The sequence below is a fragment of the Pongo abelii genome, chromosome 14 (genome assembly GCF_028885655.2).
Source record: "Pongo abelii isolate AG06213 chromosome 14, NHGRI_mPonAbe1-v2.0_pri, whole genome shotgun sequence".
Lineage (NCBI taxonomy): Eukaryota > Metazoa > Chordata > Mammalia > Primates > Hominidae > Pongo > Pongo abelii.
This window is the reverse complement of record NC_071999.2, coordinates 84,491,423-84,635,601: the sequence shown is the minus strand read 5'-3', so window position 1 is coordinate 84,635,601 and position 144,179 is coordinate 84,491,423. Positions and strand designations below refer to the sequence as shown.

The window sequence follows — 144,179 nt, the reverse complement described above, 5'->3', positions numbered from 1 at the left end:
CCAGGACCAGATGGATTCACAGCCAAATTCTACCAGAGGTACAAGGAGGAACTGGTACCATTCCTTCTGAAACTATTCCAATCAATAGAAAAAGAGGGAATCCTCCCTAACTCATTTTATGAGGCCAGCATCATCTTGATACCAAAGCCTGGCAGAGATACAACAAAAAAAAGAGAATTTTAGACCAATATCCTTGATGAACATTGATGCAAAAATCCTCAATAAAATACTGGCAAACGGAATCCAACAGCACATCAAAAAGCTTATCCACCATGATCAAGTGGGCTTCATCCCTGGGATGCAAGGCTGGTTCAATATACACAAATCAATAAATGTAACCCAGCATATAAACAGAACCAAAGACAAAAACCACATGATTATCTCAATAGATGCAGAAAAGGCCTTTGACAAAATTCCACAGTCCTTCATGCTAAAAACTCTCAATAAATTAGGTATTGATGTGACGTATCTCAAAATAATAAGAGCTATCTATGACAAACCCACAGCCAATATCATACTGAATGGGCAAAAACTGGAAGCATTCTCTTTGAAAACTGGCATAAGACAGGAATGCCCTCTTTCACCACTCCTATTCAACATAGTGTTGGAAGTTCTGGCCAGGGCAATTAGGCAGGAGAAGGAAATCAAGGGTATTCAATCAGGAAAAGAGGACATCAAATTGTCCCTGTTTGCAGACGATATGCTTGTATATCTAGAAAACTCCATTGTCTCAGCCCAAAATCTCCTTAAGCTGATAAGCAACTTCAGCAAATTCTCAGGATACAAAATCAATGTACAAAAATCACAAGCATTCTTATACACCAATAACAGACAAACAGAGAGCCAGATCATGAGTGAACTCCCATTCACAATTGCTTCAAAGAGAATAAAATACTTAGGAATCCAACTTACAAGGGACGTGAAGGACCTTTTCAAGGAGAACTATAAACCACTGCTCAATGAAATAAAAGAGGATACAAACAAATGGAAGAACATTCCATGCTCATGGGTAGGAAGAATCAATATCGTGAAAATGGCCATCCTTCCCAAGGTAATTTACAGATTCAATGCCATCCCCATCAAGCTACCAATGACTTTCCTCACAGAATTGGAAAAAACTACTTTAAAGTTCATACGGAACCAAAAAAGAGCCTGCATCGCCAAGTCAATCCTAAGCCAAAAGAACAAAGCTGGAGGCATCACGCTACCTGACTTGAAACTATACTACAAGGCTACAGTAACCAAAACAGCATGGTACTGGTACCAAAACAGAGATATAGATCAATGGAACAGAACAGAGCCCTCAGAAATAACGCCACATATCTACAACTATCTGATCTTTGACAAACCTGAGAAAAACAAGCAATGAGGAAAGGATTCCCTATTTAATAAATGGTGCTGGGAAAACTGGCTAGCCATATGTAGAAAGCTGAAACTGGATCCCTTCCTTACACCTTATACAAAAATCAATTCAAGATGGATTAAAGACTTAAACGTTAGACCTAAAACCATAAAAACCCTAGAAGAAAACCTAGGCATTACCATTCAGGACATAAGCATGGGCAAGGACTTCATGTCTAAAACACCAAAAGCAATGGCAACAAAAGCCAAAATTGACAAATGGAATCTAATTAAACTAAAGAGCTTCTGCACAGCAAAAGAAACTACCATCAGAGTGAACAAGCAACCTACAAAATGGGAGAAAATTTTCGCAACCTACTCATCTGACAAAGGGCTAATATCCAGAATCTACAATGAACTCCAACAAATTTACAAGAGAAAAACAAACAACCCCATCAAAAAGTGGGCGAAGGATATGAACAGATACTTCTCAAAAGAAGACATTTATGCAGCCAAAAGACGCATGAAAAAATGCTCATCATCACTGGCCATCAGAGAAATGCAAATCAAAACCACAGTGAGATACCATCTCACACCAGTTAGAATGGCAATCATTAAAAAGTCAGGAAACAACAGGTGCTGCAGAGGATGTGGAGAAATAGGAACAATTTTACACTGTTGGTGGGACTGTAAACTAGTTCAACCATTGTGGAAGTCAGTGTGGTGATTCCTCAGGGATCTAGAACTAGAAATACCATTTGACCCAGCCATCCCATTACTGGGTATATACCCAAAAGACTATAAATCATGGTGCTATAAAGACACATGCACACGTATGTTTATTGCGGCACTATTCACAATAGCAAAGACTTGGAACCAACCTAAATGTCCAACAATGATAGACTGGATTAAGAAAACGTGGCACATATATACCATGGAATACTATGCAGCCATAAAAAATGATGAGTTCATGTCCTTTGTAGGGACATGGATGAAATTGGAAATCATCATTCTCAGTAAACTATTGCAAGGACAAAAAACCAAACACCGCATGTTCTCACTCATAGATGGGAACTGAACAATGAGAACACATGGACACAGGAAGGGGAACATCACACTCTGGGGACTGTTGTGGGGTGGGGGGGAGTGGGGAGGGATAGCATTAGGAGATATACCTAATGCTAAATGGCGTGTTAATGGGTGCAGCACACCAGCATGGCACATGTATACATATGTAACTAACCTGCACATTGTGCACATGTACCCTAAAACTTAAAGTATAATAATAATAATTTAAAAATTCAAAAAAAAAAAAAGAAATGAGAGCAGTCTGCGCAACATAATGAAACCCTATCTCAAAAAAAAAAAAAAAAAGAGAGAAATGCCAAACTGTTTTCCAAGTGGCTGTACTATCTTCCATCACCACCAGCAACGTGTGAGGCCTCTAATTTCTCCACATTCATTCCAACACATTATTTTCTGTCATTTTAATTTAAACATATTTCCAAGAAAAATTGTTACAATGATTAAAGCAAATCATCTCAATTGCATAAATTTTGAAAGTAGGTAGAAATAGATAAAAAGCAAAGTTATTAACAACTTCACCAAAAGTACACCAGCTGTTAATATTTTACGGTATACTTTGGTAATTTTTTCCTAAATAGCATGTTTTTAATCTAGTGTTGGTAATACTGGATAGCTAACTTTTATTAAATATAAATTTAGCAAAGGGATTGAGATAATCAAGGAAAAAATATATAATGGCAAACTTTAACTTACCATTTTATGCCAGGAATTGGTATAGTTACATTATTTTGTTTAACCCTCCAAGCAGTGCTATGAAGAAGGTAATATTATTATTCTAGTCATCTTGTAGCATGGAGAACTGAGGTTTTGAGAAGTTAAGTAATTCTTTCAGGTTAATATGGAAGCATATAATGGGGTCAGATCTGAAACTCAGGTCTGGAGAACTCTAGGGTCTCTGCTATGAGCCACTAAACTCTTGTTTTTTGGATATAACTGGCCTAAAGGTTAGGTGGGATTTAGTTGACAGTGGAGAACTTATTGGTTGGGAAGAAAATTATGGTAAAAACGAGACTTGGACTAGAGACACGGAATCTTTGTTGGTCAATAAAGAGACAACCCTGATTGGAGTTGAAGGAGGGCAATAAAGTTGGGTAGGTTGGATTATATGTGGTCTTGAATGCAGGATGAGGAGGTTAACTGTTTCCTAAAGGCAATGGGAATTCAACAGATATCTTTGAGATGAAGAGATGGCATGGGCTTTACCCCACAGGGATGTCACAAGATGGATCAAGGGAAAGAGGGATGAAATAAGGTGGGAGGGTTATGATGCTTTTGAATAGCTCAGGTGTGCAGTGATGAGGCGTGAGACCATGGGGGTGGCAGAGGATGGGAATAGACTTATGGAGCATATTAAATGGGAGGGTTAAGGGATGGAAGGAGCAGAAAGGAACTTCCCCCACTTCCACCTACACCATGGCTTGTGGCAAAGAGAAATTAAACATGGAAAATAAACCAAATAAGTTGCTTCATCCTGCTAAATTCTTTACTGCAGGAAAAAAACCCATTACTTTTTCAAGATATTTCTGATAGGTTCAAGTATTTCTGATAGGTACTTTTTAATGTATCTTAGCATCTAATTAAATGGTGTTTGCACCAACATGGTCAATGAATGTCAATTATTAACTGTTTCCTTTATAAAGGGACAGAACCCTAGCATTTGGAAGATGAAACTAATTCGCAATAATCTATATGATGTTAAACTCATGATATAACATGTGTATTCTTCCTAGAGTCTAAGTCATCTGCTGGCCTTAAGTATAAACAAAGTGGAAGAGATAAATGTTGCCAGATTTCCCATGGGCTGGTGCAATTATGTTTCTGAAGTTATTGCAGTCATAATAGCTTTTTTCTTAGGGTTTTGAATTAGGATAAGGGAGTAAATTAAAAAGAATAAGGAAATTCATACTTCAGTATAAAGATTTTTAACTTTTCACAGCAGACACTTATTAAGCCCCACTATAATGTAGTTAGGAAATTGTGATGATAATAATAAGGCCATAGCTACTATTGATTAAGCACTTGCTTTGCTAGTAGCAAACATTATTTTACTCACAAATATTATTTTATTGAAACATAGCTTCAACAGGACCTAAGAAGTAGAAGTTATTTTCTCTATTTTTATAGAAAACAAATCTTAAGCTCAACAAGTCTGATTAACTTCCCCATGGTCAGTAGGTAGAAAAGTTCACAGCCAGGATTTGCCCACGTCTTACCCCAAGTATGTGCCCCTTCTCTATTGAGTCTATGGTGCCTTTATGTTACGATGCTTCATCAACTGCTGTCGCCTGAGTTATACAACTTAAAAGTATAGAATTTAGAAAATACTATTATTCCTACCTAACTGATCCTTCTAAACATATTCATCTCCAAGTTAAAATCACTTTTTTGTCTATGAGAATGGTGATGTCCTTGTTGAAAGAAATGTTCAGATCTTTCTCATGAGAACACATTCTTTCTGCCATCTTTCCTCAGACAGGATGTCTTTCTGTTGACATCCTCTTCTTTTGGTCTGGCTGGCCCTCCACCTTTCCTTCATCCTACACCCTTTATATGTCCTGCCCTCCACCCTTCACCCATTCTGTTTCCTTAGTCTGCCTATGGCTCTCTTACCTACCTTTCCAAATCCTCTTTATCTGTCAATGTCCTATTCAAATGCCTCTGTCTGTTGCTTTTCTTGGTATTTCCCTAAAATTATTGAATATCTTCCTACTCTGTACCTCCAAAAAATGTTAACTGTCCCCCAACACACACTGGCATTGGTTTGTGTAAATACCTGTTTTACTTACTAAATTATGATCTCTGTGTGGGCAAGAAGTAACTTATTTACTTATTGTGCCTTCACTATTATTGATCTCTATAACTGCAATGCCTATAACAATACCTTAAACTGAATTGATAAATTTTAAAAGGTCAACTTATTTATTAATATTAGCGATCATATTTTTTGTTTTATATTTATCCACTTTGTTCCTTAAAGGATCTATTGTGTAGTTTGCTTGGACACTGTTCTAATTCATTTTAATTTTTGAACAAGGCCTTTATGAGGGCAACTGTCACTCTACAACAGTCAAAAAACAGTTCCTACTGTTTCTGTATGACAATGAATGGCAGGGTCTGCAGCCCAGATCACACTGGCCGTATTTCCAGATTCACATTGCAAAACTATATCTACTTTTTGGGCTTAATCACAATCATATGTAAATCTCTTTAAGTACTACTGTCTTCCAAATGCTTCTTCCCAGATGTGCTGCATTATTAATGGAATGGAATTAAATATAGGGGTCTTAAAATGAACTTGTTTCAAAATATATTAGACTTCATCTTCTCATTTTGACATTTTTTATTTCTTGATATTACTATTTTTCACCAGCACTTTTGCCCCCATTTCTTTATCTTCTGTTGTGTTCATAGTATCCATCCAATTATTACATCTTACAATTTAATTGGTACACTGTTTATGATACTTCCAATGTCTTTAATTAAGACCTTGTCGTAGTCCATTCAGGCTGCCAATAAAGTGTCATGAACTGGTGGTTTATAAATAACAGAAATTTATTTCTCACAGTTCTGGAGGCTGGGAAGTCTAAGATCAAGGTACAAGAGGATTCAGTGTCTGATGAGGGCCTGCTCTGGCCATCTTTTTGCTGTAATCTCACATGATGAAAAGAATGATGTAATTATCTGGAGCCTCTTTTATAAGGGTACTATTCTTATAAGGGCACAAACTGGGACCTAATCGCCTCCCTGTGTGAAGGTTAGGATTTCAACATATGAATTTAGGGGAACACAAACATTCAGATCATAGTAGACCCTGAAAAGTGACTTAATACCGATTTTTCTGGTGACTCTGAATGACTCCTTCTAAATGGATAAACTTTTATTTATCAGGATCACAGATTCCTCTCTACCCTTTTTTGTTTTTTCCTGAGCAGGGCTCCAATCACATTCCAAACCACTGTCATCATTCATTTCCTAGCTCTTATGAATTAATTTTCTGGCCAATACACCCTATTAAATTATTTACTATAATTAGGTGTTTTCCCTTTGCACACTGATAAACCTTAAGGGAGGAATTACTGGCAGTCCTGGAGACTGTATGTGTTTGTATGTGGAAATTGGAAGTGATGATGAGAAAGAAGAAATATGATCTAATGGTACATTAAAAACTCAAAAACACAAACTTGCAAGAGCTTACTTACTCTTTAACTGAAATGATTTGTCCTGGTAATAGTTTTTTTTTCTTTTTTTTTTTTTTTTTGAGATGGAGTCTCGCTCTTGTCACCCAGGCTGGAGTGCAGTAGTGCTATCTGGGCTCACTACAACCTCCGCCTCCTAGGTTCAAGCGATTCTCCTGCCTCAGCTTCCCGAGTAGCTGGGATTACAGGCACCTGCCACCACTCCTGGCTAATTTTTGTAGTTTTAGTAGAGATGGGGTTTCACCATGTTGGCCAGACTGGTCTCAAACTCCTGACCTCAAGTGATCTGCCCGCCTCGGCCTCCCAAAGTACTGGGATTACAGGCCTGAACAACTGCGCCCGGCCTGTCCTGGTAACTATCTTAACAAGCTGGTTCAACAAAAGTTTCTGTAATGAATTTTAAAGAAAACAAAATATTCTTCATTATCATCAAGAACTAATGCAAAGCAGGGGCAGAATTCCATACAGATGCTTATCTTTGTTCTTTAGAATTTATAATCTAGGATGGATACTCTATAAATAAAGAGTCCTTTGGAACAACCATTGTTCTCTTTCTTTCTTCAACCAGACCACTATTCCTTCTTTTTCTATCAATCTTGAGTAAAATATTGCACACTGAAAGGGAATAAATCCTATTTATAACAACAATCTGTCATACCTGAGTCATCTTTCCTAATGTATCTTCTTTTAGGTTAAAAATATTGATCAGAATACTTACATAATTCCATACAATTCATTTCAATTTTAACAATATCTGAAAGGGATCTCTGACTTGGGAGGTTGACGAAGGAAGATGTTGAGAAGTTCTGAACCCCTTCTTTGTAATGTAAATGACACAGAAACCAAATGACATATAGCTCAGATATATTCTGGACTTGCTGCGTGGTAGTCAGTCTGCTAATGCATTTTGCATAACATTATTTCTCACAACAGCCCCATGAGGTAGGTACTATTATTAGCCCCATCTAACAGATGAGAAAACTGAGCCTTAAAGAAATCAAGGAACATACCCCAGGTTGTATGGGTAGTGCTACTGGCATAGTGGGTGGAGGCCAACGATGCTGCTACAGGCAATACTCACAATCAAGAATTATTTGTCCAAATTGTCAGTTGTGCTGAGGTCGAGAGATCTTGTTCTACACACCTAATTTTAGTGCCCTAGGATGGATGGAGGCTTGTTACTGAAGCAGTTTCACTAGCACATTTTCAGTCACTGACTAGAAAACAGAGAATTCAAATTCAGTCAGCATGCCCTATGCTTTCTTAGGATTGCTCCAGTGTGTGCTATAAAGTCTACTTCTTGCTTCTGGATGCTTAATGCTAAATCTTGGGTTTATTCAAGCTGTTGCTCAAACTTTAAAAGATAAAGCCTTTTTTATCACTGATTCCTATGACAAGCTAGGGTTTCTTCTAGTCCTTTCAGCAAAATTCTGCAGCGCTCTCTCTAACTTGCCTGGGGTGTTTCTGATGGCTGGTTTCTACTTGCACAGTCTGTGCCATTTGGTAATATAAAGGGTCATGGGTAGCTGTAACGTCCTTTGAAGGAAATATTTTCCCCAGACTAGTGTCTGAAGATAAAATCCCTCTCACAGCTGGGCAATGCCATCCTTCTTGCTAAATAGGGTCACCAAACACCGTTCAGACAGCAACAGCCCTAAGCAATACTACTGAATCCTGTGCCAGTTTCATGTGGGCCAGCCTTATACCCCAAGGTTAGTCTGATACTTTCCCTATTACACTCCTCCTAATGGAACTATTCAAAGACAGAACGAATAATATTGTTGCCTTGAAAAGTTATTTCAGAATAGTCTAGGAAAGACATGGGATGTGATCTAAAGTCAGTCTGTACCTTTTTTATATTTAGCCTCCTGGAATGGAAACTCCCTGAGAGTAGGAACTGAAGTTTTTGAAGGTCATATGCAGAGCTAAACATGATGAAGCTTGGGAGTGTTTAATATTAACAGTATTTTCATCAAAAAATTAGCAGATATTCCTCTCTGATTACTTTTATAACAAGTTGGGGCATTTAGATAAAAGAAATAGAAAGACAACTTGGAAGGACTTCAGAATAAAACCATAAAAATGAGTGGTTAGAGGAAAGAGAGAATCAGTTATGTGCTGGCTAAACAAGAATGAAAGAATGACCCATGATAAATGAAAGTTGTATGTATCAGAGCAAATTGCTTAGCTGTTGATAGGCTGTTGAGTCAGACAGCTACTACCTCTGGAGCCATATATTTTGAGATTAACTGAGCAATTCTCCCCCCTTCTCTGCAGTTAAATTCCCTTGCCCCAATGCTAATTTAATTGCTCCACCAGGAGTCATCTATCACAAGGAGTTGGTAGGATTCAAAGCATTACCCAAGACTTTGTGAGAATGTATCTTTTCTATTCTCCAAAAACTTGAGATCATTCAAAATCTGCTAAAAATAAAATATTTCTAATAATAAAATTTCTTCCATCCATAATAAGAATCCTATGACACCTTGAAGAAGCTGGGGACCAGGTAGTAGAAACATGGAGAAAGTGGTAAAGAAAAGAGATGATGTTGGTAAGTAACTTGAAGAACAAATAATTAAGGCCAGAGGTTTCTGGAGCAGAAATCTATACAGAATTCATAAATATATCTCAAATATACTTATTCTCAAATATGTTGTCAAATATACTTATTTGAGATATACTTATGAATTCTGACTTGTTGGCTGGGGATCTCCATCTGTGTACTGATATGACCATATCTAAAATACTGTGGAATTTGGAACAACACATTCTAAGAAAGACATTGTCATCAGAGAAGGATAACCTGAATGAAAAGAGTTTAAAGATGTAAATGAAGGAGCTGTGGATGACTAACCAAAGATAATTTAAATGCTGAAATAATAACCATCTTTAAGTGTCTGAAGAATAGCAAAACAAAACGGAATTTAGATTCTTTCTTGGTGTCATGGAGTGAAGAACAAGGACCAATGGGTGAAAATTTCACCAACACAACTTTCTAATTAACAGAAGAGAAAATGACTAATAACTTGGGCTGTACATTAATAGAAGGGCTGCCTGTAGAGAGAGGTAAGAGTCGCTTGAATAAAAGAATGATCTGTTAGATTCATAGATGAGATTCATGCATAAATAGGAGAGATGAGACTGAACTATTGTTAATGTCTATTCTGACAATACAATCCTTTAACTGTGTTGAGTACACCTATTTTCTAATGGTACTCAAATAAATGATTGAAAGATTTTCTGTTCTTGCCTAGACACATTTATCCACATTCTACTTCTACTGATTTGCATTAAAACCAGTTGTATACAGAAAGGTATTAAGAGAAACATAAATAATATTAATCAACTTCCATTCTTAAATATTTGTTAAATATTTCAGAATTGTTCCCATACCCTCATTTACCCCTTCTCTCTCTACTGTCACTCTTAATTCCATCCTCATCAACTCTCCCCCAGATAATTGCAATAGTTTCTGAATTGGTGTTGTTTTCCCCACACCCTCTGCCATTCATTCCCTGTTCCTCAGTAATACCAATGTGACCGAGTTGGCCCAGTGAGCCCCCTCCCCCAGTTAAAACAGGCTGCTGGCTCCTCTCTGCCCATGAATAAAGCACTGGAGATCCTTGGCTCATGGACTCTGCCTCTCACACCTGCCTTATCCCCTGCTGTCCTTCCCCCAGAAATGTCCCTCCTGGAATAATGGATCTATTGTAATCTCTAAAGGTGACATGCTGTCCCACATTTTTAAGACCTTGTGCATAAAGTGTCAAGTGCTTTGAATATTCTTCCCCAATACATATCCACTTTGCCCAACTTTATTTTTTAATCATCAAATACAAGGTATTTATTAATAAGATCTCTAAATAATCAATATATTTTATCTCCCCAACAATTTATGCTCAGGTAGAACTACCTGAGAATAAAGTGGAAAAGAAATAAGAAATAAGAGTCATGACATTGAATTATGTTCTACATAACCTATTTCACAATCAGTTACCCTTGATTTTCTTGATTCTAGAATGTCAAGTCCAGTACGGAATTCCATCACTATGTTTTAAGCATTTTATTGAAATGTAGTGTTCTCCACAGTAATTATCAGTTTTTCTCACATGTAAGAGATGTGGGGCTGGGCACCATTGCTCACGCCTGTAATCCCAGCACTTTGGGAGGCCGAGGCAAATGGATCACCTGAGGTCAGGAATTCCAGACCACCTTGGCCAACATGGTGAAACCCCATCTCTACCAAAAATCCAAAAATTAGCTGGGTGTGGTGGTGTGCGCCTGTAATCCCAGCTACTCAGGAAGCTGAGGTTGGAGAATCAGTTGAACCCAGGAAGCGGAAGTTGCAGTGAACCAAGATCGCACCACTGCACTCCAGCCTGGGAGATAGAGTGAGACTCCATCTCAAAAAAAAAAAAAAGAAAGAAAAGAAAAGAGAAAGAAAGAAATGTGGTAATATTGTATTCCTTCTTATGAAAAACAATTACCAACTTATAAATATTAATCTTATTTTTCTCTTTTGCCATGTACTATACCTCATGCAAGAGCCCTGATCAAATGCAGAGTGTGCCTTCTGATGTGAGGCTAATGAAAATGCTCTGCTTCTAAAATACTAAAAACAGACTATTTTGCATTTAAAATGGGCAGCACACAATTTTATTTATGTGTTTAGTTACATAACATTCATCATCCTTAATATGTAATATGCATAGTTCAAGTACACTTTAAATATACATCTTTTCATAAATGCATATTTAAAAACAGATTTGGCATCCTTCATGTAAGGCTACATGCAGGTGTGGTGCTTTTGGTGAACTACAATAAGAGGAATGCCATAAAGATGAATTTAGTCTGATAACTGGAACCCCCAATAGTACATCATAATAATCAAAGCTTTAAATGCAATAATGTTTAGGAATTGAGCTGGCACCAGGGAAACCAAGTTCTCAAGTCAATATTTGAAAATTGGAGCTGTTGTGTGAAATGAAGTGCTAAACTGGACAGCTGCCAACAGCTGAAAGCCCACATGTAGGAGCTGTGACTGAGAAAATATAGAGTTTCCAGATGAAGCCAACGAGGAGATATACAGGGAGAGTTTGTCTGATTATCATGTCTTATACTAGCCCAGTCTCTGGACTCAGACTTTTTATTGCTCTCTTTCTCTTCCTGTCCATAGATCCTTTAACTTAGTGTTCTTGTTTCCCTCAATGAACTTGGGTATGTTTAGCTGCTCTTTGGAGCCAAGGAAGGCCGGAAAGATACAATTATTTTTTGGTAGTGAGGGGGGCTTGGTTTTTGTGTCAGCCCTGTTAAGATAAACATCACCCACCATTGTACAAGATGCAGAAATACATTCAAAACAAATTGAGAAAACCATATTTGTTTTGGAGCTGGGAGAACCTTAGATTAACGTTGTGATTACCCCTCTAAAAAAAATTCAGGTGGAAATATTGAACACATTCTAAATTAAGCACTTGGACATTCACTAAGTATGTATAAGTTTTTTCTTCTATTCAGTACAAAAATCTTAAGCTCCTTTTCCCTCAAGTGTCCTTGTATCTCTCTCACAGACACACCAGGGTGCTAGTGTCTGCTTGGCAAAGAAGAGATATGAGACCCTGATATTGTTTCAATCACAGTTCAATCAGGAAAACAGACCCCGTGCTATGTAATTCAATAGAGGAAATTTGATATGTGGAATTAGATAGAGAGGTGTTGGAAGAGCTAGAAAGCCAGACAGGGGACTGGGCGGCAACCAGAGATTATCAACAGCAAAAAGCTGCCACAACTCCAAAGGCTGAAAAGATACGGGGATGAGAAATTGTGACCAGATCTCACACACCTGCCATTATGGTGGGAGTCGGAAATACGACGGAAGCTGCACAGCTGAAGCAGAAGCCATAGAATGAAATGGTTTTTGACAGGAAATGAAGCCATGGAGGAGACACAGCATCTGTCAGAGATGCTACTCAAACAGGAGTTGGACAGGCTCAGGGAGGCATTTTTTCTTTTTCCCACCCTCCAATCTCCTATCAACGTCTCCCATGGCCAAACCTGGCAGGAATGCTGGGAAGTGTAGTTTTGGGGAACAGTCTTGTAAAGTGCAGAACAAAACAGCAAAGGTAGGAAATGAATCTGAGAACAAACTGGCAAATTACTGACATGGTTACACACCCTATCAGAATAAATTCTTACAAATGAGTAGGATAGCAATAATTTGATTTGTAGTTCTCTTTCCCTAAAACTGCCTCCCGGTATAGAAAATTTAATCTGTGGTGAGAGACTGTGGCATAGAGTTAAGGGATACAGAGTTGATCTACCTTCCAATGACAACTTTGTTATTCATGAGTTCCTGGACTTGTGTAAATGTAATCCCACCTATCAGACAAATTTTGGCTAAAGTCTTATGGTGTGCTGGGGTAAGGGGAGGTAGGTGTTTTAATATGATCTTAAAAATAAAATGCTGAACTAGGTAAGACTTTACAAAATTAAGCACTCCATTTTATTGTACAAACTGTGGACTTAACAGACACACACACATGCACACATACACGGAAATTTCCAGAAACAAGAGAATAACAAGAATATATAGGCAGGAAAGGCTTCAAGAGAGAAAGTTATTGAGGATAGTGTTAAAGTAGTTTGAATTAATACAGGAGGAGGATGAAATAGATTTTTCAGGTAAAAGCAAAAAGAGAGTGAAGGCACAAATGAAGTTGGCCTTTTCTTGATTCAGTGAAGTAGTTGTTCAGATTGCCAAAGAGGATATGAGTTAGGGAGACCGGGAGTAAAAGGTAATTGAATATTTGCATGGAATCAGGGGATTAGCAGATAGACTAAAGCATCGCGTAGGCCAGCAGCTATTTTCACAGTTTGGCTGCCCCAACCCACGACCGTCAGTAACAGTGGCTGTGATTCAGAGGTGAGGAAGCAAAATATGCCCCTTCTATGCCCTTTTTCTAATAAAATTTGGATAGAAAAAAGCACAGGAGGGAAGTATTTAATATCCTTCCTTAGAAGAATATCAGGAAATTTTTCCTCTAATCTCCTTCCTAATGCATTTTAAATGTGTTCCTTTCTCCTCTTAGCCATTCTTTAGCCCTGTGGTGCGCTTATCATTATCAAATATATCTATACTTATTTATGGGTCTCTCTAGCCTCCATAACTAAGTTATGATTTCCTTAAATAAGAACAGAGGTGATATCTACTTATATGTACCCTGTGAATGGTCAAGACATATCACTATTATTTCTTTGGTGTCTTATGGGCCTTTTTCAAATTATTCAATCAATTGCTGCAAAAGAAAAGGGTTTTTCCCTTATCATCAGACAGTCACATTTTAAAAAAATTTCCTTAGTAATCAACACACCAGATTATAATTAAAATAATGTTTTTGTTCCTGTGGAATGCACTTCTTAGACTATTTTTTATCCATGATATCATTCACTATATGGTAATGTGGTAATGGCAGTCCACTGTGTTTAGATGTTTCTATTAAATATTTCAATTTATCCCATGAACATGAGTTTCATTTTTAGAGTAGAAAGTATTAATTTTACTACAGTAGAAGAATAGGCCCAGTAAGCCTAAAATGAAAATGGCATATTTTACAAATAGGTAATAATATCCAAAGACAGTTTTACTGCCTAGCAACCTCCAGATTTAATGTTATATAAATAAAATATCCATTTTATATCAATGCTGTACCATCTGCAGTCATGTGAACTGAGTTTTGCAACTGACTATCCATGCATTGATTTAAAAACATGGACTGATTATTAAGCAAAATATTAGAAGTCAGTTATTCATCTGGACAAAAAAGGAGAACAAATATTGAGAAGTCTAATCTCACCAAACATCAAACATGAGTATTCATTTTCACTTTTAATATTCAGAGTATATTCAGAATTTTGAAAAAGGTGAGCAGATTAGACATTATTTTGTTCCATTCAACATCTGTAGACTCTTACTGATGCTATAAATCAATCAATAAAACAGACAGAATTGCTCATCCACAGAGCCTGTTAAATGATAAAATGGACACATTTACACAGTTTACAAAATACTTTTCCTGAACTCTGAGCTTCCAAATATTACCCTCTTTCTTCCAACTCTAGCTAACTCCAGTAGACAGCATAATGACCTCCCAAAATGTCTATGTCCTTATTCTCAGAAACTAAATGTATTACCTTATGTGGCAAAAGGGACTTTGTAATGTGATTAAGGAACTTGAAATAGATTATCCTGAATTACCAAGGTGATCCCAATCTATCACAATGTTCCTTGTAAAAAGCAGGAAGATTAGAGTCAGAGAAAGAGTTATGATGTTGGAAGCAGAAGTCAGAGAGAAAGCCATTGAAGGTGCAAGGCTTCAGGTCTTGAAGATAGAGAAAGGGGCCACTAGCCAAGGAATGCAGGCAGCCTTCAGAACCTGGAAAGGCAAGGAAAGGGACTGACTTCCAGAGCTTCCAGAGGAAAGCAACCCTTTAAACACCTTACTTTTAAGATTTCTGACCTCTCAGACTGCAAGATGATAAATTTGTGTAGTTTTAAAACACTAAGTTTATGATGGTTTATTATAGAGCAATAGAAAACTAATACACCAACAATCTTGAACACTACTTTATCTACCTTACCACTCCTGGTAACTCTCATCCCACCACCATCTGGTTTCCTCACTTATCTCTTTTCTGAACTGGTTACCTTTACTGGCATTCACTGGTCTCCAATAATGCCAATGTTGCCAAATCCAGTGATTGCTTTTTGGCCTTTTCTTACCTGACTGCTTCAGCCTGCAGAGGGAAAGATCTCCTGTCTGTGTTCTCCATTCGTTAGGCTCCTCATTTTGCAATGAGATTACCTCCCTCAGTTTCCATCTAGTAATGGGTGGTATGGTAGGCAACTTCTGACCTGGCTCCCAATGATTTCCCCTCCTTGGATTTGCACCCTTATGTAATGGGCCTTTGAGTGTAAGCTGAACCTAGTGACTTGTTTCTAATGAACAGAATATGTCCAAAGCAATGGTGTGTTACTGATGGCGGCAGCAGCCCATCTGGAGCAGCTGCTACAAGGATTTCAGCCACAGCAGGATAGGCATGGCTGGAGCTGTGCACTCTGTGGAGCTGGTGGGGGCCAGGAGCAGGTGATCCCAGCGGGAGCCCCATGCCCTACCAAGTTGCCAGGGTGGAAGCCCATGCTACTGGGTGCAGCTGCAGCCACCCAGCCACAGCTCCAAACCTGAGCATTCCTGTACTCTCAGGGGCCCAGGTAGCCCCCTGGCCCCACAGGCTTGGAAGTGCCTGCTTTCAGTCTCTGGCTTCTCCCCACTCCTGGTGCCTGTTCCAGTGTGGAGCAAAGTAATGGCCGAGGCTGGATGCTGTTGCAACCCAGCCAGGTGTGCATTCACTTGGGGCAGCATGAACACACCAGCTCCCTCCTGCCTCAGCCCCCCTCTGGACTTTGGGCACCTACAAGTGCAGGAGAGAGGCTGGCAGTGGTGGCTGAGGACAGCTTGGCACAGGCCTGCAGGTGTCTCTTGGCACAGAAAGCCTAGGTGCTGTGGACAGCATGTTGTTGGCAGTGGGAGGCAGACAGTTTCCTGGGTGGGAGGGGGCAGGTCCCCAGTGAAATTCTACCTTCAAGCCAGAGACAGCCTGAAGCCTGGGGGCCAAGCTGCCATTTACTAGTGGTGTCTGTGACAGGGAGTGAGAACTTCCTTGATGCCTTTTGGCCAATCAGATGGTGCTTTTACCAGGCCTACCCATGGCCACCCATGGACCAATCATTATGCACGCCCTCCCTTCTGAGCCGATATAAACTCCAGACTCAGACTAGCTCGACAACCTGTCTGCAGATGGGAGCTACCCACTTTGGGTCTCCTCTCAGCTGAGAGCTGTTCTGTCACTCAATAAAACTTCTCTCTGCCTTGCTCACCCTCCAGCTGTCCATGTAACCTCATTCTTCCTGGACCTGGAAGAAGAATTCGGGACCTGCCAAATGGTGGGAGCGAAAGGAGCTGTAACATGTTCCTGGTCAGTTTGCCAAGCTGCGGTCAGTGACATGCTCCTGGACTGCAGGAGTGAAGAGTGGCAACTCTTCTGGGGACCCAGGCCTTGGGATTCTCCAAGCCAGAGTTGCTGCAACACTATAGCCCTCCTGCCCTCCGCTGGCACCAGGTCGCTGCCCCACGTTACTGGAAGCAGTGACAGGGCTGGGCCAGTTCAGGAGCCTCAGGCCAGAGTGGGGTGGTGGAACTGAAAGAGCTGTAACACAAATAGGCCGAAACACGCCCCCTGGAACATGCCCCCCCTCCCCGCCAACTCACCATGTTGTGGACAACAAGTAGAAAAAAATCTGTGGCCCTTCTGGGAGCCCCGACCTCAGGGTTACCTGAGCCAGAATGGTAACACACTAAAACACCCTCTTTGGGGCTTTGCAGTTCCTGGTATCTCTGAGCTTTCAGGGGCCATCACATTCCCCTTGTCCAGTTGCTGGTGCCCACAGTGGAAGCCACTTGCAGTGTGTCTGGTCCAACCACAGCCTCCCACGGAACCAGCACCTGTACTGCCACCTGGAGTTGCCTGCCCCGCCTGGCATGCCTGGCTGTGCACAGTGGCTGGATCCGTGCTTGCTCAGTCACACACCCCTCACCACTCCATGCCTGGCTCACCCTTGGCAGGCATGGGATCTGGGATGGTAACACAAGCCGAATGCAGCCTGCAGGGCTGAGTGGGTGGAACAAGCCCAGCGAGCATGAACAAAACTCAATCAGAGGCACCACCAGCCACAGAGATTTCTGGCTAACAAAGCAACACCTGAAGGATCCTGTCACATTACTGCTGAAATTAAGTTACAAAAGGACAGTCGCTCCCATCTGCCATACCCTTTTACCCTCTTGCTTGCTTGCTTTGATGAAGCCAGCTGTCATATGAACGGCTCTATGGAAAAGTCCATTTGGCAAAGAACTGATGGAGCCCTCTGGCCAACAGCTGTAGAAAACCTGGGGTCTCAGTGCAACAGCCATGAAAGAAGTGAATCCTGCTAACAACAACATAAGTTACTCTTGGATTTTAGTCTTTCCCCAATTGAGCCTTGAGATGAGATTGCAGCCAGACCAATACCTGGATTGTAGCCTTGTGAGAATTTGAGGCAGATGCACCCACCTAAACTGCACTGCTTCCTAACCCACAGAAACTATGAGACAATAAATGTTGGCTGTTTTACGCCATTAAGTTTTAAGGTAATATGTTACACAGCAATAGATAACTAATACAGCTGGTCATAAAGAGGATATACCTAGACATGAGGAAGATAGGACTCTTGATTGTGTAACCAGACCTCACAGTTAAAAAGTAAATTAAAAAGTAAACCATGAGGTCTCTTAACAAGAGCAGAAAAATCAATGTATTGTTGTCTCAAAGACTGAAACACAGTTTAGGGATCATAATGTAGTCCAGGATTTAACTCAACCCTAATTTACCAGGTTATCTCATTCTCCCTCCAGCAGCTGAAGTCTGTTGACTCCCACCTTCATGCTCCACCATGGTAGAAACTCAGTTCTGTTTTTACAGCTTGGCTTCTTTTTTTGCCAAACAGCCACCTCACCCCCTCTTCGTTCTCATGGCTTCTACTTGCATGTGCTTTGGTCACCTCATGAACCCTGCTGCTTACTGTCTCTGCATGTGTTTCTCAACACATGTATTTCATTTGCTAGGGCTGCCAGGAGAAAGTGCCGCAAACTGGTTAAAGAACTGGTTGTCTCACAGTTCTGGAGGTTAGAAAGCTAAGATCAAAGTGTGGGCAGGATTGCTTGCTCTTGACAGCTGTGAAGAAAAATCTGTTCCATGTCTTTCTCATAGTGTCTGCTTTGTTGTTGTTGTTGTTGTTGATTTGTTGTCATTCCTTGGCTTGTAGAAGCATTACCCCCACTGTCTGCCTTTTTTTTTTTTTTTTTTTTTTTTTTTTTTGTGAGATGGTGTCTAGCTCTGTTACCCAGGCAGGAGTACAGTGTCGCAATCTCAGCTCACTGCAACCTCTGCCTCTCAGGTTCAAGTGATTCTCCTGCCTCAGCCTCCCGAGTAGCTGGGACTACAGGCGCGTGCCATCACATCTGGCTAATTTTTGTATTTTTAGTAGAGTCAGGGTTTCACCATGTTAGCAGGCTGGTCTCGAACTCCTGACCTCATGATCTGCCTGGCTTGGCCTCCCAAAGTGCTGGGATTACAGGTGTGAGCTACCGCACCCAGCCATGTCTGCCTTCATCTTAACATGATGTTCCTCTGTGCATGCATTGGTGTTCAAAATCCCCCTTCTTATAAGGCCACAAGTCACATTGGATTAGGGGCTTTACTTCAGTATGACTTCTTTCTAACTTAACTAATTGCATTAGCAACAATCCTATTTTCAAGTAAGAGCATATTCTGAGATATGGTGAGTTAGCATTTCAACATATGAATTTTGGGGGGACGTAATTTAAACCATAACAACACCTGCTGCCACCTCTGTCTGTATAACCCCAGATTCCTGATAAAAAGAGCCCTATCGATCCACTTGGTCATTGCTGATTTATTTGATCAAGGTTCTCACACCAGGACTTCCTTACAGAACTATAAATTGGTTGAATTTTGATGAAAGACCATGTGGCCCAGATCATAGTCATCTGTGTATCTGGATAATTAATGACATAGGGCTGATTCCCTCCACAGTGATCTGTGAAAGATAATCACTTTGAAAGGAGTTATGGGGAAAACAGGCACAAATTCCCAAGCTTGCCCTCCCCATTAAAACTTAGATGACATTCCTGCACCCCCTCCCCTCAATTTTACACCCTCTTCTTTGGTGCTCAGCATTAAGCCATTCTTTCTCCACTTGCTGTTTAAATCTTAGTTCTTCAGGACCTTGTTCTCAGCCCTATACTCTTTTTTTTTTTTAAACAATTTGCTCTTGGCAACTTCATCCAAATCTATAGCTTCACCTGCCACTTTGGACTTCTAAGTGTATTCCCACAGCCTAAGCCACTCTATTAAGCATATTTATTTAACTACTTGCTTAGCCTCTTTACCTAGATGTCACATAAGTACCTTAGACTCAACAGGTCCAAACCCGAACTCACCACTTCACCTCCCACAAACATGCCTCTCCCCAAACTCACCCCATCTTAGGATCCTCCCAGCCCCTCCAGTGGGAACACTGGCAGTGCCTCCCTCTCACCTGTTACCCTGACACGTTCACTCAGTTACCAAGGCCTATGGCTTCCTCCCACATATTTCTCAAATTTTTCCCCTTGTAGCTATTCCTACCATTGCACCTTAATTCGGGGCCTCTTCACTTCTTTCCTGGATTATATGAATTCTCAGTTCAGCTTTCAGAATATTATTTTTCAAAGTATAGAAGTTATTTCATTATTTCCTTCAAAAAATCACTTCATAATATCTGATGTATTAGGGATAAATTTGAAGCACATTAAATATTTAATGTCTAAGACTCTGCCTATTTTTCCAGCCCTTCATCTCCTGCTGTATATTAAGGGATACCTACTGTAAGATATTAATAAACTATATTAAAAGGATTCTGATCAACTGCAATCTAGTCTTGTTCATCTTCACAAAAATACTCCCCGGAATTTGATTTATATATACTTTATGTTAGCATTTATCCAAATTCCCACTGAATCCTGTATGTTACATTATCATGGTCTACCACATTGTGCTATAATAAACAATTTACTTGGTTATTTTCCCTATTAGAAAATAAATTCCCTGTAGACATTATCTATTTTGCTGTATGCTCCCAGAGCCTAGTGGTGTGCTCAATAATTTGTTGTTAAATAAATGTATAAATATATTAAATGCTGTAGTGAACAAACTGCAGTTATTGCCTTTAAGGAATCATATTGGAGGAAACAGGTTTAATAAATAATTATAATACCAACTTAGATATCTGCTACTAAACTGATTCTAACAAAGTGCAACAGGCTAGAATGAGACAAGATATGCCTTGAGAGAGCCTGAAGAGTTGAAGAGGATGGAGTCTGATATTCTTGTTAAGGAGACTGGGACAAGATGAATTCAAGACACCATTCAACATCCTAATCCTGGAAATAATGATGGCTCACAAGTCCATCCCTTTGGAAGAATCATTCCTTCATGTGGATAATCACATGAGCCTTTGCTTTCAATCTAAGAAAGAAGCTTTTACAAGTTCACACAATAATCTGCCCAAGTCTAGTAATCTGATGAGAAAGCTTTGCCGTCTAAGGAACAGATTTTGTGGCAGAGCCTATTAACAATGGAAGGACTGCTTTATAAGATATCAAATTCCCTATCACTGGAGATGTCCAACCAAAAACTGAATAACCTACTTTTAGGGAATTTTTTAAAAGGTGCCCCCATACTGGGTGGAAAGATAACTGATTTTATATAAGGTCAATTCCCAGCATGAAATTGACTATTCTTTGTTTCTAATAGTTACCAATAAAACGCACCTTTTCAGATCCTAATGATAGAAAAGAGATTTGATAGAATTATTGTACTTTTTAAAGTCTGTATCTTCCAGGCTTCATATCAGACAGTACATAAAAGACATGTTTCTTCTATCTGTTCATTAAATTTCTCAAATTTTATTGACTTTTTTCTTCCACTTTTAACACTATTTATTAAAATTCATTTTAGTTCTGTTTACAGTTTGTATATGTATGTGCATGAGTGTGTATGCATGTGTACACACGAGGGACAGAGAGACAGAAGGTATGCTCTATGGAGTTGAATGTCAAGAGGGATTTATTTTTGTTCTTTCCAAATACTTGGACAAAAGAGTTACATCTGCAGCACATTACAAGGTTAACAAGGGATTTGAATCCTGAAATGCCATTCATCTTGAAGGAGCAAGTGCCCAGTTTTCTATAAATGAAATGCCATGTTATTTTTAGATAAGCCTTTTTTTTTTTTTTTTTTTTTGCCAGGAGGATCCAGGACATGGTGAACAATGTACAGTCTGATTAGCAAATCTATTTAAACATGTGAATGTCTGCAGTTCTTTAATGTTACTTGCAATAAGTCTGTGGCAAGCCTATTCCCTTAGCGAGGGTGCATTATTTAGTTCATAAATTTAAAAGAGAAAAAAAAAGCCTTTCAAAGAATTCAGGCTTATTTACTAATAACAGCACATGGAAGTTTGAAGTGAGAGTTCTATTAGAGTATAGTTTTTGTTAAGTAGGGCACCGAAGTGTATTTCCAACCCAAGGTCTCTTAAAGAGTTTTCACTGACATCTGTTTTGCTAGATCTAGATATGCTCACCCAGAAGGCAGAGTCCAAAGACCAATCATTTTAACAGTTTACCCCCAACACACCCAAGAGAAAAGCAGACTCAGAACATTAAGTAGAAACAAAACAGGTAGGTGATTGCTACTTTATTAGACCGTTGCAGTTGAGAAAATCATGTCATGAAAAACAACCCTCTAGATAGGTTGTGGAGATACTTATGAGTATGTACGAAAAGCAGTCTATAAGCAGGGGGTTTTGTGTGGCTATAATTCTCTGTCACTATGGAGGAAGGTTCTGGAAGGCTCATCTGCTGCACTGTAAAACATGTTTCATTGGATTTTCATATCTGACTCTCCTTTTCTTTACAGCTTCTGCTGAGGGATCATACAATAAAAAAACTATCATTTTAGCAAATGTACGCTTTTAAAAGTAGGCACATTTTCAAGTCATATTCCATTGCTTCCTTGGTCTTTCAGCCGCATCACTTTTATACTTAAGTTACCAAACTCTTTAATGGTGGGGGCTTCAATAAAGCTTCTAAATTTACAGAGAGGACTAGTTCATACAAATCACTGCCCCAGGGCATGTATGGAGGGTTTTTATTTGAATGGTCAGTGCCCTTCCCAAGATGAAAGTTCATAATAACCTTCAGAAAAGGGAACAAGAACCTGTTATTTAGCAGATGAGGACTTTGTGGTAAGCTGGGGCTTATTAAATTCAAATGGCAAGCAAGTTGACCCCAGGGAAGACTGCCATATATCCATATCTACCAGTTCTATCAGAGGAAACAAAAGGAGTTAGAACACAAACTCTTCAAATACCTGCCTAGTTAACAATCTCCTTGAATAGTCCTTACATTACCAAAATGTGGAAAACTTCACCATGGCTTTGCTAATGGCTTTGTCGTCAATCTTCAGCTGAACTCCTCTTTCCAAATGGGGACTGGAACACAAATGAATGAGTAGTTGAGTAGAAAATTAAGTTTCTTAAAACTCAAATAGATTCAGTCTCTGATGGACTATTCTAATGAGACTCTGCACAGGTAATATCCTGGTCTTAGGTGTCTGCCATCTTCTCATGTAGAAAATCTTGGACTGCCTTTGACAGTTGTAATTACAAATGACTATTGTTTACTAATTCATCTAGCTACTTAGAAGCCACAAACTTTCATTTGTGGCTACTTCATGTTCTACATAGCAGTGGATCTTGCATGTTTTATGAACATGGCATATAGTCACTTGTTCAATGAATGCGTGATCTGCAATTGAGGAGACAAGCTCTTCTAGAACCAGAAAACAGCAATTCCTTGCAAGACAAATTAATCCTAAGAGGAATTTTCATGTCACTTTTCACATATAGACATTAAAATAAGCTTCTTCCCTTGGGAATCATTTAAAAGAGAAAGCAAATTTGAAGTATTCTGAGGTTTTCTTATAGCTAATCAACATATCATAGGAAAACAAATAGTGCTTCCTAGACTAGCATCACACAAAAGGTAGTTAGAACTTACGTAATGAACTCATTATACATCTATTTTTAAAAGGATGAAACCAGTTCCCTATCACAGAAATCTCAGAAATAATGAGTAGATTTCAAAATATTTCCCATATTGTCTTGCTTTGGGATTTTAGCACACTCTCTTGCTTTCATTCAAGTAATTCAAACACAGAGAAATGAGATTGCAGCCCATTAACCCCAGAAGGACACTGGACTGGAATGAGATGCTACCTTTACCATCAAAACCTTTGATTAAGAAAAGTAACTGAACAGGGCAGTGTGACACAATCTGTAAGCCATTGGTGTTGCTGACTTTGCCAATGCTCCTTCTCTGGGTCATGTTGGAGGCCTTTGTGACATGAGCAGCAATTGCTGTGGGGTAATTATATGTAGTTATATAAAATGGACGAATGCCAGACAAGCAAATTGCGCAAAAGGACTGGTTGTGTTCCTTGTTAAATGTTTTGTCAAGCTGACCATGCCCTTTATTTATCTCTAACACAACATGCTTATTCTGCCCCATCTACTGTATTCACCCTGCAAATTTATGAGGCTCTATTAATCTTCTGCCCTGCTGACTATCTCTGTTGCAAAGTGTCAGCAGACTTTTGTACCTTGCTAATGTACAAAGGGCTTCCTATGAGTAATATCAGCATTTTGCCTTTTAATTGCACATATAATTTTTAGGTCTTACAGCTAATAAGGGAATTGAGACCACAGTTCATCACTGTCTTGAATGGTACTCCAGGGGTGTGGGGACTGTGGAAGCTCAGAGAAGAATATAGCTGTTCTGGTTCCAAGCAATAGTTTCTCTCATTATAATAGTACCATCTCTACTATAGTGTTAAGGATCTGTCACTTTTCCCATTATACACCCCACTTTTCTGGGGCTTTACAACTCCATAGTAAAAATGTACTTTAGAAAACTTTTCATGCTGGATCTTAGCTCATGCGTATTTTTATAATCTTTCATATCAATTGGAAAAGAAATTAACAACTGTGTGATTTGTACAATCCAAGAAACCAATATTATCTATTGGACAAACTCCTCAACATCTAAAGCTTTCAAATGGGTGCACTTTTGCTAGTCCTTCCACTGACCGTTTTCTACTGGATATATATATTTTTTGATGCAGACTTAGTTTTAAGTATTTTCAAAGAAAATAATGTTTAAAAAACAGGGGATTCGTGTTTTCAATGTGGGCATTTTGCTTTTGCATTAATAGCCTTTCACAAACATTTTTAATGTGCCTGAAAAATGTACATTATTGATGAGTGTACTTCTTACTGTGCAAAAGCCATTAGGAAAGAAATGAAAGATCTGTGGCAAGAATTTGATGCACAGAGAAGGCTTTGGTGGATAGTGTTTTCAGTTAGCAGTTAGGGAGTGCCTATAATCATCCTGCTCACTTAGGACTATCTCATTTGCATTTTTTATATGTATCTCTGTGAATTACAGCACACCTCTCTTGGCATCTGGCAAACAGATACTTGTGAAATGTGATCACATTAAAATATTGACAATGACATAGCTCCGTAAACTGTTTATCAACATTGGAAATAAGATTATGCATTTTCAGACACATTCGCTTCAATGTCACGTTAGATTGGTGCAAAAATAATTGCGGCTTTTGCTGTTACTTTTGCACCAACCTAAAATAACACCGAAGGCAAATTCCTGAGTTTATCATACAATTAATTTAATTAGAACAGAAGATCAGTCATTCAGATTTGAAAAGAGGCAATTTAGGGGAGATGGGAAGCCTGCGTTTTTATCTTGACTGTTTATGATTCTGAGCATTTTCCTGATCTCAACTGCTTTAGCTGTGATTCACGGAGCTGGAGTGCAGGTTAATGTCTGACTTTCTGTGGCTTGGATTCTGGGTAGAAAGGAAAAAATGACAGAATTGGACTGGCTGAACTTCAACCTGATCCCATCAGGCAGGGAAGCTTCCAGTCAAGCTGAATGCTATGTGTGGCAACTTGAACTTTCTGTTTCCTTTCTCCCTGTGTGGAATCTATATTTCCTCCACATGTGAATATTAACCCATGGGGTTAACCCACCTCATTGCTGGGTGGAGGCCTCTTCTCTTCAGTGATGTGACTCTTGAGGTCCTCAGTGTCTTATTTTACTTATTTCTGGGAGTTCAGAAATTTTCGGCCATTTTTGGCTAAATTCCTAGGCAGTATGTCAAAGCAGAAGAAAGTCCCATAGTAATCCTAGGTGTACCATGAAAGGCACTAAGCTAAGAGGAGATAACAGAGCCTCCCCATGGTTGATAGAGAAAAGTCTAAAGCTCTTAAGATTGCTAAAATAAAATTCAGAGAAAGAGACTAACTTAATCGAGTGATTATTGTGTGACATACACTCTATCCTTGCATTCTCCTTTTAACTTGCGTTAATAGATATTATCTTCAGGTTACAAATGATAAAGTTAAGATTGAAATAAACAAATTTTCCTAGGTACACGGATCAGATCCAGGCCTCCTGAATCCTGAATCATCTTTTCTCGTGTCATGAGTCAAAAAAAAAAAAAGCCCAATAAAAGAGATTGGTACATATGTAGCCTAGGATTTATCCTTAAAGTCATGATTTAAAACATACTAGTCCTGTAGTCATTCCACATCCACACTTCTGTCTTGTTATTTTTTTAGTATATCATATTATTCCATCTCTGATGTCTCTGTATCTTTTATATATGAAGATGCTGCTGCTACTGGAGTTGATTCCCACATCAATAGGGTCCCCTAAGGGCTTTGGTTTCACTGCCATAAGCTTTTTGTCTTAGAATGTTGTTTACCATGCTTTCTAATGACTTTACCTAAATTTTAGTAAAAACAATAATCATTGCTAACTATATCACAGTAACAATTTAACTGAAAGAGTCTTGTTACTCAGGCAAACAGAGTTTACACGTGTTATTTTCTTAAATGAAAATCAGTTTGATCAAAGAACAAGAATTGCATAGCCATAAAGTTCTTTGGAATTATAGCTTAACTGAAGAACGTATTTTCAGGATTTTTTTTTTTTTTTTTGGAAATCCTTTTTCCTTTATTTTTTTTCTTATACTTTAAGTTCTAGGGTACATGTGCACAATGTGCAGGTTTGTTACATACGTATACATGTGCCATGTCGGTGTGCTGCACCCATTAACTCGTCATTTACATTAGGTATATCTCCTAATGCTATCCCTCCCCCCTCCCACCACCCCCCCACCCCAAGACAGGCCCTGGTGTGTGATGCTCCCCACCCTGTGTCCAAGTGTTCTCATTGTTCAGTGCCCACCTATGAGTGAGAACATGCGGTGTTTAGTTTTCTGTTCTTGTGATAGTTTGCTCAGAATCATGGTTTCCAGCTTCATCCATGTCCCTACAAAGGACATGAACTCATCCTTCTTTATGGCTGCATAGTATTCCATGGTGTATATGTGCCACATTTTCTTAATCCAGTCTATCACTGATGGACACTTGGGTTGGTTCCAAGGCTTTGCTATTGTGAATAGTGCCGCAATAAACATACGTGTGCATGTGTCTTTATAGCACCATGATTTATAATCATTTGGGTATATACCCAGTAATGGGATGGCTGGGTCAAATGGTATTTCTAGTTCTAGATCCCTGAGGAATCGCCACACTGTCTTCCACAATGGCTGAACTAGTTTACAGTCCTACCAACAGTGTAAAAGTGTTCCTATTTCTCCATATCCTCTCCAGCACCTGTTGTTTCCTGATGTTTTAATGATCACCATTGTAACTGGTGTGAGGTGGTATCTCATTGTGGTTTTGATTTGCATTTCTCTGATGGCCAGTGACGATGAGCATTTTTTCATCTGTCTGTTGGCTGCATAAATGTCTTCTTTTGAGAAGTGTTTGTTCATATCCTTCACCCACTTTTTGATGGGGTTGTTTGATTTTTTCTTGTAAGTGTGTTTAATTTTGTAGATTCTGGATATTAGCCCTTTGTCGGATGAGTAGATTGCAAAAATTTTCTCCCATTCTGGAGGTTGCCTGTTCACTCTGATGGTAGTTTCTTCTGCTGTGCAGAAGCTCTTTAGTTTAATTAGATCCCATTTATCAATTTTGGCTTTTGTTGCCATTGCTTATGGTGTTTTAGTCATGAAGTCCTTGCCCATGCCCATGTGCTGAATGGTATTGACTAGGTTTTCTTCTACGGTTTTTATGGTTTTAGGTCTAACATTTAAGTCTTTAATCTATCTTGAATTAATTTTTGTATAAGGTGTAAGGAAGGGATCCAGTGTCAGCTTTTTACATATGGCTAGCCAGTTTTCCCAGCACCATTTATTAAATAGGGAATCCTTTCCCCATTTCTTGTTTTTGTCAGGTTTGTCAAAGATCAGATGGTTGTAGATGCATGGTATTATTGCTGAGGGCTCTGTCTGTTTCATTGGTCTATATCTCTGTTTTGGTACCAGTACCATGCTGTTTTGGTTACTGTAGCCTTGTAGTATAGTTTGAAGTCAGGTAGCATGATGCCTCCAGCTTTGTTCTTTTGGCTTAGGATTGTCTTTGCAATGCAGGCTCTTTTTTTGGTTCCATATGAACTTTAAAGTAGTTTTTTCCAATTCTGTGAGGAAAGTCATTGGTAGCTTGATGAGGATGGCATTGAATCTATAAATTACCTTGGGCAGTATGGCCATTTTCATGATATTGATTATTCCTATCCATGAGCATGGAATGTTCTTCCATTTGTTTGTGTCCTCTTTTGTTTCGTTGAGCAGTGGTTTGTAGTTCTCCTTGAAGAGGTCCTTCACATCCCTTGTAAGCTGGATTCCTAGGTATTTTATTCTCTTTGAAGCAATTGTGAATGGGAATTCACTCATGATTTGGCTCTCTGTATGTTGTTGGTGTAGAGGAATGCTTGTGATTTTTGCACATTGATTTTGTATCCTGAGACTTTGCTGAAGTCGCTTATCAGCTTAAGGAGATTTTGGGCTGAGACAATGGAGTTTTCTAGATATACAATCATGTCATCTGCAAACAGGGACAATCTGACTTTCTCTTTTCCTAATTGAATACCCTTTATTTCTTTCTCCTGCCTGATTGCCCTGGCCAGAACTTCCAACACTATGTTGAATAGGAGTGGTGAGAGAGGGCATCCCTGTCTTGTGCCAGTTTTCAAAGGGAATGCTTCCAGTTTTTGCCCATTCAGGATGATATTGGCTGTGGTTTTGTCATAAATAGGTCTATTTTGAGATACATCCCATCAATACCTAGTTTATTGAGAGTTTTTAGCATGAAGGGCTGTTGAATTTTGTTGAAGACCTTTTCTGCATCTATGGAGATAATCATGTGGTTTTTGTCTTTGGTTCTGTTTATATGATGGATTACGCTTACTGATTTGTATATGTTGAACCAGCCTTGCATCCAGGGATGAAGCCAACTTAATCATGGTGAATAAGCTTTTTCATGTACTGCTGGATTTGGTTTGCCAGTATTTTATTGAGGATTTTTGCATCAATATTCATCAGGGATATTGGTCTGAAATTCTCTTTTTTTGTTGTGTCTCTGCCAGGCTTTGGTATCAGGATGATGCTGGCCTCATAAAATGAGTTAGGGAGGATTCCCTCTTTTTCTATTGATTGGAATAGTTTCAGAGGGAATGGTACCAACTCCTCCTTGTATCTCTGGTAGAATTCGGCTGTGAATCCGTCTGGTCCTGGACTTTCTTTGGTTGGTAAGCTATTAATTATTGCCTCAATTTCAGATCCTGTTATTGGTCTAATCAGAGATTCAACTTCTTCCTGGTTTAGTCTTGGGTGGGTGTATTTGTCAAGGAATTTATCCATTTCTTCCAGATTTTCTAGTTTATTTGCATAGAGGTGTTTATAGTATTCTCTGATGGTAGTTTGTATTTCTGTGGGATCACTGGTGATATCCCCTTTATCATTTTTTATTGTGTCTATTTGATTCTTATCTCTTTTCTTCTTTATTATTCTTGCTAGTGGTCTATCAGTTTTGTTATCTTTTCAAAAAATCAGCTCCTGGATTCATTGATTTTTTGAAGGGTTTTTTGTGTCTCTATTTCCTTCAGTTCTGCTCTGATCTTAGTTATTTCTTGCCTTCTGCTAGCTTTTGAATGTGTTTGCTCTTGCTTCTCTAGTTCTTTTAATTGTGATGTTAGGGTGTCAATTTTGGATCTTTCCTGCTTTCTCTTGTGGGCATTTAGTGCTATAAATTTCCCTCTACACACTGCTTTGAATGTGTCCCAGAGATTCTGGCAGGTTGTGTCTTTGTTCTCATTGGTTTCAAATAACTTCTTTATTTCTGCCTTCATTTCATTATGTACCCAGTAGTCATTCAGGAACAGGTTGTTCAGTTTCCATGTAGTTGAGCGGTTTTGAGTGAGTTTCTTAATCCTGAGTTCTAGTTTGATTGCACTGTGGTTTGAGAGACAGTTTGTCATAATTTCTCTTCTTTTACATTTGCTGAGGAGTGCTTTACTTCCAACTACGTGGTCAATTTTGGAATAAGTGCGATGTGGTGCTGAGAAGAATATATATTCTGTTGATTCAGGGTAGAGAGTTCTGTAGATGTCTATTAGGTCTGCTCGGTGCAGAGCTGAGTTCAATTCCTGGATATCCTTGTTAACTTTCTGTCTCGTTGATCTGTCTAATGTTGACAGTGGGGTGTTAAAGTCTCCCATTATTATTGTGTGTGAGTCTAAGTCTCTTTGTAGGTCTCTAAGGACTTGCTTTATAAATCTTGGTGCTCCTGTATTGGGTGCATATATATTTAGGATAGTTAGCTCTTCTTGTTGAATTGATCCCTTTACCATTATGTAATGGCCTTTGTCTCTTGTGATCTTTGTTGGTTTAAAGTCTGTTTTGTCAGAGACTGGGATTGCAACCCTGCTTTTTTGTTTTGTTTTGTTTTCCATTTGCTTAGTAGATCTTCCTCCATCCCTTTATTGTGAGCCTATGTGTGTCTCTGCACGTGAGATGGGTCTCCTGAATACAGCACACTGATGGATCTTGGCTCTTTATCCAATTTGCCAGTCTGTGTCTTTTAATTGGAACATTTAGTCCATTTACATTTAAGGTTAATATTGTTATGTGTGAATTCGATCCTGTCATTATGATGTTAGCTGGTTATTTAGCTCGTTAGTTGATGCAGTTTCTTCCTAGCCTCGATGGTCTTTAAAATTTGGCATGTTTTTGCAGTGGCTGGTACTGGTTGTTCCTTTCCATGTTTAGTGCTTCCTTCAGGAGCTCTTGTGAGGCAGGCCTGTTGGTGACAAAATCTCTCAGCATTTGCTTGTCTATAAAGGATTTTATTTCTCCTTCACTTATGAAGTTTAGTTTGGCTGGATATGAAATTCTGGGTTGAAAATTCTTTTCTTTAAGAATGTTGAATATTGGCCCCCTCTCTCTTCTGGCTTGTAGAGTTTCTGCCAAGAGATCTGCTGTTAGTTTGATGGGCTTCCCTTTGTGGGAAACCTGATATTTCTCTCTGGCTGCCCTTAACATTTTTTCCTTCATTTAAACTTTGGTGAATCTGACAATTATGTGTCTTGGGGTTGTTCTTCTCTAGGAGTATTCTTTGTGACATTCTCTGTACTTCCTGAATTTGAATGTTGGCCTGCCTTGCTAGATTGGGGAAGTTCTCCTGGATAATATCCTGAAGAGTGTTTTCCAACTTGGTTCCGTTCTCCCTGTCACTTTCAGGTACACCAATCAGATGTAGATTTAGTCTTTTCACATAGTCCCATATTTCTTGGAGGCTTTGTTCATTCCTTTTTACTCTTTTTTTCTCTAAACTTCTCTTCTTGCTTCGTTTCATTCATTTGATCTTCAGTCACTGATACCCTTTCTTCCACTTGATTGAATCGGCTACTGAAGCTTATGCCTGCGTCACATAGTTCTCGTGCCATGGTTTTCAGCTCCATCAGGTCATTTAAGGTCTTCTCTACACTGTTTATTCTGGTTAGCCATTCATCTAATCTTTTTTCAAGGTTTTTAGCTTCTTTGTGATGGATTCGAACATCCTCCTTTAGCTCAGAGAAGCTTGTTATTACTGATCATCTGAAGCCTACTTCTATCACCATCAACTCGTCAAAGTCATTCTCTGTCCAGCTTTGTTCCATTGCTGGCGAGGAGCTGTGTTCCTTTGGAGGAGAAGAGGTGCTCTGATTTTTAGAATTTTCAGCTTTTCTGCTCTGGTTTCTGCCCATCTTTGTGGTTTTATCTACCTTTGGTCTTTGATGATGGTGATGTACAGATGGGGTTTTGGTGTGGATGTCCTTTCTGTTTGTTAGTTTTCCTTCTAACAGTCAGGACCCTCAGCTGCAGGTCTGTTGGAGTTTGCTGGAGGTCCACTCCAGACACTGTTTGCCTAGGTATCAGCAGTGGAGGCTGCAGAACAGCAAATATTGCAGAATGGCAAATATTGCCACCAGATCCTTCCTCTAGAAGCTTCGTCTCAGAGGGGCACCCGGCCATATGCGGTGTCAGTTGGCCCCTACTGGGAGGTGTCTCCCAGTTAGGCTACTTGGGGGTCAGGGATCCACTTGAGGAGGCAGTCTGTCCGTTCTCAGATCTCAAACTCCATGTTGGGAGAACCACTACTCTCTTCAAAGCTGTCAGAGAGGGACTTTTAAGTCTGCAGAAGTTTCTGCTGCCTTTTGTTCAGCTATGCCCTGCCCCCAGAGGTGGAGTCTACAGAGGCAGGCATGCCTCCTTGAGCTGCGGTTTGAGCTTCCTGGCCGCTTTGTTTACTTTCTCAAGCCTCGGCAATGGTGGACGCCCCTCTCCCAGGCTCGCTGCTGCCTTGCAGTTTGATCTCAGACTGCTGTGCTAGCAGTGAGCGAGGCTCTGTGGGCATAGGACCCTCCGAGCCAGGCACAGCATATAATCTCCTGGTGTGCCATTTGCTAAGACCATTGGAAAAGCGCAGTATTAGGGTGGGAGTGTCCTGATTTTCCAGGTACCATCTGTCATGGCTTCCCTTGGCTAGGAAAGGAAATTCCCTGACCCCTTGCACTTACCGGGTAAGGTGATGCCCCACCCTGCTTCGGCTCACACTCCATGGGCTGCACCCACTGTCCAACAAGCCCATGTGAGATGAACCCAGTACCTCAGTTGGAAATGCAGAAATCACCTGTCCTCTGTGTCGCTTATGCTGGGAGCTGTACACTGGAGCTGTTCCTATTCGGCCATCTTGGAGCTTTCCTCCAGAGTATTTTTTTTAACAGCTTAAAATCTGTGCTTATTCTAGAATAATTCTTTCTTGATGTCAGTCTCATCATCAGTGATATTATATTATCTGAGTAATATTGATGAAAAACTCATACGATGACATAGCTCCATAAACTGTTTATCAACATTGGAAATAAGATTGTGCATTTCCACAAACATTAGCTTCTGGAATCCTTGCATTATAGAGACAGAGTTCTCGTGGGACTACCACAAGCAGCAGGAATCTGTTTTGTATAATAATTATAGATTTTGAATCAGAAAATATGGGCATCTTCCTAGAAATGCTCCTTTCAAGACAGAGAAGTAAGTTCTCATTGATGTTTTTTCTCCATGATATTTAGTAGAAAACCAATAATATCAAAGTGGTGACTACTTTGATTTATTTTCTCTGTCACTGAGGCCAGTGACCACCTTAATATATTTTTCAGAAAAGGTCTTAGTGTGGTATTTTAACTGGTATTGACTTATTATAAGAACTATTTCCAATTGTCAATTTATATTTAGATTCCGTGACTGTGTTTGTGTCTTAAAGACAGTGAGGGCTCTGGGATCAGAAAACCCAGTTCTGAATCCTGGCTCCATCACCTATTGGCTGTGTAATTTAGGCTAACTTACCCAACGTCTGCCTGCCTCAGTTTCCCCATCTATAAAATGGAGATTGAATTGAACTATCTTAGGTTGTAAGAAGTAAATTAGATTAGATTGGGAAAATATTTTAAAAATTCAAGGTACCTAGTGTTAAATGTTCATTTTAAAACTATTCCAAAGTCTTCTCAGTTTCACTGCCACTTCCATTAATTTCTCTAAAGCCTACTGCATAGAGAAATAATTTCTTACCTTTTTTAAATTTAGAAAGCATAATTGTATAGTTAACTATCCAAAAATAAAAATTCCTATTGTGCCTTTCAAATATATCTTTACATGTCATGGTGCTAATTACAATAACAGTATAATAAGTCTATGGTAGAAACCAGATGGTATTATAAAATCATAACTGAGGGATGTGTATCCCGTTGGAACTGATAAAAAGCGATTTAGCCACTGAAATAGGCAGACTCTAAGGTGACCCCCAATGACCACTGCCTTCTGGTATTCAAGCCCTTGTGGAATCCCTTCCCTTTGAGTATGGGTGAAGTGATTTGTTACTTTCCACAACAGAAGTGACAGGACGTTGCTTCTGAGCTTAGGGTATAAAAAGACTGTGGCTTCTGCCTTGCTTAATTACTATCACTCTTTCAGATCACTTACTCAGAGGGAAGTCAGCTGCTATGTCATGAGGCAGCCTCATGGAGGTTTAACGTGTCAAGAGACCAAGACCTACCAAAAAAAATACATGAGTAATCTTGGAAGTGGATCCTCCCCACTAGTCAAATCTTCATGTGAGACAGCAGCTCAGGCTATCAACTCAACTGACCTCTGCAGCAACATAGAGGCAGAGGCACCCAGGTGACCTGAACCTAGATTTCTGGCTCATGGAACTGTAAAATGACAAATGTTATTTTCAGCTGCTAAGTTTGGGGATAATTCTTTATATAGAAATACATAACTAATATCAATACAATTGAATCAAAAAAGCTGGCTTTCCAGTGTTACCGGGAGATAAATCAGGGTTTGGCAAACCATTCCTTGTGGACCAAATCTACCCCGTATCCTCTTTAGTACAGCTTTAAAACTAATAATTATTTTCACAATTTTAAAAGGTTTTAAAAAACAAAATGAAACAAAACAAGAATATGTAATAAAGACAACGTTTGGACAGCAAAACCTAAAATATTTACTATCTGGCCTTTTGTAGAAAAGTTTGCTGACCCTTGAGAGAAACCATTGCACTTCCCAGAGGACAGTCAATCCTTCCAAAGTCATTGGAAGGAACTGCAGCCTGTAGGACACAGTCGTTCAATGCTCCAGATGGTTGACTCTTAAATGAGCCATCTTCTGCAGTCTGTGCCAAATGTTTTGTGTATTCCTGTGCACAGGAGTAAAATAATAATTATCAACGATCTCTAATTATATAAAGTTATCCAGATAAAGAATGTTTAAAAAGAGAGAGAGGGAACCAAAGCACCTTATGTGACAATGCATATATTGAATTTTATTTTCAAGTGTATATTTCAATTAATGTTCTTAGAAGTCTAGGATTTGGATAAACTGCATATGTCACAGAACCTGAGTAATTGATGCATACCAATTTTATCTCCTAGAGGCCAGGAATACTCAAGGACTTAGGTCCCTAGGACAATCAGTCACCTTGACTATAGCTGTAGTTGGAGAAAAACAAGCTCTAGACTAGTTCTGCTCAAAGTGTGATCCATGGACAGGTGCTCATCTATGAAATGTTTCTATCCAATCTGTGATAAGGTAATGATTAAACCTGAGAGAAAGCATTAAGAAATGAGTATAGCAACTGACAAACTCATTATGTCTTAAATATAATTATTTTAAAAATTGAAGTTTGACTTCTGTATATCTTTGGGATTTTTACTTCATTTTCCTAGTAATCATTTTTGTTATATTGTACAAAAGTATCAATCCACAAGCAATTGGAATTATTCAAAAAATGATCTTTCATCACAGAGAGCTTGAGAATACTTTAGGAGGCCAATAAAAAGCCTGAATATCTTGAGGTTAAGTATTAATGTTTTTATGACAAGATCTGTTTTTATCAATGCTACCAATATTTTGGTCAATTATAGCACTGAGCCAAAGCCCACAAACTGAAAGAAATACATACGGGCTGACCAAGGATCTGTCAGAGGCACTTAGAATAATCATATGAGTCTGAAAAAAGTTAGGATGTCTGCCTCTCCTTTCTAGATGCTCTTTTCTTTTGCTCAATATTTAAGCATGATATGCTAAAGGCAGGCATTTGGATCCTCTACTTCCATTAAACAGAAAAGCTCTAAGAATGAAAAAGATTACAATAGATAAGTGAATGGAGCTGTTGAAAATTTGCAGCAGAGAGTATAAGGATGACAAACCTTAACACCACTTTTGGGCCCTAACTCCACAGTGGACATTGTTATCAATCAGCACTTTCTCTCCTGCCAAGCCATGTGCAGCTACAGAAACCTTCTCATCAGAGCATTGCAGGAAGCCATCACCAATCAATCAGAGTGAGCATAGCAACTGGACACTCATTGCCATCTCTAGTGTAATGAGAACAACACAGGTGTCACAAGAATTAGACTTTAACTTGATTCTGACAGCCAGTCATTTGGGCCTCTCTTGTCACCTCTCTAGATCTGTGTAAATCATTTGTAACATAGGGGGTTGGACAAAATCAGAGGATCTCACATTAAAATTCAGTGTAGGCTTTTAAAAATACTGACGGCTGAACTCAACTTTACAGTTTTGTTTTCTTCTGCCTGTCTAATGGCACTTTAAACATCAGTATTTTTTAAAGTTGCCTACATGATACTTATGCATAGCCAGACTTGAGAACCACTGGATTAGAAGATCTCAATGACTAATCCCAACTCTAATATTCCAAGATGCTGCAATTATTTGAAGCAAGGATATTGTTAGTCACATAGACTTACAGTCTAACCAATTAAATTGGATTGGTTAGGACCTGAGGAGCCAATTTCATCCCTTGGGCAGTTTATAACCAGAAAGAATAAAAGGCATAGGAATTTTGAATTATGAGGCAATAATTCTATTTTAGGTGTATGTGATCACAACCACTCAAGCTTTACTCGTGTGGTTTTTATAACCATTTATGATGCCTTGCAAAAATTATTATAGCTCCATAAATCATTTTTGCCTATTATTACGGATATGCCATAATTTATAATATTAACTATTCATAATAATATGGATTATAATGATTCAATTTTTTTATTTGAGGATATCAATCCATCTTAAAGATTTTAATGAGGGCATATGCCCACAATCATCCCATTTCATAGGTGAAGAAACTAAGTCTTATGTATATGTATATACACACACACATAGAGACTTAATATTTGATCCAAAATCTATATTTTATTGTTATAAACATTTAGAGGTTAAAATATCCTTTCCAAAAAATTACATAAGCGGTAATCTTACTTTACTTACTCATCCATATCTGCTATTTTCCAGACACTGAAGATACAGAGATGAGAAAATGCTCTAAGATAGGGTTACCTTATATATTTAGATGCTTTAATGTGGGATATATATATATATTTTTTACAATGGTTATATCCACTTCCTTAATTTACCCCTCTTTCATTATATAATGACCTTCTTTGTCTCTTTTCTCAGTTTTGACTTAATGTTCATTTTATCTGACTTACGTGCACCTATTTCTGCTTCCCATTAGTTTCCATTAACATCCATATCTTTTATATCCCTTCACTTTTCATCTATGTGTGTCCTTAAATGTGAAGTGAGTCTCTTATAGGCACTATATAGTTGTGTCTTGTCTTTTACACATGTAGATATTCTATGTCTTTTGATTAGACAATTTAATTCATTTAAATTCAAGGTAGACATTGATATATAAAAACCTACTTCTACTGTTTTATGTTTGTTTTGCAGATCTTTTGTCTTTACTCTTTTATTGTCTTTCTTTGTGATTAGGTGATTTTGTCTAGTGGTATGCTTTGATTTCTTGCTTTTTATCTTTTGCATATCTACTATAGGTTTTTTCTTTGTGGTTACCATGAGGATTATTTTTTAAATCTTATTGTTATTACAGGCTATTTTAAGTTGATAACAACTTAACTTTGATTGCATAAAAAAAAACTCTACACTTTTCTCCACCTCCCTCATGCATTTTAAATTTTTGGAGGGGTGGAGCCAAGATGGCCGAATAGGAACGGCTCCAGTCTACAGCTCCCAGTGTGAGCAATGCAGAAGACGAATGACTTCTGCATTTCCAACTGAGGTACCCGGTTCATCTCACTGGGAATTGTTGGACAGTGGGTGCAGGACAGTGGGTGCAGGGCACCGAGCCTGAGCCGAAGCAGGGTGAGGCATCGCCTCACTGGGAAGCGCAAGGGGTCAGGGAATTCCCTTTCCTATCCAAGGAAAGGGGTGACAGATGGCACCTGGAAAATTGGGTCTCTCCCACCCTAATACTGTGCTTTTCTGACAGTCTTAGCAAACGGCACACCAGGAGATTATATCCTGCACCTGGCTCAGAGGCTCCTACACCCATGGAGCCTTGCTCATTGCTAGCACAGCAGTCTGAGATCAAACAGCAAGGCGGCAGCAGGGCTGGCGGAGGGGCACCTGCCATTGCTGAGGCTTGAGTAGGTAAACAAAGCAGCTGGGAAGCTCAAACTCGGTGGAGCCCACCACAACTCAAGGAGGCCTGCCTGCATCTGTAGACTCCACCTCTGGGGGCAGGGCATAGTTGAACAAAAGGCAGCAGAAACCTCTGCAGATGTAAATGTCCCTGTCTGACAGCTTTGAAGAGAGTAGTGGTTCTCCCAACATGGAGTTTGAGATCTGAGAACGGACAGACTGCCTCCTCAAGTGGATCCCTGACCCCTGAGTAGCCTAACTGGGAGGCACCCCCCAGTAGGGGCAGACTGACACCTCACATGGCCGGGTACTCCTCTGAGACAAAACTTCCAGAGGAACGATCAGGCAGCAACATTTGCTGCTCACCAATATCTGCTGTTCTGCAGCCTCCACTGCTGATACCCAGGCAAACAGGGTCTGGAGTGGACCTCCAGCAAACTCCAACAGACCTGCAGCTGAGGGTCCTGACTGTTAGAAGGAAAACTAACAAACAGAAAGGACATCCACACCAAAACCCCATCTGTACATCACCATCATCAGAGACCAAAGGTAGATAAAACCACAAAGACGGGGATAAAACAGAGCAGAAAAACTGAAAATTCTAAAAATCAGAGCGCCTCTCCTCCTCCAAAGGAACGCAGCTCCTCACCAGCAATGGAACAAAGCTGGACAGAGAATGACTTTAACCAGTTGAGAGAACAAGGCTTCAGAGGATCAAACTGCTCCGAGCTAAAGGAGAAAGTTTGAACCCATGGCAAAAAAAGTTAAAAACCTTGAAAAAAGATTAGACAAATGGCTAACTAGAATAAACAATGCAGAGAAGTCCTTAAAGGACCTGATGGAGCTGAAAACCACAGCATGAGAGCTACGTGACGAATGCACAAGCCTCAGTAGCTGATGCGATCAACTGGAAGAAAGGGTATCAGTGATGGAAGATGTAATGAATGAAATGAAGCCAGAAGAGAACTTAGAGAAAAAAGAATAAAAAGAAACAAACAAAGCCTCCAAGAAATATGGGACTATGTGAAAAGACTAAATCTACATCTGATTGGTGTACCTGAAAGTGACAGGGAGAATGGAACCAAGTTGGAAAACACTCTTCAGGATATTATCCAGGAGAACTTCCCCAATCTAGCAAGGTAGGCCAACATTCAAATTCAGGAAGTACAGAGAATGTCACAAAGATCCTCCTTGAGAAGAACAACCCCAAGACACATAATTGTCAGATTCACCAAAGTTGAAATGAAGGAAAAAATGTTAAGGGCAGCCAGAGAGAAAGGTCAGGTTACCCACAAAGGGAAGCCCATCAGACTAACAGCTGATCTCTCGGCAGAAACTCTACAAGACAAAAGAGAGAGGGGGCCAATATTCAACATTCTTAAAGAAAAGAATTTTCAACCCAGAATTTCATATCCAGCCAAACTAAGCTTCATAAGTGAAGGAGAAATAAAATCCTTTACAGACAAGCAAATGCTGAGAGATTTTGTCACCACCAGGCCTGCCTCACAAGATCTCCTGAAGGAAGCACTAAATATGGAAAGGAATAATTGGTACCAGCCACTGCAAAAACATGCCAAATCATAAAGACCATCGAGGCTAGGAAGAAACTGCATCAACTAACGAGCAAAATAACCAGCTAACATCATAATGACAGGATCAATTCACACATAACAATATTAACCTTAAATGTAAATGGACTAAATGTTCCAATTAAAAGACACAGACTGGCAAATTGGATAAAGAGTCAAGACCCATCAGTGTGCTGTATTCGGGAGACTCATCTCACGTGCAGAGACACAAATAGGCTCACATTAAAGGGATGGAGGAAGATCTACCAAGCAAATAGAAAACAAAAAAAAAAGCAGGGGTTGCAATCCAGTCTCTGACAAAACAGACTTTAAACCAACAAAGATCACAAGAGACAAAGAAGGCCATGACATAATGGTAAAGGGATAAATTCAATAAGAAGAGCTAACTATCCTAAATATCTATGCACCCAATACAGGAGCACCCAGATTCATAAAGCAAGTCCTTAGAGACCTACAAAGAGACTTAGACTCACACACAATAATAATGGGAGACTTTAACACCCCACTGTCAACATTAGACAGATCAACAAGACAGAAAGTTAACAAGGATATCCAGGAATTGAATTCAGCTCTGCATCAAGCAGACCTAATAGACATCTACAGAACTCTCCACCCAAAATCAACAGAATATACATTCTTTTCAGCACCACACCACACCGATTCCAAAAGTGACCATATAGTTGGAAGTAAAACACTCCTCAGCAAATGTAAAAAAACAGAAATTATAACAAACTGTCTCTCAGACCACAGTGCAAGCAAACTAGAACTCAGGATTAAGAAACTCACTCAAAACTGCTCAACTACGTGGAAACTGAACAACCTGCTCCTGAATGACTACTGGGTACATAACAAAACGAAGGCAGAAATAAAGATGTTCTTTGAAATCAACGAGAACAGAGATACAACATACCAGAGTCTCTGGGACACATTCAAAGCAGTGTGTAGAGGGAAATTTATAGCACTAAATGCCCCCAAGAGAAAGCAGGAAAGATCTAAAATTGACACCCTAACATCACAATTAAAAGAACTAGAGAAGCAAGAGCAAACACATTCAAAAGCTAGCAGAGGGCAAGAAATAAATAAGATCAGAGCAGAACTGAAGGAAATAGAGACACAAAAAACCCTTCAAAACAATCAATGAATCCAGGAGCTGGTTCTTTGAAAAGATCAACAAAATTGATAGACTGCTAGCAAGACTAATGCAGAAGAAAAGAGACAAGAATCAAATAGACACAATAAAAAATGATAAAGGGGATATCACCAGTGATCCCACAGAAATACAAACTACCATTAGAGAATACTATAAACATCTCTAGGCAAATAAACGAGAAAATCTGGAACAAATGGATAAATTCCTCGACACCTACACCCTCCCAAGACTAAACCAGGAAGAAGTTGAATCTCTGAATAGACCAATAATAGACTCTGAAATTGAGGCAATAATTAATAGCTTACCAACCAAAGAAAGTCCAGGAGCAGATGGATTCACAGCCGAATTCTACCAGAGGTACAAGGAGGAGTTGGTACCGTTCTTTCTGAAACTATTCCAATCAATAGAAAAAGAGGGAATCCTCCCTAACTCATTTTATGAGGCCAGCATCATCCTAATACAAAAGCCTGGCAGAGACACAACAAAAAAAGAGAATTTTAGACCAATATCCCTGATGAACATCAATGCAGAAATCCTCAATAAAATACTGGTAAACTGAATCCAGCAGCACATCAAAAAGCTTATCCACCATGATCAAGTTGGCTTCATCCCTGGGATGCAAGGCTGGTTCAACCTACACAAATCAATAAATGTAATCCAGCATATAAACAGAACCAAAGACAAAAACCACATGATTATCTCAATAGATGCAGAAAAGGCCTTTGACAAAATTCAACAACCCTTCATGCTAAAAACTCTCAATAAATTAGGTATTGATGGGATGTATCTCAAAATAATAAGACCTATTTACAACAAACCACAGCCAATATCATACTGAATGGCCAAAAACTGGAAGCATTCCCTTAGAAAACTGGCACAAGACAGGGATTCCCTCTCTCACCACTCCTATTCAACATAGTGTTGGAAGTTTTGGACAGGGCAATCAGGCAGGAGAAAGAAATAAAGGGCATTCAGTTAGGAAAAGAAGAAGTCAAATTGTCCCTGTCTGCAGATGACATGATTGTATATCAGAAAACCCCATTGTCTCAGCCCAAAATCTCCTCAAGCTGATAAGCAACTTCAGCAAAGTCTCAGGATACAAAATCAATGTGTAAAAATCACAAGCATTCCTCTACACCAATAACAGACAAACAGAGAGCCAAATCATGAGTGAACTCCCATTCACAATTGCTTCAAAGACAATAGAATACCTAGGTATCCAACTCACAAGGGATGTGAAGGACCTCTTCAAGGAGAACTACAAACCACTGCTCAATGAAATAAAAGAAGGATACAAACAAATGGAAGAACATTCCATGCTCATGGATAGGAAGAATCAATATCATGAAAATGGCCATACTGCCCAAGGTAATTTATAGATTCAATGCCATCCCCATGAAGCTACCAATGACTTTCTTCACAGAATTGGAAAAAACTACTTTAAAGTTCATATGGAACCAAAAGAGAGCCCTCATTGCCAAGTCAATCCTAAGCCAAAAGAACAAAGCTGGAGGCATCACACTACCTGACTTCAAACTATACTACAAGGCTATAGTAACCAAAACAGCATGGTACTGGGACCAAAACAGAGATATAGACCAATGGAACAAAACAGAGCCCTCAGAAATAATGCCACATATCCCCAACTATCTGGTCTTTGACAAACCTGAGAAAAACAAGAAATGGGGAAAGGATTCCCTATTTAATAAATGGTGCTGGGAAAACTGGCTAGCCATATGTAGAAAGCTGAAACTGGATACCTTCCTTACAGCTCATACAAAAATTAATTCAAGATGGATTAAAGACTTAAATGTTAGACCTGAAACTATAAAAACCCTAGAAGAAAACCTAGGCAATACCCTTCAGACAATACCTAGGCAATACCCTTCAGACCAAACCTAGGCAATACCCTTGCATGGGCAAGGACTTCATGTCTAAAACACCAAAAGCAATGGCAACAATAGCCAAAATTGACAAATGGGATCTAATTAAACTAAAGAGCTTCTTCACAGCAAAGGAAACTACCATCAGAGTGAACAGGCAACCTCCAGAATGGGAGAAAATTTTTGCAATCTACTCGTCTGACAAAGGGCTAATATCCAGAATCTACAATGAACTCCAACAAATTTACAAGAAAAAAACAAACAACCCCATCGAAAAGTGGGCAAAGGATTTGAACAGACATTACTCAAAAGAAGACATTTATGCAGCCAAAAGACACATGAAAAAATGCTCATCATCACTGGTCATCAGAGAAATGCAAATCAAAACCACAATGAGATACCATCTCACACCAGTTAGAATGGCAATCATTAAAAAGTCAGGAAAAAACAGGTGCTGGAGAGGATAAATAGGAACACTTTTACACTGTTGGTGGGACTGTAAACTAGTTCAACCATTGTGGAAGACAGTGTGGCGATTCCTCAGGGATCTAGAACTAGAAATACCATTTGACCCAGCCATCCCATTACTGGGTATATGCCCAAATGATTATAAATCATGGTGCTATAAAGACACATGCACATGTATGTTTATTGCGGCACTATTCACAATAGCAAAGACTTGGAACCAACCCAAATGTCCATCAATGATAGACTGGATTAAGAAAATGTGGCACATAGGAGGAGGAGCCAAGATGGCTGAAAAGGAACAGCTCCGGTCTACAGCTCCCAGCGTGAGGGACACAGAAGACAGGTGATTTCTGCATTTCCATCTGAGGTACTGTGTTCATCTCACTAGGGAGTGCCAGACAGTGGGCACAGGTCAGTGGGTGAGCATACCGTGCGCCAGCCGAAGCAGGGGCGAGGCAGTGCCTCACTCGGGAAGCGCAAGGGGTCAGGGAGTTCCCTTTCCAGGGGTGACAGATGGCACCTGGAAAATCAGGCCACTCCCACCCGAATACTGTGCTTTTCTGACGGCTTAGGAAATGGTGCCCCAGGAGATTATAGCCCACACCTGGCTCAGAGGGTCCTACGCCCACGGAGTCTCACTGATTGCTAGCACAGCAGTCTGAGATCAAACAGCAAGGCGGCAGCGAGGCTGGGGGAGGGGCGCCCACCATTGCCCAGGCTCGCTTAGGTAAACAAAGCAGCCAGGAAGCTCCAACTGGGTGGAGCCCACCACAGCTCAAGGAGGCCTGCCTGCCTCTGTAGACTCCACCTCTGGGGGCAGGGCACAGACAAACAAAAAGACAGCAGTAACCTCTGCAGACTTAAATGTCCCTGTCTGACAGCTTTGAGGAGAGCAGTGGTTCTCCCAGCACGCAACTGGAGATCTGAGAACGGGCTGACTGCCTCCTCAAGTGGGTCCCTGACCCCTGACCCCCGAGCAGCCTAACCGGGAGGCACCCCCCAGCAGGGGCAGACTGATACCTCACACGGCCAGCCGGGGATCTCCAACAGACCTGCAGCTGAGGGTCCTGTCTGTTAGAAGGAAAACTAACAGAAAGGACATCCACTCCAAAAACCCATCTGTACATCACCATCATCAAAGACCAAAAGTAGATAAAACCACAAAGATGGGGAAAAAACAGAGCAGAAAAACTGGAAACTCTAAAAAGCAGAGCGCCTCTCCTCCTCCAAAGGAACGCAGTTCCTCACCAGCAACGGAACAAAGCTGGACGGAGAATGACTTTGACGAGCTGAGAGAAGGAGGCTTCAGACGATCAAATTACTCCGAGCTACGGAAGGATATTCAAACCAAAGGCAAAGAAGTTGAAAACTTTGAAAAAAATTTAGAAGAATGTATAACTAGAATAACCAATACAGAGAAGTGCTTAAAGGAGCTGATGGAGCTGAAAACCAAGGCTCGAGAACTACGTGAAGAATGCAGAAGCCTCAGGAGCCGATGCGATCAAATGGAAGAAAGGGTATCAGCCATGGAAGATGAAATGAATGAAATGAAGCGAGAAGGGAAGTTTAGAGAAAAAAGAATAAAAAGAAACGAGCAAAGCCTCCAAGAAATGTGGGACTATGTGAAAAGACCAAATCTACGTCTGATTGGTGTACCTGAAAGTGACGGGGAGAATGGAACCAAGTTGGAAAACACTCTGCAGGATATTATCCAGGAGAACTTCCCCAATCTAGCAAGGCAGGCCAACATTCAGATTCAGGAAATACAGAGAACGCCACAAAGATACTCCTCGAGAAGAGCAACTCCAAGACACATAATTGTCAGATTTACCAAACTTGAAATGAAGGAAAAAATGTTAAGGGCAGCCAGAGAGAAAGGTCGGGTTACCCTCAAAGGGAAGCCCATCAAACTAACAGCGGATCTCTCAGCAGAAACCCTACAAGTCAGAAGAGAGTGGGGGCCAATATTCAACATTCTTAAAGAAAAGAATTTTCAACCCAGAATTTCATATCCTGCCAAACTAAGCTTCATAAGTGAAGGAGAAATAAAATCCTTTACAGACAAGCAAATGCTGAGAGATTTTGTCACCACCAGGCCTGCCCTAAAAGAGCTCCTGAAGGAAGCGCTAAACATGGAAAGGCACAACCAGTACCAGCCACTGCAAAATCATGCCAAAATATAAAGACCATCGAGACCAGGAAGAGACTGCATCAACTAACGAGCAAAATAACCAGCTAACATCATAATGACAGGATCAAATTCACACATAACAATATTAACTTTAAATGTAAATGGACTAAATGCTCCAATTAAAAGACACAGACTGGCAAATTGGATAAAGACTCAAGACCCATCAGTGTGCTGTATTCAGGAAACCCATCTCACATGCAGAGACACACATAGGCTCAAAATAAAAGGATGGAGGAAGATCTACCAAGCAAATAGAAAACAAAAAAAGGCAGGGGTTGCAATTCTAGTCTCTGATAAAACAGATTTTAAACCAACAAAGATCAAAAGAGACAAAGAAGGCCATTACATAATGGTAAAAGGATTAATTCAACAAGAAGAGCTAACTATCCTAAATATATATGCACCCAATACAGGAGCACCCAGATTCATAAAGCAAGTCCTGACTGACCTACAAAGAGACTTAGACTCCCACACATTAATAATGGGAGACTTTAACACCTCACTGTCAACATTAGACAGATCAACGAGACAGAAAGTCAACAAGGATACCCAGGAATTGAACTCAGCTCTGCACCAAGCGGACCTAATAGACATCTACAGAACTCTCCACCCCAAATCAACAGAATATACATTTTTTTCAGCACCACACCACACCTATTCCAAAATTGACCACATACTTGGAAGTAAAGCTCTCCTCAGTAAATGTAAAATAACAGAAATTATAACAAACTATCTCTCAGATCACAGTGCAATCAAGCTAGAACTCAGGATTAAGAATCTCACTCAAAACCGCTCAACTATGTGGAAACTGAACAACCTGCTCCTGAATGACTACTGGGTACATAACAAAATGAAGGCAGAAATAAAGATGTTCTTTGAAACCAATGAGAACCAAGACACAACATACCAGAATCTCTGGGATGCATTCAAAGCAGTGTGTAGAGGGAAATTTATAGCTCTAAGTGCCCATAAGAGAAAGCAGGAAAGATCCAAAATTGACACCCTAACATCACAATTAAAAGAACTAGAAAAGCAAGACAAACACATTCAAAAGCTAGCAGAAGGCAAGAAATAACTAAAATCAGAGCAGAACTGAAGGAAACAGTGACACAAAAAACCCTTCAAAAAATAAATGAATCCAGGAGCTGGTTTTTTGAAAGGATCAACAAAATTGATAGACCGCTAGCAAGATTAATAAAGAAAAAAAGAGAGAAGAATCAAATAGATGCAATAAAAAATGATAAAGGAGATATCACCAGTGATCCCACAGAAATACAAACTACCATCAGAGAATACTACAAACACCTCTACGCAAATAAACTAGAAAATCTAGAAGAAATGGATAAATTCCTCAACACATACACCCTCCCAAGACTAAACCAGGAAGAAGTTGAATCTCTGAATAGACCAATAACAGGAGCTGAAATTGTGGCAGTAATCAATAGCTTACCAACCAAAAAAAAGTCCAGGACCAGATGGGTTCACAGCTGAATTCTACTAGAGGTACAAGGAGGAACTGGTACCATTCCTTCTGAAACTATTCCAATCAATAGAAAAAGAGGGAATCCTCCCTAACTCATTTTATGAGGCCAGCATCATCCTGATACCAAAGCCAGGCAGAGACACAACTAAAAAAGAGAATTTTAGACCAATATCCTTGATGAACATTGATGCAAAAATCCTCAATAAAATACTGGCAAACAGAATCCAGCAGCACATCAAAAAGCTTATCCACCATGATCAAGTGGGCTTCATCCCTGGGATGCAAGGCTGGTTCAATATATGCAAATCAATAAATGTAATCCAGGATATAAACAGGACCAAAGACAAAAACCACATGATTATCTCCATAGATGCAGAAAAGGCCTTTGACAAAATTCAACAAACCTTCATGCTAAAAACTCTCAATAAATTAGGTATTGATGGGATGTATCTCAAAATAATAAGCGCTATCTATGACAAACCCATAGCCAATATCATACTGAATCGGCAAAAACTGGAAGCATTCCCTTTGAAAACTGGCACAAGACAGGGATGCCCTCTCTCACCACTTCTATTCAACATAGTGTTGGAAGTTCTGGCCAGGGCAATTAGGCAAGAGAAGGAAATCAAGGGTATTCAATTAGGAAAAGAGGAAGTCAAATTGTCCCTGTTTGCAGACGATATGCTTGTATATCTAGAAAACCCCATTGTCTCAGCCCAAAATCTCCTTAAGCTGATAAGCAACTTTAGCAAAGCCTCAGGATACAAAATCAGTGTACAAAAATCACAAGCATTCTTATACACCAATAACAGACAAACAGAGAGCCAAATCATGAGTGAACTCCCATTCACAATTGCTTCAAAGAGAATAAAATACCTAGGAATCCAACTTACAAGGGATGTGAAGGACCTCTTCAAGGAGAACTACAAACCACTGCTCAAGGAAATAAAAGAGGATACAAACAAATAGAAGAACATTCCATGCTCATGGGTAGGAAGAATCAATATCGTGAAAATGGCCATACTGCCCAAGGTAATTTACAGACTCAATGCCATCCCCATCAAGCTACCAATGACTTTCTTCACAGAATTGGAAAAAACTACTTTAAAGTTCATATGGAACCAAAAAAGAGCCCGCATTGCCAAGTCAATCCTAAGCCAAAAGAACAAAGCTGGAGGCATCACACTACCTGACTTCAAACTATACTACAAGGCTACAGTAACCAAAACAGCATGGTACTGGTACCAAAACAGAGATATAGATCAATGGAACAGAACAGAGCCGTCAGAAATAACGCCACATATCTACAACTATCTGATCTTTGACAAACCTGAGAAAAACAAGCAATGGGGAAAGGATTCCCTATTTAATAAATGGTGCTGGGAAAACTGGCTAGCCATATGTAGAAAGCTGAAACTGGATCCCTTCCTTACACCTTATACAAAAATCAATTCAAGATGGATTAAAGACTTAAACGTTAGACCTAAAACCATAAAAACCCTAGAAGAAAACCTAGGCATTACCATTCAGGACATAGGCATGGGCAAGGACTTCATGTCTAAAACACCAAAAGCAATGGCAACAAAAGCCAAAATTGACAAATGGGATCGAATTAAACTAAAGAGCTTCTGCATAGCAAAAGAAACTACCATCAGAGTGAACAGGCAACCTACAAAATGGGAGAAAATTTTCGCAACCTACTCATCTGACAAAGGGCTAATATCCAGAATCTACAATGAACTCCAACAAATTTACAAGAAAAAAACAAACAACCCCATCAAAAAGTGGGCAAAGGACATGAACAGACACTTTTCAAAAGAAGACAGTTATGCAGCCAAAAAACACATGAAAAAATGCTCACCATCACTGGCCATCAGAGAAATGCAAATCAAAACCACAATGAGATACCATCTCACACCAGTTAGAATGGCAATCATTAAAAAGTCAGGAAACAACAGTTGCTGGAGAGGATGTGGAGAAATAGGAACACTTTTACACTGTTGGTGGGACTGTAAACTACTTCAACCCTTGTGGAAGTCGGTGTGGCGATTCCTCAGGGATCTAGAGCTAGAAATTCCATTTGACCCAGCCATCCCATTACTGGGTATATACCCAAAGGACTATAAATCATGCTGCTATAAAGACACATGCACACGTATGTTTATTGCAGCACTATTCACAATAGCAAAGACTTGGAACCAACCCAAATGTCCATCAATGATAGACTGGATTAAGAAAATGTGGCACATATACACCATGGAATATTATGCAGCCATAAAAAATGATGAGTTCATGTCCTTTGTAGGGACATGGATGAAACTGGAAGTCATCATTCTCAGTAAACTATCGCAAGAACAAAAAACCAAACACCGCATATTCTCACTCATAGGTGGGAATTGAACAATGAGAACACATGGACACAGGAAGGGGAACATCACACTTCGGGGACTGTTGTGGGGTCGGGGGAGGGGGGAGGGATAGCATTGGGAGATATACCTAATGCTAGATGACGAGTTAGTGGGTGCAGCGCACCAGCATGGCACATGTATACATATGTAACTAACCTGCACATTGCACACATGTACCATAAAACCTAAAGTATAATAATAATAATAATAAATAAATAAATTAATTAAAAAAAAGAAAATGTGGCACATATACACCATGGAATACTATGCAGGCATAAAAAAGGATGAGTTCATGTCCTTTGTAAGGACATGGATGTAGCTAGAAACCATCATTCCCAGCAAACTATCGCAAGTACAGAAACCAAACATCACATGTTCTCACTCATAGGTGGGAATTGAACAATGAGAACACATGAACACAGGAAGGGGAACATCATGCACTGGGGCCTATTGCAAGGTGGTGGGAGCAGGGAGGGATAGCATTAGGAGATATACCTAATGTTAAATGATGAGTTAATGGGTGCAGCACACCAACATGGCACATGTATATATATGTAACAAACCTGCACGTTGTGCATGTGTACCCTAAAACTTAAAGTATAATAAAAAAAAGAAAAATGTTAAGTAAAAAAAAATAAAATTTTTGATGTTATAATTTACATATTCTTATGTTGTATATACCACAATAAATCATTATGGCTATTATTTTAATAGTTTTATGTTTTCATCTTTATACTAAAGATATAAATGATTTAAACATCACCATTACAGTATTAAAGTATTCTGAATTTGTGTATGTACTTTTATCAGTGAGTTTTATACTTTCAGCTGTTTTTGTGTTACTCTTTAGTATCCTTTTTTTTTTTCAGGCTGATGAGCTTCTTTTAGCATTTCTTGTAAACAGTTCTGGTGTGACTGAACTCCCTCAGCCTTTGTTTCTCTGGGAAACTCTTTCTCTCTCCTTTATTTCTGAATCACACCTTTTTCAGATACAGTATTCTTACTTGGCAGTTTTTGGTTTTTTTTCCCCCCAGCACTTTGAACGTATCATCCCACTCTCTCCTGGCCTGTAACACCTCTGCTGAGAAATTAACTCCTATATGTACTATAACTTCCTTATATGTTATTTGCTTCTTTTATCTTGATGCTTTCAGGATGCTCTTTCTTTCCTTGAGTTTTGACAGCTTTATTTTATTATGTCTTGGTGTAATTTTGTTTGGATTGAATCTGATTAGAGAATTTTGACATTTCTGTACCTAGATATTTATATCTTTCTCCAAATTTGGAAAGTTTCCTGCTAATATTTCTTTAAATAAACATTTTAATTCTTTATTTTTCTCTTCTCCTTCACAAACTCCTATAACCCAAACATTTGCTCACCAATCTCATAATCTTACTTCATTCCTTTTCATTCTTTTTTCTTCTCTGACTTTATATTTTCCAATAACCTGTCTTCAGAATCATAGGTTCTTTCTTCTGCTTGATCAATTTTGCTATTAATGCTCACTATTGCATTTTTCATTTTATTCATTGTATTTTCCAGCTCCAGAATTACTATTTTTTTAAATAACTTAAATTTCTCTGTTAATTTTTAGTATTGGTACTTTATTGTTTTCCTGATCTTATTGAAGCTTTTTAAGCATTTATTGAAGTTGTCCTATGTTCCTTAAAAAAGTTATTTTGAATATTTTGTCAGGCAGTCCATATATCTTTATTTCTTGTGGGTTAGCTACTAAGAGATTATTGTGTGGTGTGTTCTTTGGTTTTGTTATATCTTCTTGGTTTTTTGTGTTTTCGTTACCTAACATGGATGGCTGCACATTCAAAAAGTGAGGACTTATTCCAGTCTTTGCAGACTGGCTTTGTGTGGAAAAGCTGCTCCAGGCAGCCTGCCTAGAGATTCTGGGCAGGCCATTTGGCATAATCTGAAGGTAAGCTTGCTGCTGGAGTCCTGAGATAGGCTGGTGTGGTGCCTGGGTCAGCAGGTAGGCAACCTGGTGCCTGGGTCTGCTGGGTTGGACATAAAGCCTGGATCCATGGGGGCTGATCTTGCACTGGAATAGACCTGGAACCTGAGTCCATGGAGGCTGGCTCAGTGTTGGAGTGGGCCTGGAGCTTGAGTCTGTGGGGATGGGTTTGGGCTATGGGCCCACAGTTGCTGGCCTAGAACTTGGGTCTTCATGGGTAATCTTGCAGCCTCAGTCCTTGTGGTCTAGCCTGGTACTGGGGTCTACTGGTGTCTCCTGGGGTGAGCTTGGGCCCTGGATCTGTAGTACAGCCCTAGACTCTGGGTCATCTGAAGCCTGGGACCACAGGGACCAGCCTGGCACTTGGGGTTTTCTCAGTGTTGTAGTTGGTATGAAGCCTGGGTCCACAGGAGACAGTCTGGAGCCTAGGATTCCAGGTGTTGGTTTAGTGCATTAGACTCTGGTACTAGCCTGGAGCCTATGTCCACTAGTGTTTGCCTGGAGCCTGGGTATGCAGGTGTTGGCCTAGAGGATAGGCCCATGAGGGCTGCCCTAGGTCTTGGGGCCTTGGGAATAGCCACTTACCTGGGTATACAGGGGCTGTCCTGGAGCCTTGGTCCATGGGGGTTGGTCAAATGCTGGAATCTATTGAGGCAGCCTGAACCCTGGTTCTGCTGGAGTGAGGAGCTACAGGAGCTGGCCTGGAAGCTGGGTCTGGGGGTGCCAGTCTGATGACTAGGACTGCAAGGGTTGGTCTGGTGCTGAGGTCGGCCTGAAGCCTGGGGCCATGGGAGCCACTTCACTGTTAGGGGTGGTTTGGACCTGGAGTTGTTGAAGTCAGGTTGGCAGTGGGGCAGCCTGGAGACCAAGTCCACTGGGAAGGCCTAGAGCCTGGTGGGGGATCTTGCCTGGTTCTAGTGCTGGCTTGGAGGCCCAGTCCTTGGGTAGGGGCCTAAAGTCTGAGGCCATGGGGTCAGATCAGTGCTAGATTTTACTGAGGAGGGCCTGGTTTTGGAGTCTGAGGCACAGTCCTGTGCTCACTTCCTTCTTCCTCCCCTAGGCAGTATCTGTCTCCATGCTGTGCTGTCCAGGGTTGAAAAATGGGCAATGTGGCTCATGTCCATCCTACTCTCCTCAATGCATCTTTTCTTTCTGTGCTACATCCAGACACTATTGTCCTTCACCAGGTTTCCTTAGCACTTGGAAAGATATTTCCGTGTGTGGATAGTTGTTTGCATTAATGTTTCTTCAGGGGACAAGCATTGGAGAGTTCTATTTCTCCACCTTGCTGATGTTCTCGCTCCCTGAACCTATTTTGTAATAGAAGTTTTTAGAACTCCGAACTCCAATTAACAATCAGCCTTTTACCCTCTCATATTTTCCACCTAGTGTTACTGACTTTAAACTGCTCTTCATACTCTTGAACTTTACAGCTTATTTACCGGTTCATTTATTTTTATTTTTTGACCTGAGACATCTTCTTAATTTCTAGTGAGCTAGAACAGAAATAAGGTACTACTCCTTTCACTCTGTTCTTTGGCAGTGTACCCAGCTTATATTCACAGCAGACTCACAGATTACCATCTCAGGAATACAAACAAAGGATTATCTCTTCAGGTGTTTGCTTAATATTCATTTTTCTTGGACATCTTTTTCCGGCCACTCTTTTCTTCTAGACTCAAGTGCTCCAGAAGAGTTTCCCCTCTTACCTAATTGTCAGCTGCCTAATGGTGGGCAGTGAGCAAATATCAACTACTATGTCTTAAATACTCACTCAGCATCTAACATAATCCTTTACCCACAATTCAAATGGTCCTTAAAAGTACTGAATAAGCCTTTCTGCATGAGAGCCAATTTGGGGAATTTAAAAATATCTTCAGGCTGCATTATTTAAAATTTTAAACAAATTTTTATTACACAAAGGCTGTCACAAAATTGTATATTTCTCTACTTTGTACACTATTATTCTTACTCTCCACAGAAAGGCTGCTTCTTAACTTCTCATCTGGTGATGGCAAGCACTAAAATCCTGATTTTAATAGAATGGCAGTAAACACATCTCAGTGATTTAGGTTGAAAACACTATATTGGTTCATGGCTCTCGCACCCAATAGCAAGAATGTACAAATGTTTTTTCATTCAAAAATACAAAATAAATTATCTGTAGGCATAGGCAATGACAGCAGTAAATTATTATATATTGTCAACTGAAACCAGTAACTGATGGTTATGGTGATTTTCTTAAATTTCAGCCAGCCTTCTCTTCAGTCATTTTCTTCACCTGACTTCTAAAGTTATTGTTGAGGAACACTGTTTTGAGCTTCCTGTCACAGTTCAGTAACAAAGGTAAAGCACTAATCTAGGAATTGGAACAAACCATCTCCCATTCCACCTATTGCACTCATTCCAGGGTTCTCTTTTTTAGGAATTTCTATGACTACAACTTCTGCGGTAGGTAACAGAGAGACCACCCCAGTAGCATGCAGTAAAGCAGTTCTCACAATGTTTGTTGGGTCAATGATTTCTTTTTCTACCATATTCACAGAATCTCCAATCATAGCATCATAACCAACTTCAGAGGAATCTTGCATAATTTTTTCAACTATCAAAGATCCTTCAACACTTGCGTTCTTAGCATTGGTCATTGAAGGAATTTTGAGTGTTCTTTTAATAATTTCTATACCACTTAAAAAAATCTTCATTAGCTGGAGTTAATAAGTCCAAGGCTGGAATGCACTGAAGCAGAACAATGCCATCTTCAATAGCAGCTCTTGTAGCATTAAGGACATCGGTAAATCTGTCTTTCTTGTCTTTCACCTGAACATCACTTGTCTCACCAACTGTCAACACAGCTACTCCATCTGAAAGTTTTGCCAGACATTCATTCAGTTTTTTCTTTTCATATCCACTAGTTGTGATATCTAACTACTCAATGATTTCTTGAATACATTTTTCAATTTAAGCCTTGTCATCTTTTCCTTTTAGTAGCATAGCATCATCTTTGGCCACAATGACCTCTCCAAATTTTCCTGAGTCATGAGGCTGAGCATCTTCAACATTTAGGGTTAACCCCTCTTCTCCAAACACTGCACTACCAGCAGCAATAGCCATATCTTTAAGCTGGTTCTGTTGTCACCAAAACCTGAAATTTTGGCTGCTACAACCTGAAGACCAACTTTTAGCCTATTCAAGACGAGCGTACTTAAAGTTTCTTCATCAACATCTTCAGCAATTGTGACCAAACGCTTAAGGTAAGCACTGGCAATTTCAAGAGCAGGTACAATGGACTGGACACCAGAAATGTTCTTTTCACTCAGTAGAACATAGGCATCCTGGAATTCACATTTCTGACCTTTTGATGTATTAATAAGTATGGAAAAATGTAGCCTCAATCAAACTTCATGGCTTCAGTAATTTCTAATTCATCATTCAATGTTTTTCCATCTTTCACTGTGAGCAGAACCTTTCTCCCAACCTTTTTCATTGCAGCAGAAATGATGCTACCAATTTTTTTTTTCTCTCCCTTTGCAGAAACTGTAGCAACCTGAGCAATTTCTTCAGGGGTTGTCACAGGTTTAGACTGCTTCCTAAGTTCAGCAATTACAGTATCAACATCTAACCTCACACACTTCCGATTTCCACTGGATTAGCACCTCTGCTAACCTTCTCAAGGCCTTCTTTTCAGTAGAGTATGCCAGTATGGTAGCAGTGGTGATACCATTCCCAGCTTCTTTATTTGTTATTAGCAATATTTGAACAAGTTTAGCTCCAATATTTTTATATTTATCCTTTAAGTCAATTGGCTTTGCAATAGTCACACCATCTTTTTTTACTTTGGAACTTCCTCAAATCTCTTCAATAATAACTATTCTTCCCTTTGGCCCTATTGTAATGGCTAGAGAATTGGCTAAAAGGCCTACACCTTGAAGCATTAAGGTTTGGGCATCTGCATCAAATTTTACATCTTTGGCATCAGCCTGGGGAAGACGAGGCTTCAGTACCCTGGACACCAGTCTTATTTGGCAAAAAAAAAAAAAAAAATTGTGGGTAATTGAAGCATTTCTGTAGGGCTGCAGCAGGACGTGTGCACAGTGAGACGGGTCATTGGCGGCGAGTGAGGGACAGAGTGTAGGGCCCATTTTTTTTTAAATTCAAAGCGAAAATAGCTTCATCACATCCCATAGAATTATTTCTAAATTTTGCCGTAATTAAGAGTACTGCTTTATTAAGCAAAATAATGTTAATAAACAAAGGGGCTGCTTTTGAAGCCACAAAAATGTTGCTATCTGATCCTATTTGAGATGTAGTAACTCATACCACACCTCTACTCATTCATATCTTACATTTTTAAAGTTCTTTACAACTCAGAAGTGAGTTCACAAACATTTTCTAACTTCAATCTCGAAGCTGTTCTTCAAATACATATCAATATACCCACTTTGCAGTTAGGGAAAGTCACAGCTCAAAGAAGTGCAAAAAAAAATTGCCCAAAGTGACTCTGTTATACTTGAACTTGAATGAGCTCAATGCCTTTACTGTTATGTGAGAACTCCAGAACAATGTGAGTTATTGTTTAGTGAGAACTTCAAGTGAAGCAAGTCTGTTTCTAGGCCTCAGATGGGAAACATTAAATCCCAAACAGCTTCCAACCCAAACCAGATTCTGATTAGAGCAACGCCTCCACATTCAAATTGCGAAGGCTAATTGTACAAGCTGAAGAGCTCCAATGTCCCGAAATTTCTCAGAAAAGCTGGGTGCTCTGTGCTGGTCCTAGAGTCTCCAGGTGCTACTGGTTCTTAAAGGCCCCATCCTGCTTTTGACCTGATCTGGGCCTGGAAGTGGTACTTTCTCCCATAGTTGACCTCTACATTGGTCATCACAGGGCTGGAAATAAGGAATTCTAAAGCACGTTCACCCTTTTACAGGGTCTAAACTGTTTCCCTATACCTAGCAGTGCTTCAGAAATTTGAGCAGGCATCAGAATCACCTAGAGAACAGGAAGGCTTGTTAGATCAGTTTGCTGGACCTTACCCCCAGAGTTTCTGATGCAGTGGGTCTTGCGTGGGAACAGAGAACATCAGTTCTTACCAGTTGTCAGGTAATTTCTTACCAATTACCAGTTGTCAGGTAATGCTGCTGCTGTTTGTCTGGAGACCACACTTTGAGAACCACTACCCTAATTCTTCATTTGCTTTTTCAAGAGCTGAAATGTTTTGAAATCATTTCTTTTGAAATCAGATCTTGAGTCCTTCCAGAAGTTAGGCATTTCATTCACTCATAAATCTCAAGTTGCTCAATTACAAAGCAAGAGAAAAGTACCTTGACTACAAATGTTCCAAAGCCAATTATTAATGCCAGTTCCACCATTTCACAGCTTTTAAGCCTCGAGCAAAAAGTACCTCTATTTTCTCAACTGTATGTCCAGCCCAGTAACTAACATGAAGACAAAATTATGCCTCTGTTAAAAAAACCTGATAGTGTTTACTTGAAAATAAGGTAATGTTTTAGGTTTGAAAATCTAAATGCGGTATTCCCCTATTGTGGAATGGACAAGGTACTGGTGTAAGGTTACTTGTCTAAAAATAAACAGCAAGGAATGTCAGAATCAGATATAGAATTCAGCCCTATTCGTTCTCCTTTACAGATTTCCCCCAGGTACACTACTCCACAACGATAACAATAGTAGACAAATACTCAAATGGGCTTTGGAAAGCCTAATATAGAACCTGACAAGAAATAAAGTGATCCATCCACTCCTCTAGGTATCTATTTCAATGGTTCCATTAGTAATAAAATTTCTCTTCTGGATGCATAATTGATAACAAAATAAAAATAAAAATATATCTTTAATCTAAGTATCTAAGTACAATACATATTACAGTGCAGTAATCATTCCTTCAAAACTCAGGGGTGTGATTTTATTATGCCAGGTTTCAAATTCCCTTAAAGCTCATCAACAGGGTTTTCAGCTAAGTTCAGCCTGTGAGACTTTTATGTTTGTATCTGGGGGGTTACCTCCTTGTTCTGTAAGTGAGAGCCTCCTTCATTTCCAACAAATAATTTTATTACTGTAAATATTTTACTCCCTTAAAATAAATAATTTAAAACTCAAACTCCAAGAATGATACCAAGATAAGATCTGTGCTGATGCTGAGAATGAGGCACATCTAGAAGTTATCTAATAGGTTAGATGGGGGAAAGCTAAGGAAATTACTTCATAGTCAATTTGTTTGCTTTCTTCTAAAAATAGGAGAATAGACAGTAAAGATTTGCAAATGGTTTGCATGAAGTAGAAGGCTGCCCAGGTACTAATGATTTGCTATAGACTAGCAAAAAAATTCAATTCTATTTCACTCAGTTCAGTGAGCATTAAGTATGTACCCTCTATGCACTCAGTAATATTTTAGCCACTGAAAATGCAAAGATGAAGAGGACATAGCCTCTGTCCTCAAAGAATTGAAAAAAGTCATTGCAATATTCAAAATGAAATGGTTTCACTTCCACACTTAGATTTATATTGCCAAGTTTTCAACATGGGTCACATTTTTAAAACTCAGTTATAATTTAGTTTGGTTTCATTCAAGTCAACAAACACATATTGGGCATTTAGTATGGGGTAAGGAGCACATGATAAACAAGACATAGTACCTCCCTGCAGAGTGTGATCAGTTTCTTATAAAAGTGGCAGAAGGAAAAGGAATGATAAACAATATGTAATAAACATTGTCACTGAAAAAAATCATTTGTAATTCCTAATGAGTATATTTCATTATAAGAAGTATTTGTGTCTCTCCATTATCTGTGCTTGGGACCTGAGTTCATCAAACAGCCCTGTGCTTGAGCCTGCATGAGCTAGAAGAATAAGGGCAGTTATGTCCTATGATCATGTCCCCTTCAGAATAGTCAGTCCCAAGCATGTTTTAACCTATATTATCTGTAATTTTTTCCCTCACTTTGGGACATTAGTGTTGGCTCAAGTGGGAAGTAAATATTAACAAAATAGCTTTGAGTTTAACAAAATAGATGAGATCATTTAGCTCACGTGAGACCACAAGATGATCTGAAATCACAAGAACTGACTACTTCTTCCTCCATGCGCTGCTCTGCCGTATGACCTTAAGCAAGAATGGCCACATGGCACTTGATTTTTGACAGTCCCTCAAGATTCTTGAGTGCAGGGACATTGTTTTATCATTCTAGACCTAGAGATCAGCATAGAGTTGAGCACATACATTACTTTTCACAGATGTTTGTCAAACACAGAAGCCTGGAGAACATCAAATGTGAGGTGGCAGGAAAGAAAGACCAGTGAAGTTCCTTGTATAGTTTCTTTATATTGTGTCCCTGACATCCACATCTCTTACTATTCCTTGCAGCACTAGTAAATATTGAAGAAGAAAACAGAAAAGAGGAAGGAAGATAAAATTCATTATGCATTTTTTTTAATGTACAGAAAAAAAAACAAGACTGGGCGGACTTACGCCAACATTTTAAGTCTTTCTATATAGTGGGATTATGAGTGATGTTTTCCATATGTTTAAATGTTTTTCTAAAATTTCAAAACTTCTAAATTTAGCCTTTCTAAGCATTACAATAATTTTGTGAGTTGCAAAATTGACTTTATATATACCCCCTTTTCTTTTGTCTGCTAAAGAGAGGCTGGGTGCGGTGGCCCAGGACTGTAATCCCAGCACTTTGGGAGGTTGAGGTGGGAAAATCACTTGAGTCCAGGAGTTCAAGACCAGCCTGGGAAATATAGTGAGACCCTGTCTCCTTAAAAAAATAAAGCGTTAGCTGGGCATGGTGGCACACATGTGTAGTTCCAGCTACTCAGAGGCTGGGGCAGGAAAATCACTTGAGCCCAGGAGGTCAAGGCTGCAGTGAGCTGAGATTGCACCACTGCACTCTAGTGTGGACAACAGAATGAGACCCTGTGTCAAATTAGTTAATTAATTAATATATTAAAGCCAAATTTTTTTTAAAAACCATGTAATTATATGTTACTGTTTAGCTGAGTTGCTATGAAAGTCTATGTCAGTTATCTGAATGAAATAAGAATGTTTTGAATATATACTAAGTCTCTCTACCAAAAAAAAGTGCCAGTTCACTGTGTTCTTATTCACAATTATTACAGTATCAAACAAGTAATAAATAATAATTTTATATTTCTGAGAGTATAGATTAACCTTTTCCTTTTTTGAAAAGGATTTTACAAGGGAAAATTCTAATTTAAAATACAAAGTGAATAACACTTGCAAGTAAAATCACAAAAACTCCTAAGGGCTGACACTCCTTTAATGTGGGAAATATTTGTTAAAAGTTATATTTCCTTTTTTTATATATTTAATGAATATGACTTTGCCTCCAGAGTCTTTTATTTTTCTTATATACTCTCCAGAAGCACTTCAAAGAATATCATAATCAAATGTATTTTTAATGCTTAGAACATATCAGTAATAATTAGTGTTTCATGTACTGTTTTGTATGCAATGTTCAACCTTTGGAATTAATTTTGAAATGCATGTTTCTACACCTCTAATCAGGCTTTTATTTAACTAGATTAGCAAGCTAAAACCTGATAAAACAACAAAGATTTTCATATTATTCAAAAGAAGTGGTTTTATTTAAAGGGTCCACTGTCTTAATGTGTGGTTTCACAAATTCAGGAATTATTTTTGTCAGCACATTCATGAGCGCTAGATAAAATACAAAGGTTTATAGGGAATATGGATGTTGCTTGTGAGAAGCTTAAAGTCTAATTGAGAAAAACAAGACTTGAGAACACAATCATTTAAAATATGACAAAAGTGATTAAGATTACAAGAAAAGCACAGATAAGCACCATGGAAATAAGAGAAGGGAATAAGAGATTAAGTAGCATGTGGACTAGGACTGGATGAGTAAGATACAGACCTGAGAGGATGGATATGACAAGCATTACAGCTTTGAGCTCTTATCTACCATATTAAATTGTAACTATTGGTTTACATGTCTATCTCTGTTTTACTAGACAATGAACTCTGAAAGGACCAGGTCCAATCCCTTTGTACAACCTCAGCAGCTAAGACAGGAACTGAAACAGCACTAACATATATTTGTTGAATGTTGACTGATTACAGTGGGAACGAGTACAACAATGGTAAATCATGGAAGCTCCAAGGAGGGGCAAAGACAGTGTATCAGGTGGTGATGAGCTGAGTTTGCTGGGGTGATAGCAGTATGAAGAAGAGTTGTGAGAGCCTAAGTGAGGAATCTGAGCTGGAGACAACTATTAGAAGACCTGGGATGTCAGGTCTGGACTTTGTCTTTGTATAATGGGGAACTGGTTGAATATTTTTCAGTAGGGAAGGACATCACCTGAGCTGTGGAAAAAGACTGGTGGTAGGATGTGAGGAAACCATTATTGTCCAGTCTGAGATCATACTAGCCTTCAACAATGTAGAGGCCGTGGGTGGCAGGGGATGGCGGGGACACAAGGGTGGTAGATGGAGAAGATCTGCCACATATAGAACCAACAGGACATGGCAACTGAGTGAATTTAAAGCTCACAGAAGGAAAACAATGAATGAAAACAGGTTTCCACCTTAGTTGCTGGAGAATATTGTGTTCATTATTAAGTGAAAGAAATGTACACGTGTAAGGTAAGACTAAGGTGTCTACTTTGACTATGTTGGGTCTAGAATGCCCAACTTTACACAGCCAGCAAATGTCCCAAGCAGTCCTCAAATTCAGATCTTCGATTTCCAACTAAGTGCTATTTGGGGGACACAATAGCCCTCTTATTTTTAATACATGAATGATTGGCGTCTGTTGGAAATCTTCCATTGAAATAAATTTCACCTACAGTTTGAAATAAATGATACACTGCTATGGATTAAGTTGTGTCTCTCCAAAATTCATATGTTGAAGCCCTAACCCCTAATATGACTATATTTGGAGATGGGGTTTTTAAGAGATAAATAAGTTTAAATGAGGTCCAAAAGGTGGACTCCTAATCCTATAGCATTGGTGGCCTTATTAGAAAAGGAACAGAGTGAGATCACTTTCTCCCCCCTTGCACACACACCAAGGAAAGGCCATGGGAGGACACAGTTAAAAGGTGGCAGTCAAAAAACCAGGAAGAGATCTCCTACCGGAATCCCGCCATGTTGGCACCCTGAACTCAGACTTCCAGACTCCAAAGCTGTGAGAAAGTAAATTTCTGTTGTTTAAGCTGCCTTGTCTGTGGTATTTCGTTATGGCAGCCTGAGTTAAAACATGCATGTTTCCATACAGGACAGTAAGGAGCTGAGTTATCACTCCAACCCAAACTGTACTTTCACTCTCAAGCATGAAATAAGCTTTTCATTTGTGTTTTTAATCTGAATTAACTAAATGCTCTCAACTCTTGAATGACCAAAAGTCTGTACCATCCTTGAGGTAGAACTGGCCTTCTGTCTACCGTGGTAACCAACACACAGAAGGCACTAGTTTTTTTTCTGAGTGAGCATTATTCATTTCCCTGCCTGGGTGGTAGAAAAGCCACTAAACCTAAACCTAAGCAGGAGTGCTCTTAAAAACCTCTAACCATCATCAGAGACCCAAATGACAACAGCCTAGGGAATATGGAATGTCATTTCCCCCCAAATATATTATATTCTTTCTTAAATTCTCTTCTAATTAAAAATACTTCTTGTAGTCAACCAGCATCACTAAATAAAGAACACAGAAATCGTTTTAGGCAGCTCATTAACACATATGGAATAGTAGTTCTACTTTACTAAACTATTTTAGCCTGCTCAGACAAAAAACAAAACAAAACATTGGATGTCTGTAAATAGCCTAAATGAAGAAAAATATTAAGCAATACAGCAGGGCAAATGAAATATTTTCCTTTTATTTCTATGTATGAAAGAAAAAGTGAGGTTTGATATTGGGGATTTTATACTATATTGGGAAAAATAACTAATACTTCTTTAGAGTTTAATGGCACAATTTTACTCTACTTGGATTTAATTTACAAGAGTATATAATTGGCCCTTTAATATTGCCACATTACAATGATCATCTGCTGTATATCCTGTAGTTAATTCCATTCTATCAGCACAACCTGGTGATTAATTTCCAGTCTGGTGGCTTGACTTCTGCATGTCTCATCATCTTCTTCAAACCTGCCCTCATGATCAAGACATAACAATTTTAGCTTTTTTTACATTAGTCAAAAGCAGTTAGCGTTGTCAGGTAACTGCAAAAAAAAACTTATTGAACTTGAAGAGACTGTGCAAAGTATAAGACTGTATAAACTTACTAAGAGAACTAAAACGGTTCAGTTCTGAAGCTAATTTTTGCACAGAAAGATCAGGGGGAAGGCACCATTCACAATGATTTCTCAGACTATCTAACCTGATTGTTGTCATAGAGCCTGTCTGCTCTGCTGTTTGTGAATGTTTACCCAAGATCAGTCCCTATGAGTGGTATTCATGAGGCAGTTCAGTGGTGCAACCCTGTGTTGGGAACTAACAGGCCATTACTGACTCATTGTCTATTCATTTTAGATTGTTTCTATGGAGGATTTATAGAAACAATACCAAGGTGGCACCAAGGTGGCTATCAATGCTGTTTACAGACAATTTAGAGGAATAAACCTGCAGTTATGCCCGGGCTGGCTTCCCTTGCGGTCCTGGGGCATAGTGTTCTAATCCTATTGTGACGTGATTGTTTCACCATAAAGTGCTCCACAGAGGCCTGTAATTGGCATACAGGTTCAAATTAGATTGCTGTGTGTTTAGGAAAGCTAGGGTCATTTCGCATCAGCACCTCTCATTAAGAAGCAGGCGAGGAAGTTCTCCATTACAGGAAATCTAATGTATATATTATCTTTTATGATAAAGACAATACCTAGAGTACACACTCACTGACACAGGCACACATATATTACCCATCTTGTCTTTCATCACCATGAGGAGGAGGGTAATGTGAAAATGCAAAACACATTTCTGAGAATGGCAATTAAATATTTACCAGCAATGTATCATGGAACACTAGCTTTGGGAGCTGAAAAGGAGAGACAGGAGGAAAAATAATGGATGAGAAAAATCCAACAATTAGTTCTGCTTTTTTCTAATAATGTCATGACATGAAGCTAGCCTTCCTCTGGAAGCCAAGCAAGTCTGTGGTATCTGTGTTTTCAACTCTAGTGACGGGTGAACTCCAGTGAAGTTTCAGGATGAAACATCCTCTTTCTAAACTTGTTCTAAGCTTCTTTTCAAAATCTTCAAGGCTTCAAACCATTGACAACAAAATGCATTTGTTAACGGGTAGTCTACACATGGTGGGAGGTTACTCTCTGGATAGTTAAAATCTAGGACAGACAACATTCCAGTAGAAAGAATAAAAATTTCACAATCCAGTAATATAAATGAATAAACATTTTTCAGGTCTTTGCTTCAGCCTTTCTGAGACCCAGGGAGTAAAAAAAAAAAAAAAAAAAAAAAAAACTTAAAGGAGAGTGAAGTCAGAAGAAAACTATCTGAGCCAACAGGAATGTAATGTTAGTAAATGAAGAAACAAAACATTTAAAAATTAATTATGATGATGAAAGAAGGAATATGAGGGACAGTGAAAGAATCAAAACACAAACAGCACAATGTGAATATATTAAAAAATAAGTAAGGGGGCTGGGCGCGGTGGCTTATGCCTATAATCCCAGCACTTTCGGAGGCCGAGACGGGCAGATCATCAGAGGTCAGGAGTTTGAGACCAGCCTGGCCAACATGGTGAAACCCCATCTCTACTAATATTGCAAAAATTAGCCGGGCATGGTGGCATACGCCTGTAGTCCCTGCTACTCGGTACCCTGAAGCATGAGAATTGCTTGAACCTGGGAGGTGGAGGTAGCAGTAAGCTAAGAGCGTGCCACTGTACTCCAGCCTGGGTGATAGAGCGAGACTGTATCAAATAAATAAATAAAAGCAAGTGAGGGAAGTCAGAGAAAAGAGATGATGCTGTGGTCTGAACATTTGTGTCCCCCCAAATTCCTATGTTGAAGTCATAATCACCAAAGTAATGGTATTGCGAGGGGGCTTTGAGGAAGTGATTAGGTCACAAATGGGATTAGTGCCCTTATAAAAGGGACCCCAGGAAGCTAGCCCCTTCTACCATGTCTGGACACAGCAAGAAGGCAGCATCTATAAACTAGGAAGGAGGCCCTCACCAGACTTGGAATCTGCTGGCTTCCTGATCTTGGCCTTTCTAGCCTCCAGAACTGTAAGAAATATATTTCTGTTGTGTATGAGTTACACGGTTTATAGTGTTTTGTTATAGTAGCCTGAATGGCCTAAGGCACACAGTAAGAAGGAAAAGGAGAGTGGGGAGGGGGGTTTAAAAGGACACAGAGAAAGAGATATTTTTCTATTTTGAAAAAGGAAACTGATTTGCTTTCAGATGGGTGAAAGCTGTGGAAGAATACAGACTGACCAGGAACCCCATCCTAAGGAAGAAGTCAGCTAATGCATATCCACGTGCACACACACGCATGCACACATGTACACAGACATGCAGTCACACACACACATGCACACACACATTCAAGAAAGTCTCTGGAATCCAAACACAGCCTCTGGTCATCAGTCACAGAAATGAACCTCAGAGATACCAGGGCAGGTTCCTGTTATGGACGAATTGCATCCCTCTTCCCCATATATTTTGAAATTCTAACTCCCAGTAACTTAGAATGTAAACTTATTTGGACATAGGGTCTTCAGAGAAGTAACAAAGTTGAAATGAGGCCATTGGAAGTGGGAGACCCTAAACTCAAATGGCTAGTGCTTAGAAAAAAGGGAAAATATGGGTGCACCCATAGAGGGAAGGCGATAGGAAAAGTCACGGTAGGAGACAGCTGTCTTTGCACCAAGGAGAGAGGCCTGGGACTGATCCTTCCTTCACAGAAGGAACCAACCCCCCTGATACTTTAATCTCAGACTTCTAGCCTGCAGAACTGTGAGACAATAAGTTTCTGTTGTTTTATGGATGAACTTGAAGGATATTATGCTAAGACAAATAAGTCAGGCATACAAATACAAATACTGGATGATCTTACTTGTATGTAGAATCTAAAAAAATCAGACTCTTAGAAGTAGAAAATAGAACTGTGGTTACCAGAGGCTATGGGATGGAAGGGGATGGGAAGATGTTGTTCAAAGGATACAAAGATTCAGTTAGGAGGAATAAATTTTAAAGATCTATTACACATCATGGTGCCCATAATATTCCTCAAGGATCTAGAACCAGAAATACCATTTGACCCAGCAATCCCATTACTGGGGATATACCCAAAGGATTATAAATCATTCTACTATAAAGACACATGCACATGTATGTTTATTGCAGCACTGTTCACAATAGCAAAGACTTGGGACCAACCCAAATGCCCATCAGTGATAGACTGGATAAAGACAATGTGGCACATATACAACATGGAATACTATGCAGCCATAAAAAAGGATGAGTTCCATTCTAAGCAAACTATAACAAGGGCAGAAAACCAAACACTGCATGTTCTCACTCATATGTGGGAGTTGAACAATGAGAACATATGGACACAGGGAGGGGAACATCACACACCCGGGCCAGTTGTGGGGTGGGGAGCTGGGGGGAGGGAGAGCATTAGGAGAAATACCTAATGTAAATGACGAGTTGATGGGTGCAACAAACCAACATGGCACATATATACCTATGTAACAAAACTGCATGTTGTGCACATGTACCCTAGAACTTAAAGTATAATAATTAAGAAAAAAAAAAAAAGGATGAGTTCGTGTCCTTTACAGAGACATGGATAAAGCTGGAAGCCATCATTCTCAGCAAACTAACACAGGAACAGAAAACCAAATACTGCATGTTCTCACTCATAAGTGGGAGTTGAACAATGAGAACACATGGACACAGGGAGGGGATCATCACACACCGGGACCTGTCGGGGGTGGGGGACAAGGGAAGGGATAGCATTAGGAGATGACAGGTTGATGGGTGCAGCAAACCACCATGGCACGTGTATACCTATGTAACAAACCTGCACGTTCTGCACATATATCCCAGAACTTAAAGTATAATTTTTAAAAAGTTTAAAAAAAACTAATGTATTATGAATCTCAAAATTGCTAAAAAAGTAGATTTTAAATGTTTCCACCATAAAATAAATGATAAGTATGTGGGGTGATGGATGTTAGTCAGGTGTAGTGATACACAATGTAAATACATATCAAAACATCACGTTGTGCCCTATAAATATATGCAATTATTACCTGTCATTTAAAAATAAATAAATAGATCATTTCTGTTGTTTAAGCCACTCAGTTTGTTATGCCAGCGCTAGCAAATAAATAGTTTCCTAGCTAGGAAGTCTTACTACCAGTGGCTAGATCCTCAGCACCCCTCTCCCAACCTTCCAGATTGCCCGGGAGTGCCTTCAGGAGACTCCTTAAGATGAACCTCAGGGATGCAGATGCCTTGCCTTCTGCACTGCAGCCTCTGAATTGCTTGCTACTTTCTTGCTCGTGCACAGCAAGGGGGCATAATTACCCATTGGCAAGTGCTTCTGGCCTCTGGACTTCAGGGACCTAGACATTCAAAGCCTGCTGGAATAAAAGAACTTCCTAAGGTTCAGAACATAACCTAACACCAGCATTCAGGGAAACAACACAAAGACTTGTCCATGTCTTTGTATCACAAAGCCATCTTCATATATGTGTAGTTTCAATAGTTTCCATTGGTCTTCTGGTGACAGTGCATTCACCCAAACACACTAGCACAATAGGTGTACCATCCATCTCCATAGAAGAGTGGGACATAGCCGATGATGGATTCTTTGTGAGGCCAATCCAAGACCCCCATATGCTATTACTATATGATCTGAATGCCAAGGAAGCAGTCAGTCCCACCTTACCCCAGAGCCAGCTGCTTCCTTACTAATGTACTCTCCACTATAATTTCAGGGAAGGACCTAAAAAACATACTTCTTGGCTTGGTGGTGATCTTAGAGGCACTTGTATCCTAGATGTCCCAGAGACATTGATCATAGGTCATGTCCTTCCTGTCCTCCCTGAGAGACAATGTAGTTTGGTGAAAAAGGCATGACAAAGATGTGTGACCTTGAGACTGTCAGCCTCATCATCCAAAACATGAGGGGCAAATGTACTAGAAAATCTCTGGATCCTTTCTCTGATCGTTATATTCCTGACACTTTGAGGGGTTCCTCTTTCCTCAATGCTCCAGGTTTTGCAGGCTTGGAGTGATTCCCAAAATGATCCTTTATCAGTGCTATCTGGCTTCATCAACAGTTTTCTCCAAGGTGAATGCTCAGATAGCCCCTTCTAAGTCTCTTTTACAAGTAAAGAGAATGAACACTCTACACTCCATATGAAACCCTAGCACATCAGTGGTTTAAGTGGATTTCTTTCACCACCAGAAAGCTCTGTTATGTAATGTAACTATTAGGCTGGGCTGAACTTCAACTGATGATAAATGATAGGTCACAGAAAGTTCATGCCCAATAACAGAAGTAGCATATCAGTATTACCCAGAGCACACACATATGAAAGATGGAAGAGCCATCAATAATCATGTTTGGTCCTTGTAATTATTATCAGCTTAGTAATAGTTATTGCCATCCTCACTCTTTCTGCTGAAAGAGAGGCTTTCTGCTAAAGAGCAACTAATAACAATGAAGGGTCAAATGTACACAACAAATAATACTCCTCGCCCAGACACATAATACAGCTTCTAATGAGCTAATAAATGCTTTGGGGTGTGTGTGTGTGCACGTGTATTCATCTGTGTGTGTGCTTAACCCAAGAAAATTAAACTTGCTATGTGGCATGGGAGTTGCCAACGAATACATTTTCTTTTCTTTCTACTAAATCATAGACCTACCATAAGCTTTCTTTGAAACGCTGCAATGTAGCAGGGACTAGCAAAAGAATTCCCCTTCTGGCTGCACTTTGAATCTTCTTAAAACCTAATTCAAAGTATTGTCATTCTTTTGTAGACACAAGTCTATAAACTCATTCTCCAGATAGAAGTTCTGAAACAAAACATGGGGACTTCTGAGACATAAAGGGCTCCTTAGTAATTAAGATAAAATAAGGATTCCCACACCGGCTCTCTATTACAGATCTGTGAAATAGCTCAATACTTCACTTCACTGGGCTAAAGCCCATTCGGGCCATCAAGTTGAAAACTGCTGTATTATTATTCTTTGATGTCTACAGCTTAGTAGCACAAAGCTGGTCTCTGAGCACTTACTCTCTATAAAGAAACTCCAAATGTTTGGCCTTTGGGCTGTAAATATTGTGTCACCATTGATTTTTAACATATAAAGTGTATTTTCCTGAATGTCAAGTATTTTCAAAGTGCAGGCCCTCCCAAGAGTACAAAGTAGAAGGAATTAAAGGTGGCTTAAAAGCTAGAGCTACAAGCAAGCAGGGAAGAAAGGCAAGGCACGAAGAAATGAAAGGGAGGAATAAGTGTACACAATATTCCAAGTATTGTGTTCTCTTTCATGGTTTAAAATGTTACATGAAAATTTATCTCATTGTCACTCAAGACATTTTAGCACCAATAATAATCAGTTCTACTTTTCTTATCTTACAATACCAACTGTGTTCTAAAACACTACATACAGCACTACAGTGAAATCTCTGTAAGGGTGTTATCTCATTCATCTCTCTATCTCTTTACTACTTGTTATAGTAAATGAATCCAGAAAAGATTTGTTAAAAGAATAAATTCTACCAAAATTTCTACTTCCCAAATTCTATTTCAAAGCAACTACTATCAAATGCCCTGTTAGAACTTCTGTTCAAATTAGAAAATAAAGCTACTAGAAAATAATTCTGAGATGTTTATGCATAAAAAGTTTGTCAAATTTCACCTTGATTTCTTGACACAGAGTCAGATTCAAAGCAAATCAAGTGACATTTTCTTGTTTTTTTATAAGTTAGAAAAAATGTCCTGAGCTGTGTCCCAGACCCTCAGGGGATCACCTTGCTCTTTCTTCATCAGCCTCCTGTGTCAAGGCACAATCGGACCATCAAGGAGTTTTGACCTCCTAGATGCAAGCTGAGATGTCTCTGGGGATTCCGATGAGCTGGGGGAGCTATTCTCTTTCCCTCAGTCAATCAGTCCTCACCACACAGATGCGACTGAAGTTAGGAAAGACCTCTGTATGCAAAGCATTTCTGACCTGCATTTGCCTGTGTGTAAAGCTTAAATAGTAAAGCTTTTCATCACCTATATATTTTTATAAAGAAGCATAAACAGCACCAGACCAAACTCCAAATCCTTCATTGTTTTATAAAACTTGAAATGATATATATCTCAATATATAATGAAAATAATTACTCAATTTAAAAAGAGTTTAAAATGTAGACTTCTAGCTTGAGAGTCCCAAAAAATAAAATTGCAAAACTACAGCATTGCTGGAACAGACTGGAAGGATGTCTAAAGGAATAGAGTTAATAAGCAAACATGTCAACCCACTTATATAAACGGTGAAGAGTAAATGCTAAAACCGTTCCCACCAACTTCATTCAAATTGTTAATCTCTTTTTGTATAAAGTTCTGCTTGCTTGAGAGTTCTATGGTGACCATTTGTAATTTTTCCAATCCTTTTATCCCCCCTCTGATGTTCATTCTCTGTCTCCTGTGATTGCTCCTGACCATCAATAATTAACTGGGAAAATGCCCTGATATCTATACTTCAGCAGTTTGTCTAGCAATAAATATTCACATTCCTTAATCATGCTGTATCTATGCTTAATACCACATCCATGCATGGTCTTTAAAGATGTTTTTCAGACTGCTAATAAGAAACAAGTTGACTATTTTTAATTCCATATAAAATGCAAAGGAATGTATTCTAACTCAGCTCAATGTAAACCAGTCAGTATTAATTCAGCTCCCCTCATATTCTCAGCTAAATGCCAAGGGGTCACCAAGGAAAAGCAAAGGAAATTAGCCTTTGCCAAAAAACCATGACACCTCAGGCCCATCTTATCATGAAGCAACTGCACAACCTTTGGCCCCTCATTTCTCTGGCCTTTAGCTTCTTTAAATTAAAATAGCTAGCCTGGCTGGACTTTAAGTTCTCTTTGGTATTTCAGATAATTCCTGTGTCTTCTGAGCCTTTAAAGATGGTGTGTGTGTTTTTAATCATACTCATAAGGAAGTAAGTGAATGAGGTGAGGACCAGAGAAAATGAAGGATAAAACTGAGGGATAATATGATAAGCAATATATATTTGTTCATTGTCTGACAGCAAGAGAGAAATCTGAAGTGAAACAATGAACAAATATATATTATTCGTGGTTATGAGATTATGAATATATTTGTAAGAAAGGAGAGATGTTTACTTTTATAGCTATTTTATTCAGAAAAATGACTATTTGCATACACACCAAATAGTCTGAAATGCTAATAACAATAGGTTTAATCCAAAATTATGTTAAAATAGTAATGCACACACCATTCTTTTAGAAATTTATGGACATTTTATGTTCTTATTCTTAGTTGCAGTAATAAAGCTTTTTCTCTCCAAAGGGGCATAAAACAAAGTTAAAAACCAAAATTCTATTTAATGTATATATTAAAAAAGATAGATAACATTGTAGATATGACATGGCAATGTTAACTATGAAAATAATTACAGGCTGAGGTTAGCAATTAAGTCATTATGAAGTGACATCATATTGATATAATTTTATTTCATCATTATTCTTTTAATGCGGTAATCACTAAAAACATACACATACTCCAGGCTGGGCATCTTCAAATTCAACTCTTTTTCAGGAATTTGGGGCTCTTCAGATCAACAGTTTCCACAAACAGTATATTGCCTTTTTCTCTTCACTTTCTCGGTGAAGTTTGGTTACCTGATAATAATATATTCAATACAAAGTTTAGGAGGGAGATGCTTCCCTCACTTGATTACATTGGATAGAATAGTTTAAACACATGGTTTGCCTATAACCAACCTAATTTCATGGTTAATATTAAAAGCTAATATTCATTTATTTATTCCTTGATCCCCAACTTTGTGCCAGGCTTTGTTCTAGTAGTTATGGCTCCATCACTAACTGAAACAGAAAAAATTTCTTTGCCTTCTAGCAACTGACAGTCCAGTGTTAGGAAGGCAGATAATAAACATAATAAACATAAAAATTGACAAGTGCTATTTAAAAAGTGGCAGTACATATGATGGACTATTTTTTCCTTATACAGAGGTGCAGTCTTATGAATAATGCATCTTGCCTCCACAAAGCGTTCAGATACTGATATAATTAGACTCATTTCTGAGGTCCTCCTATAGTTCATGCATCAAACACAGGCCCTTCAGGCAGCTGTGTTTGGGTCTATAAGCATGGGATGTTAAAGAAATGAGCACAGTCATGCTAACACTGCCCTCACTGCCTTACAGATGTAGGATGACAGCGATTGCCCAAGGAGTTCTAATTACGCAGTATTTAGTAGGCTGGATCTAGCACACACCTGCCAGAAACTTAAGAGGGGAGATGCTGCACCAGGATTTTTGTCTTACACAGGAACCCAGCTGGAAGCCAAGTTCTAAAGAGGCTGGTGACTGCATAAAAACCACATGCCTTCAGAGTTTGGTTGGAGGTCCCTGGAATTCTCTTAAAGATGTGTATCATTAGTCAAGGTCTCATTCCACAACGATCAGCCACAGGCCTTGAAGATGTGCATGTGTGCTTCTGCCACAACTTGGAGGTAGAAACATGATTTATAAAATCCAATGACTACATATCTCACCTAGACGTATATCTGAATAGTTTTCCAAATGAGGCATAAGGAATGTTTACAAAATAGATAACATTTGATTGACTTATACACCACCATCAAAATATGCAAATAAATGGTTTTGAAATTAAATAACGTGTATACGTTTAAATGGCTCCCCAGTTTAAAACTGAACACATTAAATGATATTAAAGTAAAAATGCACATTTCATAATGACTTGGAGAAATTCACTATTTAAAATTTATAAATATTTTTCTAAGACAAAAATTTTAAAATCAACCTGTCTGCTACTGTTGCTTCTATTTTTGCACATCAAGTTCTCTATCTACTACACTTTAGGTTTTAGTATGGCACTATTTTAAACTCTATGTCATATAAAAAATTCCAGAAAACAAAAAGAAATCCATAAAATGACTCTTCTTCCAGACTGTCAGAAGCTAACTTAGAAAAAAAGTCATCCATTTGCTTATTGAATACACCTGCTTGTTAATTTGATACTAGGACATACAATTAACCACTAGTTTCTATGCCATTTTGTAGGTGAAAATCAGAAATCTCATTTTGCCCATGATCAAGTTAATGAAGCAGAGACATGGAAGCTAAAATTAATTTTTGTCCCTGCAACTTACAGAATGCAAATTCCCAAATGGCTCCTACTGGAAAGTTTCTGTATTTATTGAATTTCTACCCATTTGTCTGTATAGATCTTGTTTGTCATCATATTATCTGTAAAATATTACTATGAAAATATTTCAAATTATAAAGTTAGAAACCAGAGAGGATCTGAAATGTAATCGAGCCCATGCCTCTACCTTACAACAATGACTCGCCTCAAACACCCCAGACATGTTTATATCTGTCCCATTTTAAAGACATTGACTGGGCTGGGCTCAGTTGTTCATACCTGTAATCCCAGCCCTTTGAGAGGCCAAGGCAGGAGGATCACTTCAGTTCAGGTGTTCAAGACCAGCCTGGCAAAATAGTAAGACCTCATCTCTACAGAAATATTTAAAAATTAGCCAAGTGTGGTGGCATGCACCTGTAGTCCCAGGTATGCTGGAGGATTACTTGAGCCTGGGAGGTTGAGGCTGCAATGAGTCATCATGATTGCACCACTGAACTCAAGCTTGGGTGACAGAGGGAGACCCTGTCTCAAAAACAAACAAAGAAAAAGACATTGAATGATAGAGATTCTAAAACTTCCCTCTCTGGAAAACTCAATTCAGCATTTTTAAGTGTCAGGATCTGGAAAGTACACATTATACTGAACTCAAATTCATGTTGCTGTAGTTCTCAGTTTCCTCTGTCTGTTCTTCCCATGGATAGAGAATGGTGGCTATAGTTGCAAGTTTATCATCTCCCACATAAATCCTATCAGACCACAGCCAGGACCCTCGCTTCATTGCTAGTACAAATGCTTTAGCTCTTTTTTCTAGTCCTAAAATCCTTGTATGCTATAAACCACTCTAAATTCAGAGTAGTCATATTTTTATTCGTTAAAGCTTGCTTCATCTAGAAATCCAGAATTCCTACCTCTAACTCCATACATATTAATAATAGAATGTGTGTGCAATTTAGTTCAGAAGCAGAAACCTCCCAGTGGAAATGGATTCCCTGTGGTCAATTTCTGGATTTTTCTGCACTGGAGCCATAGAACCATCTCTAGAACCATAGACAGTGCCCTAGACTAAGTATCCTCATTAAAGGGAAGGTCAATTCTCCCTTTTAGTCAGAAAATGTACCAGTTTCAGATTTCAGTGTGAGAATTTCTAAGAAAGCTTGTTAAGACTGCAGATTCACTTTGTTGTGATATTCCCCCCAACCCCGAAATTCTGATATGGAATATCTGAGCCAGAATGCAGAATCTGAATTTTTAAAAAGCCTCTTCACAGCATGACCTACTCTATCCGCAGTGATTCTGAGGCATATTCTCTGTGAATTACATTTGAAAGAGTGTTTCCTCTATCTGCCTTTGTCCTTTCATTTTTAATTTCTTTTGGGGGGAGGAAAGTTATGAATCCATATTGAACTGACCAGAAGCAAGATTTGACCTGAATTCAGAGCGTACCGAGAAGAAACGCTCCATGGATAAACTGGGGGAAGGGAAAAGCTTGCTGAAACCTTCTCAGCACAGCCTTTTCACTTTATTTGCATTTATTTGTTCATTCACTCATTCCTTCACTCTTATATTCAGATTCAACCAACAGTTTTTTAGGTTTCAGAGTCTCAGAGCCTCAGGGTGGAGATGAGTTCTGACTCATCCTGTGTAAGAGCTCTTGATAATAAATGGGTAAAACAAATAAATGTTTATTCCTAAATGAATATAATTTATAATAAGTTATATTAAATATGTAATAATTTATAGTAAATCATATTAAATATAACTTAATTTATAAAACATTTAAATTACATTTAGGAAATTATATTTAATGTGAATAAATTATATTTAATGTAAATAAATTTGTTTTAGCTATATTTATTTCTAAATATTTCTATACAGGAATTCAAATGAGTTATAAATCATTGTGGGCTGGACAGTGTGAAAAAGCTTTCAAAAATTGTTTAGTCATTCCATAAATATGTATTGAACACCTACCATGTGAATAAATTAATGAAAAATTGCTGTTGGATACTTCATTTCAGAAGGCAATGGTTAAAAGATAAAATATATACTAAGCCATTCTACTCATTCACTTATGAAACATTTACTGAGTGTTTACTACATGCCAAATAATCAACTAAATGGTAACAATGTAAAGATGAATTCCCTCAACCACAAACCACTGGGCCTTTGCACAGGATGTTTCATTTCCCTGTATATTTTTTCCTTCCTTTTCCTTGTTAACTTCCCCAGAAGACTTCTGTGATCAGTCTATTAATAATTTTCTCTAGCACACTCTCTCTCTGCTCTTTAGCACCACATAACTTTCTATTACAGAACTTAAACAGAGCTAATATTATCTTTGCCTGTATGATCATCTGATTTTTGTCTGCTTTCCTCACCAGACCATAATCACCATGAGTGTGGGGACCATGACCATTATTTTACAGATCTTCAGCTTCTGGCTCAACACAGGGTGTGAAGTTAATGCTCAATAAATCTGTAACGGTAGAGTTAATGAATGAAAATAGTCTGAAGGTTTATTTCCAAAGATACAGATCAATAACATATTCACTTTCCCCTGAGTTACCCAATGAAATATACACATATTGCCAGAAGTACCCTCACAATTGATATAGAAAACAATAGTCCACTTCCCTTCTGAATGAGATGTTCTAAATTTAGTTTCTCTTATATTTTGCCTAATTTCAGAGATATATCCCTTATATAAGCAAGTCACTGAACCACACCTTCCAACATGAATAGTGTGTATCTGATGAGTCTTAACTCAAGGTGAAAGAGTACTAGAAAGTGCCCAGAAAGCCCAGTCTACCCCAAGATCTCACTCAAGTGAACAACCTCCAGTTTACCATTCTGCACAAATTACAGAATATGGATACTGGATTTGCAATTGGAAAAGGTCAGTCTTCAGAGGAGCCCCAGAACCCATGGAGAAAGAAAGCCTACTCTTCTAGTAGCTAGGATCGCTACCTGGGGAGCAAGAATTCACGCAAATGAGCTCTCAACCAGGCATGCTTCTGTTCTGGTGTGTGTATCAAACATGTGAAGCCTTTTCAATCTTTTGGGCTAGAGCAATTTTTCTAGCCTGGTGCATAACTATGAGTCTCATCTTTTACCTGCATCAACATGATCTATGTAAAACTTTTATTGAAAAGAAAAAACTAGAGTGGTTGAAGACTTTTCCTTTTAGATTTTGAGGATCATATTTAACATAAACTGAAATCCTGATGCTCTCTATTAAGTCAAGTGCATGGTATAAAGGACATATTCTTATTATGTGTTGAGTTTGGAGGCCCAACAAGTAAAAATAATGCCTAATTACATGACATTATGTCGCATTTATCTTTGCTTTTTAAAAAACCTAAATACTTTATAGAGATTGCCTGTTATTTACCTGCACATCTATTATTACCTGTCCAGATGTTTTAGCATTCTTTAGTAGACAGCAGGCTTGCCAAGTCAGGCAGCTTTCAAAGACATGGAGACTTAGAAGGGTGAGGGGTGGATAATAAGTAATTAATGGGTACTATGTACATTATTTGGGTGACGAATTCCCTAAAAGCCCTGACTTGACCACTACACAATTTATGCATGTAACAAAATTGCACATGTACCCCCTAAATGTGTACCTAAAAAAGACATACCAAAAATCATACAATGAATTAAAATGCTATGTAAAATGCAGTACATAATTGCCTTCAATTATAAATGCCTCCTTATAAAGTGATGTAGAAGTTAGGATCCTTTCAGAAATTCCAACTACAACTGACTTTTAAAAGCTATAAATATATTATCTCACATAACAGAGCCTTAGGTATGACAACCTCATACCTAAGACCTTCCACAGGCAGGGCTGCAGCTCCAACTTTTGGCATGTCTCTTGGTCCTATGCCTTCAGTATATGTCAGCTTTGTTTTCAAGCTGGCTTTCTTCTTGGTTGCAGGAGGGCTGCCAGCAGCAGCTGGGACCCAACTTTCCTCATTCATGTCCAGCTGAAAGGAAAAGACTGTCTTTGCCCAGCATAGAATGAAAGCCTTTCTTTTCATTTGATTGGTCCAACTTGGTCACATGCCCACCACAGCTGGACCAATGGCAGTTGGAGTCCCTTCAAGCTAAAGATGGATTCGGCTTCCCCTGAGTTCCACGGGCTGCCAGGGGAGAAACAGATGCCTGAACAGCCTTGGAATTCTGGTTGGAGGAAGAGAGGAGCAGCCACTGGGCAGGCAATCAGCAGTATTAGTTGAAGATAGCTAAAGGTAGTCTAGCTCTAAGTCCTGAAGCAAAAACTGCCCAAAGAAGAATTTTTAAAAACGCAAATTTGATTGTGTCTATAATACTCAACAATTACACAGTTTGGAATATTTAATCACTAAAACCAATCATTTATTCATCATTTCTGTTAGTTGTATAATTGTTTACTTCCATTTTCAATAGTCCTTTCTCTTCATTAGATTTTGAACCTCTTTTTATGTCTTCGGCTTCATCACAGAGCCCCCATGGCATCTACTCCATGACTTTACATCCAGCAGGGACCAAACCATTTGACGGACTGCTAAATTCCAGCCAGTTGGCTGCCTTACTGCTTGGCCTTTTGGCTAACAGCAAGCACAGCATCAGCTTAGTCAGTGTGACGTCTTCCATCCAGGGAGTCTTCCCTGTCCTGGCAGGAGGACAAACCCTACAGGATAATTACTAAGCATGTGGTTTTTAATTAATAATGCCCATGATTAACATGGGGAAATTTTTATATAATACAGAATATTATGTAGACTGAAAAATATAACCATCTGAAAACACACTTGATTTTAGGGAATAGAGGAAGCAAATATTGAAGCAAATATCTTCAATAGTTAAAACAGAAACACACACACACATACATACACACAAACACGCACACATGAGTTATGAAATTAAGATTTTCCTGGTGTAGTGAATAAACTTTAAAAGATTCCAGCATGATCTGAGACAGTTTTTATTCTGAAGGGTTGTGAAGGGCAATGAAGCCTGCTGGTAAATAAGACTAATAAAAATAATAGGTTAATAAATCCTACTCACCTCTGACAATATCCTTTTATAATAACTGTAGTTTTAGAATACTGAATAAGCACTGTGGAAGATTGTAATTAAAGCTTATTTCTGATAGATGAAGTTACAGGAGAGTGACAGTTGCTCAATTTTTTGCTATTGGCTTAATGTGCTTGGATTGGTTCAGAGAACAAAGCCCTTGTATGTTTTTGCTGACTCAAATGAAATTTCAAGTAAAATTAAGAATTTGTATATGCTCCAGTGAATGAAGTAGTTTATATTCTCCACCTGGTTTATCTATTTTGTTATTAGTCTTTAAGAAGATGATTAAGTTGTCTGATTCAATCTTGCAATTCAGTTCTTAAAAAATAAAAATGAATAAGGTATAAATTGTAATGCCATCTGCATTCTATCTTTTGAAATACAGTAATGTAAAGAAAATTGTTATAAAACACTAAATATTGCAAAATAAAATGTATTCAAGCATTCTCTAAGTATCCCTAGGTGATGTTTTCAAGAATTTAGGTTATTATTGTTCTTCTTCTCTGTTCCAACCATTTTTAGATAATAGTATTTGGTGGCTGTGCCCCAAGATGAATTATTTAAAGTTCATTTTTTTTCATCAAACCATACTGTATTTAGTTACTGTAAACACATCCAAATTTCTTCTAGTTAAATAACAATGTCCCCACATGATCTATATTAACCCTCCAATAGGAACAGAGTTAGTACAGATAATTGAAATCCAAAAAGTAAGCCTGAACTTAGTGGATATTAAAAACTCCCCAAAGCCAAATCTTTTATCAGACTTGAAAAATATTAATAACATTAATAACACTAATAGTAATTTCAACTCTTATTTGCTTTGCATAAATCATTTTATTTATTCCTCATATCAACCTGGAGTATTGTCATCTCCACTTTATACATTAGCAAACAGGCTCATAGGCTATGCTAAGCGCTCATAATTTCTCCTCATCTTGTTGTATTAAATGTGATCTAGTACTCTTAACTAATAAATGGCACAATCAAGGGGCAGTTGTGTGATGGACAATAACTTCTGAGGAATTAGAGACAAGTGCAATACTTCACAGTTCAATAATAGAGAAACTGAGACCAGGATGAGGAAAGCAATTTGACAGCATATGGGTTTTATCTCGTGTTACTAAATGCAGGCAGAAGAATCTGAGATTCAGTGAGACTTTGCAGCAGCTTTCTTGGCAAGGAACATCTTTCCCTAGTCTGGCAGATCATAGTTGCTACTTTACTTAAGGAGAACAGTATTTCTTCCTGGTACCTAATGAGAATGAAGTCATCCAGCACATGGATCAAATATTGAAATGCAAAATAATAAATATGAAGAAGATCATGACAATGGTTAAAACCATAAAAATACTAGAAAAATACTTATATAATCTTGAGGTATGGAATGACTTTTTAAATAAGACCTTAAAAAGAGAATCCTAAAGAAACAAAACAATAACTTTGATTATATAAGAATTAAAATGGGGAGGGAGAGTTAAGATAAAAGCACCATAAACAAAGTTAAAGGGAAATACGTTAGCATAGAAAAATATTAAGCAACAGGTCTAGACAGATGGTTAATATCCTTAATGTAGAAAGAGTTCATGCAAAACATGCAGGGAAAAAACCAGCCATCCCTTCAACATACACATTACACAAAGAGCTTAGAACATAATCAGGCAACAAATAATTGTAAATGGCCAAGAAATAGAATTTTGAAATGCCCATTTTTACTTATAATAACCAAACAAATGCACAGTCTCATAAGAATATTTTGTTTACAATAATTGTATAATAAGGAAATAATGTTTAAAACTCATTTTACATGAGATTATGTCCTTTGCAGGAACATGGATGAAGCTGGAGGCCGTTATCCTTAGCAAACTAACACAAGAACAGAAAACCAAATACCGCATGTTCTCCCTTATAAGTGGGAGCTAAATGATGAGATGAGAACACATGAGCACATAGAGGGGGAACAACTCACACTGGGGCCTATTGGAGGGTGGAGGTGGCAGGAGGGAGAGGATCAGGAAAAATAACTAATGGGTACTAGGCTTAATACCTGGTTGATAAAATAATCTGTACAACAAAATCCCATGACACAAGTCTACCTATGCAACAAACCTGCACATGCACCCCTCTTCTCATAACTTGTCTGTGGGTTTCTGTCAACACCAAACAGTTGGTTGATTGGTGTGTTTTAACAAAATATATCAACAACTAAAATAAATGTTAAATAAAACAAACAAAAATTTTTATTCTACCTTTTTCACTTGGAGATAGAATAAACTGTTTTCATAAAGTACTTGAAGCATCAGCATGCATAATGTTGATTTAGAAATTTTACACCATAGCAATTTGAAAATACAACACATATTAATATAAACAGAGTGCCCATATCTAAAATTATCCCTATAAGATCTTTCTAAAATGATATCTGTTCAGCTATTTCAACCTCACGAATTTCACTGGTCTGCTTTATAAATATCCTTTAACATATATCTCTTCTAAAATATGCAGTAACAGTGAAATCATGAAAGTGGACATTGGATGGAAACTTCAAGTGATACCATTGTCTTTCAGGGTACCTCCAAATTTAGGGTCTGTATTCAGTGTAGTGTTCATTCATGTATTTGATTATATATTGCTTTCTTTTATCATATATGAAGTTTTACATATACAGCTCATCTTTATTTAAAGAGTGAGTCTACCACAAAACCAAATATAAGCACTTCATGTTCCCTTTAATTCATGAAGATCACACAGGGAAAAGTGTATGGGCTTTGGAAAAGGGCTCAATTCAAATACTGGCTTTGCCATTCACAAGCTTTTTGGTCTTGGGTAAGGTATCTAAAACTCAGTTTCTTTGTGTGCAACTGGAATTATAGTATCTTTTTATATAGGTTTAAAAAAGCATTCAAAGTGGCACATGCTAGGCACTCACTACACAGTAGCTATTATAAATGAAGCAGGTAGAAGTTAAGGATCATTATTTATATGACTAAAGTGGATTAAACTGTATCCCCCAAAGGGATATGATAATGTTCTAATTCCTGATACTTGTGAATGTAAATTTATTTGGATACAGGATCTTTGTAGATATATTCACATTAAATGAGCTTATACTGGGTTAAATCCAGTATACTGGGCTGTAAATCCAAACACTGGTGTCCTTATAAGAGGAGACACACAGAGAAGGCCATGTGAAGACAAACAGATTAAAGTGATGCATCTACAAGCTCAAGAATGTCAAGGATTTATAGGAGCCACCAGAAGCTAGGAGAGGCAGGGAAGAATTCTCTCTTACAGCCTTCCAAGGGAGCATGGCCCTGTTGACGCCTTGAGGACGTCTAGCCCTCAGAAGTGTGACAGAATAAATTTCTATTTTTTAAAGCCACTTGACTATGGCAGCATCAAGAAACTAACACAATAATTTAGTCAAAATTCTCACTCAGACTTTACAATATCTTTTAAGACTATATAATAGTGATGTCAGTTAACAGGTTAATTAGAAATTGCCTTTGAAAAGTCTCTAGTACAACACAATGGTAGATAGGTGAACTGGGATGAGGCTAATTGCAATAATATAGGTTAAAAAAAACAGCAGCTTTGCTGGTGACATCAAAATAATTCAAGCAAATCTCAAAGATTTAGATGTTGAATTATGCACCTAATTATCTTTATTATGCACCCTCTTTTTTTTTTTTTTTTTTTTTTTTTTTTTTGAGACGGAGTCTCACTCTTTCGCCCAGACTGGAGAGCAGTAGTGCCTTCTCGGCTCACTGCAAGCTCCGCCTCCCGGGTTCAGGCCATTCTCCTGCCTCAGCCTCCCGAGTAGCTGGGACTACAGGAGCCAGCCACCCCGCCTGGCTAATTTTTTTTTGTATCTTTAGTAGAGACGGGGTTTCACCGTGTTAACCAGGATGGTCTCGATCTCATGACCTCTTGATCTGTCTGCCTCGGCCTCCCAAAGTGCTGGGATTACAGGAGTGAGCCGCCGCGCCCAGCCTATTATACACCTTTTTATACGTAAATGTATACATCATTATCCCATCTAGAAAGCCATCGAAAGGATGTTCAAGTTCTGACAAAGCTATATTCTAAGAACTGATCTTATCTTTAAAATAAAAACTAATGGAAAGAAAGAATTACAACTAAGAAAAATCAACCCCTAAAATGTCAAATGATGCTGACTGACTGAAACTAGCAAAAAGGGAAAAAAAGGAAATTGACATTACAGATTCCACTTTAATTGACTTCAAAGTTTCTTTTAATAAAGCAAAATTAGAATATTCTATTCCTTTACTTGTGCAATTACGTCTATGCAGCTCCATCTTATTCTGGGATATTTCTCCCCCTACTAAAAGCCAAAATTTTGAAAGTTCAGATATTTTAGAGTAATTTTGGCAATCAATTTCTTGTTTTTAAAAAAATCCTTTAAAGGTAACTCTCTCAAAAAAGATAATCTTTGAGTCCCAGACTAATTAAGTGTCCTGCTGAGTTGAAGCAGCAACAGTTTGGACTTTAGGAAAATGTTAATACCAGCACTAAAATTTATTCTGTTAATTGCTCTAATAATCAATAAGTAATTTTCATTCTAAACTAGGTTCTTTATGTGACTTAAATAAATGAACTGAAGATCATTTACATTTCAATAACAATTCCTAATAATGTCACATTATTAAATTCCACCCTGGTTCTCAATAACTTTGGTTAGAGACCAATAAAGGGACTTATTACCTTGGTCAGGTCCTCAGGGGCACAGAGTGAACCAGTGGGTGAAGGATTTTATTGTTGCACAATGTTTCTGAGTGAGCCTTTCTTCTCTTTGAACTTTTGCCACAGTTTAGTTACCGACTAGCTTTTTTCTTTCCTCCTCTCTGCTTCTTTCCCTCCCTTCCTTTCTCTTTTCTCCTCCTCTCCTTTTTCTCTCTTCTGTTTCTCTAAAATAGTTTTGATCCTAGTACTGGCAGAAGATTTATAAAGGGAAGAAACTTCTGCATCCTAATTTTATGGCAAATGATTAATAGAAAAAGCAAAACAATTTAAGAAAATCTCTGTACAGTGAATTCAAGGTTCTTTACACTGAAAAATTTGGGAATTATTTATATATGTAGATTTATATATATATATATATATGAGATATATATATGTATCCTATTTAAACATTATTTCTAAGATAAATATTTTGGACCTATATTTCTAGGTTGGTTATTTACATTGACCAAATTAAATCACTTACTTCTTCATGTTGTGCTGTGTTGTTGCAGTGAAGTAGAATCCACTGTGTATTAGTGAAAAGTGTTTCTACAGCTAAATTGTGCATAACTAAAATAATGAAAATCATTACTATTTTAAAATAAATTCTTAACAATGCTTTTGTGATACCAACACACTTGCTGATGATATTGAAATTTTTCTGTTAATTAAACAACCCCTAACCACTCGGTACATTTCGGATATGTACACTTTGTAATTACCTCCATTATTGAAATGGTTGGCTTTATTTATCCATATCACAGTAACACTGTAGCTTCTGTTATTTTTGTCTTTAGAAAAACATAGGTCCCAGCGAGGGAATATAAAACTATTACTATAAATTAAATATTAAAGCTAACTTATTCTTGCATAAGAATGCTGTCAAATAATGGTGATAACTCTTGCTAAGATAGAAACTATTTTTTGGCTTTTTTTTGGAAGCACAAATTAAAATCCAATTTTTAGTTATTTTGGTAAATTGCATGTAGTTAGTGTGTGTGATTTTGCTGATGGTAGTAGCTTAAGGGGGAGCTATTATAGTCTTAGTTTAGCGATTAAGAAATACAACATTTGTTGAAGGACTAAGGCCTTTTAGTCTAGAATGGATTAGCACTTGATCCTTCCTTAAGCATTTTTATACAGGAGTGCATTATCCTTGGAGCCACCCTGGGCTCCATGCCTCATTAGCTTGGGTGTTAGATAAATCAAAGGCAACCTCTGAGACAAAGATAAGCAAACTGCAGGCCAGCAAGATGATGATGTATGGATCCAGGAGGCTAATAGGAAAGTATTGACAGGAAAATGGTGTGCTTATCCTGCAATCACTGCATATTGCAATGAGAGCTCCCACAAGCAGATGGGATACACTTCAGGGAATGTACAAGTACAAGACTGTTAGGCAGAAATGGATCCTTGTGTTTTAAATTCTAACAAGAACTTGGTTTCTTTCTAGCAGCACTTCAAATGCATCAAAATGTGTAATGGCACAGACCACAGCAAACTCTAAAAAAGAATCTCATTTTAGAAAATGGAGCATCGGAATTATTTTCAGTCTAGAATATTTTTTTCTCATAAATATAATCTTTGCAAAGCAAGAAATAAACAATCATGCATGCCTTCCATGATTATAACCATCCTATCTGTCTTTAATACATGATAAAGTTTGCTACCATTATATCTGTTTTATCAGTCTTTAATATATTAAGAAGTTTGCTTCTTGATGCTTCTACAGGATTCAAAATGAACACCATAGGAGCAAATTTTAATGTGGAAAGATGCACACATACACAAACACACACACATATTATTTGATGTGTTTTGAAGCTAAATGACATTTTTTGGTTCTCATCCATGATCAATATCTTTATGTATTTATAATAAATTAGACTTTGAGGATTCTGTCCAGGATTTTAGGCTTATTCTTCTACTTTTAGGGGGGGTATTTTTTTTCTTTTGGAGATTATGCATTTTGTACATTTCTTAAGCCAATTCAGACATTTGTAAAATCTAAAATTTTAGCATAAAACTGATAATACTATGATGGTCCTCCCACTCAGATCGCACATTCAGAAAAACATTCATTAATACTCATTTGACCTAAGCCTGTTGGGGTACTGCTGAGGGTTGAAGGTTAACAGAATTGATTATTCAAATCATGATGTACTCCTTCAATCACCTCTTTCCTGGCTCAAAATAGGACTCCCTGATTTACTCTAAATAATGGACAGTCAACTGTTCTGAAATGAGAGCAGCTATGAGCCCTCTGGTTCACCTCCTTTATTTCTGGGACCATGCATGGAAACTAAATATATTTATCCAGATGATGACCCAGGAGTTAGGAGAGTTCTTCAGCCCCATAAAGGCCTGGGTATTTCTTCACAGAGGATACATTCTAACTCATGCCCTCCTGTTGTGAAGGAGGTGGGTCTGCTTTGGACTCAGGTCACTATATTACAATGATAAGTGAGGGTCCTCCTGCAGTCAGGAAATAAGCAAGAATCTCCCAGATAGGCTTCAAGAAGAAATCACAGGAGAAATATGGTTATGGTTCAAATCAAATACCTTCTCCAAATTTGGGTATAGGTCCAAAATACTTTTCTTATAAATAATGTTCAAATAGGATATATATAAATATATATATTTATATATAAATATATATATTTATATATAAATAATATATAAATATATATATTTATATATAAATTATATATAAATACATATAGAAATATATTTATATTTATAATCTATAGAAATATATTTATATTTATAATCTATAGAAATATATTTATATTTATATTATAGAAATATATATTATATAAATATATATTATAAATATATTTATATATTATAAGTATATATTTATAATATATAAATATCTATTATAAAATATAATATATAAATATCTATTATAAAATATAATATATAAATATCTATTATAAAATATAATATATAAATATCTATTATAAAATATAATATATAAATATCTATTATAAAATATAATATATAAATATATATTATAAATAATATTTATAATATGTATTTATATATTATATATAAATATTATATATAATTTATATTATTTATATATTATATATAATTATTTATATTTATATATTATATATAAATATTATATATATTATTTATATTATTTATATATTATCAATATTATATATATTATTTATATTATTTATATATTTATATAAATATAAATATTTATATATTATTTTATAATATTAAAATAGGATATATAATATAAATTTATACTTTCTATTTGAATATTATTTCTAAGATAAGTATTTTGTTTCTATATATATAAAATATATATATAATTATGTATGGTAGATTTATATATATATGAATTTATAAATCTACATACATAAATAATTCCCAAGTATCTACTCTTCCTATTCATGATTACAGTTCCTGCAAATTAGGAACCACTGTTTATGGTAATTGATATATTAATTTTACAGTTGCTGGAATGCTCTGTTGTTACCTAAAAATCTAAGATTTTCCTATATTTGAGCCACTAGGGTACTTCATCTCATATGCTATACACATGAATTTAGTATAACTCTTACTAATGGAACACGTAGCATACTTTAATTCATGATAACTTTTTATGTAGATTTCTGAATCCCTTGTTCAAAGGCAAATAGAGAAACAGGAAGATTTTGTAGTTTAATTGCATTTGAGGGGAAGGAGCAAAAAATCGATGAAACCCTATTGCTAAGTCTACATTTTACAGATTAGAAAAGGAGGTCTCCTTTACCCTCGAATGAAACCGCTTGCCGAAGCCCAAACAATTAGCAATTGGCAAAGCAGAACTAGATTCTTAAGTTTGCTGACAATTAGTTTGATGTCTCTAATATGCTGCCACTTTAATAAGCATAGAATTTAGGAGTGGGAAGGGGAAATATTACTATACTACAGTTACTAAAAGTGAAAAAGAAGCAAGTAAATTTTTTCTTTTTTTGAGACGGAGTCTCCCTGTGTCGCCCAGGCTGGAGTGCAGTGGCACGATCTCGGCTCACTGTAACCTCCGCCTCCCGGGTTCAAGCGATTCTCCTGCCTCAGTCTCCAGTGTAGCAGGGACTATAGGCGCGTGCCACCAGGCCTGGCTAATTTTTTGTATTTTTAGTAGAGACGGGGTTTCACTGTGTTAGCCAGGATGGTCTCTATCTCCAGACCTCGTGATCTGACCACCTTGGCCTCTCAAAGTGCTGGGATTACAGGCATGAGCCACCAGGCCCAGTCAGAAGCAAGAAAATTTTTTAAAAATAAAACTGAATGAAAATGAAAACATAGCTCTCTCAGGCCACTAGCTATCTCTAATACAATTTCACCATTGCAAAGAAAAAAACGTCAAATACTGTTCCAACTACAGTCCAAGTGACTGGTTAGACAGGAAGCTCATCACGCTGTGCCACTCAGGCCTGACACTCTTAGGAGATGCTCCTGGTTTGACAGAATGGAAACTGTATTCTGCTTATTTGGCGCAGCTGGAATTAATTGTTCTACTCATTACTTGCTTCCACCCTTCTTCCTTTTTCTCCCAAAATTTCTTACTTAAAACTTTTTCTAAACAACCATTAAAGCTATTATTTTGAAAACTGTGAAGGAGATTATACAAATCTTTCTGAATAAAAAATGATATAAATAAATCACCTCATCTTATCAACTGGGGCAATACAATTGCTATAAAAATACAAAAGAAAATGTCGATTGGTTTACCTCCCTCTAAATCATAATTCCTGAAAGTTGTGGAGTATTTTAAGCTCAGGGAAATAGTTGGGTCATATATTTTCATTTCTGCTTTTAAAGTTTTGCTGTTCTTGGCTAGAAGGATGTTCTTTCTCTCTTTTCTTTCTCTCTTTATCGGTCTCAGAAAACCCAGGAGGGAACAGTCAAGGGGAGCCATGCTAGTTAGGTTACTCTTTTTTTAAAAAAATGAAGATCTATTTGATAAATCAATGCAATTGTAATTTTAAGAATATATAATGCATTGCAAATAAGGATTTTAAAACTATAGTTAATTATGTCACCTGTTATATCTCAGGAGTTACTCCAACATTATTTTTTAAATCATAACCAGCCACTTACTAGAACTCATATCGAGCCTGCAGTGTTGTTCCTCAAAGAGGATGCCCTTCACCCCTGAGCTGAGCTCCTTAGAAAGCTGCAAGGAAATCAAACATCCAAACGAAGTATATACAGATCCATTTTGCAAAGGATGCTACCTCAACCTGCTACCTAATCATGCCTTCCACCTGCAATTTCTGCTCAGGGTAGCTATTATTTATTTTATTTCTCCTTCCAAAAACCAACCCTGGAAACCCTCAGCTGGCAAAGTGCCCTCTTCATCATGTTCTGCCTTTGTTCTGCAGGTCCAGGCTGCTTTCTCGGCATTGCCCATTAGCCCAGGGAACATTGTGATTAATGCACCCGCTCCCTGCCCCAGCCAACAGGCCCGTCCTGTGGCTGCTCTCTGAACAGTCACCGGTGTCCCTGTGCCTTTAACTGCCTTCCCTTTATCTGCCTGCCCCGGGCCTGCAGCTGGGCCTCCCTGTGGCCTGACCGACTGCCTCTTGCACCCCGGGACTCAGGAAGGGTGCGTTCATTACTCATCTGTGACAATAACCCATCGAGTAAGATGTAGAACTCAATTTCAGCAGAAAGACCTATAATGTTGGAGTCAGGAGGTTATCGCTGAGGGACATGCACCTTGCTCCTCGCCTCTCTTATCGAGAGCTTTACAGGCTCTGCTGGGGCCAGCATTTTGTAAAGCTGAGGGCGGCAGATTTGGCCTCAGATTAGCATACATCTTCCTAAGTGGTAGTACATTTAATTAAAAAGTAAACCTTAGTTTTTTTTTGTTGTTGTTACTGTAGTATAGGAAAATAGGAGATGTGGATGGTAAAATCTGGGCTGACAGTGGACAGAAAAAGAAAGCAGATTCTTGAACACTTCTGACCCTGGCTGTCTGTAACCCCCTTTCCTCCCAGTGGAGGCAAATTACTCATTAGTGCCTAGGAATCCTCTCCCTGAGTCTGGCAAAGCTTGTTCCAGCACTGACACCATCGAAGGATCCCAGACCACACCTGGTGCTTAGCCCTGGCATATGCTTTACTGCTATGTAGTCAAATCCATCTCCCCCATTCTGGCCTTTTGTATTTTCCTTTGAGGGCCTGTGTGTTTAAGCTAGTGATCAAAGTTTTGATGTGTGCATCATCCAATGGAGCATTTACTACCTCCTGGAAGTGCTGATTTGATGACAATTAGAAAACTTAAAGAGCCAAAGTGCAAGAGGTAGAATCAGAATAGAGAAAGGGGCATCCCCACAATATGCCTTTTAACCATTTTATCATCTTCTAGAACCATTTACATAACAATATTAAGGTAAAACATAAGTGTTAGAATCACTTCAACTTCATTAAACAGGTATTCATCAAATTGCAATAATTAACCAGATATCAGAAAAGATTTGTTATACTTGATAAGAAAATTCAGGTCACGACCACAGTATCATTAAAACCAGTCATGCAATGAAATACTGTAATCTTAAAATATTTTTCAGTGATTTCAAAAGGCTTGTTAATCAACAGATAATATTATAAAACCAAATGTTGGAATATTGGAGGATATGAGGAAATAAATAAGAGAAATTTTAATTAGAAATAGTTTAAGATAGAGTATAATCAGCAAAAAATATAAACAGTATAATTCTTTCATCTTAGTGGAATAATAATTGTGTATGTCTTTTCTAAAAACTTTGTAATGTCATCATCTTTCTGTAATTTCACAAAGGCTTAACTTAAACTTTCAGCAGATTCCCCTCTTTTCTAAACAATACAATCTTCTACAGCTTTGCCATTTTCTGGTTCTGTACTTTATGCTACTTCACTAACTTCTCAGCTTCTACCATTCCCACCATGCAAAGCGTGTCATTTTCATTAGAAATACTCCAAAATATATGCCTGATGTCACCATCCTCCATGCCTCTCCCTGTGAAAAAGAGTACTCTGGAACTTATACAGATATTTGTTTAGAGGGTAGAGATATATCCTAAATCAGCACCTCCACAGAGTTCCACAAACCTTAGTTCCTTGAAGTATTTATAGTTATTATTATTTTTTTATTGTAGTTGCTATTTGGGGAAAGTCTTGCGTTTAAAAAATCTCAACAAGTCTTCTTAGAACCTGCAAATGTTACCATACACTGCAGTACTCTAAGATGCAAAAGCATTACTTATTTCTCGAATATATTTGACTACAGCATTCTTTTTAGGTAGCGCCTATGAGGGGTAGATTCCCATAGAAAAATACACTTGGAGAAGCCCATACCCTCACTTTTTCTCAATAGCATATGAGGAGATTTGCTTATATTGCAGCTTCCTGTAGAGGGTCATGTGATAGGCGGCAGAATTATATAATGAAAAGAAAATTCAAAAAATATGTGAAACTCTTGGTACAGTTCATGGACTGTGGAAGATGGTGTTAGGTATTATTAGTATAAAAAGGCACCTTCTCTTTGATGCCTTTTGCACCACCCCAGGCAGAGTGTTACTTTCCCCAAGCTTCCCTAGCAGTAAGCACCTATCTCTAGCAGAGCATCCACTACGTCACTTTAACCACTGTACACAAATGTCTCTCCACTTGCTTCTTAGCAGAGGGCCAATGTCTAATTCATTCTTCCATCTCCATTTCCTAGTATTGTATTGGGCACACAGTTGGGATTCAGAGATGTTTGTTGAGAGAATGAATCAGCCAGTGACAAAAATTTTGTGTTTGCATAGTAAAATATAGCACATTTTAAAAATGGTAACAGATTCAAGACTTGCGCTCTATAACTTCCAAAATATCCAGGGCAACCCCTCAGCAATATTACAGCAAAAACGGTATCAATAACTGCATCCACTGTGCATCAGGGTAATTTTTCTGCCAGGCATTGTGTGTTTACATAAATTGTCCTCCCAATCTTCATAACAGCTCTTGAGGTACATAATATTATCTCCACTAGATAAATGAGGGAACTGAAGCTGGCGGGGCTAAGTAACCTACCCACAGTCATGCAGAGGGTATAAGGTGGAGCAGAGGGATTTGAATCCAGGCTGGTGGGAGTCCATCCTCATATATTAGCTATTCCACCCTACTGATGAGGAAATGAAATATGCATTGTAAGAGAGCACAGTGCTGTGTGATTCTTTTTTATTATTCTTATACTTTAAGTTCTGGGATACATGTGCAGAATGTGCAGGTTTGTTACATAGGTATACACGTGCCATGGTGATTTGCTGCTCTTTGCTTAGATAGATATGCACTAGCAGGAAAACAAACAAACAACAACAACAACAACAAAAACCACTACTCACTTGACGTTACTTGTCTCATCCTGTAGGAGACAGTGGAGCATGGTACAAAGTCACCAAATTTTAGTGGCAGATGGTTTGTTTTTGCAAGACCAATTACTCAGTTTCTCTGAGTAATTTAAGTAACTAATGTAATGCCCATTTTAATAAAGAAAACTAGGAGGTTTCATTATTATGTTTTATAATAATAAAACTAGGAGTTTTATTACAACAGACATTACAATACTTAATAGTTTTGTCAGTTACATGTAAAAAGTCAAGTACAATACCTAGTAGATACTCAAAACATCAAGTGTTTGATATGATATGATTATGATGTATTTTCCTCCTTCCTTTCAGAGCCGTACCTTCCAAAGAAACAGAGTCTTTCGATATTTCCTCCCTACTCACTTTGCAATCCCTTTTGTTCAACTTCTGACACTGTCTACCTAAATCTGCACTCTCAACTTCTATCACTTACCTTCTAGTTCTAAAATACAATGCTTTTTTCTCAATTTTTACTTTCATGTCTTCTATATTACTTACAACTGTTTTAAGAATAATGTTTACTGGGGATATTTTCATTTAAAAAGCAACTCCTATTCTGTATATAAAAATTTATAATTACAAGAAAAATGCAAAGAATAAAATCACTTACTGCTCATTATTTTAAAAATAAAGCTATTACTTTTTTGGTTTGTTTTCTTTAATATATCTTTAATTATATATATATATGCACACACACATACACATATATAAATTTGGGATAACATTATGGAGAATTTGAATCCATGTATATTTACTTTACAACATAGGCATTAACCTATGTATTTAAATTTCATTTTAAACCAATATTTAACAGCCATGGAATATATCATAACTTACCTGACTCTTCCAATTTTGTTTAGAATGCAAGTGTTAAAATATTCTTGAATAGAAATCTTTTACTATTTTGCCATTATATATAGTTCTTGAATTAAAAGAATATTAATATTTTCAGATTCTCTTTTTTTTATACTTTAAGTTTTAGGGTACATGTGCACAATGTGCAGGTTAGTTACATATCTATACATGTGCCATGCTGGTGCACTGCACCCACTAACTCATCATCTAGCATTAGGTAATCTCCCAATGCTATCCCTCCCCCTTCCCCCTACCCCACAACAGTCCCCAGAGTGTGATGTTCCCCTTCCTGTGTCCATGTGTTCTCATTGTTCAATTCCCACCTATGAGTGAGAATATGCGGTGTTTGGTTTTTTGTTCTTGTGATAGTTTACTGAGAATGATGATTTCCAATTTCATCCATGTCCCTACAAAGGACATGAACTCATCATTTTTTATGGCTGCATAGTATTCCATGGTGTATATGTGCCACATTTTCTTAATCCAGTCTATCATTGTTGGACATTTGGGTTGGTTCCAAGTTTTTGCTATTGTGAACAGTGCCGCAATAAACATACGTGTGCATGAGTCTTTATAGCAGCATGATTTACAGTCCTATGGGTATATACCCAGTAATGGGATGGCTGGGTCAAATGGTATTTCTAGTTCTAGATCCCTGAGGAATCGCCACACTGACTTCCACAATGGTTGAACTAGTTTACAGTCCCACCAACAGTGTAAAAGTGTTCCTATTTCTCCACATCCTCTCCAGCACCTGTTGTTTCCTGACTTTTTAATGATTGCCATTCTAACTGGTGTGAGATGGTAAGGGACATGAAGGACCTCTTCAAGGAGAACTACAAACCACTGCTCAATGAAATAAAAGAGGGTACAAACAAATGGAAGAACATTCCATGCTCATGGGTAGGAAGAATCAATATCGTGAGAATGGCCATACTGCCCAAGGTAGTTTATAGATTCAATGCCATCCCCATCAAGCTACCAATGACTTTCTTCACAGAACTGGAAAAAACTACTTTAAAGTTCATATGGAACCAAAAAAGAGCCTGCATCGCCAAGTCAATCCTAAGCCAAAAGAACAAAGCTGGAGGCATCACACTACCTGACTTCAAACTATACTACAAGGCTACAGTAACCAAAACAGCATGGTACTGGTACCAAAACAGAGATATAGATCAATGGAACAGAACAGAGCCGTCAGAAATAATGCCACATATCTACAACTATCTGATCTTTGACAAACCTGAGAAAAACAAGCAATGGGGAAAGGATTCCCTATTTAATAAATGGTGCTGGGAAAACTGGCTAGCCATATGTAGAAAGCTGAAACTGGATCCCTTCCTTACACCTTATACAAAAATCAATTCAAGATGGACTAAAGACTTAAATGTCAGACCTAAAACCATAAAAACCCTAGAAGAAAACCTAGGCAATACCATTCAGGACATAGGCATGGGCAAGGACTTCATGTCTAAAACACCAAAAGCAATGGCAACAAAAGCCAAGATTGACAAATGGGATCGAATTAAACTAAAGAGCTTCTGCACAGCAAAAGAAACTACCATCAGAGTGAACAGGCAACCTACAAAATGGGAGAAAATTTTCGCAACCTACTCATCTGACAAAGGGCTAATATCCAGAATCTACAATGAACTCCAACAAATTTACAAGAAAAAAACAAACAACCCCATCAAAAAGTGGGCGAAGGACATGAACAGACACTTCTCAAAAGAAGACATTTATGCAACCAAAAAACACATGAAAAAATGCTCACCATCACTGGCCATCAGAGAAATGCAAATCAAAACCACAATGAGATACCATCTCACACCAGTTAGAATGGCAATCATTAAAAAGTCAGGAAACATCAGATTCTTGATACATGCTATTAAGTTGCTTTCCAGAACACCTAAGCCTATGTTTTTCAATGTGATAGTTTCCAATGTGATAGCCACATGTGACTATTTAAGTGTAAATTTAAATTTATTAGACTCAGCCAGGCGCGGTGGCTCACACCTGTAATCCTAGCACTTTGGGAGGCTAAGCTGGGCAGGTTGCTTGAACCCAGGAGTTCGAGACCAACCTGGCCAACATGGCAAAACCTCATCTCTACTAAAAATACAAAAATTAGCTGGGCATGGTGGCACACGCCTGTAGTCTCAGGTACTTGGGAGGCTGACATGGGAGGATCGCCTGGGAAGTGGAGGGTGCAGTGAGCCGAGATTGCACTATGGCACTCCAGCCTGGGTAATAGAACAAGACTGTCTCAAAATAAATAAATAAATTTATTAGACTTATAAAAGTTACAAATTCAGCTCTGCAGTGACACTAGCTATATATCAAGTGTTTGATAACCACAGATATAGAACCCTTAATCATTGCAGAGACTTATATTGAACAATGATGAGGCAAGAATGATCCAGAAGGAAAATGAAACCATTTGCATTTCTGCTTGATCCTGCAAAAGGGAGAAGATCAAAACTGGTGACCTTCTCAAGCTGTGCAGATTGAACAGCTGTGTAGTAGAAAAGAGGCAAGATATGAAAAGTTCAACTTGTATTTAACGCAAAATTCAATTGTATTTATGTTTACTGATTTTTCCCAGGGCAGAAAGACTATTTAGCCCATGTAATAATACATGTATGTTAGTACATTAGTACATGTATTGGTACTAATTACTAATTAGAACTAATGTAATAATGCACTAACCAACGTACTAATATATGTACCATGTACGTTATAACCCGTGTACCAATACATAAGTTAAATAGTCTCTCTCCTCCTAAAAAGTACTTATGTTGCTAAAGGCTTGTTTTAAACTCTCAGAGTCAATATTTTTTAATCTTGCTAGGGTCTTGGACTCTGGACTAGTGTCCATCAAGCCCCACTGTGTGGGGAAAAAAGAAGAAGTATTAGGAGGCTTTTGTAAGAGAGGAACCAGAAGTGAGTAGAAACCCCAAAAAAATTGTAAGAAGGAAGAAATGGCCAGCCAAGAGGGCATTCACTTGCTTTGAAGTTTCAAATGCCTAAGTAAGGCCCCAACTTGCAGCATGGTCTGAGAATATGTATATTTCAATGAAGTACCAGGAGAAGCACCACCAAGGAGCTGCATTTCTTAGACAACATGCTAAAGTGTAATAATGTTCCATAGCTCAAGAACCCAGCTGTTTCTCCAGTTGACTTAGTGATTCTTATCTTAAAAGAATTGTAGATGGAAATCAGTGTGCTTGGCAGAAAAATAAATAAAAATCTTACTCAGACAGTTGATGAGGTATATTAGACTAGTTGAACCTCCCACTTTGCCTCATCTATAAAAATAGTGAAACAAACAACATATAGAACAACGAAACAAACATAATGAAGTAAAACATTACTTTAAGGTGCAGGTCAAGATCTAAGCCCACTGAGACTTAAATAATCTAGTCTACTGAGCCATCTATCTCTTTTTGTCCCAGGGCCTTTTATTGCATAACACTAGCCCCATCAATAGGAGCTCACAGTCTAGATTAGAAGTATTTTAATTCACAAACACCCATGGTGAACACTTACATATTTAAAATATATGAGGCTGGGCATGGTGGCTTATGCCTGTAATCCTAGCACTCTGGGACACCAAGGCTGGCGGGTTGCCTGAGCTCAGGAGTTCAAGACCAGCCTGGCAAACATGGAAAAACCCTGTCTCTACGAAAAATACAAAAAATTAGCCGGGCATAGTGGTGCACACCTGTAGTTCCAGCTACTCGGGAGGCTGAGGCATGAGAATCACTTGAACCTAGGAGGTGGAGGTTGCAGTGAGCCAAGATTGTGCCACTACACTCCAGCCTGGACGACAAAGTGAGACTTTTTCTCAAAAAATAATAAATAAATAAATACATAAAGGACATGAAAGAGAAAAAGATTATTAAATTAACCTTTAATACCTTTAACACTTCTTGATTTTTGTTTGTCCAGTTTATTTCATGAGGAGTTCAGCTTATTTGCTCTCATTTAAACCACTTTGTCCCTGAAAAATTAATTAAGAAAGAATGATACTTATATGCTGATTTTCTTTATGGTCAGTTGAGGAATATACCTATTTTTTACAAGCACATGTAACCCAAACATCAAAATGTCAAATATGAATACACTTAGTTTAAAAACTTAATTTAAAAAGTTTGAAAAGTTCTATTATGTTGGCATGCTTAAATATTGATATGTTAATATGCATTCTTTCATCGGCATTTAAAAATTATAGAAAATATAGAAGATGTCTGTGTATGCTGAGATAACTCATCTCAAATTTATATCAATATGTCAGAAAAGACTGTTTTCAAAATAAACTGGGGAGTTAGAACAAATACAACTGAGATTTTTTTAAAAACAGAGTTTACTTAAAGAAATAATAGCAGAAAACTTTCCAATCCTGAAGACAGATACAAATATCTAGGTGCAGGCAATCCAAAAGTCTCCATCAAATTCAATCCAAATAAGACTATCCTGTGACATAATCAAACTGTTGAAAATTAAGGATCGGCAATACAGAAAAAGCCAATAATATGTAAGGAAGTTCCAAAATGCCTAGCAGCAGACTTCTCAGCAGAAATCTTATAGACCAAGAGATAGCGGGATGATATATTCAAAGTGGTAAGAAGAAAAAACAAAACACGGCAAAACTCTCCTTCAGAAATGAAGGCAAGATAAACACTTTCCTAGACAAACAAAAATTGAGGGAGTTCATCTACAATAGACCTATCTTATAATAAATGCTTAAGAGAATTCTTCACGGTAAACGAAAAGCATGCTAATGAGTAACATACAAATATATAAAAGTATAAAACTCACTAGTAAAAGTAAGTACAACATACAAATATATGAAAGTATAAAACTCACTAGTAAAAGTAAGTACACAGTCAAATTCAGAAAACTCTAGTACTGTAATAGTGATATGTAAATCACTTATACCTTTAGTATAAACATTAAAAGACAAAATTGTTTAATGAATAACTGCAGGTATATGCAATATAAAAAATATAAATTGTAACATCAAAAATTCAAAATGGAAGGAGTCAAGTAAACTGTAGAGTGCTTCTCAGGGTGATCAAAATGAAGCTGTTATCAGCCTAAAATACACTGCTATAACAATAAGTTGTTTTTTTTAAGCCTCATAGTAACCACAAAGTAAAAACCACTAGTAGATACACCAAAAGTAAAAATCAAGGAATCGAAACATACCACTGAGAAAATCACTTAACAACAAAGAAAGACAGCAAAAGAGGAAGAAACTAAAATATACAAAACAACTAGAAAAGAGTTAGCAAAATGGCAGTAGTAAGTCCTTACCTATCAGCAATTACCTTAAATGTAAGTGGATTAAATTCTCCAATCAAGAGACATATAGTGGCTGAATGAATAAAAAAAAAAAGACCCCACACTACATGCTGCCTACAAGGAACTCACTCACCTGTAAGGACACACATAGTCTGAGAGTGAAGAGATAGCAAAAGATATTCCATTCAAATTGAAACAAAAAGAGCAGGAATAGCTATACTTACATTAGGTGAAAAAAAACTTTAAATCAAAAATTGTAAAAAGAGACAGAGAAGGTCATTCCGTAATAATCAACAAGTCAATCCACCAAAATAATATAAAAATTATAAATATATATTCACCTAACATTAGAGCACCAAAGTATATCAAGCAAATATTAATAAATGTGAAGGGAAAAAATAGACTGAGATATAATAATAGTAGGGGGCTTCAACACCACACTTTCAGCAATGGACACATCATCCAGACAGAAAATCAATTTTTAAAAACCCTCAAAATTAAACATGTTAGACCAAATGGACCAAATAGACATTTACAGAACATTCTGTTCAACAGCTATAGAATACACATTCTTCTCAAGTGCATATGGAGCTTTCTCTGTGATAGATGATGTGTTAGGCCATAAAACAAGTCTTAACAAATGTAAGAATATTGAAATCACATCAAGTATCCTTTCTGACCAAAATGGTAGAAAACTAGAAATCAATAATTTCTACGAACTTCAGAAAATTTACAAAATACATAAAAGTTAAGCATCCTGCTCTTGAACAACCAATGGGCTAATCAAGAAATTAAATCAAAATTTTAAAAGTGTCTTGAGACAAAGGAAAATAAAACACAACATACCAAAACTTATAAGAACTGCAGCAACAGCAGTTCAAGAAGGAAGTTTCTAGCAATAAACGCTTACATCAAAAAAGAAGAAAAATGCAAATGAGTAATCTAATGTTGCATCTCAAAAAACTAGAAAGATAAGAGCAAAATAACTCCAAAATTAGTAGAAGAAAGGAAATAATAAGGATCAGAGCAGATAAATGAAATTCAGACTAATAAAAAATCCAAAAGATCAATGAAACAAATGGTTGTTTTTTTAAAAAAGATAAACAAAATTGACAAGCCTTTATCTAGATTGACTAAGCCTTTATCTAGATTGACTAAGAGAAAAAGAGAGAAGAGTCAAATAAAACAAAAAATGAAAAGGGAGTTATTACAACTGATACCACAGAAATACAAAGGATCATAAGAAACTATTATGAATAACCAACATGTTAGTGAACAAATTATTTGACACATGCAACCTACCAAGATTAAATTATAAATAGAAAATTCAAACAGATCAATAAATGAGCAAGGAGTTTGAATCAGTAATAAAATGTCTCCCATTAAAGCAAATGACCAAATGGCTTGATAGCTAATTTCTAAATTTTGCCAATTCATACCTAAATTATAAATCCATTTAAAGAAAAACTTATGCTAATTCTTCTAAAATTCTTCTCAAAAAATTTAAGAAGGAATACTCTAAACTTAACTTTATGAGATTAGCATTACCTTGATATCAAAGCCAGGAAAGGACATTACATAAAAAGAAAACTACAGAAAAAATATCACTAATGAACATAGATGCACAAATCCTCAACAAAATACTAGTAAACCAAATTCAACAGCACATTAGAAAAATCATTCGCCATGATCAAGTGAGATTTATCTCAGGGATGTATGAATGGTCCAACCTATGCCGATTAATAAACATGATACATCACATTAACAGAATGAAGAAAAAAAAACATGATTATTTCAAGAGATGTAGGAAAAGCATTTGACAAACTTTAACATCATCTCATGAAAAAAAGCTCTCAACAAATTAGGTATAAAAGAAATGTGCCTTGACACAATAAAGACGATACATTGGCAATCTCACAGCTAATGTAATATTTAATGGGGAAAATTGAAAGCTTGTCCTCTAAGATCAGGAATAAGATAAGGATGTCTACTCTCGCCACTTCTATTCAACATTATACTGAAAGTCCTAGCCTGAACAATTAAGCAAGATAAAAAATAAAAGGCATCCAAATTGTAAAGGAATAAATTGTCCCAGTTTTCAGGGATCTTATATATAGAAAACCCTAAACACTCCATGAAAAAACTATGAGAACTAATAAATGAATTCAGTCAAGTTCGGGGATACAAAGTCAATATATCAGTAGAGGTTCTATACACTAACTTCAAACTATCTGAAAAAGAAATCAAGAAAACACTAATTCTATTTGCAATATGTAAAAAAGATAAAATTCTTAAGAATAAATTTGACCAAGGAGGTGAAACATTTCTATACTAAAATCTATAAACAAGAAGACTTGAGAAAAGAAATGGAAAAAGACTCAAATAAATGAAAAGATACCTCATGCTTATGGATTGAAGAATTAATATTGTTTAAGTTTCCATACTACCCACAGAGTTCTACAGATTCAATGCAATCCCTATGAAAATATCAAAGACATTCATTATAGAAAGATAACAATTCTAAAATTCATATGGAACCACAAAAGACCCTGAATAGCCAAAGGAGTCTTCTTTTGTATTTTTTAATTGATATATCATAGTTATGCATAGTTTGGGGGTACATGTGACATTTTTATACATGTGTACAATGTATAATAAAATCAGGGTAATTAGGATAGCCATCACCTCAAACATTTATCTTTTTTGTGTTGGGAATGTTAAAATTCTTCTCTTTTAAACTATATAATAAATTATTATTAACTATACTTTCCGTACTATACCATTGAGCCCTGAAATTGATTCCTTCTATCTGACAGTATTTTCATGCCTGTTAACCAACTTCACTTAATTCCCTCCTTTCCCCTTCTCTCCTCAGACTCTGGTAGCCACTATTCTACTCTCTACCTCCAGGAGGCCATGGTGTTTAGCTCCCACATATGAATGAGAACATGTGATATTTGTCTTTCTGTGCCTGGTTTATTTCACTTAACATAATATCCTCCAGGTTTATCTATTTTCCTTTTTTTTAAACACTGATTATTGTTCCATTGTGTATATATACCACATTTTCTTTCTTTATCCGGTAATCCCTTGATGGACACTCCAGTTGATTCCATATCTTGGCTATTGTGAATAGTGCTGCAATAAACATAGGAATGCATGTATCTCTTCAGCACACTGATTTAATTTTCTCTGGATATATACCAGTAGTGGAATTGCTGGATCGTATGATACCTCTGTATTTAGTTTTTTCAGAAAACCCCATACTGTTTTCTATAATGTACCACTTTATGTTTCCACCAACGGTCTATGAGCATTCTTCTTTCTCCACATCCTCATCAGCTTTTGTTATTTTTTCGTTTTTTGATAATTGCTATTCTAACTGGGGTGAGGTGGTATCTCATTATAATGGTGATTTGCACACCTCTTATGGTTAGTGATATTGAGGATATTTTCGTATGCCTTTTGGCCATTTGTATGTCTTCTTTTGAGAAATGTCTATTCAGGTCTTTTGCTCATTTTAAAAATCAGATTATTTGTTTTTTGGCCATTGGGTTGAGTTCCCTATATATTCTGGTTATTAATTCCCCGCTGAATGAAGAGTTTGCAAATATTTTCTTCCATCTGTAGGTTGTCCCTTTACTTTAATTGTTGCCTTTGTTGGGCAGAAGCTTGTTAGCTTGATATAATTCCATTTGCCTATTTTTGCTTTTGTTGTCTATGTTTTTGAGGTCTTACCCCAAAAATCTTTGCCTGGACCAATGTCCTGCTACACTCTCCAATATTTTATTCTATTAGATTCATAGTTTTGGGTCCTATATTTACATGTTTAATCAATTTTGAGTTGATTTGATTGATTTTTGTACACAGTGAAAGATGAAAATCTAGTTTTATTCTTCTTCATATGGATATCCAGTTTTCCCAGAAGCATTTATTAAAGAGACTTCCTTCCCCAATGTATGTTCTTGGCGCCTTTATTGAAAATGAGTTGGCTATAAATGCATAGACTTATTTCTGGGTCCTCTATTCTGTTTCATTGGCCTATGTGTCTCTTTTTATGCCAATATCATGCTGTTTGGGTTGCTATACCTTTATAGTGTAATTTGAAATCAGGTGGTGTGATGCCTCCAGTATTGTTCTTTTTGCTCAGCATTGCTTTGTCTTTATGAGGTCTTCAGTGGTTCCATACAAATGTTATGATTGTTTTTTCTATTCTGTAAGAAATATCATTGATATTTTGACAGAAATTGCATTGAATCTGTGTATTTCTTTGGGTGTATAGAAATATACCCAAATACATTTTAACAATATTAGCAATATTAATTCTTCTAATCAATGACATTTTAACAATATTAATTTTTCTAATCCATGAGTGTGGAATATGTTTCCATTTTTGTGTCCTTTTCAATTTTTTTCCTCAGTATTTTATAGCTTTCCTTGTATAGATCTTTTACTTTGGTTAAATTGATTCCTAGGTTGTTGTTTTATGTAGCTATTGCGATGGAATTGCTTTCTTGATTTCCTTTTCAGATTGAGCACTTAACTTACAGAGATGCTCCTAATTTTTGTATTTTGATTTTGTATTGTACAATTTTACTAAATTTATCAGTTCTAAGATCATTTTTGGTGCAGTCTTTATGTTTTGTCTAAATATAAGATCATGTCAATTGCAAACAAAAATAATTTGACTTATTAATTTTCTATTTGGATGCCCTTTTTCTCTTGCCTAATTGGTCTGGTTAGGATTTCCAGTACTATGTTGAATACAAGTGTGAAAGTGGGCATCTTTGACTTGTTCCAGATCTTAGTCAAAAGGCTTTCAACTTTTCCCCATTCAGTATGATATTAGCTGTGGGCTTGTCATATATGGTCTTTATTATGTTGAGGTATATTCCTCCTATACGCAGTTTGTTGAGGGTTTTTTTTTTTTTTATCATGAAGCAATGTTGACTTTTACTGAATGTTTTTTCAGCATCTATTGAAATGATCATATGGTTTTGTCCCTGATATCTTTGATGTGATGTATCATGTTTACTGATTTGCATGAATTGAACCATCCTTACATCCGTGAGATGAATCTCACTTGATCATGACAAATGATCTTTTTAATGTGTTGTTGAATTCTGTTTGCTAGTACTTTTTTGAGAATTTTTGCATCCGTGTTCATCAGATATATTGGCTGGTAATTTTTTTTATTACGACTTTGTGTGGTTTTGGTATCAGGATAATGCCAGCCTTGTAGAATTAGTTTGGAGGCATCCTCTCTTCTTCCATTTCTTGAAATACTTTGAGTAGAATGGCTTTAGTTCTTTAAGTATTTGGTAGAATTCAGCAATGACTCCATCAGGTCCTGTACCTTTCTTTGATGGGAGATTTTATTTCTGATTCAATCTTATTACTCATAATTGGTCTGTTCAAGTTTTCTATTTCCTCATGGTACAATGTTGGTGAGTTGTATGTATCCAGGAATTTATTCATTTCTTCTAGGCTTTCCAACTTTTTGGTGGATAGTTGTTCATAAATAGTCTCTAACGATCCTTTCTATTTCTGTGTTATCCATTGTAATGCCTCCTTTTTCATTTTTGGTCTTATTTAATCTTCTCTCCTTTCCTCTTAATATAGCAAAATTTGTCGATTTTTTTATTCTTTCAAAAAGCTAACTTTTTATTTTGTTGATCCTTTGCACAGTTTTTTAGTTGCAGTTTGATTTATTCTCTAATCTTTATTATTTCTTTTATTCTAATGATTTTATTACTTTTCTAGTTCCTTGAGATGAATCATTAGGTTATTTATTTGGAGTCCTTCTATTTTGTTGGTGTAGGTGTTTATTGCTATAAAATTCCCACTTAGGGCCAGGAGCACTGGCTCACACCTGTAATCCCAGCACTTTGGGAGGCCAAGGTGGATGGATCACAAGGTCAGAAGTTTAAGACCAGCCTGGCCAATACGGTGAAATCCCGTCTCTACTAAAAATGCAAAAAATTAGCCAGGTGTGGTGGCATATGCCTGTAGTTCCAGCTACTTGGGAGGCTGAGGAAGGAGAATCGCTTGAACCCAGGAGGCAGAGGTTGCAGTGAGCCACAATTGCACCACTGCACTCCAGCCTGGGCGACAGAGTGAGACTCTGTCTCAAAAAAAAAAAAAAAAAAAAAAAAAAAATTCCCACTTAGTACTGTTTTTACTGTATCCCATAGGTTCTAGTATGTTGTGTTTCCATTTTCATTTGTTTCAAGAAATATTTTAATTTCTTTCTTAATTTCTTCATTGATTCTTGGGTCACTGAGGAGCATGTTGGCCAAAGCAATCTTGAGTGAAAGAACAAAACTGGAGGACCCACACTACCTGATTTTAAAATAGAGAACAAAACTACAGTAACCAATACAGCATGGTACTGGCATAAAAAGATACACAGACCAGTGGAACAGAATAGAAAGCTTAGGAATGAATTCATGCATTTATGGTCAAGCAATTTTTGGCAAGGTGCCAGGAACACAAAATAGGGAAAAGACAGTTTCCCAATAAGTGGTGTTGGGAAAACTGGATATCCACATGCAGAAGAATAAAATTAGACCCTCATTTCAAACCATATACAAAAATCAACTCAAATGGGTTAAAGATGTAAATGTAATGAACTACTAAAAGAAAACATAGGTGAAAAGCTCTGATATGATTAGGCTTTGTGTCTCCACTCAAATCTCATCTTGAATTATAATTCCCATAATCTCCACATGTCAAAGGAGAGATCAGATGGAGGTAATTGGATCATGGGGATGGTTTCCCCAATGGTGTTCTCATGATACTGAGTGAGCTCTCATGAGATCTGATGGTTTTATAAAGGGCTCCTCTCCCTTCACTTGCCACTTCTCCTTCCTGCCGCCTTATGAAGAAGGTGCCTTGCTTCCCCCCTTTACCTTCTGCCACGATTGTAAGTTTCTTGAGGCCTCCCCAGCCATGCTGAACTGTGAGTTAGTTAAACTTCTTTCCTCTGTAAAGTACTCAGTCTTGGGAAGTTTTTTATAGCAGTATGAAAACGGACTAATACAATCTCCATGACAGTGATCCAGGAAATATTTTTATTGAATATTACCTCAGGCAACATAACTAAAAATAGCCAAACGGGAATTCATCAAACTAAAAAGTTTCTATACAACAAAGCAAACAATCAACAGACTAAAGATAAAACCTACAGAATGAGAGAAAAAAATTGCAAACTATACATCTGATAAAAAATTAATACCTGTATTTAAAACATAAGGAATTTTAAAAGTTCAATAACAATAAGTCACCCAATTAAAAATGGACAAAAATCCTGAATTGACATTTCTCAAAGACAGACATACAAATGGCCAACTGGTATATGAAAAATTGCTTAACATCATGAATCATATTAAGCTAATAATAATGGTCTTAGTCTTATGTGGGATCTAAAAAAGTTGATCTTATAAAAGTAGAGAGCAGAATGGTGGTTGCCAGACACTAGGGTGGTTAGGGGTGGAGAAGTTTGAGGAGATGTGGCTCAAAAGATACAAAATTAGAGTTATATAGGAGAAATAAGTTCAAAAGCTCTATTGTACAACATGGTTATTATAGTTAATAACAATGTATTGTATTGTTGAAATTTGCTAAAATAGTATATTACTATATAATAGATAGTATACCATAAAAATGGTAACTATGTTAGGTAATACATATTTTAATTAGTGAGATTCAATTATTTTACAATGTATATATCCTTCAAAACATCATGTTGTACACAATAAATGCATACAATTTATCTGTCCATTTAAAACAAATAAGTAAATTTGAAAAAATAGAAGAAAACAAATTGAATTTAAAACTGGGTAAAAAATCTGAACAGACATCTCACCAAAAAAATATACTCAGATAACAAATAAGGATAAGACAAGACACTGATATGATTTGACTGTGTCTCCACCCAAGCCTTATCTTGAATTGTAGCTCCCATAATTCCCGTGTGCTGTGGGAGGGACATGGTGGGAGATAATTGAATCATGGGGGTGGTTTCCCTCATACTGTGCTCAGGGTAGTGAATAAATCTCACAAGATCTGATGGTTTTGTAAGGGGTTTCCCCTTTTGCTTGGCTCTCATTCCCTCTTGCCTGCTGCCATGTAAGAGGTGTCTATTACCTTCTGCCATGACTGTGAGGGCTCCCCACCCATGTGGAACTTTGAGTCCATTAAACCTCTTTTTCTTTATAAGTTACCCAGTCTCTGGATACCTGAGTTCAGGAGTTTGAGACCAGCCTGGCCAACATGGCGAAACCCTGTCTCTACTAAAACATACAAAAATTAGCTGGGCGTGGTGGCACATATCTGTAATCCCAGCTACTCAAGAGGCTGAGGCTGGAGAATCACTTGAACCCAGGAGGCGGAGGTTGCAGTGAGCCGAGATTACGCCACTGCACTCCAGCTTTGGTGATAGTGCGAGATTCCATCTCAAAAATAAATAAATAAATAATAAAAAATCAAAAAGATAAAAATGACCCAGTCTCAGGTATGTCTTTATTAGTGTGAAAATGGACTAATGCAGATGGTTAACATCATATTTCATTAGGGAATTGCAAATTAAAACAACAATGAAATATCTCTCCCCACTTAATATAGTGACTAATATCCAAAACACTAACACCACCAAATCCTGAGAAGGATGTGGAGCACCAAGAACTCTTATCCACTGCTGGTGGGAATGCAAAATGGTACAACCTCTTTGAAAGATAGTTTGGCACCTTCTCACAAAGCTAAATATATTCTTACCACATAATCTGACAATTGCACCCCTAGATCTTTACCCAAGTGAACTGAAAACCTATATCCACACAAAAATTTGCACAAGAATGCTTATATTAGCTTTATTCATAATTGTCCCAAACTGGCAGCAACTAAGACATCCTTCAACACCTGAATGAATAAGCAAACTGTGGTACATCTATGCACCATAGATGGAATATTATTTTGTGCCACAAAGAGAAGAAGGAATCTTAAATGTATATTGTCATGTAATCCTAGCACTTTGGAAGGCTGAGAGGAGTGGATCACTGGAGCCCAGGAGTTTGAGACCAGCCTGAGCAACATGGGGAAACCATGTCTCTACCAAAAAAAATAAATAAATACAAAAATTAGCCTGGCATTGAAGGTGCACACTTCTCAGCTACTCAGAAGGCTGAGGTAGGAGGATGGCTTGGGTCAGGCATGCAGAGGTTGCAGTGAACCAGCTGAGATTGTGCCACTGCACTCCAGCCTGAGCAAGAGCCAGACTCTGTGTCAAAAAACAAAAACCAAACAAACAAAAAAACAAAGGCAATCAGTCTGAAAAAGCTACATAGTGTATGACTCTAACTACATGGCATTCTGGAAAAGGCAAAACTATGGAGAGAGTAAAAAGACCAGTGGTGGCCAGGAAATGGGGTTGTGAGTAGCGAGCACAGAGGATTTTTTAGGGTGGTGGAATTACAGGCATTCCTTATTTTGTTGCACTTTGCTTTATTGCATTTTGTAGATACCGTGCTTTTTACAAATTGAAGGTTTGTGGTAACCCTGCCTCAAGCAAGTCTACAGGTGCCATTTTCCAACAGCATGCTCACTTCATGTCTCTGTGTTACATTTTGGTAATTCTCATAATATTTTAAACTTTTTCATTATTAGTATATGTGTTACGGTGATCTGTAATAAGTGATATTTGATGTTACTATTGTAATTGTCTTGGGATGCCATAGACCATCCAACCACAAAACCATAAACTTAATTGATAAATGTTTTGTGTGATCTGACTGCTCCACCAATAAGCCCTTCTGCCATCTCACTCCTTCTCCTGGGGTCTCTGACAGATGACAGTATTGGAATTAGGCCAATTAATAACTCTACAATGCCCTTAAGTGTTCAAATGAAAGGATAAGCTGCATATCTCTATTTAAAATCAAAGCTAGAAATAAGCTTAGTGAGGAAGGCATATCAAAAGCCGACACAGGCTGAAAGCTAGGCCTCTTGCACCAATTAGCCACGTTGTGAATGAAATAAAAAGTTCTTGAAAAAATTTAGAGTGCTACTGCACTGAGCACACCAATGATTAAAAAAAACAAACAAAACAGCCTTATTGCTGATATAGAGAAAATTTAATAGTTGGAATGGAAGTACAAACCATCCACAGCATTCCCTTAAGTTAAAGCCCAATCCAGAGCAACGACCTAACTCTCATCAATTCTATGAAGGCTGAAAGTGGTAAGGAGTTGCAGAAGAAAAGTTGGAAGCTAGCAGAGATTAGTTCATGAGGTTTAGGAAAAGAAGCCATCTTCAAAACCACAAAAGCACAATGTGAAGCAGCAAGTGCTGAATGTAGAAGCTCCAACAAGTTATTCAGATCTAGATAAGAGCATTGATGAAGGTGGCTACACTAAACAACAGATTTTTGTTGTAGATGAAACAGCCTTCTCTTGGAAGCAGATGTCATCTAAGACTTTTATAGCTAGAGAGAAAAAGTCAAAACCTGGTTTCAAAGCTTCAAATGACAGGCTGACTCTCTTCTTAGGGGCTAACGCTGCAGGTGACTTTAAGTTGAAGCCAATTTCCCATTCTGAAAATCCTGGGACCCTTAGGAATTATGCTAAATCTACTCTGCCTGTGCTCTATAAAGGCAATAACAAAGTTTGGATAACAGCACATCTGTTTACAGCATGGTTTACTGAATTTTGAAGCCGCCCACTATTGAAACCTGCTTCTCAGAAAAAAGATTCTTGAGATTTCTTTTTTATCTTTGCTCATTCATAATGCACCTGATCATCCAAGACCTCTGATGGAGATGTACAAGGAAATTGATGGGTTTTTCATATCTGCTGACATAACCTCCATTCTTCAGCTTGTGGATTAAGAAAAAATTTGACTTGTAAGTCTCATTATTTAATAATTTTGTAAGCTATAGCTGCCATAGATAGTGCTTTCTCTGATAGATCTGGGCAAAGGAAATTGAAAACCTTCTGGAAAGGAGTCACCATTCTAGATGCTATTAAGAACATTCATGATTCATGAGGGAAAGTCAAAATGTCAACATTAACGGGAGTTTGGAAGAACTTGATTCCAACCCTCACGAATGACCTTGAGGGGTTCAAGACTTCAGTGGAGGAAGTAACTGCAGATGTGGTGGAAACAGCAAGAGAAGTAGAATTCGAAGTGATGCCTTGAAGATGGGACTGAATGTGGCTGCAATATCATGATAAAACTTGAACAAATCAGGAGATGCCTCCTATAAATGAGCGAAGGAAGTTGTTTCTTGAGATAGAATTTACTCCTGGAGAAAGTGCTGTGAGAAGTGTTGAAATTACAACAAAAGATTTAAAATATACATAAACTTAGTTGATAAAGCAGTAGCAGGGTTTAAGATGATTTTGAAAGAAGTTCTGCTGTGGCTAAAATGCTATCAAACAGCATCACATGCCACAGAGAAATCTTTCATGAAAGAAAGAGTCCATCAATGCAGCAAATCTCATGGATATATTATTTTAAGAAATTGCCACAGCCACCCCAACCTTCAGCAAGAAATTGCCACAGCCACCCCAGCCACCATCCTGATTGGTGGGCAGCCATTAACATCCAGGTGGGACTCTCCACCAGCAAAAAGACTATCATTCGCTAAAGGCTCAAATGATTGTTAACGTTTTTTAGCAATTAAGTATTTTTAAGTTTTGCACATTTTTAGACATAATGCTATTTCACACTTAATAGACCACAGTATCATGTAAATGTAATATTTATATGTGCTAAGAAACCAAAACATTTTTTGTGACTTGCTTTATTGAGATATTAACTTTATTTCAGTGGCCTGAAACCAAACCCTACTGAACATGCCTTGATATGCCTCTATTCTGTCTGACACCGTAATGTTAGATACAGAACTTTATGCATTTGCAAAATTCACAAAACTGTATAACACAAAAAGTGAACATTAATGTAAACTATGGATATTCATTAGTAATAATAAATATCAGTTTATCTGTTGTAACAAATGTACCACACCAATGCAAGATGTTAATAATAGGGGAAACTGGGGGAAAGGGGGAAAGGAAAGCATTATAGGAACTCTCTATCCTTTCTGTTCAACTTTTCTATAAACTTAAAACTGCTTTAAATATGAAGTCTATCAACTTTTTATTTCTAAAAATATTTTATCAAATTACAATTATATTAGTAAATAAAGTGGAAAGTCTCCTGGTCGGATTGATTTGGTAAAATTATAAAATTAAGTAGTGAATATTCTACAGAGAGAATACCATGTAAAATCTAATGCTAATTGAACAGATTAACCCTTTTCCATGCCCCCACTACCCCGCCGTGACCCATGCACAGAGTCCATATTGTTGAGTTAAGGCTTAATGAAGACAATTAGGAAAGAAGATTTCACAAACAGTGGGGGAGAGAGATTGTTTCAGTAACCTGTTAAGGTAAAATAACAACTGAAAAGTCATTTTTTTAAATGTTTGATAGTTGTGTTAGTCCATTTGCTTTGCTATAAAGGAATACCTGAAACTGGGTAATTTATAAAGAAGAGTTTTATTTTGGCTCACAGTTCTGCAGGCTGTATAAGCATGGCACCAACATTTGCTTGGCTTCTGGTAAGGCCTCAGGAACCTTACAATCAGGTGGAAAGCAAAGGAGGAGCAGGTGCATCACATGGTGAGAGGGACCAACATGAGAGAGGGAAGAGGTGCCAGGCTCTTTAAACAACAATATCTTGCCTGAGCTCATACAGCGAGAACTGCCTCATTACCACGAGGATGGCACAAAGCCATTCATGAGGGTTCCATCCCCATGACCCAAACACCCCCACCAGGCCCCACCTCCAACAATGGGGATTTGGGTGGGGAAAAACATCTAAACCATATCACTAGCTAACTGATGCCTTTCATCCAATTGAATCTGTACTCTTTGTAAGTCATTGACACAAAGTCATACATAAGTATGTACTCATATTCTTATAAATCATTTGCAGATACCTTAACATTTTAGCTATCCTATCTGAGTAAAATAACTAATAAGTGGAGTCAGATCCAAAGAGAGGAAGTGGGATTCTGGGGATGTGGGGTTGGAAGAACACTATTGATTGATGTAATATTGGTCAGAGGGCCCTACTGAGAAGTCATCAATGGTTAAATTTCAGCCTTGGAGGCATATTGAGTAGTGGACCTCAAGGGGTCAGCCCTGCACCTGGTGTTGTTTAATGTTTTCACAAATGACTCCAATGATGGCCTTTAGATTGTGTTTCTTAAGCTGGCTCATATTCTGGTAAAAATAATAATTCATAACCCACATGATATAGTGGAGAAACAGAGATGCTTAAACAGATTGCTATACAGAGGGAAAGTGTAAGGAAAATTTATTTTAGAAAACAGATTCCCTGCACATACATGCAGTGGTCCTGCACAAAATCTTTACCCAGGCCTTGCCCTCATTTGTTTGGCTGACTTGTTTCTAGGAGAGCCTGAGCAGGTTTTCTATTCTCCTGAGTGAAACCATCAGACTTTTCTTGAGGGATTGACCCTCTAGTGAAAAGCATGGAGAGGACTGGGCCAGGGAAAGATCCTCAAATAATCCTTACATGTAAGTTGGCAAAATCTTTAGCCTCTACCTTATTGTTAGCTATGAATAGCAGGGATGCAGGTACCTCAAGAGACCAGCTGAGATAAAGAAAGTTCATAATGCCCACAATTAGTTTGATGACACAAGTGAAAATCTTATAAATTATGATATTGAATTGATTAGCCTATAAATATATACTTTTTATGGTTTAAAACATTATGTATAGTTTTTTTTACTATACTGCATTACACAGTGTAATATATATTACACTATACTTATTAATAGGATAATAATAAGTGCTATGGGAATTCAGAAAATTTAAAAAATAACTATTATGAATTAAGAAGGACAAAGAAGGCCCCACTGTACAGCTGAACTTTGAAAGAAAGGAAGTACTTGGATAAAACAAGATAGGAAAATTTTCTAAGAAAACGGTAATAAAAATTACACTCTAAAATAGGATTTCTCAAGCTCAACACTTTTAACAACTGGGGCCAGATAATCATTTGTTGTTAAAACCTGTCCTGTGCTTTGTAGGATATTTAGTAACATCGCTGGTCTCTACCACTACATGTATTGGTGTTCTCTTTGCTACAACAACCTAAAATGTATCAGATAGTGCAAATGTTCAGGGAAGTGGGGGTGGAGGGGGAGAGAAAGTGGGGAGGGAGGAAATCACCCCCTACTGAGAACCATTGCTTTAAAGGAGAAATAGTTGACATCCAAAACTTCATTTTCTCAATGAGAAAGTTAAATTACAGTAAGATTAAGTAATTTGGTCAAAGCAAGCAAGATACAGATTCAAGAGTAGAACCCAGGTCTTCTGGCTCCCAGTCCAAACTCTTTTATAACTTAATTCTGCTGCTTTGAGTTCTGGAGACCTGGACAAAGTCAAGGAGAGCAGGTTTGGAACAGTCTGTTTCCAGTAACACCAGGCTCATGGATTATCTTTGAACATACTGTGCATGATAAAAGCGGTAGTTCTCAGTAGGGGGTGATTTCCTCCCTCCCTGCTTTCTCTCCACCTCCACCCCCACTTCCCTGAACATTTGCACTGACTGATACATTTTAGGTTGTTACAGCCAGGAGAACACTAATACATGCAGTGGTAGAGACCAGAGATGTTGCCAAACATCCTACAAAGCACAGGACAGGTTTTAACAAATGATTATCTAGCCTAGATCCCTCAGGAGGCAAGCAGATGATATGTTCTGAATCTCTCAGGACAGAGTGCTTACTACTTCAAGGATAAGAGCAGGATAGCAAGAGGAAGAAGTAGAAGTTTGTGAAGGCAGTGAATCCCCAAAGCTGAAAGTAATTTCTAATTCACTGCTGAGATTTCAGGATATCCACAGTAGATCAACTGATGCTTCAGGGTAAGCAGACCCAATCACCTTGCAATTAAGGTGATAGAGGCCTCCATTTGTTATATAGTCCTAAACATAGGAAATAGAGTTTTCGTAAGTTAATCTGACCCACACCTCAGAAAAAGTGTGTGAACTCTGAAAGCACAGCAATAAAAGAAAAAAATGAACAGGTTAATTTTTGTCAAAATTTTTAAAATTTGTATTTCAAAAGACACTATCAAGAGAGTGAAAAAATAACCCACAGAAAGTGGGAGAATATTTGCACATATCTGATAAGGGATTCGTATCTAGAACATATATAAAACTCTTCCATCTCAAAAGGACACATAAGTCAATTAAAAATGGTCAAAGCATCTGAATTAGCATTTATTCAGAGAATATACAAATGACCAAAAGCATATGAAAAAATTCTCCACACCATTAATCATTAGGGAAATGCAAATCAAAATCACAATAAGATTTTATTAGTGCATTAATAAGATTAATTAGTGCATCACACTAATTAAAATGGCTATAATCAAAAGGACAGACAATAACAAGTATTGACAAGAATGCAGAGAAACTAGAGCCCTCAAATACTTATCTCAGGAATCTAAGATGGTGCAGCTACTTTAGAGAACATTTTGGCTCTTTCTTAAAGAGTCAAATATGAATTTATCACACCACCTAACAATTTCACTCTTAGGAATCTACTCAAAATAAATGAAAATATGTCCACACAAAACCTTGTACACAAGTATTCATAGCAGTATTATTCACGATAGCCAAAAAATGGAAATGACCCAAATGTCCATCAACTGACAAATAAACAAAATTGTGTTATATACATATAATGAAATTTTATCAGCAATAAAAAAGGAAAGTACTGACAGATATTACAAGCTGGATAACCCTCAAAAACATTATACTAACTGAAGCACACACATAGAAGAACACATATTGTATAATTCCTTATATAAAGTGTCCAAAAAAAACAAATAATAAGAGAAACTAAGTAGATTAGTGGTTGCCTAGGACTGGGAGGAAAAAATGGGAAATAACTGTAATTAGGTACAAGATGTCTTTTTTTAGAGAAATATAAATATTCCAAAATTATATTATGATAGTTATACAACTCTGAAAGTATACTAAAGTCTACTAAATTGGACAATTGAAATGGATGAAGTTACGGTATATAGATCATATCTGAATAAAGCAATTTAGAAAATACCTCCTTCAAGATAAGTGAAACAGCAAGACATAAACCGGGAGGAAAGAGTTGTGATATATACGTCTGACAGGACTTGTACTGCACCCCCCACAAAAGTGAATGAAATCTAAATCTTTGAATTTAAAAAGAGTAAGATAAAAGAAGATGACATTCCCAAGAGAACATTTCTTGGTGTGCATCATTCATATGACACAATAGATATTAAGTAGAGATTATAATATTTAAATTAAATGACATGTAGCAACCTAGAAAGTTTTGGTAAGAATCCTTTCTTACAGTGAATATACTTGCAGAACAATCTTTACTCCAAATCAGCTAGTTCCCAGTAACAGTGTCCCAAAAGCAACAACAACAAAAAAGTGTGGCTGAAGTTTGAATAGCAAAACATTGTGTCAAAAGATTGAGTAAGGAAAAAAATAGCATAACTTAGTGTGGTTAGAGAAGAAGGTCTTTAAACAGAAGTGATAGCCTGGCAATTTCTTTGCAAATGCAGAGCATGAAAGATAAGGGGAACACAATAAGCTGCTGTAGGTAGATAATAGCAAAAGGAAAGAAGGTTCACTGCCCTATTCAAAAGCCCACAGTGGGCCTCCGGTTGATGGTGAGACATTCAAGGGCTTCCTTAATATGGCCATCATTCCAGTTTTCACGATGCCGTACGACTGCCACCCCATCCTCTGGGCGCTCTGTACCCCTGTTCTCCATACCTTATGTATTTTCTCCACCTCAACCAAACACCCTTATTTTCCAGTGTGTAATGTCCTCTCCCAATCATCACCTGTTGAAATCCTAGGCAATTTTCCAAGCTCCCTTCTTCCATGAAGCTTTCCTTCGATCTCCTTACTGGAAATAAGTCTCTGTTCTCTCCTCCCACAGCACTTCATCTTTTTCTCCTAGCATTTATCCCATCTCAGTGTTACAGCTCTCTGTATAACTGTCTTCTCTTCCTTCAGTATTATAAACTCCTTCAGGTAAGCAGCTCTGCTTACTCATCTCATACTCCTGCCTACTAAGAGCCCAGAAAACCTTCAGCTCTCAATACATTCTGAATAAATTTCCAACGTAAGGAGTAAAGAAGATTCCATCTTGAAGTAAGCAATCAAATCTACCAAATCTCATCTCATATCAGTTTCTAATAACAGTGCCCAAAGGAACCAAGTGAAATTACCAAATTAGAAGTGATAAGAGGTTGACTCTCTCCAGAAATTTATTGTAATTAGCAAGAGGTAATGGTGTCTAAATAAGATGAAAGAAGATATTTTAAAGATGATAATAACAAAAACTGTAAGTATAACTTTAAAAGGTATTGTAGAAATTGTTTTAAAGATTTAAATTCTAACTTTTTAAGGTGTTATCTATGTAAACAAATTGAAGTAAATAAATCTTGGGTGGGGGAGTGGTGATTAGAAAGAATAGGAAGCAACCTAAAACAAGATAATTATTCTATATAAATTGTTAATTCCATAACAGCATTTAGCAGTAAAGACATAGGAAAGACTTCTAATAATGAAAAGGAAACAAAATATGAGAACACATTCATGATAATAACAGAAAATTATTCGGGAGTACACATTTATTCAATCTGTCAATCAAGCAAACAACCAAAATATTTTTAGTATACTCTATGCCAGAAATGGTGCTAGGTGTAGAAGAAACAAAACACTCTTCATAAATAGGTATGGATATATTAAAATGTCAGCAAAAGTTAGATGTGTTTTAGGTTCTAATGAACACAGTAGAGCACACGTTCAATTCTACCGTTGAAATGACCACATTTCAAGGTAGAAATTACTAGAGTGGTTCAGGAAAGGCTTTACAGAGGAAGGACCCCTCAAGCTGAGCCTGGAACATCTTGAAGGGTAAGTAGGCTGTCACTGATAGGGGTATGAAGAAGGAGAAAAGCTAAAGGCTTCATTTTAGAAGGAAGATTAAGAGCAAAAGCACAAAGCTGAGGAACCATCTATGTGTGTTGGGAGCTACAAATAGATTAATATGTCTGAAATCCAGGACGCAAGGAAACATACAGGAAGAAGGTCTTAGAGTGGTTTGCTAAGCTGAAAAGTTCAGAGTTTGTTAATGTGGACTCTTTGAAGAGTTTTAAGCTGGCCATATACAGGCAGATTTGCATTTTAGAGTAACACTTTGGTGGGAAGGAGGAAGAAGAAGTGGAGGGAAGCAAGACTAGAGAAAGATGTCATTAGAAAATCTAACAGTACTCTAGTCCAGTGATGACGGAGGCCTGGTATGCAGTAGAGAGGATGAAGAGAGGTGACAGATTGGAGATATATTTAGAAAGCTGATTCAACAGGACATGGTGATTAATGGCAAATGGAGAGAAAGAGACAATGAGGAGTCCAGGTTTTTGGCTTAGGCAATTGGGGCATGTCATCTTGTATGGTAGGAAAAATGGAAGGAGGAGTGGTTAATGGGAAGGTGATGAATTCTATTTCAGACATCCTAGGTTTGAGGAAACTGTGAGGACATCTAAGTGGCAATTTCCAAAAGGCAGCTGAATTAATGTGTCTGGAGATAAGAAAAAGGTAGGGCTGGAATTAGACATTTAAGAATCGTCTCATACATTGGTTAATTTAATCCATCAGAGTGAGTGGGATTTCCAAGGTTAGTGTATAGAGTCTGAAGAGAACTGAAAATTCTCTTCAGGAAGGAAGGAAGGAAGGAAGGAAGGAAGGAAGGAAGGAAGGAAGGATCAAACTTCAGACAGCAACCAACACAACATGAAAGAAATGGCTACTTCAAAGGAAATGCTTTTGCAAGTTCATGCCTGCTGTATAATTTTACTCATGCTATTTCCCATCAGTATTTTATCCCTCCTAAATCTAAGTCTAGTAGAACCCTTCCCAACCCTTCCTTATCAACACTTTAACAAATGCTGCCATGAAAAATCCTCTTCTTGGGAGTCTTATTCTATAGGAACAGGTTATGGACAACCTTATCTTTCCCTAAGATGAGAAAAATTCTTTAGAAAATCCCCTGGTGCATGAAAGAAAAAGTGCAAACTCTTTTATCCTCACTACAAAAATTAAGAGCATGCCTATGTCTTCTTTATTCTATGTCACAATTTTTTAAGTACTTCACCCTGTTTCATTAATTCAGTAAAAAGCATTCATTAAGAGTCTGCCTTTTGCAATTAACATGCTGATCTGTCTGTATATTGCACTACAGATTTAAGCAGATGGAAAGTCCTATAATTATATGATTGATAATTTAGGGCTTAGAGGTAAAGCATCTTAGAAAAATCCTTAGATCAGTCCTTCTGAACCACTGTGGTTGTTGGAGTACATTAAAAATATCAAGAATGCCACAATCAAATAATCAGATCAGCAGGGAGATAGAAATTTAAGGTTTGTCTACAAGATAACTATGATTGATCAGGTGAAAGTAAAGAGAATTTAAGACTGATGCATATACAGAGTTTGTTATACCATTCTTTTACTTTTGTTTGCTTGGAATTTTCTGAAGAAAAAGCCAAAAGACAGAAAGAATCCCAAATAGAGAACACAAAAGATAAAAATCAATTTGCCTATTAAATCTGGTCAAAGAAAGAGAGGCAGGATGGTTGAAGGAGACAAAATACAGAGTTGAGAATGTCAGCTCTGGAAGAAACTCATGCATATGAATTGTAGCCCCACAATTTTTCTACCATTATATGCTCTTAGAGGATTTGCTTAACTTCTCTGTGCCTCAGTTTTCTTATCAGAAAAAAATGGTGATAATAACCATCTCTTTGAGGTGAGAATTAAATGAGATAAATTTAGCACAGTATCTGGCACATAAAAAACCACCATTAAATATTAGCTATTTATTATCCCTAACAGACTAGAATGAGGTGAAGCCAGAAAGGAAGAGTCATAATCAGAGAAGAGAGTGATCAAGAATCCAAAATGTATGTTTCATGTTCCACTTGCCATTCAATCCATCCACTAACTTATTTCATCTTTATTATCTATTGTTTGAACCTTAGTTTTGATATGTTATTCCCCCATTTGATGTTAGATCTCAGATTAACCCCATTGGACCTGATACAGCTATTAATAGTTGCTCAGAGGATCTCAACATAGTGTATATATTTAAACTTAGCAAGCGTTCTAAGAGAATCCCTGGGTGACTTTAGTATGCTGCAGCCTTGTGCAAAGGCAGCTGGGAGCATATTGATCAGTAGAGAAGGGCCCCAAAAACAACTGTGTAGGGATGCTGGGAGGGTTGGGTGAGACTACCTAAAATAACTGTACCCTTTAGAAGACAGGGAACATTCTTCTGTAGTTGGTTGTTTCATTCCCAGAATCTAGCACAGTGTCTGTCACTCAGTCGACACCCAATAATTGAATAAACAAACTTGTACTGAGATCCTACAATAAAGAGGTAGGAATCTGTTTCCCAGTATTTTCATTCTGAATGAACTTGAAATTTTAGCTAGAATGAATTTGCTGCAGATCAGTTCAACTAAAGTCCATGAACTGAAAGTTAGCAGAGCCCCTGACTTGCTTGATTTGGATCTAAACTCACAAAATGGAGCTCTTCAAGAACCAGCAAGGATGACTGACAGATGGCAAGAATCTGTGGAGGAGACATAGGCCCTCCCCAAAGACACTGCAACAGCCACACTGGTAGGAACTGCAGCCCCCTGTCTTCAGGGTGACCAGAGCTGCTCAACCTTTTAGCTTCTGTTTACTACAATTTTCATGCTTCAAACTTCTTCATCCCTTCATCAGGAGGGCAATTTCTCTATTTCGTTTCAAGCATCTGTTCTCCATAATGAGCTTCATTTATTCATTTAGAGATGGGGTGTCTCACTCTGTCACCCAGGCTGGAGTGCAATAGCACAATCATAGCTCACAGCAGCCTCTAATTCCTAGGCTCATGTGATCCTCCTGCCTTAGCCTCCCGAGTAGCTGGGACTACAGGTTCATGCCATGCACCACCATGTCTGGCTAATTTTTTTTTTTTACTTTCTTAATTTTTGTAGAGACAGGGGTCTCCCTTTGTTGCCCAGGCTGTTCTCAAACTCCTGGCCTCAAGCAATCTTTTCTCCTTGGCCTCTCAAAATGCTGGAGTTACAGGTGTGAGCCACTGCCTCTGGCCAGAAACTATTTTTAAAACACCAAATTTCATTCACTTTATCTAAACCTGCAATGGAATGACATGCAGTTTTTATTTTAGTCCCTGACTTTTTCTAATCTTAACTTAATTCCTATAATTTTATATTTTTGAGGCTCCCTCTCAGAATATTCTTCTTATTTGCTTGAGCGTTTTAATTTCTTTTTCCTTTTCTTTCCTTCCTACTGTTTTGTTTTTGAATTGTTCCTTGGCCAACAATATTTTTGGTGTAACTATGTGTTCGGGAATGTAAAAAAAAAGGTTTTTCAAATTATCTTAGTTTATATTTCATCCCCTCATGGTAGACATGATTATTCCCTTTTGCAAATGAGAAAAAGGGACCTAAACATTAAATAATTTGTCCAAGGCTTTATAACTGGCAAAGTAGGGAACCAATCCACTGTCTTCTAAAAACATAGGCAGGTTCTGTTTTACCTAGCATCACTGTAAATTGGAAATAGACTTGGAAAAAATAAAATCAATCTTCCATATGCGATAATTCATATAGACAGATATTTAGAAAAAGAAACCCAAAGTATTTCTTTTTGGCTTTCTGGTTCTTTTTCAAAGCAGAAATAGAGTGCTTGTAGGAAACAAATAAGTATTCGAAAGCTCTTCTTTATTTCTCCCTCACTGAGCCAGGGCTGCTTTAAAAAGCGATCCCGTGCCAGAGTTGGAGCCTTCAGTTCACTCAGCAGTGACAGCTTTTATTTAAACTCTGTGGGTTCTATATTCCCTTTTCCTAAGAGCTCTATGTCTCTCCTCATTTGTAATGGTCCATTTTTTTTTTTCTCTCACTTATGCCAGAGACAGAGAGAGCAGGCTCTTAGAGAAATGGGAGAACTACAGCACTGACTCTGCACGTAGGAGGCAGGCAGGAGAGGAGCACCCCAGCCAGAGCTCAACATGCACAAACAGGAAGTGTGTCCAAGGTTTTCTGGAGCTCACAGGAGCCAGGGACCGACAGCCAGATGTTTATCTGTATGTGTCTTAAATTATGTTCTTGAAAGACTGTAGTCAGTTGTGTGACAATCTATAGGAAACCAAACATTTGCACGACTCTACTCTTTTTCCCAATTTTTAAATATTTTTATTTTAAAAACTCATGTAATTAATAGTTTAACTGTGAACCAGAATAACCAATACATATGTATTGTACACATTTTTGTCTCTTAATTATTCACAGCCTAAATAATCTAGATCTAATGACCATTTAGAACCAAAACTATACTGAAAGTTTCCCAACTACAACCATCGCTGACCCAAGTATTGGTCAATTTTCCTAGCTGCTTGCTAGGACATTGTATTGCTGAGGCCATTTTTTACAAAGGACACAGATTTGGCCCTTGAAACATGCAGATAAAAAAACAGATGGATTTTTATCTATTCATTCAAAGTGGGGGGGGAGGGGCCAAGTGATTTGTGTGTTTTGTGTATCTCTATTGGAGAACAATAAGCTGATTGAGAGGGTTTTTTTTTTTTTTTTTAGGAAAGAAAAGCAGACAAACTAAATCAGCAACCATCCCTTTGGATGCCAGCTGACCTCGGGTGGAGATTTAGTGCTAGATGTAAAAGGCTTTGTTTACAGACAATTAAAAACCACATAAATTTGAATTGTCAAAGAAGAAATGGTTTCCAAAGCTTCTAACAGCCTGGTAGCCCCTCCTCAGCCCTGTGCAGGAAAGGCCCAGAGGCAAATACAAAGCCACCAACCCAAATGCCTGTGGAGTTTGCCAGAAAGCCAGATCCTGCTGCTTCTGCTGCTTGTTACTACTATTGAAAAACAAAATCTTATACAGCTTCAAATGTAGGTTCTTTGAGTGCTAATCAAACAGCGAGAAGGCAACAGATGACCATGGAGGAGGTGGCTGCACGAAAGTATGCCACAAAGTATGGAATTACTGCAATTAGGCCTTTCAGCAATCAATGTGTCTGAACCTTTTGTGTACTCTCCATTTTTTCCCACCAAAGGAACTAGGTGCAAAGATTAAAAAGTGACACAAACACAAACGATCGTCAGACTTAGAGCCTGAAATATTCTGAATGTTCTTATCTGTGTATTTTACTTCTTCTCGTCAGCCATCAGGCAAAAAGACTGAAGCTCCAGACAAGAGCAGCTCCATAGGAAAAAACAAAAACAAAAAAACACCCTTCCATGTTTGCATCAATATTTGGTGCTGATGTTGATGAATAAGTAATGATGTGTAGGTGTTGATAACATTTATACACAGCCCTGATTGGTTCTGACACAGGTGCTCTATGGAGGATGAGGTTTACAAGCCGAAAATGGTCAGGGGAAAGCCATGGTTTCGGGCTGTCCCTCACAGATGCGGGATTTTGCACCTGTGTTTGAAGTTGCTCTTTCATTTAGTTTCTCTGTAGAAAAGCCAGGCACAATGTTCAAACTGGGAGCACCTGTGTTTGGGGCCAACTTGGACTATTTTGTGGCCTGAAAGTGGTCTCTTAGATTCATTACTTAAACTTAACAAGAAAACTCTTTTTTCCCCTTGGAGTTTTAAAATTGGGGGTTAAAAAAATTAAGTTATGAACACACATATTAGTCTCATTACAGGACCAAGCATATGCAAAGTGTTGTACAGCTTGCTTACATTATTCAAGGACTTGAATGATAAAAGACAAATGCTATTAAAAATTGGATGAGCCCTGAAACCCTGCTCATCGATTGAAATCTTTGTTTAAATCACAAGGCAATTTTCCTGTTAGGGATGCGACATTTAGGCACCAGAGTCAACTCAAATTTAATACAATCTTATTCTAATTTAAAGGCAGAAATAGAACATTGTTTACAGCTAAATTAAAATTTGGGTGATTTTTTTCCTCTAATAAACTGACAACAATATTGATAGATTCTTCACTTTGTTTAATTGGGTTAAGAACATTAAAAATTCTCCAGTTTAAAATAATAAGTCTTCTGCAACCGTAACTAATCTTTCATTCCCTAAGGTTTGGCCAGTGACAACTGGAGGCAAATCAAGAAGAATTTATCACTTGGAATCATGGCCACAAGTCTTATTAAAAAAATTGCAGGGAGAACAATTAAATGGCATGTTCAAATTCTTTGGACTTGGCATTGGATAAAGGCTAAGCATATGCATTATGTACATCTATTGGTTGCTTTTTTTGTCAAATTTGTAATGTATGTTATATTTCAAAATAAACTATTTTAATTTGTATTAAAGAACAAATGCAGGGGAAATTGATATACTTATTTATCATCAATGTAAAATATAACTAACTGCCTGACCAAAATTCTGCTGATAAATTATGCTGGTAACAGCATTCTGAAGAAACAGATGTATTATTTAGACATTATATCCAAGTGCAGATGTCAATCAAGTAATTATGTATTAAATATATATTGTGTAGTTGGTATCATTAAAGAGGTATGGATAGATAAAATATTATATTAACAATTATCCACAAATAGTAACTGAGTACAAAAAATTGTCAGATTAACACTTGTTTTATTTTTTGTCAATTAGCTAAGCCGATGATTTGAATTCTCCACCCTCTGGCGTCAAGGAAATGCCTTTTCTTTCTTTTCTTTAAACAAAGGATTATTCTTCCTCAAAAGGGGTTTGTCTAGTTCTTTTATTGTTTTATGTCACACAAGGGAAAAATGCTTTTGAGGCATCACTACTGAATTTAGCAGGGATGAGAGTTTACTGCTATATAATCATTAGTCAATGCAGTAGCTGAAACCTTAAACAAAAGAAAACAAACTACAAACAGGCAAGCATCCCCTAAAGGCACATCAGAACACCAGAGAGGGGCGGCATGGATTTCAAACAAGGTTGCCCAAGCATGTGCTAAATATTGCTGCTCTTGACTTTAAACTGCACACCAAGGAATACAGTTTCACCTTCTCTTCTGAAACAATACTGAGAAGCACGGGGAACAGAATGTAAAGGGTTTAGAATGTACTTTACTCCGATTCTGTGGCAACTTTGTGAAAATTATATTTCAAACCTAATAAAAATCTCTCAATATGAAGAGATTTTATTATAAAGCTCTTAGAAATGGTTGCTTACATTGCACTTGTCTTTTTACCCCGAGCCATGCTTTGTTACTTCATACCAATTACCACCGTATACAGTTACAGGTCTATAATGTAGCTGTGCCTTGTTAGAAATCTTGGGAAAGCATTTCAGCAGGGCTTCTTGCCTTCAAACAGACTGATGATTTTCACATCAGGTGCTTAACAATCAGGTAAGTATGAAAAATTGTCCATTAGAAGTTCCTAAAGCAGGCTAATAAGGAAGCACTGCTTTGTGAAAACACACACACTGAAAAAAAGTATAAACAAGACAAAGTACAAAGGAAGTAGTAATGCCAATTTTAAAAGCAAGGAAAATGCATATGGAATACATGTCACAGATAGAAACCCATATGTTAGGGGAAAAAATATTGCTACTACCATAGAAATACTTTTTATAACAAATTTTTTTAATTTAAAATATTTCTTTATTGATTCTAATTTCCAGATTTTTATGTGCATGTGTTTTCTTTTTAATTTTACATTTTGGTAGTGTTGTAGTTATTCAAACTTGCTAATTAAAATAGAGGTAAAGTTAATTTCATAAAATGAAAACCAAGCTACACTGGTTGATAGTCAGGTTTTAACCAGCTATTTCAGGAGAGGGTATGTTAATCAATGGTAATATGTGTTTTTGCTGTACGTCCCCAAGTCTTATACATACTTCCTCACTCTGCTCCTCCACCCAAAATAATTCTTACTTTAAAAAGTTTATTTTTCAGATAACTACAGGGCAATCAGATACCATGTAGCAAATATAACAATATATAAGATTCTAAATTGCATTTTTTTCTTGTTTTTTGATGTTATGTGACAAAAACTCAAGAAGACAGAGACAAGGAGGAATTTAATACCATTATCTACACTACCAAAATAAGCAATCTAAAGTTCTTGACAAGATAAAATTATATCACTGATTATAATGTTGATCATTTTGAAAACTCATGGATTGGGTTTCCACAGTAACATATCTTGTCTGTGCTTGAGATTTTCTTCCTAATTTCATCTCTGTGAAAATACGTGTGTATCCTAGAACACCACAACAGATATTCCTTTCCATTCATGTCATGTTTCCTTACATTTGTTTGGAAAAATTGCATAAAGTTGTGTGACTATGAACTGGATTAAACAAATTGAGATATGGTAACATGGTTGTAAGTGGCTTCATTTATACTTTTCCCCCAAATTAGAACTCATAAGTTTATAAAAACACTGCCTACTTCAGGTTTTATCAAGACTGTGTAGCCCCCATGAAAGTACTTGGGGGGACTCAGCTTCTCATGTCATTCCAAACCAAGTCCCCACTTTCCCCACTCCCCACCTGGCTCAATAAAAGTTTATTCAGTGAATGAGTGAATAAACGTCCTGCCCAAGAAGAGATGAAAATCAAGAAACTTAGGTGAAATCATTGAAACTCGGAAAGACTCAGAAGATTTAGGGAAGGATTTTAAAAAAAAAGCCTATAGCACATATTTTCCTAATATAATCAATAAATAATGAGTTTTTCACACTTGAAGAAGAGTTTTGATGTAAAATTGGTAAAATTTATTTTGAGTTTAATTCTGTTATTTATCAAGTATAGATATTAACAGAAGATAGTAATTTGATAACAAACTAGAAAATGAAAATAATGTTCAGAATTATTGTTTCCCAAATGTGTTTTGATTTCCTTGGAACTCTAGATGTTAACACTGTGTCCGCGCATGCACAATAGAGTGAGAAATGATCACACGTCAGCTACTTACCTGCTCCAGATAAATATTTAAATTACCCTTTTATCCCAAATCACGCTTTCGACCTACAGAAAGAATTTTTGCCTTCATGATTTGGATTGACAAAACTCTATTTTATCTGTACACATATTTATATCATGATGATTTTTAAAAGTTTTGTTCATTTAGAAGTGTTTTAATCTTGATTATTTGATTTTGTCTAAGTAAAAGTCGTTTATCAAATTCAAATTAGGGCTTTTACAGATAAAATTAGAAATCAACTTTTTGGTCAAAAGCATTTTTCTTGTATATGCTAAATGTCTTAGTTTTCAAAGTGTCCTTAAAATACCATAAAAGTACTATAACAATGCTTGCAGATCTGGGTCTTTTTTTTTTTAATAAGTTAATGATGTGGGATGAGAGATATTTCATCTTTTATACAGTTATTTGACAGTGATGAATTTAATTCATTCTATCACATTGAATGATACATTTATATTCAGTATGTAGTTTAAAATTTCATAAATGATTAAAGTCCCTGTCATTTTAATTATAATATGCAGAGAGCAGCCAGAACTTATTTGCAAAGAATAATGTACAAGTCAATAAATTTGGTGAGTACTCCTGACAACATATAAATAATGACTTTAGAAGTATAACTACCTGTAGTTGAAAACTAAATAACAAGAGTCCGTGTATGTGTTTTTATGAACTAGCTGATTTAGTTTTCTATAGGAGCTCTTTGTGGTTATAATTTGCCTTATTAAATTGAAAACACAATAATGCAATGAGATTATATTACTAGTGAATCCATTTCAACCTAGAGTCTGACTTGAAATAAACCAGTTCTGGTCACCTCCCTACCCCTAGACCTTGGTCACTGTAAAGGGCTTTGGATATCCTGAGCCCTTTGGATATCCCATGGGATCATTTAAACCAGAAATTATCAACAATAGATCTTCTCACCTACATGGATAGTCCAACACTCAGGACCACACTGTCCTCCATCCTAACAGCCTACTCCAGATTATACACTTCCCTTTATAGCTGGAGTCATCTCCACTAAAAAAAAGAGCCCACATCCATCCATTTATGTATTCAACCAGCAAATATTTACTGGTATCAACTACATGCCAGGCACTACTCTAAAGTGACAGTAGTGAGAAATACTGGCAAGGTTTGGCCAGAACCAGATTAGCCTGTATGGGGTTAAAGATGAAATAAATCAGATGCCATAGAATTATAAAACATAACCAGTTCCTCTTGGAACTTACATTCCACTTGTTTTGTTGCATTTCTCTCTACCTCAGAATTCCATTTTAACTCTAAAACTAAAGCTATACTGACAAAGCAGATAGCACTTTCTTGAATCCATCTTTATGTTCAGTAATAATTAAGATAATCTAATTACTTTATACCACTTGCTGATTAACATGGGACAGAACACCATCTCTCTTCTCAGGGGTATCCGAAACTATTCCCCACAAAAGATCTGGTGGAGAAGCAGCCATTTATGTTGCTCCCATAAATCTTAGCAGATGATCTCAGTACAGGGAAGGCTTATCTTGGCCAAAAGATCTAGCTACTCAACCTTCTTGTTAAGATTACAAGCCCAGTGTCATCTTATAAACAGACCAGAAGTGAGGTTTAAACTTGCGCCTGACATAAATCATGTCACATGATTTACATGTCACATGTCACATGACATAAATGTCACATGACACATGATTTACATGTCACATGACATAAATATGTCACATGACACAGTCATCATTCAAGGTCTCCACTAAATTCCATGAGAACAGAGAACAGAAAGAAGCTGAAGTGATAATATCGTTATCACCTTCGTTTAGTTTCAAACGTCTATGGCTCAATTCTATGATTCCATACCAGCAATATCTTTCAAGATTATTGCTACTCAATTTATGAGAAGCTTTGTCTGTACTAAAATTGCAGGATTGCATCTATGGTTTTATTGCAGCTGGTCCTTTGAATGTTTGTATTTCTCAGAAATAAAAAAAAGAAGGGAGAAAGAAAAGTGGAAAAAATAGGAAAAGGAAAGGAGGGGAGAAAGGAAAGAAGAAAGAAGGGAAGGGAAGTTGGGAGGTAGGGAGGACAGAAGGGAAAAAGGAGATTATGAATACGGACTTCAAGCCTCCAACAAGTGAATTTTGTACACAGAGATGTACTGTTAACATCTCAGAGGCCATGGGGACATTTTTTAAAAAGTTTTCTCTGTGATACTCTAAAGAACAGCTGTACACATTTTGACCCAGCTCAGCTTTTTTTTTTTTTTTTTTGACTCTTCTCTCTTAAAATTTCTCATTCCAACTCTTCCACTGTCAACAGTACCACTGAAATACAGAAATCCTGGTATCTGCCTGAGAACTGAAATACCAAAATTACTCTTAGCCTGTGACCAAAATAGATGCATTACCACCACCCCTAAGCTGGATATCTGGTAGAAACAACTGCAGACCTTTAACTAGATTGCTGCTGTGGGGTGATAGCCTAACGAACTGCCACCTAGAATCTCTTAGGGTTAATAAGCCACCTGTCTTGAAAGTAGCAGTCATATTGGTCTTTGAAGCCTATCCCAATACTTAAACTCTTGATGAAGTTCTTCCCGTGCCAAAGGAACTCACTAACAAAGCCACTGAGTCAATTTAACCTAGGGAAACTGGACCCAGTAGACTAGGCTATCAGAGTTTTGTGTTGAGATAATTACTGCACTAAAGAGAGCATATGGGCTGTCAGAGCTGGCACATGGCCTGCACCAGCTGTTACCTGGGTGCTTTGGAAAACCTACTGAACAGCATTTTGGACACAGCACAGCTCTGTGTAAGTTTTCCAAGGCTTCTACTGGGAGTTCTTCATAATAAATTTATTTCATGTATAAGGGAGGATTGCACCCAGTAACGTAACTGGAACAAGCATGTTACATTTTTCCGGCAGATAGAGTATTACTGGCCAAAAAGGGAAAACAATCTGGGGCACAAACAGACACAAAGCCTATGAAGCCAGGAATAATTGAAACATTAGCCAGGAGAGGTCCCCCTGTCTTAAAAAAAAATTAAAAAGGTAAATTTGACACTTTGAGAATTTCTTTGAAAATGATCAATATATAAAATCAGGCATTTAAAACATCTATCACAGCATCTAGCACATAAGAAATGATCACTGCTATTCTTATTATTGTTACTACATGATGACTCCTATCTGCTAAGTATACCCAGGATTCCTGAACTGCCACAAAGTACACCATTCTTCTGTCATTGATGCTAGAACTGTTTTTAACTGTTTTTACCTTAGGAAAATGGTTTTCCAAGAATGGATATCAAAGTGGGTTAGCCAATGAATATCTCATAATGACAGAAAATTCTATTTATATGTACCACATTTTCTTTTAAATGACCTGATCCCCAAACTTGACAACTATAGTATCCGTGACTTGCGTTATTGAAATTCAGCCACCTCTTAAATACCACACAGCCACGTACTACATGTAACGAAAGATCTTTAGACAAACCCAAGGAAACAAGGGGGATGGAAATAAAGTTTTTCATGATAGTCTATACAAAAAGAATCTCAATAAACACGACCAAAAAATATGTCATTAATCATTGAGCTTTAATTCCAGTAATAATGTTATCACATTGCAACTTAGATTAAACTTTTGTATTCATAAATGATTTTTTCCCCCTTCAAGAACATTAGGAAGGGTAACTTGGGGCAATAGCAGATTCCCATTACTGGAAAGTCATTAAAGCATTGATTCAATGTTGGTATCCAAGCTCACAGGAGCCTGGATTTTTACTTGTAAATTCAAACTTTGTAACCTCTTTGAAACAGAAACAAAATGAACATGACAGTCAGAGCTATTCTCCACTTGGTTGGGAAAGGAAAGTCAGTTTCACTTCAAGGAAGTAATTGAAAGCACAGTTTACTTACAGAATAGGTCTTGTTCAAAGTTTTCTTTTGAATCAGACCCTACTAGTCTCCATTAAGTGAGTTTACTTCGAGAAAATACACAGCAGTAAGGACAAGATTTGGAAGCATTAAGTTCAGCCTCTTTGGTACTCTTTCCAGAGGGAGAGCTGATTTGGGATCCCAGACAAAGTCATGTTTCAGTGAAATGACTGCATGTCCAACTCAGAAAAATTCCGTCATTAGATTTAAATTTTTAAAATGTATGCCTTGAAAACACTCAGGACATTTAGAAACTCTACTGCATTACATCACAGTAAGTGCATCACCGCATTATTTTTGCAAGCTTTAGCAAATAAAAAAATCCCCCAGAAGAATCTTAATTCTTATCTATGGAAAACATTAAACTGCTAAGCGCTAACAACTGGAATTAGTCCTTAAATCTCTAATGAGAATAATAAAACATGAGTGCAGTTTGTGCTGTAACTTGATAAGGCCTGAATTTACTTGCTGTTAGGAAAAGTCACTGATCCAGCAGTATGGCTTTTTACTCCCTGAGGTACGGGAAACAATATCTGTCCTCTAGGAACCTTCTCTGCGGTAAGCACTTCTTATCTGTGCTATCAGAGGACGGAGATAGCAGGCTAATATCTAGTAACAGCAGCTTTATGAGATGATCCATTACTGATTTAAATCAATCTCAAGCAGGTAGTTCTCCTTAACCCATTCGGAGCAGATCTAAGCCCTGCCACAGAGCACCCTCAAACTCTCTCTCTCTGGAAACTGCCAGTCCTGAAACTTACATGCAACAAACTGCAAAACACTGCTTCTCATCTTCTATACTAAGCATCTTTTTAAAAACTTGCTGCTCTGAAAGATTGTAGAATTGAGGCTACTGACCAACAATTGAAATCCAGTTTTAGTAACAATTATCAATTCCATGTTCACTCAGTAGATGTACATAGCAGGGGCTTAATGAGCCTATTAGCAATTTGCAAAGACCCAACAACTTGCTGTGAGGAATGTGAAGATGAAACAACTCGCTCTTTCTACACTAGGGGAATTTCGTTGAAGACATATTCGCTGGGAAGAAAAGTCCCACTGTTTAGAGGCACAGATCAGCATAAATGCGAATGGAGGAATGTTTAAGAGCAAATTAAGCCCTGCATTTCAGGAATTCAGCTAGCAGATACTTCAGATGTTAAAGTCCCAGCGACATACGACATACAATATTAGAGTTTCATGTTCTAAAGGAAAAATGTTCTCTAATATCTTAACACTTGGATAAATAAATGCTAAAGGCAGATTTCAGGCTTACTTATACAGTCAAATGAATATATATACACATACAAATATAGATGCAAAATAATAGATTTTAGTGTGTGAAGGAGCCTTAAATATTATGAATTTGCTCCACTAGATTTACTGAGAGAAAACAGAGGCTTTGAAAGGTTCAATAACTTATCCAAGGTCACAAGTAGAAATTGACAGAAATGAAATCTCCTAACATCTGCTAATACTTTTTTTACTGTAGCTTGCTTCTTTAAAAGACAAGTCTTTGTGAATGTGTATAACTCCATGTGCATAGGGGATTTCAGCACTTTCTGAATTTCAGAACTCATTCAAATGATGAATGAAGAAGTATTCATATATTAAATATTTAAGATTACTTATATTGACGCTCAGTTGAAGTTTTATTTCCATATCAATTAGATTTGAATACATTCACCTTTTCACTCAGTATCAGAAGTGTAAAGTGTCAAAGATAAACTCAAAAAGAAAAAAAACATGGTACTAGCTGTGCATGATTTCAAATACTATCCCTACTTTTTTCCACATAATGTTACCTTCAAAATATGGAATAAATATTCAGTCTTCTCCACTGATACACAATTATTAGTTTTCAAATTCTGTGAACTCTGTGAAGTTAGTGATGACACACGGAATTATCATTACATTTTATTAGAATAAAAATTAACGACAACACATAAACCACAATGCTTCTGACAGTTATTTGGTAAAACGGGAGTATGCTTTTTGATTTTCTGAGATCAGCATTTACACACTTTTCACTTCTGCTACTTTTTAAAAGTTTATTAACAGCTTATTAATTAGTCACATCTAGCCCACTATGGCACTCATAATTGATTTTTTTTTTTTGTATTTTGTTGTTTGGAAATATATTACTACTTAGAAACTAAGAAACTAATAGGAAAAGTACTCTTTACCAACTTTTCTGCTAGTGATGCACTTCCTTCTCCTTCACCTCAGCCTCTGCTATCTGTGTCTTGCAGCTTCCAAACTGTTTTGCCTGATCATGTCCAATCGCTGAAGTGCTGGCGACCACCTAGAGAACCACAATAACGGGCTTCCCCTTGAGAGAGCCGCGTGGGACTTCTGTTCATTCCTTTCATGTAGAAACGGCATGCAGGATATTTTATGATTCATTTTTCCCTTTTTGATAAGTATGAAAGAAATATCAAAAGAAATTCAGAGATATTTCCATTTTCTCCGAATGAGATGAAGCACAGGGAGCTTCTACTTAAGAAACATGCTTTTTTCTCCCTGACATTCTCGGTTCATAAAGTGAGAAATTTTCTTTACTGCTTTTTTTCTTTGATGCCTGAAAACAAGATTCTGTGCCTCGTTGCATTTTTAACACTTTCAAATTAAATTGCCTATCTCAATTTAGTTAACTTAAGAACTAAGAACAATGCCTAGCAATTGTGATTTTAGTAAGCTCTAATAACCATTTGCTTATTAAGTTAATAGCATTCAAAAATGCAGAACATATACAAGGACAGAAATCTCTAATGTGTCCCCAAATTTAAAAGTACTGTGTTCATAAACCATAGCATATTCCAGCAGTATATTTCAATGTCTTGGATATTTAGTTAATATGAAAAAAGAATTATGTAAAATACATAATTATCTAAATATTGTGTCCACAGGCTATAGGTTTGTGGAAAAAGTCAAACAGCCTCCTCCCTTTGTTATTTAACCACATTTTCTAAAAAATCATGAAATGTCAAGGTTGTTCCTAATATTAGAGAGATGATCATTTTTATGTATTGTGTGCTATAATCAAATCACTTTGTCACTTATTGCTCTAACATGCTTTGGATTTTCAATGATTTTATGCATTCAGATTCCTGGATGTTTTAGCAATCTTATCAAATCACCACTTTAAAGAAAAGCAGGATCAATGGATTTAGTGTCACATATACTGTATTTATTCAATGGCCTAAAGCTATAGTTCTTTTCTCTTCTCTTTGCAATACCAAATTTGCTTATGGAAGAATATGTGCCCCTTATTAATATGTTTAAACCAAAATAACATCCAACCGTATGATATTTTTAATCACTCTGTATCTGCCTGTTAAATGCATACTGACAGGATTTTACCTGCTTTGCCAATAACCTTGTTTATAAATTACCTATTATCCAATTCAGAAAAGTTTGCTGCCAAACTACCATTGATTAATTTTACAAAAAACATCATTTCATTGAGCTGCCATTAGGACAATTCCAAGACATTTTTTAACAGACACCAATTTAATATTCCTCTGCATTGGACATTATAATACCAGAAATTCAGAATGGCTTTTAAAAAGGAACGTTTGGAAATTTTAGAAATAAACCCAAACATGATATTACATTGCCGTTGTCCTTCTCAATTCAGTTATACTATCAAGGATGAAAGGGAAAACATTCTAGTGCCATCAGAATATCTGTACACCAAATATAAATTTAAAATGGATTTACTTTTTGCTTATCATTTATACTACTCTTGGAAACCTGATTTGAATAAAAAATGTATTTCCCTCTTAGTTTTGAATCATTTCCCCCACCCTAAACAAGTATTGTTTGTACGTTCACACAGAAAGATAAGTAAAAATACAGTGAAGGCTCCAAGCAAAATCTAGCCCAGTCCAGACCGCGTAATAATGATGTCATTAAGACTCCTAGCTGAATGGGATTCAGACAGAACTGCTGTATAGCTGCAGACATAAATCTGAAAGAACTTTTTGGCTACATTCTCAGACTTACCTTGAGAGATATTTAGGAGCTCCAGCAAAATGAGTTGAGAGAAATGCACTCAAAAGAAGGTATGCAGACTGCAGACAGAGAGGTAGGCCCTAGAAGGTGCATCCTTCTGAGATACAGGAGGAAACAGTTTGTTAATGGATAAAGACAGAGAAACAATCTGAAGAAGAAGAAAACAGAAAACAAATAAACCTTAATTCTAGCACAAATAAATGAGAGAAAGGCAATTGTGGGGCTGCTCAAAGCCTTTTTGCCTCGCTGAATGAAAGCAATCCCTAAGACTGAATGGGTAATGAGATCCTGGCTCCTGAGATTTTAGCTTTCTTAATCATGTTCATAATTAATTCAAGAACATTGATAATTTCATTACATTCTTTTTGTCTTATCAATAAATGATGTGCCTGCACTTTTGGTCCTGTGTACAGGGAGAGAAGAGATGCTTTGGGTAATATTGCACTAGGAATAGTGGATATATATGATCCAAAAAGGTGAAGTGGTAATTATTATCCTTGACCAGACTTCTATTATCAGAACACGATGACAAGCAGCTACAAATAATTAATAAGCTTTTTATGCAGAAATGCAAAGCCTTTGAAGAAAAATATGCTGCAAGTAGAATTTCTTACTGAAGATTATGTACATAGCACAACACACTTCTACAGAGCCAGTTTGAAATGGAACATGCTAAAATGCCTGCATCACAAACACATGAAGAAAATCAATAGCGTGTTTTTAAAGTACCATTTTTTAAAACTTTTCTTTGTCTTAGTGTTTCATTTCAAAAAAAAAAGAAATGTGTCCTTCTGATTGTCTTCCTAAAGTCCTTTCCAGGATCAACTTACAAAGATGTTAAACTGAACTACCCATTCAGTAAAACCTCCTTTTTAAAACCAAGATGGAAAGCTCTGTCACTATCTGTCAGTCATCATCAAAGAAGCCCTTTTCCTTTATGGTTTTCTGTTCACCCCCATGTAAATTTTCACAAAGCTATCACTCATTAGTTTCAAGATCCATTTTCAAGGTTTGGAGAGAATGTTTAATGCCATTTAATAGCACGAAACAAGGAGGTTGTCTAGTCTCCCAAAATGTTTAGACAATTAACATCAAATTAAAAACTGGTCAGCTAGGAAGAGCTTCAAATGTGAAAATTCTCCTAATTGGAAACAAGAATAACATTTCAGTTTTAAATACAGTGTGTAGCAAATAATCCATGCTCAATTACACACGGGTGATACACAAACTAATATTTTTTAAAGAATTAGACCAATATGGTTTACTTAAAATTTCAGCAGTGGAAATCATTTCATAAAAGTGTCTCAGAACTAATTGTGCTATTAAAGATAAAAACAATTCATACAATGCTAAAAAGTATTCATGTTGGCACTTTGATCTGATTACTAAACAAAATAGTCTGAGAAGACACTGCAGAATCACTTAGTAAAGCAAGCTGTTGCCAATGACATTGATATATAGGACAGAAATGATGTATATACTGGGTGGATTTATCAGTAAATCACTGGCTCTATTTACTTCCCCAAGGAAAAAGACCTGTCCCTGAAAGAGAATTCTTTGTTAGAACTACCAGTAGGGGATTGATATTGGCAAAACATTCAATTTGGATATAGTCTTGCAGAAGATTCATAAAACAATAATTTAATAAGTTAACAGACAAAGATTTAGCACATTGGCAGCATACAATTGCCTAGAGAACATTAAGTTTCTTTATTAATTTCATCAAATTATTTCTTTGTGACCTGTTATACAGGATATAGCCACCAGCAATCTATTTCTCAATGAAAGAAGACAATTTTAAGAAGTTTTAAGTCCCTAAAAATAACTCTTCCATAACATACAAAATATAAACACCATACAGACTGATTCCCAGTTAAAAGACTATTAAATTACAGTGAAATTTAAGCCTTAGATGTCAATTTCCACATGTTCCACACATTTTTTACATTCCTATCTGCTTTTTAAAGTTCCAAATAGGAAGTAGATATTGCAAATCAAATATGCTGATCAATATTTCAACTTAATGCAGACCCAGCTGAATTTCAGGGACAGAAGATGGAATTGTAAGTGCTTTCTGTGCAGTTTCATAAGAGGAGTTAAATTAGAAAGAAAAACAAATATGTATAATGGAATGTAGCCTGCACTAAAGTGTTTTCAATTCTATAGCTTTTGCGTATTTACCATCGGCCTAAATCTCTTCCCCAGTGAGCTTCAAACCCTTATGTAAAATTCCTGGGCATTTCCACGTGGATGTTCCCTAATTAATTGTGTCCCAAATTATTCATTATCTCTTTCTTCCTCAAACCTGTTCTTTTGCTGTACCATCTCTGGGAATGGTCCCACCATTTACCTGGTTACCCAAGGAAAACACTAAGGCATTGTTTATGATGTATCATTTAAATACAACATCCAATCAGCCATCAAGTTGTCATGCTTTGGCCTCCCACGTGTCTCTGCAACCTGTCCTCTTCTCTCCATTCCCATGCAACCCATCAGCCCCCATTTCCTGAGTTGTTTTTTTTAAAAATGTCTTCTGCCTCTAGGTTCACCCTCTCCCTTTTGCTCTCACACTACTGCCCATCATCTTTTCAATCACAAATGTGATCATGTCATTCTTCTACTTAGGCCTTTAGTGGCTCTCATTACCCACCTGTAAGATTGCTTAGAGGCCCTTTTGCTGACTTCTGTTGATCTCTCTTAGCCTCATCTTTTAACCATACTGTTCCCCTAATCATATGGAATTATTTTCTGTTCCACAGACTGCTCTTTTCACTAAGCCTTTTGTATATGCAGTGCCCTTGCCATTTCTGTGATCAATGGCCAATTATTTTTTAATTAGGCTTTATAATAACTTTTGAAGATTTTTCAGTTGCTCTTTGCAATTTCTCAAAGTTCACGTTAAAGTAGAGCCTTTATCAGTGGAACTGGTAGTTGTACTTCAGTTAATTCTTGCTGCAGTCTATCAGTGGGCTTTTGTGCCACTCAGCCTCCCTGGCAGTCATACTAATCACTAGTCTTATTATCATAATCTGTAACCTCTGCTGTTTTCTTCCTCATAGAACTCAAGGATGTGAAGTACAAGCATAGTCTCATCTGTGTTTAAATGTAATCAACTGTTGTCTATTCTTATAAAAGCAGGGTATTGCTCCTTTCATCTCAGAGTGATATTCTAGGTCTTTGCTACAATTACTTTATCAGATTCAGTTACATTTTCCACTTTCTTCAGTTTTGCATTTGTGCTTGGTCTCACAGAAAGGTGAAAGTTGCTGGAACCAAAAAAAAAAAAAAAAAAAAAAAAACTTGCTTGAATACATATATAAATATGTCAAATTTTAGTGCATTTTGACTGCATTTTTTTTGTAATTTTTGTCTGTTTTCTAAAAACGAAAAAAAAAATAGGAAAAATGTATAACCCTTGAATCTTATATATTAGATTTTGTGTAATTTCAATATCATGGCGATCAGGAAGAATATAATGCCGACACAGAAGAATGTATAAAATATAATGATTTCTCAATAAATCTTTGTTGAAATAAGTATTAATAAAAGTCAATTAATCCTATAAACCTCAGTTTCTAGGATATCATCTATATTTCCACCAGACTGCTTTTTAAGCAAAATTCAAATGTGGTCAATTCATTGTTAACTAAAGCATGAAAATGAATGATATAATTTGCAAATATTTTTATCAATAGTATATATTTTTAAAGTTATAGTGTTTCTGAAATTTCCTTATTAGTAAGAACTTACTTCCTGGTGATACCAAATAAACAGTCTAATTGCAAAACACACAATGTCTAACCAGAATAAAAAGAGGAAGCAAAGAGGGCAAAGACACTGAGATTACAAGGAGTTAAGAAAGCTGTACTAAATCAGTAGAGGGGTAATTATTGGAGTCCAAGTGAGAAAATAGCCAGGGGATACTAGAGAGCTGGAGCCCTGTGGTCCATATGGAAAGAGCTGGTCTGCTCTGTGGCAAAAACAGATTAGCGATTTCACTCAAGTATCTTAGTCTGTTACTTGACATTAAAGTGATTTAAAATTTAAAATTTTATGAGAGCATTAACACTTAAAAAATATTTTAGAAGAAAACAATATTTATGTTGCCAGTTAGAAATAAGAACAAAAGCATTCAAGTTTTTACCACTCTCCCCTTTTCTATATCAGAAAGTCACCTGCTTTTGTTTTACATCTGAATTTGAGAGGTCTCTGCCTTCTCTAATTGCAGATTCAGAGGCCCAAGTTCTCCAAATATGAGTAATAAAAGTAATAGATTGTCTTTCCATATAAATTTTTCTTATGTGAGATAATATCAAAACTTGAAAATTAGCCTCTTTTAGGACTTGAAAAGATCAGAAACTAAATAGAAAAATATCTAATTTAAACCACATAGGTTAACAAATATTTTACAGAAGTGATTTTTTTTCAGAAACATATTTAAATGCTTTACTTCTATCTTCTGTCCCTCATTTTTTTTTTTTTTTGGATGGTGGTTGTGTTAGTCTGTTTTCTTGTTGCTATGATGAAATACTTGACACAGGGTAATTTATAAAGGAAAGAGATTTAATTGACTCACAGTTCTGCAGGGCTTGGGAAGCCTCAGGAAACTTACAATTACGGCAGAAGGGGAAGCAAATACACCCTCCACATGGTGGCAGCAAGAAGTGCGGAACGAAGGTGGGGAAAAGCCCCTTATAAAACCATCAGATCTCGTGAGAACTCACTTACTATGATGAAAACAGTATGGGGTAAACTGCCCCCATGATTCAATTATCTCCACCTGGTCCCTCCCTTTACACGTGGGGATTGTTACAATTCAAGATGAGATTTTGGGTGGGGTACAGCCAAACCTTATCAGTGGTCATTTTTAGAGGCTGTTTCTTTTGGAAGCGCAGTTCTTACACTCCTCTATATCTAAAATAGCAAATATTGACTATCTGGCCTTTTGATGATAGTCAAATTTGTAATTGCTCAGCACTACTGCTCCATAAAATCAAGACTTCAGAGGCATGGGCATCTTATCAGTTTCATGTTGTAGAAAACTGAGGCTCAGGGAAGTTAAGTTGCCCTGGGTCGCAATTCTTGTAAGTGGTGAAATTAAGTTGTTCCCTTCTCACTCTGTGGCCTCCAATACAGCGCAGGCAATCTAAGTGGCAAAACTCAGTTGAATTAACCAATGATGGCTAATCTGCCTTTGCTTTTGACCTACTATCTATGTGGTCTTTCCTCCTCATATGGTCTTTGTCATTGATAAACAGAAAATATCAGGACCCCAGGAACTGTGAATTTCTTACCCAAAAACATTCCCAGAAATCATACAGGTCCAAGGGCCAAGAGCAAAGAGATGCAATCTACCTTGTCTGCAGGGTCGAGAAGGATGGTGTGGTCTGAGTCTCCTCTGGGGAGAGAGTAGGCACGCTGAAAATACTGGAGCTCACAGTAGGGCAGGGCCTCCATTAAGGCAGAGGACAGCACAGCTCAGGGTAGCCTGGCAGGCCTCAGCTTCTACTTAAGGTGGAGGGTTTTTTTCCAGTGGAGGTAGGGGCAAGGAAGGATTTACAGTTAGGGAGTGCAGAATTTGCTCCTCAGGAGACATGAGAATTCTGGAAATACTTCTGGTTGTCACACTGGAAGAAGGTGCTACAAACATCTAGCAGGTAGAAGCCAGGGATGTTGCTAAACATCTTACAATGCACAGGACAACCTTCCCCAACTCCAACCAGGAATTATGTGGCCTAATATGTCAATGGGGCTGAGGCTGAAGAACTTCGGTTTAGGGTAGGACCTCCCTGTACACCTTTCTTCTCCAACTTCCCTCAGTTTTCTTGAGGATGAAGTCGGGTAACAGAGACAGCACATGATTTCCTTTTTATTCCTTTCTCATTTAGGCAGCTGGAGTGAGCATACTAGTAAATTGGCTTCCACTCCCATTCCCCTTCTTCAGCTGTTTATTAGGAGGCCTTGTTGCCTACGGGTTAGAACCATGGGCTTTGGAGTCACACAGACCTGGTTTGGATCCTAGATTTGCCATTTACAAGCTATGAGACTGGCTGGGCACCGGTGGCTTACGCCTATAATCCAGGCACTTTGGGAGGCCGAGGCAGGTGGATCACTTGAGGTCAGGAGTTCGAGACCAGCCTGGCCAATATGGTGAAACCCTGTCTCTACTAAAAACACAAAAATTAGCCAGGTGTGGTGGTTCATACCTATAATCCCAGCTATGCAGGAGGCTGAGGCAGGAGAATCACTTGAACCTGGGAGGCAGAGGTTTCGGTGAGCTAAGATTGTGCCATTGTACCCCAGCCAGAGCGACAGAGCAAGACTCCATCTCAAAAAAAAGAATTAAGTTTAATTTAAAAAAAATAAAATAAGCTATGGGACTACTGGCAAATTGTTTTTCTTATTTAAGCCTCAGTTTCCTCATCTGTAAAACTAACAACAAATAGAATCATCTCCCACATTGAAGGTCAGCCTATTTTCTCAATTCCTAGTTCCATGCCTTTGTGTAGATCAATTGTTTTTTTTTTTTTTTTTTTTTGGCATGGACTATATTCTCTTCATGGGGCATAACTGCTAGTTAAGTCTGCTCTGTATCTCTACATTTCTCTTCCCTTCGGGGGAATCACTCCCTTTCTCAATCTGTCATTCAGTGATTCTTCCCCCTGAGTCCAGGTGTGGGTATATGACTAGGCTTGAGCAATTAGAATGCTCCAATTCTCTGGCCACTGTAATTCATTTGAGGATGATGATATGGAGCCCAAGGCAAGCCAATGAAATTCATCGCAGGGCTTTTGCTGGAGCTCTTGAGAAATAGGTGTTCTTTTTTCTGGGATGATTTTCTGACAATGATGGAAAATGAATGCAGCCAGGGAACTGGCTATGCACGAAGCCAACCAGAGAGAAGAAAACCACGAAATGCAAGGACCGAGAGAGACAGGCAGAATCCTGACAACACCATAGGAGCAGCTGAATCCAGTCAGCTCTGTAGCAAGTTCTGTCTCCAGATTTTCAATTATATAGGACTTTTTGTTTTTTTTGCTTAAGTTTATGTGAAGATATGTGAAGACGTTTTTTCATTTACAAAAACAAACACCTTAAAAGAGTCTGATCTCTCCTGATCTTTTTGCCATCAGCTTCTACTCACTCCAGGTGTCACTCTGCCACCAAAGTTTGATGACTAATATATAAATGTTTTAAAGGCATCCGCCTATTTTAAAGCTCCACTGGTTCCATGTTGCCAACAGGGAAAAAAAAAAAAGTAAACTCCACAACATGATACAAAAAAGCCTTCTCTGGCATCTCCCGGCCTTATCTCTATTCTATGGCAAAATGAAATTTCTTATTATTACACCAACACAACCTAGTCAATCACACCTTGCATTTGCAAGCACTGTTCTCTTGCCTTTGCAAGTGCTCTTTCTTCTCCCCATGCCTTGTCTTTATTTTACAAGACCCGATTCGAATTTTACCTATTTTGAACAGTGTTTTCCCAATACCCCTAGGCAGTGTTAGCCACAATCTTAGTTAAAATATTTTAGGCTGCAATGAAGAAAATATCCACTCGAAAGGTCCTAACAATGAGGAAAACATACAGTCTCACATAATAAGAAGTGAGGCTTTCAGGTAGGTTAACCCGGGAGCTCAATAACAACATCTAAGATCACGGATGCACGCTCTCTCCAGTCTCCCCGTCTGCAATCCTCACCACTTGGGCTTTTGCCTTTTTAAAAATGAGACTAGAATTTTAAATTCTCAAATTAAATAATGATAATATAAAAATAAAATTATAAAACCATTTTCACTTATGATCATAGATGTAAAACAAAATGTAGCTAACAGAGTCAATAGCATATATGTTTATATATCATATTTTTACATATTTTTTATTTCAATAGCTTTTGGAGTACAAGTGGCTTTGGTTATATGGATGAAGGGTATAATGGTTCAAAGCGAGTTTTTCGAAAGAAAAAAGAATGTTTCTTCCTGAGCATCTTTTTATCACTGAGGAAATTATCCCATAGACTGCTCTCCATATGTCATTGGCCAAGATGAAGTCACATGCTGAGGCCTCCACCAGTCATTGGGAAGGGAACTGGATGGCTGACTTTAATTGCCTTCCTTAATTAGGATTTGTGCCCCTGGGGCTGGAGAGAAGCTCTTTCCGTGAGCAGACTGTGCCCTAAGAGGTAGGGGAAACACCCAAATGAAATTTGGTTCTGCCAGCCATGGTTTCGAGAATCCATTTGGCCTCTGGTTAAAAATAAATACATACATAAATAAAAATTAAAAATTGGAGTCGGGCACACAGCAAGGACAGATGACTAAACATCTTTACAGGTGTTTTGCAGCCTTTCTCAGCTTGTAAAAGACATTTGTACCCACCTCCTCCCCTCTGAGAGTACCTGCTGCCAACAAGAAAGAAGAAAGAAATGGGTTTGAATTGGACACCTCATTAATTCCCTTGGTATTTGCACAGCCGCACTTGTCTGCATTTGTCCCTTTACCTAGTAATTTATCTCGTTACACATCTATCTCCCTGACTAGAGCTATAAGATCAAATAAGATGGGAATAGTCCTCTTTTCCTTTAGGACCTGACAAACAGATACTGTACATCATAGAATCCAAGACACCGTCTATTGCAAGATGCACCATTTTTGTAACACTGAGAAGGAAAAAATGGTGCCAATTAAACTATGCAGTGTCATTACCTCTAAGACAGGTCTCAATTTCAGAGGTGAAATTGTTCATCATAGAATTGATTTGGTGTTATTAATACCAGTTTGTTCCCGGAAAGAGTAAAGGAATGAAATTTTAACACTTCATTGCTTTTACTTAGGTTGTTTCAAGGTGTAATGTTCTAGAGTTTATCTTTTATTCATAGTATACTATAAACTTTGTGCAAGATGTTTTTTATTAAATTGATACATAAATAATAGTAATTTCTTCTATCTGGAGTCTATTCTTCATCAGTGCTTCCTTCACATTAAAAAAAATCACTAAGCTCTCAGTATTCAAACAATATTATAGAAAAAAAGTGAGGTTAGTATCATTAAATGGAGCGTGGTGGAACACAGCCTTGTCTTGGTGACGGGACAGGTTTCAGGTTGGTACCAGAGCACCGTCCCCTTTGGCTTTTCATTTTTATAAATTTGGGGCATTTGAGAGCAGAATTAACTAAAGAAAGAGTGCCTGCACCTTAAGTGCCATATATAGTAAGAATAGGGGTTTTATTTTTCGTACTTCCCTTAGATGGTAATTTTCTAAGAGTAAAAGACACTGCCTCCATCTTTGTCTTCCTCGTACAGCCTATTGCGTGTTTTCCACAATAGACCCTCAAAAATATCTGATTAACTGGAATCTAATTCCATTGAGAAATAGGTGGTATAAAACTAGGAAGATGGTATGGGGAGGTTAGAGGTGAAATGGGAAGGAAAAACCCAAAGGCTAAAGGCACAGGGGTCACCACAGAAAGTGGAGAGCCGTGAAGACATTGGCAGAGTTGTTTAGTGAGTTAATAGAAGCCTTAAGCCTCGGGGCTAGTGGGGAAGAAGGTGTTCTGGGAAAGGTAGGTCAGGGAAGGGTGACGTAGCAATGGCCATTGCCCATTCTGAGGTGGTGGGCCAGAAAGGTACAGACTGTCAGTAGGATGCACGAACCAATTTTGTAGCAGACAGTGAGTGAAATCGGGGCGGGGGCGCCATAGTGCAGGGGAGAGAACACAGCTCTGTTGCGCCCCCTCTGTGCAATATGGCATAGCAGCAAAAGTATCCACAGCCAAGGGTTAGCTCCGCTGTTTGCTGATGTCTTAACTTTTTGTTGTTGTTGTTGTTTTTAATTTTTTTATTATTATTATACTTTAAGTTTTAGGGTACATGTGCACAATGTGCAGGTTAGTTACATATGTATACATGTGCCATGCTGGTGTGCTGCACCCATTACCTCTGAGTTTATGCTTCATTAGCTGCAAAATAGAGAGAGAATCCTTATACCTCATGGTGGTTCGGAGAATTAAATGAGATGGCATTTGTGAAAGTGTCCGGCATGGTGCCTGCCCAAAAAGTAGACCCTCAAATCCTTCGGGGAAAGAGGCAGAACATAAAGTACCCAAAGTAATTGAAAATGTTTATAAGGATTTAAGTGCACCAGACATCATACTAGGTGCTGAGGAGACAAAAATATGTAAGACAGTCCCTTCCCTCAGGACACAGTTTAGTGGGAAGCACAGACAGGTAATCATCTTCATGAAAATATGCTTTGATAACCGCTACAATAGAAAGAAAAACAAACTGGAACCGAGCAAAGCCAGAGATTCGTTTTTCCTGTGGAAGCCAGACAAAGGTTTAATTAACTAGGCTCGAGAGTTGAAGATGGCTTCAAAGAAAACAGGAAGTTTAGATGGGGTGTACAAAGATGAATAGGAATTGTCCGCAATTTTTTAAAATTAAAATAAAAAGAAGGGGAAATTACTTGTAAGAACTGGAAAACCTCTAAACTTCTTTAAAATAAAAAATAATATGGTTATGATATGCAGATGGAAAATAAGCACTGATAAAGATGTTCACCTTTATTAGCCACCAGAGAAACGCAAATTAAAACCACACCTATCAGAATGACTAAAACAAAAAATAATGACAACATGGAATGCTGGTTAGGATGCAGATAAACTGGATCTCTCTACGTTGCTGATGAGAATGTAAAAGAGTACAGCAGCTTTGGAAAACAATTTGGTAGTTTTTTATAAAGTTAAATGTGTGATTTCCATATGATACAACCCAGCAAATTTCACTCTGTCTTAGACATTTACCCAGAAAAATGGAAATTTATGTTCCTGCAAAAACCTGTATATGAATGTTCATAGCAGTGTACTTGCAATAGCCAAAACCTGGAATCAGTCCAGATGTCTTTCAAATGGCAAATGCTTAAACAAACTGTGATATATTCATGTCATGGAATTAATATATCATGCAATAAAAAGGAGTGAACTGTTGATAAACACAATAACTTGGTTGACTATGCAGAAAATTATATTGAGTAAAAAAAAACCAACCACTAAAGGTTACAATTGTATGATTCTATTTATATAGCATTTTTAAAATGACAACATTTTAGAAATAAAGGAAAGAAGAGGGGTTGCTAGAAGTTAGCAGTGGGGGAGAGGTCCTCGTGGTGATGAAACTGTTCTGTGTCATGTGGTTGGGAGTGCGGAACTGATAACATTGATAGAAATACACACATACACACAAATGAGTGCAAGTAAAATTAGGAAAATATGAATAATTTTAATTATTCAAATGGGGATCATGTCAATGGTGGATTTGATCAATGTCAATATTCTGGTTGTGATATTCTACCATAGTTTTACAAAATATTACCGTTAGATGAAACTGGTTAGAGCGTACAAGAAATCCTTTGTATTATATCTTACAACAGCGTAAAAATCAACAATAAAAACATTAAAAATTTCAACTAAATGAACACTATACTTTTTTATTATAAATTTCCTGAGGTTTCATTTAACCTAATTTAGGAATACTTTTAATTCTATTTATTCTACAAGGATTTATTGAGCCTATGACTGCAATTGCAACTTGCAATTGCAACTTGATAGGTGCCCTTAACTAATTTCTATCCTGTGTGAGCTTATCCCAGCTGAGGTCATTTCCTCCTTCCTTTGACCTCCACCACACAATGCATTCCATCTCTGTTATAATAATGAGCATTAATTGTGATCCCTTTTCTTCACATAGTACAGCAAACCGACATGTTTCTCCCACCTCCTGGGCACAAAATTGGCCCATGTTCCCCAGTCTCCAGCTTCCACAGCAGTTATGTATGACTTTGTGACCAAGTTCTGGGCAATAGAAGGTGCGCAGAAGGGATGTGTATCACTGTCTGTCCTTACTCATAAACTCCTCTGGTGCAATTCTCCATACTCTCTCTTCTAATTGGATGCAAAGATCCAGCAGAAGACCCCACAGATCTAGGAGAAAGCAAGCCAACAATGGGAGAAACTCAAGCCTCTGAATGACAACATAGAAGGCCACTCACAAGTAAGAAGTAAACTTATATTATGTTGAGTCATATGAACTTTGGGTGTTTGTATATTACAGAGAATAGTGTGTTCATCCTTACTAATAACATGTGTTTATCTCCACAGTAGACTTCAGGCTCCCTGAGAGTAAGAACTGGGTTGTGTTCACCTTTATATTCTTAGAATCTGGTACGGTGCTTGGCACAGAGTATCTACTTCATAAATGTTTTGACAATCATGTTCCTGTCAATGACAGATGTTGACATCATCTAGTATTTCATAGCCTTTGATAAAAACCTATTCTTTCTCTTGAATGTGAAAAGAAAGCCTAGGATCTCATCCCCCAGTCCAGTCTGACTGCTGGA

General features: G+C 37.5%; 1 long non-coding RNA gene and 1 pseudogene across 1 annotated transcript; one reads left to right on the top strand and one right to left on the bottom strand.

Annotated features, from left to right (window-relative positions):
- Window positions 1-53,149: 53,149 nt before the first annotated feature.
- LOC100457508 (60 kDa heat shock protein, mitochondrial-like) lies at window positions 53,150-55,031 on the bottom strand (annotated as a pseudogene).
- Window positions 55,032-64,087: 9,056 nt separating this feature from the next.
- Window positions 64,088-120,829, top strand: LOC103892266 (uncharacterized). Its single transcript, XR_008512767.1, has 4 exons — window positions 64,088-64,216; window positions 116,749-116,816; window positions 118,835-119,008; window positions 119,517-120,829. It is a non-coding gene; the product is annotated as an uncharacterized LOC103892266 (long non-coding RNA).
- Window positions 120,830-144,179: the final 23,350 nt, after the last annotated feature.